The 142,946-nt window shown below is 41.3% G+C and overlaps 10 protein-coding genes across 15 annotated transcripts in view; 7 read left to right on the top strand and 3 right to left on the bottom strand.

Annotated features, from left to right (window-relative positions):
* Positions 1-1,115: 1,115 nt before the first annotated feature.
* Positions 1,116-6,143, top strand: foxn4 (forkhead box N4; the record flags this gene model as incomplete). Its single annotated transcript, XM_080766183.1, has 9 exons — positions 1,116-1,270; positions 3,731-3,897; positions 4,103-4,215; positions 4,309-4,419; positions 4,537-4,664; positions 4,761-4,857; positions 4,956-5,163; positions 5,362-5,736; positions 5,887-6,143. The coding sequence occupies exons 1-9, from the start codon at positions 1,191-1,193 to the stop codon at positions 6,141-6,143; spliced, it is 1,536 nt and encodes a 511-aa protein (XP_080622309.1). The 5' UTR covers positions 1,116-1,190.
* A 787-nt stretch (positions 6,144-6,930) lies between these two features.
* Positions 6,931-37,944, bottom strand: acacb (acetyl-CoA carboxylase beta). Of its 4 annotated transcripts, XM_080765010.1 has the most exons (54): positions 37,666-37,944; positions 35,521-36,058; positions 30,646-30,778; positions 30,377-30,515; positions 30,078-30,187; positions 28,411-28,492; positions 28,227-28,325; positions 27,781-27,890; positions 27,348-27,458; positions 25,472-25,681; positions 25,192-25,362; positions 24,889-25,050; positions 24,601-24,764; positions 24,204-24,354; positions 23,982-24,085; positions 23,807-23,888; positions 23,561-23,706; positions 23,300-23,450; positions 23,077-23,211; positions 22,449-22,595; positions 21,986-22,174; positions 21,591-21,691; positions 21,384-21,472; positions 21,116-21,240; positions 20,913-21,026; positions 20,310-20,423; positions 20,131-20,220; positions 19,850-19,968; positions 19,191-19,214; positions 18,429-18,572; positions 17,844-17,940; positions 17,516-17,623; positions 17,243-17,299; positions 16,151-16,192; positions 15,764-15,979; positions 14,778-14,933; positions 14,306-14,509; positions 13,550-13,705; positions 13,346-13,468; positions 12,957-13,226; positions 12,619-12,716; positions 12,396-12,516; positions 12,179-12,289; positions 11,889-12,032; positions 11,683-11,803; positions 11,482-11,578; positions 11,137-11,233; positions 10,879-11,014; positions 10,499-10,676; positions 10,234-10,346; positions 9,964-10,118; positions 9,705-9,875; positions 8,951-9,087; positions 6,931-8,314 (listed from the first exon to the last, which is right to left on the bottom strand). In XM_080765010.1, the coding sequence occupies exons 2-54, from the start codon at positions 36,036-36,038 to the stop codon at positions 8,194-8,196; spliced, it is 7,263 nt and encodes a 2,420-aa protein (XP_080621136.1). In that variant the 5' UTR covers positions 36,039-36,058; positions 37,666-37,944; the 3' UTR covers positions 6,931-8,193. The 4 variants fall into 4 exon arrangements, with proteins under 4 accessions (XP_080621136.1, XP_080621137.1, XP_080621139.1 ...); XM_080765011.1 differs by lacking the exon at positions 19,191-19,214; XM_080765013.1 differs by lacking the exons at positions 35,521-36,058; positions 37,666-37,944 and adding an exon at positions 34,931-35,110.
* Positions 37,945-38,117: 173 nt separating this feature from the next.
* On the top strand, positions 38,118-56,760 carry pole (polymerase (DNA directed), epsilon). The gene is made up of 48 exons (XM_080765577.1): positions 38,118-38,357; positions 38,542-38,671; positions 39,018-39,098; positions 39,256-39,300; positions 39,411-39,503; positions 39,800-39,954; positions 40,288-40,432; positions 40,524-40,604; positions 40,750-40,857; positions 40,953-41,063; positions 41,170-41,255; positions 41,370-41,489; positions 41,606-41,738; positions 41,833-41,946; positions 42,064-42,276; positions 42,561-42,668; positions 44,205-44,333; positions 44,419-44,521; positions 44,743-44,889; positions 45,034-45,179; positions 45,315-45,463; positions 45,625-45,717; positions 45,838-46,140; positions 46,228-46,423; positions 46,729-46,943; positions 47,181-47,283; positions 47,416-47,496; positions 47,605-47,727; positions 47,853-48,053; positions 48,503-48,715; positions 49,146-49,289; positions 49,422-49,562; positions 49,757-49,910; positions 50,276-50,382; positions 50,559-50,735; positions 50,814-51,037; positions 51,261-51,481; positions 51,842-52,046; positions 52,239-52,412; positions 52,700-52,825; positions 52,997-53,129; positions 53,209-53,416; positions 54,033-54,164; positions 55,260-55,453; positions 55,638-55,838; positions 55,994-56,119; positions 56,217-56,306; positions 56,398-56,760. Exons 1-48 carry the CDS (start codon positions 38,278-38,280, stop codon positions 56,518-56,520), a joined length of 6,885 nt encoding a protein of 2,294 aa, XP_080621703.1. The 5' UTR covers positions 38,118-38,277; the 3' UTR covers positions 56,521-56,760.
* A 1,273-nt stretch (positions 56,761-58,033) lies between these two features.
* p2rx2 (purinergic receptor P2X, ligand-gated ion channel, 2) lies at positions 58,034-63,831 on the bottom strand (the record flags this gene model as incomplete). The annotated part of the gene is made up of 12 exons (XM_080765382.1): positions 58,034-58,264; positions 58,624-58,701; positions 58,792-58,857; positions 58,952-59,042; positions 59,147-59,277; positions 59,574-59,727; positions 59,863-59,943; positions 60,038-60,134; positions 60,278-60,353; positions 60,831-60,902; positions 61,354-61,489; positions 63,692-63,831. 12 exons carry the CDS (start codon positions 63,829-63,831, stop codon positions 58,163-58,165), a joined length of 1,224 nt encoding a protein of 407 aa, XP_080621508.1. The 3' UTR covers positions 58,034-58,162.
* Positions 63,832-64,670: 839 nt separating this feature from the next.
* On the top strand, positions 64,671-76,726 carry pes (pescadillo). Its single transcript, XM_080765352.1, has 15 exons — positions 64,671-64,878; positions 65,081-65,160; positions 68,612-68,765; positions 69,544-69,653; positions 71,346-71,517; positions 71,654-71,743; positions 72,305-72,421; positions 72,525-72,593; positions 72,857-72,946; positions 74,308-74,438; positions 74,542-74,667; positions 75,277-75,461; positions 75,663-75,796; positions 75,884-76,054; positions 76,382-76,726. The coding sequence occupies exons 1-15, from the start codon at positions 64,855-64,857 to the stop codon at positions 76,460-76,462; spliced, it is 1,734 nt and encodes a 577-aa protein (XP_080621478.1). The 5' UTR covers positions 64,671-64,854; the 3' UTR covers positions 76,463-76,726.
* Positions 76,727-78,256: 1,530 nt separating this feature from the next.
* gal3st1a (galactose-3-O-sulfotransferase 1a) lies at positions 78,257-83,151 on the top strand. Of its 2 annotated transcripts, none has more exons than XM_080765491.1 (3): positions 78,257-78,366; positions 80,561-80,711; positions 81,043-83,151. In XM_080765491.1, the coding sequence occupies exons 2-3, from the start codon at positions 80,584-80,586 to the stop codon at positions 82,187-82,189; spliced, it is 1,275 nt and encodes a 424-aa protein (XP_080621617.1). In that variant the 5' UTR covers positions 78,257-78,366; positions 80,561-80,583; the 3' UTR covers positions 82,190-83,151. The 2 variants fall into 2 exon arrangements, with proteins under 2 accessions (XP_080621617.1, XP_080621616.1); XM_080765490.1 differs by having other exon boundaries at positions 78,258-78,556.
* Positions 83,152-83,503: 352 nt separating this feature from the next.
* Positions 83,504-93,548, top strand: lztr1 (leucine zipper like post translational regulator 1). Of its 2 annotated transcripts, XM_080765345.1 has the most exons (20): positions 83,504-84,072; positions 84,170-84,232; positions 84,563-84,619; positions 84,722-84,801; positions 84,894-85,002; positions 85,122-85,205; positions 85,294-85,351; positions 85,442-85,581; positions 85,743-85,944; positions 87,467-87,577; positions 87,687-87,779; positions 87,902-87,997; positions 88,602-88,706; positions 88,773-88,857; positions 89,324-89,493; positions 90,941-91,224; positions 91,301-91,450; positions 91,619-91,724; positions 91,848-91,928; positions 92,393-93,548. In XM_080765345.1, the coding sequence occupies exons 1-20, from the start codon at positions 83,921-83,923 to the stop codon at positions 92,507-92,509; spliced, it is 2,343 nt and encodes a 780-aa protein (XP_080621471.1). In that variant the 5' UTR covers positions 83,504-83,920; the 3' UTR covers positions 92,510-93,548. The 2 variants fall into 2 exon arrangements, with proteins under 2 accessions (XP_080621471.1, XP_080621470.1); XM_080765344.1 differs by having other exon boundaries at positions 88,602-88,857.
* Positions 93,549-95,036: 1,488 nt separating this feature from the next.
* cldn26 (claudin 26) lies at positions 95,037-95,693 on the top strand (the record flags this gene model as incomplete). Its single annotated transcript, XM_080765205.1, has 1 exon — positions 95,037-95,693. One exon carries the CDS (start codon positions 95,037-95,039, stop codon positions 95,691-95,693), a length of 657 nt encoding a protein of 218 aa, XP_080621331.1.
* Positions 95,694-108,253: 12,560 nt separating this feature from the next.
* On the top strand, positions 108,254-120,348 carry aifm3 (AIF family member 3; the record flags this gene model as incomplete). The annotated part of the gene is made up of 19 exons (XM_080767012.1): positions 108,254-108,284; positions 111,383-111,596; positions 111,769-111,878; positions 112,056-112,165; positions 112,255-112,299; positions 112,393-112,489; positions 112,856-112,968; positions 113,769-113,855; positions 114,035-114,126; positions 114,227-114,357; positions 115,682-115,797; positions 116,055-116,126; positions 116,413-116,476; positions 117,253-117,329; positions 117,416-117,533; positions 118,756-118,854; positions 119,290-119,365; positions 119,573-119,677; positions 120,234-120,348. 19 exons carry the CDS (start codon positions 108,254-108,256, stop codon positions 120,274-120,276), a joined length of 1,800 nt encoding a protein of 599 aa, XP_080623138.1. The 3' UTR covers positions 120,277-120,348.
* Positions 120,349-128,677: 8,329 nt separating this feature from the next.
* The window catches only part of LOC308317150 (uncharacterized protein), a 15,621-nt gene continuing 1,352 nt past the window's right edge, over positions 128,678-142,946 (bottom strand). Inside the window, exons 3-12 of the mRNA XM_080765987.1 lie at positions 141,872-141,965; positions 141,043-141,097; positions 137,127-137,267; positions 136,851-137,011; positions 136,644-136,742; positions 135,697-135,842; positions 134,770-134,941; positions 133,362-133,474; positions 132,968-133,055; positions 128,678-132,695 (exon numbers count right to left, since the gene is read on the bottom strand). Coding sequence (XP_080622113.1) covers positions 132,642-132,695; positions 132,968-133,055; positions 133,362-133,474; positions 134,770-134,941; positions 135,697-135,842; positions 136,644-136,742; positions 136,851-137,011; positions 137,127-137,267; positions 141,043-141,097; positions 141,872-141,965 — 1,123 coding nt within the window. The 3' untranslated portion in view covers positions 128,678-132,641. The remainder of the gene's footprint in view (positions 132,696-132,967; positions 133,056-133,361; positions 133,475-134,769; positions 134,942-135,696; positions 135,843-136,643; positions 136,743-136,850; positions 137,012-137,126; positions 137,268-141,042; positions 141,098-141,871; positions 141,966-142,946) is intronic.

The raw sequence follows: 142,946 nt of genomic DNA on the forward strand, positions 1-142,946 counted from the left end.
GAGGAAAAAGTGTCAATTTCCTCGAGTAGCCTAGTGCACCTGCAGCATTGCATTTACAGCAGCTGTCAAACTGTTGGGACCCTCCCTGCCCTGCCCCTTGAGCGACTGGAACCTCGGTTGAAGTGGGCAGGCTACTGCGCATGACAGAGTGCTGGACAGCTCCAGAGAGGGAAATTTAAAAACGGTTTTGGTGAATCAAGTGCGGCACAGTCAAAATACAGTACAGGGGCACGCGAACGGCTCACTCTTTCTTCAATATCATCTACGGCAGGTGATATGTTGTTTTTGTCTCTTTCCTTCAGAATAATATTTTTGTTATGGCATTGTTATGTTAATTAACACAGGGCAATTGTAATTTTATAATGATTTAGGCTGGGAAGAATTTATGATCATATTGTCATTCTAACCTGGGTGAACTGAATGCAATCATATTATTTTGAATGCATCTGTTGATATGCACATTTGATTAAGCCAAGTTACATTTCATCCTATAAATAGGCTTAAATTACAGAAGTTTAAGGGAGCAATAAGCATTCATACTACATCCTATAACAAAGCAATGCTGAAACAACCATAACCTATAGGGCCTATTATTTGAAATATAGCCTACTAAAATGTGCTTGTTAATGTGTGTATATATATATATATATATATATATATATCAAGCACATTTTTGCTTCATTGCTTTATTTGCACTACGCGTTTCGCCGTGTAGGCTTCGTCAGGTGCTTTGCATATATATACATATATATATACAGTACACACACGCACGCACGCACACATACTACACTAATCCTGGTATATACTTGTATGTTCAGTGTGTTTATTTGCCATTTTATTATGGCCACAATGTTTATTTATTTATTTTCATAAATTAAAATTAGAAAAAGGGAAGGAGAGCTAGTCACGATGCAAATGTTTTTATTATGACCAACGTTTCGGTTTCGGAAGGTTTTTTTGCATCGTGACTACGAGTTTTGCGACCTCTCCTTCCTTTTTTCAAGTCTGTCTCCCCTGGTCAGCACCTCCCCACTATTGGTGTGCGCTCCGCTACCTCTTTGTTTGTTCATATATTAATATTAGCAATATGAAAACACTGTCGTTTTGTCGTTGTAACTCTCATTGAAGGCATGACCTAAACTGTTACATTTTCTTTATTTGATTTCAGAGATATCGTAAATAAATAGGAAATGATAGAAGCTGGGATTTCAACCAGGATGTCAGGAATAATTGAGAATGCTGGGCATCACCCATCTCCTCAAGACTACAGGTAAGTCTCTTGTTATTGTACTTTGGAACATTAAAATATTTGTTGGCCAAACTGGACTGAATTACCCTGCCTGCATATCTTCAAACACACTCAGGATTAAAACTGACCAGAATACAAAAGAAAAGGCATATTTATGGTAATCAAATTCCCAAAAGGTGTTTCCAAAAGTGTCATGGAACAAATTGTGTAACCTCACAATGTTAAATCTAAAGGTAGATAGACAGCTCTTTTTGTGTGCAGGGGGTTGCATGAAAAAGGAGAAAGAAAAAGACTGCAGAATAAATGATTTTCAGTCTGAATGGATCTGTCAGAAACCATCAGCTCTGTTTACACTCCCGCTGTCGGCACACGGAGAGCCTGAGCCTCTTGGGCTGCCGGCTCGGGAGAGAGGGGGCTCTCCGGGTCACCAGTATGAAGAAGTGGTTCCCAATTAGAAAAGGAGGGACAGAGAGAGGGAGAAAGAGTGTGTGTGGGGGAGAAGAAGGAGGAGGTGCAATATTTAGTGTTGTTGAAACTCTGGGAAAACTTCTGACTGGATATGGCGAGAGACATGTGTTGCATCATTGAGCAATTTCTTTACCGTATTTTTTGTCATTGGAGAAGTGTACCCATAAGCCGTAACAACAAGCAAAAACATCTTGTTGTTGTAATATTGTCTTTTGCCATGCGGGACATTCATACAATTATGAATGGTCCTATCAAACAATTTACAATTTACAATTTACAATTTACAATTTAGGCATTTAGCAGACGCTCTTAATCCAGAGCGACTGATAAAATAATAGTCTCCTTCTTAAGTGATCAATATAAAACAAGAAGCTGCTTTTAATAGTAAAACATATTTGGTTTAATTCATAGAATATCCTCAACCTTCTAAAACTGTATGTCTTTTATATTCCATCATAAAAAAAACTATATTTTCTTCTCCAACTGCATTTTTACTTACATTTTACTTACGTACATTATTCAACTCTTATCGATATGTTTTATAAAAATAATCTTGAACAATGCGTGTCAGAGATGATATAAAACTCACCTGACATTCAAGTGAGACAGAGAGAGAGAGAGAGAGAGAGAGAGAGAGAGAGAGAGAGACCATGTTAGTTCTTTCACAACGATTTGAACAGCCAATAATTAAAAATCTCTCACTATAGCCCATTTGTTTATGGACATGTGCTGATTCCTGGCTGCAGTGATGTCATTTATTTTGGATGGTAACGTTAATTCACTGAGGCCTGACCCCCAACAACACAGACACCCCCTCCGGTCTAGAGGCTCTGTTGGTTCCCCCATTAGGGGGATGGGGACTGAAGGGGGATGGGTTGGGGCCAGTGTAGATGGAGACTGGAAAGGGACAGGGAAGCAGATGGCATCCTATTTGTCCCTCTTGTGTGAGGCCTGTCATTCCAACAGATTAATGCAAGGGCTGGTTAAGGAGAAAAACGGTAGAGACAATCAAGGAAGGGTCTGGGGAAGACAATGGAGACACGTGCCACTGGGCAGATTTGTCGTTTGGGACACAATAGGTGATCATTTTTCAATAGACAAGGCCAACTGTTGCAGGCAACATGTGCTGCTGTCCCATGTTTCAAACGATCCCCCTAGGCTGTTTACTTATGATTCAGCCAATGGTTACAACGGGACCATGGTCACCTGACACAGGGTAGATTTCTTTATTTGGGATTTTGTGTGCGTGTGTGTGTGTGTGTGTGTGTGTGTGTGTGTGTGTGTGTGTGTGTGTGTGTGTGTGTGTGTGTGTGTGTGTGTGTGTGTGTGTGTGTGTGTGTGTGTGTGTGTGTGGGGGGGGGGGGGGGGGTGCTACTGCACTGTCCAGAGACCCATAAAGTAACTGAATAGTGTGTGTGTTGTCATAGCGACCCCAATTACTAAACCCCTCTACAGTAAAGTGTGTGCAGAGGACTGGAGAGCATTCAAGAGGATTCCTGTCTTTTCTTTATTTTTCTTTGAGCCCTGCTGCTTAAGTAATGAGTGAGAGATGATCAGACCTGATCCCACATTTATTCATCTTCTTAGCACTTTTTTTTATTTCTATTTTTGTAATATATAACTATATATTGCTTGGGAAATTATCCCTACGACACAAAATGAATTACTTGACAAAATGTTTCATTTAAAATATATATTTTGAACACATATATATATATATATATTTTTTACTGTAACGTTAATCTAATACCCTGCATTGTTGATGTATACTGTTGCTGTGTAACAACACGTAATCTTCTTATGGCAAATCTTGGCATGGCACGGCTAATACATGGCTCAATTGAGACGCTTTCACCTCTACTTCGCTAGCTTTGGGCTCATTACAGTGGCTTTGACTGTGAATAACAAAATGCTCTGTGAAGTGTTTAGATTTAAATTCCACTTGTAGTCTGTGTGTCTAAGCTGTTGGCTGCCAACCCCTCCCACCCTTCCTACACACCCCACCCCATCCAGGCTTCTGACCACAGACCCCTCCCAGCTGAGAGACGAGGACCTCCCAGGGGACCTGCAGTCTCTGTCATGGCTCACCTCCGTGGATGTCCCCCGGCTGCAGCAGATGGTTGATAGTCGAGGCCACAGCAACGGGCCCTCTCAGGGAAGCCTGTTGGACCAACAGACAGGTGAGGATGACACGATATGGTGATACAATATAATATAACAAACGGAACATAGCAAATAACAAAAACAGATATAGCCTACTGTAAGCAGAGACAGAGCTGCCCATAGATGCTAATAGAAAACAAAAACTGTCCTTGCAATTGGCAAAAGCTGATATAAACCAATATAAACTAAAAACATTATAATCTAATAAAAAATATCTTACAGCTCAACTGAACAATATGACCATGACTGGAGGACAAAGCTCAATGATCCATCTCCAGAGTAACATGCAGCACAGCCCCCTAGGAATCAACGTCATCAATGCCCATAGTGGAAGTGTGAGTTGTAACAGCCCTGCATGGCTCATTTTTTTTAAAGTGGATTTTGTACAATAATGTTTGACATTAACATTTTTGGGCCAATTTCCACAGATGTCTCCATATTCCATGAACGGGCAGCCCTCCACAGGATACCAATGTTCTACCTCAGCCTACCAGCCTACACCCCAGCAAGTGTTCTCTTTAACTCAAGCTGGACAACAGGTACCTCACATAGCTTGCCTTTAAGTTGAAGCACTTGTTGCTGCCTTATTGCTTCTGTAATCTCAAATCAGCATAGAGAATGCTAATCATCAATTGTCTTAATTTCCTTTCTCCAAGTGTTCACCTGCTGGACTTTATAGCAATGTATCTTTCAACAACCAAAGTCTATTCACGCAACCTCGCCTGGCTCCACAAAACCAGGATCTGCAGCCCAAGTCTTTCCCCAAACCAATCTACTCCTATAGGTGAGCCTTAACAATCCTCAAAATATATCATGAATACATTCCACATAGGAGAAATGGCATAACAATTATTCATCTTTCCTGATGAATTTTCTTCAGCTGTTTGATTGCGATGGCTCTGAAGAACAGCAAAACAGGCAGCCTCCCAGTCAGTGAGATCTATAGCTTTATGAAGGAACATTTTCCTTATTTTAAGGTAAAACAAAATGACATCTCTGTTGCTATAAGCACAAACCCCAAAACAAGTGAGGTGATTTCATTTAATTAAAATATCTGTCTTTCTTTTCATTGTAGACTGCACCAGATGGATGGAAAAATTCAGTCAGGCATAACCTGTCGCTTAACAAATGCTTTGAGAAAGTGGAGAACAAGATGAGTGGCTCATCCCGAAAGGGATGTCTGTGGGCACTCAACCCTGCCAAAATTGACAAGATGGAAGAAGAGATGCAGAAGTGGAAACGCAAGGACCTCCCAGCAATCCGCCGCAGCATGGCTAACCCTGGTCAGAATTTGATTTTGAATGTTATACCCAAACAATGTGTGAGAAAGTTCAGAGATCCATCCACAAGCCAATTACCAACTTACATAATGAGAATACGGTAACTAGAGTCTAGTTACTATGTATTCTTATTATGTAAGTTGTCTAGTTACTAGACAATGGTTGTATGTCAGTTTGATAGATCTACATTTTTCCTTGCAGATGAGTTGGACAAACTGATTACAGACCGTCCAGAGAACTGCAGACGTAAGGCTATGGAGCCAGGTATGACACGGGTGCCCAACTGCCCAACTGGCCTTCCCCTGTCAGTCCCAACCCAGATGCAGCCCCAGCCTATGGTGACCCTGTCCCTGCAGTGCTTACCCATGCACCAACATCATCACCTTCAAGCCCAACTCCAGGCTCAGGCCCGCCTGGCTCCCTTGTCTCCAGCCCCTGCTCAGACTCCTCCGCTCCACACAGTAGCTGACCATTCCCATAGCCCACTTTCCCAGCAAGTGGGCTATGGTCTCCATGGTGATACAAACACAGAGGTGGATGCATTGGACCCCAGTATCATGGACTTTGCTCTACAAGGTGTGGTCTTTTCTCAGTTTAAAAATAGTTTGCAGTTTGTTGGTTAAATGTTTGCTAAGTCCCAAATCATCTCATAAATCTGACACATCCATACTGTTTTCCTGAGCTAGAGTCCAGGCACTTACAGTACCTGTGCTATTGTCTCCTCAGGTAATCTATGGGAGGAGATGAAGGATGATAGCTTTAACCTGGATGCACTGGGCACCTTCAGTAACTCACCCCTTCGCCTATCAGACTGTGACCTGGGAACAATGAATCTTCCTCCTGCTTCTAGTGGAGGAAGCCTGCCTCTTTCGGATGTACAAGTGACAGGCCTCTACACTACCTACACTGCCCTGGGCCTGGACACCCTCTCGTCTCAGTACATGGGCACACCAACCAACAGCAAGCCCATTGCCCTGCTTTAAAACCAGATGAAAAATATGCCGGGAGCTTAACTATCATGCATTACGAACCTTTTCTGTTTTTGAAGAATCAAAATGATTCCGATATCTATGGATATGCATGGATGTCCACAAAGGAATTCCAATCCCGGCATTTGTTGTACCAGCATAATAATATAAATGACTGGAGTGGATACTGTTACCTGGATAACAGCGAATCCAGGAAATATCAAGGGAAAGGTAAAATAACTAAATCAAGATGACAATTTAAATTGGGGATAAAAAAAAAGCTATTGGGTACTGAAAAAATGCACATGTATAACTTTGCCAAGCGAAGCCTGTGTAAACTTAAAAACGACCTGTGTGGAGGATTACGATCAAGTTTCTATCCACCAACCTTTGTACCATTCATTCTGTGTATACATCCTGTCATTCCTGTAGATCCTTGACCATTGTCTTGTTTTGTGCTAGACAGAATTACTGTGATGTTTTATTTATATTTATAAAAGAAAATTCAGCTAGAGGAGTGATGATTCTATCAAATGTTTTACTGTATATATTTGAATGTTAATCTCTATTTCCACAGAAAAGCTTTCTTTCAACTGCATTTACCCACTTCTTCCAAATTGCAAATGTGTGCCAATACTTTACTTTGTGTGAGTGGTTAACTAGCATCTCCTGATTCTACACATTTCACTCTGTGATTAACATTTATGAATATCAGGATGTACATTATGTTCAATGACTTGCCCATAATAAAAACTAAATGGGTAAAAAAAAAAGAAAATATGTTTCTTTTGCCAAAAACAGATCAGAATCACATTTATTAACAAGCAGCTGGTTAAGGCGAAATACAGTAGAGCTGAGATTTTGCATACATTACTAGTATTTTGTTTTTACATTCTTGGCGTCACCAAATAATCATAGTCAGTGTCTATACTTTATAAATTACAAATCAAAAATAGAAGAAACGTTCTAAGACATGGTGTGGAAAACCTCTCCCATATTTTATATAATTTGGTTAACGGATTCTAAGAGACTTAAGACATCGCGCGGCGCCGCCTGGAAAATGGAACTGTGTTCTATCGGCGCGCCGGGCGGCGCGACGTGGCGGACGGAGCCGGTGTGCGATAGGTTCATTGAAAATAATGGAGGCGGCTGTGTCCACTGCGCGGCGGAGGCAGCCGGTGTGTGGTGGGCTTCAGACATAAACAAACTGAAATTAAATGGCATTGGAAAAAAAACTAAGATGGACAATGCAGTCCATTGTCAAAAATGTAATGACATGAAAATTCTAACAGCACAAACACTGGACAAGTACATAGAAAATTATTTTACCTGTCACAATGATATTTAACATAATACTGTTACGAACATTTAATGCATAAATTAAATGTCACAACTAAGTTTCTAGTTATAGCTCTAGGACCAGCGGTTTCACAATGACATATCATCACCCTCGTCCTAAAACCAACAGAGTAAAGATAATACAAAATTAAATATTTAATTTCTCTGTAGTACAAAAGATCCAGTCATCACTTGGTCTTTTATTTGTTGGCTACATCAAATATGCTGTTATACCAACACACAATAAAAAAAATGATCAGAATCCACCTATGAAAACTTTGTTACACTAGTGAAAGACAGCAGCATTTAACTAGCAATAAGAAGTTGTACACAATACTTATAAGGCACAATTACCCCTCCACACATCTTTATTATATGACATGGAGTATGTACACATGCAGCGTTGCAACCAATGAAATGCTGTAGGATAGACTGTAGCCCAGACGAGTACTGCTTATTCAGGGACTAGTCTGTAGGTGACTGACCGTATGACTCTTTGCTGTTGCAGACAGCAGAGATTTAATGTCATGTACAGTGGTAATTGCGAAAACATTTGTTCGCAATTTGTAGCCCTTGTTATTATCCTGAGTTTTTTTTTTCCATCTTCTTTTTTGGCATACTTTTGGCATAATTTATTCCATCGGTTAAACATCTGAGAAAGAAAAGCAGGTAACACTTCAACTGTTACCTGCAGGCTAAACTCTAAATGATCATTTTGTCTGCCGGTTTAACTTGTGCTGTCCATAGTTGCAAGCAGATGGGAGATCTTTGCCCGCTGGGATGGAGAGATGTTTTGGCTCATGTGAATGATGCAGTCCATGGCTACCTCAGGGTTGTCCTCCACCAGGCTGTGACGAAAAAAAAATAACATTATTAACAACATCATCATTTCTCAAAACAGATTATGCTAACAGCACCACTGCCCTAAACCTGTTGTTGTTAGTAGGAATAAACACAGAAGCACCCGGGAAGAAGTGGATTAAGAAAGGGAAGGGCCAAACCAAGTTCCTGTTTCTACACAAAAAATACCCTTTCCTTTTGCTTTTACAAATGGAAACAACATAATAGGGGTGTAACGATACGGTGCGGTGTAACGATATGGTAACTATGGTACGATATGGTAATTACAACAATAAAAGTATGTGAGAACAGCAACATATGGTATCTTTTGACTTTGTATCGTAACTTATTATTTTGCAATACAAATAATTTGTATTGAATCGTTTTAAAATGCAAAAGTACTAGTGTGTTGAATGTAGCAAACTTAAGAAAAATAATGAGGGGTTTAATTACTTTTCCATTCCATATTGCTACACTTGGTCCATTGTGTGTATTGACCATGTATTTGCCAGAGAAACACAGTGTTTACTTATCTATAGCCATAATAATAAATGTCTCCCTGCACTATCCACATGTGTGTGTGTGTGTGTGTGTGTGTGTGTGTGTGTGTGTGTGTGTGTGCGTGTGTGTGTGTGTGTATCTACCTGCGGATGTGTTTCAAAGTGTAGTCCCTTTTCAGGTACTTGATGTTCTCACGGATGGCTGATCGTGTGCCATCCTCTTTTGATAAATGCTTTTCAAGCCACTCTACAACAGCTTGGTTACTGTCCCAAAGGTAGGCCTAGGTGACACAAGAACAATAACAAAATGGAGGGATAGGCGCTAAAAATAGAACATGAGTAATAGGGCAAAAAATCAACAAATCAGCATTGATTGTTAGATACACAGCAAGTATTGCAGTGTAAAATACCAATTATTTTATCATTCATTTGATCAACTTTGTATTCTGGCCCCATTTTGGGTAGATCTGTCTTATCTACACACAATGTCTATATTACACATAAGACATAATTAACTAAAACTGTGTTTTTAATAAAAAAACAAACAAAGTTCTGGCCAGTGGCCACCACTTCGGCATGGAATACATTGCTGAATTAATTAGTTATGAATTTAACTTTCTTTTGAAGTATGAATTATTCCATTTAAATTTGTCTCCTTTGTTTTGGTGTAGAGCAGGAACAAAGTACAGAGCTCTGGTGAACTCCGGTCAATGAAGTATAGGGTTTAATTAGTTCATTGTGCTACTGCCTGTCTTGGCCACGACTCCTCCAAAAAAAGAGATTTTTAATCTCAATGGTGATAATTCTGGTTAAATAAAGGTGGAAAAATATAAATACATTATCTCATCATTAGCACAGGTTAGGTTGCTGTCTCAATACTATTCTATTTTTGACATACCTTAACAGTTCCCTCTGTTTCCACAAACCAACGTCGCAGCATGGACTGCATGTGTCCATCACTGAGGTCTTTGTTGGCCTGGAGAATCTCACACTTCAACACCTGCTCCAACAGGAGGCGCCGCAGTCGCCAGTAGAAGAAGCTCCGCACATTCTTCCAATCCAAAATGTCCTATGAAATAGACAAAAAGGATGTGAGATACATGCGATTACAATCATAAACATGTATTGTATTGACTGTGCCCTACAGTAACACTCACAGTGATGACACCCTTTTCTTGCATCCTGCCTGGGGTGTCATGGAGATCCACGAATTGCACTGCCACCTGATGGTAGATGGGCAGCAGGAACTCCTCTCTAGCCTTCAGCTTGGATTCTAGCTCTTTTCGCTGTTTGTCTGATAGTTCAGGGTTACCTGACCAGAACAGAAGAGATTATTATTATAACATAATCTCCAGTAATAAGATTATGAACATGATATTCATGGTAATCAAGTGTGCGATAAATAAGACAAACATATAAAGCTTTACCTAGTTGTTCAGACAGACTGGCATATTCTGAATCCAGCCTTCTCATGGACTTCAGCTGGTCCTTCCTCCTGAACTTGATCTCCACAGTGCCCTCAGCCTCCAACACTCCACCTCTGGATAGAGCACAGCAGGAGCAGGTACAGAGACACAAAGACAGGGGTAGGTTATTCACCATTTCAGATTTATCAATGGTGGAACTGGTTCCGTGAACCAACCCTAGATAAGATTCGGTTTTAATCATTGGCAAAGAAGCCGTTTGATGCACCTGCTCTCCCTGTCAGCATAGAGCTCCATGCACAGAGGATTGATGGTTGGGTCGATCACCACCCAGGAGCCTCCTCTCAACTCTGCGTAGGGTGGAATGTAAACAAGCACAGGCTGGCGGAACTCACGAAGGCCATCTACAATATAGGCCCCAAACTTCAGCACTTGGTCATACATGTCTGAAAAAGACACAGGACAAAAGTGTTTAAAAAGGCTCTTTTCTGAATGTATTTCTCCACTATCTTGTAAGCCTGACTTACCGGTATGCTTAATGCGCAAATATTGCTTACAAAAATGACATGAAGGGTATTTAACTGAAACCAATTGCTGGTGCAAAATATGTCAATTTTGTTGAACGACTAAATTTGACTTATTCTGTACCCTTCATCCCTCCTGAGAAACCCCTCCAGTTGGCAAACACCATGAGAGGCAGATGCTCGCGGTTGAAGTCACAAATAGCCTGGGCTGTTTTGAAAGCAGAGTCTGGGAACCACACCTGGCCAGCCTGCTGCAGGAGCTGAGACAAGGCACACAAAACATGTGTGCTGTTATAACCTCATGGAATTACACAGACTGCTGTGTTACATTGACATGATCAGCCTTTATGAAATGTGACATATAGGAGTGGAATTTACTCACTTTAGCCTCTGAGTCTAAGTTGGCTGGATCAGCTGGGACAGTGAGCTCCACAGTGCGCGTTTCCACAGCAATAACACCGAGGGGAATTCCTCCTAATCTGTATTCATAAATAAATTAGCTGGCAAGCTATTACAGCCAATAGTGAAATTGGTGAGATTTATTCATTAACCACTTAAGCCCCATTTTATACTTAGTCGTACGGTGGTGTTGTACTGTGAAAATAGCACTTCCACAAGCATTGCATCGAGACAAAATCTTTGATATATTGCCCAAAATAGAGAAACCAGGGTGAAAGTGATAAATAAAAGGGGATATGTAACGCTTGGCATATATAAATGAACTTACCGAGCTCTGCCCACAACTACAGTCTGAGCCCAAGAGTCCATGATCTCCATGAAGGAGCCATGGTCAAAGAATCCACTCTGCCAGGCTCCTTTCACAGCTAAAGACACACATTGAGATTTATAACAGGACAATAAACGAGGGATCAAATGTAGCCTAATAGATTATTAGGAGCATTTAGTCAAGTTAAGGCAAAGCACTCACTGGGGTGTGGCCTCCCAGCCAGCATCCAGCGAGGGTCATAAGGAGCTTTCGTGGGGGTGAATTCTATATCCCTGTCTACTGGATCCTTAGATGTTATAATAGGAACCGGTGAATGCTTGTTCTGTAAGGATAAGAGCAACATTGACTGTATGAGATCTCCATGCTTGGTACAGTAGCTCATAGAACCAGACATACCAGACATTCACCTTTGGCATATAGGAGAGCCACTTGAGAATGTTGAAGACACCTTCAAAGTCATCTGGCACAGTGATGTGACTGACTCCATTATTGTGCATGATCTGTACTCCTCCCAGCTGGTTGTTGGATGTATAGACCTCCCGTCCAAGAACCTGTACAGAAACAAGGAAAATGTATCATCAAGGTCAATCAACCACAGTTTTGTACTGAGCAACAACATGGAATCTGCATTTGACTATTTTGTTCTAAAAAGGTGATGTTTTTCATGCGACAGTGAGGAGCATTCAGCTTCACAAACCTTGTTGAGTGCTCCTGCTCCAGTCAGGATTATATGAGAGTTCTCCACCTGGATGACCCTCTGCCCCAGACGGACTAGATAGGCTCCAATCCCAATGGCACGGCACGTCACCTGAAAGGGAATTAAATGACTCAGTACCACAGACCGGATGGAAACTACATAGCGGTAGCTGATTAGGGGTGGATGAATAGGAACTGGGGGGGGGATGACTTCTCACCATGCTGATGGTGATAATCTCGTCATAGGCCAGAGAGGTCTCCCCGGCGATCATGCCAGAACCTCGCAAATTCTCCACACCAAGCCCATCGTCCTTCCCAATGATGTCGGTAATGATGTACCTGAAACGTGTAAAATGCCAGATACAAAACCAATTATTTATGATTTGACAGGAACAAGAGCGCAACGCCTTGCAACAATCGACAGTGGAGGGTTTATTTTACCTGGACTCTCCACCCTCCTCCACGTGGTGACAGTGAACCGCGTTAGTAGAGCTGATCCGGGTGTAGTCCTGTGGTGTCAGGTACAGGTACTTGAAACCCTACAGATGAAAGGAGAGAACATTAAGAACACGCGTTAGTGTCCATCATCTCAGACAAACAGAGATTACCAACAACAACAACAATGAATTATTTAAAATAGGGCCTCAGGTGTGCAGACCCAGTCTGCATTATTATTACTACAACTACCGTCAAATGACTAGCACACATATTAAAGCGGACATGAGCAGAAAACCTGCTTTCCCTTTATTTTCAAAAGTGATGAGTCATCATGACATCACCTTGTAGGGGTCATCGGGGTCGATCCAGGCCACCTGGAACATGTGTCTGATTTCTTCAGCGAGGCCGATGCGTGCTCCGCTGTTGGCAGAAATGTAGATGCGGGGGATCCCCTCAGACCGAGCCAGCTCAGACGCCTTGAGGTAAAGCTCGTCTTCCTGTGGCCCAAACGAGCCGATCATGTGAGTGATGTCGTTGCAGATGACGACGATGTCCCGCCCCGTTGGGTACTCTGGGGTTTTCATCTTCATCCTGAAGGCGACCATTCCCACCTGGTGAATGCAGGATAATAGACATGTATAAAAGCTGTGGCTCCGACACATGGGGTTGCATCAGATTAAATATTTAACATTTAATCCAAAGTGAGACGATATTATGATTAACATCTCACATCATTGTCCCCAGGGAGGCGGTTCATCTGCACCAACCGACCATGGGAGTCCAAAACCAGCTCAGTGCACATCAGCACATCTTTAGGGTATTTGTCCCCTGGACCCCACAGCTTGAATAGCGCCTACAGAACAGCAATTAAAACATGACTCAAAAACAGTAAAGATCAAAATAAATCATGTCTAATTCAGCGAGCCTGCAGTACCTGTCTGAACATCTCAGGGAAATCGTAGATGTAAGTAGTGCCTAGACTCTGGGCCTGGAAGCGCTTGGACTGCAGCAGGTCTTTGGTCACATATGGGGTGTTGATAATCATGCCATGTAGGAGACCCTGCTTGTCTCCATACGACTGGAACATGATCTGAACGGAGAGGGAGATGAGTTTCCCTTCAGTAATTGTCATGTTTATATGAAAACTAGATTGCACTCTTTCTCAAATATATCAACACATTATATCCACAAATCTAATCACGTGGGAATGGCATGGTTTCAATGCGTCCAGGACATTATCTATGATGTATAACTCCATATTTTGATAGGGGTTCAATCCAATCATAGCCCACTATAAAGAAATAAGAAATAAGTAAAAAATTGTGGAGGTACGTTTGTGGCCTACTGGCAGTGTACACAGACAATTTGGTGCCTAGCGGTTTGTGAGATTAGTTGCAAGCACACAAACCGGTACATATTATAAATAGACTCCTGCAAACATGTTAGAGAAATAATATCCTGCAAATTTAGAACTGATGCCAGAAAAAACGCTTTCTGAAAATGTTTACAAAAACATATGTTGATATATACCATACTGTACATGGCAACAACAACCCAAGAACGGGTTCCCCTCTTGAAAGGTAAAAACCCCAAAAGGGGTTCCCATCCTTGTATGGGTTAACTGAACTATACCACTGCTGCTACTGTATGTCACTGTATGTAGTGGGCGAACGTGGTCAATGGCTTGTACCTGTCCACAACTGTGGTCAGTGACTTCCTTATACAGGCTGATGTCCAGATAATAGCCAGATTCATTGGTGAGGAACAGACGGACGGGAATGGCATGCCCCGTTGGTGTCAGTCGAATGTTGATCTTCAGCTCAGCCTGCAGGACCCGAAGCTTCCACAGCCGGCTGCCATAACGCATCACCATGGAACGCACAGACTCCTCTATCTGAAGGCCAGAAGGGGAGAGGATGTGGATGGAAAAGGAGAATGTCGGCCTGGAGCAGTTGTTGAAGCAGAAATCGATGTGATACACTTTAAACCTGATTTATACTTAGTTGCGTGCCAGTGTTTTACACAGTAAATAGCTGTGTATTGCACACAGATCTATGTGCAATGCGTTATGAGCATGTGTGGTGTGCGACACCCACGCGCCCAAGTATAACTCAGGCATTAAGTAGGCTTGGTCCAACTGTTATTGTGTGTAGCACATTGACCTTGGAAGGGTCCATAATGACTGTAGGGACAAAGTTGAGGAAGATATGGTTGCAGTCTGTGCGGAAAGTAGTGTTACTGCGGGCAACTTCCAGTTCATCCATGGCCTCCAGCAGAAGACGTTCTCCCTCATTTTGCAGGTACTCAAAGGAGGCTTCCTGGTTGGGAAATACAGGGTTTTTTAAAACAAAAGATACAGTAAATCAACCTTCCATTGATTTTCCAATGAAAAAAATAGAAAACTAGACTAGCAAACTAGCAAACTAGACTAGGAAACTAGACTAGCAAACTAGAATAGCAAACTAGACTAGCAAACTAGAATAGCAAACTAGACTAGCAAACTAGACTAGCAAACTAGAATAGAAAACTAGAATAGCAAACTAGAATAGCAAACTAGAATAGCAAACTAGACTAGCAAACTAGAATAGCAAACTAGACTAGCAAACTAGACTAGCAAACTAGAATAGCAAAATAGACTAGCAAACTAGACTAGCAAACTAGAATAGAAAACTAGACTAGCAAACTAGAATAGCAAACTAGAATAGAAAACTAGAACAGCAAACTAGACTAGCAAACTAGAATAGAAAACTAGAATAGCAAACTAGACTAGCAAACTAGACTAGCAAACTAGAATAGCAAACTAGACATAGGCAGACTTTGAACTTGACGCCAGGGGGTGCGACTGCTTGGCGAGCGACTCCCGCGCGCACGCCTTGAATGCTATTCTAGTTTGCTATTCTAGTTTGCTAGTCTAGTTTGCTATTCTAGTTTGCTAGTCTAGTTTGCTATTCTAGTTTGCTATTCTAGTTTGCTATTCTAGTTTTCTATTCTAGTTTGCTAGTCTAGTTTGCTATTCTAGTTTGCTAGTCTAGTTTGCTAGTCTAGTTTGCTATTCTAGTTTGCTATTCTAGTTTGCTGTGACCTCTAGAGGCCGTGCTGCTTCTTGCACCCAAATGGACCAATACATGTCCAAACAACTCTCTCATACCTTTGTGATGAGGTCTGAGTGACGAATGATTGCTCGGATGAAGAAGCGGTAGTCTGTAACTTCAGCACCCACCGCTACACGAGCAGCACCGAAATAGAGGTGCATCTTGTGGTTGGCACAGGGAACAGCAGTCAGGTCAAAGTTCCTCATACGGTTAAGCTCCAGCTGGAAGGCCAAGGCTGGTTCCAGGTTTCTATAGATACAGTCCTCCTGGAACTGAGGAAATGTACAGGCAGAGTCATGGGTTATAATCACGAACCACTTCTGAACAAATACTTTATGTATGTAGTGTACCCATGTTCACCTTATATACAGTATATAGTATTTCTGCAGTTCTGACAAAATTATAATTCTACCATCATCGCTATACTCTTGTTGTTATCTCACCCCATCTCTGGCTCTGAAGGTGAAGAACTTGGGAAATTCTCTCTGTTGCAATCACAGTAAATACAGGGTTAGTACAAATCAAATATGCAATAGCAAAGGTATATTTAACATGCGTCGTGAAAAAACAAATCAAATCATGTGGATCTTTCGACTACATGAGGCCAGCCTCTGATGTAAGTCCCATCTATGACCCATCTATGATGTAGGACTCCAAATTTGATTACGGTTCAGCCCGGTCAGCGGTCAGTTATCCTTTGACTTCCATCCATTATAAATTAATATTTTAAATTTTCAAACATTATAACACACACACACAAAAACATCTAATATCAGTTTGTACCTGCCCATACGTAAGGCATTATAGTTATATAGGCCTATCAATAGACAAGCAATGGCATGGTTTTACTGCTAAAGTGAGGTGTATTATTATTTTTGTTATGACCATTATAATTACTTTAGCCCTGCTCAAACAGCCAGTATATAAGCAACAAGAACACTGTTGGATTAGTGTGGCAGCAGAGTGTTTTGTCTCCAGATATCCAGTGCACCAGTAAACACTTGCGATAAGCCCTCTTTCTGTTCTTTATCTTGCTGTTAAACCCAGGGCCGTGCCACACAGACGGAGACTTAAGGCTTCTACAGACCAAGCTGTCTTGTACTGACATCTCCTGACTACATCAGGAGATCAGATTGAGTGACGCCAGGTGACGTCTTATGTGTAAAAGTTGCTCCAGACACAATGTACAGTACACAGACTACATCCTAAAAGTTGCTCCAGACACAATGTACACAGACTACATCCAACAATCAGTGGATGGCACAGTTCTGTACCATTATGTGCAAATAATTCAATGAATAACCTTTCACAAAACATTGACCGACTCTGTAATGAATGTAGCTGGCAGACGTTTTCCTTTCATGTTCTAATGTACTTGAAGTGTAATTAAAGTCTACCAACCCTACTCAAATACGACCGTTGTGTGGACCTCCGGTGTGGGCATCCACTCAGGGTGTAATGTGTAATCCACAATGTGTATTACAGAACAGAATTTTATAAGTCGATATTAAAACATTTGATCAATAAAGCCTTACCTTCTGTGCAAAAAGAAATGTGATCCTCCTGATGCCATACTCAAAGAGGATTGATTTCTGGGAGGAGAAAATACATTTTATTATCAATCATCAAAATAAAATTGACTTGAAAAAGTAGAAACACATCATCATAATTTATGAAGCATGTAATAATAATGCTAAATTTATACTACGCCTAAAATAGCTGATCTACGAGCCAACAACACATCACGATCTGAAATGTGAGCCTTTCATACGACAAAGTATAAAATAGACTCAAGATCATATGCTGACCTTGGACTGAGCATAGGCTGTCAGCGCTGTGACCAGCGCATCATCATCCTCTGTGTCTGTTGACTTTATGGACACATTAATGATGTGGATCGGGTTTTCCCTCTTGTTCTGAAGAAGATATACGATTACGTGACAAAGTAGTTTACCATAGTTTAATTATTAGCACATATAAAATAGAAACAATACATATCAAAAGAAAACAAGTTATTGTGCAAGGAAAGGAAGAAGCTAACAGGCTTATTTGGAATCCATAGCTTACATTAAAAGTTCAATAAGAACAATTGAAGTTTGAACAGATCCAACCAAGCAGTGTATTGCTAGTCCTCACCTTGACGTTCTCCTCCTCATACAGGCCAGAGCTGGCATCTGAAAACAGTGGACTCTCCAGGTCATCTGCAAAGCTTGAAAGTATCTCATCAAAGTTTCTGTAAAACATCAAGAAATATTGTACATTGTGTGTAGAACTAGATATACAGTATACATTGTATTTATTCAAGATTCAAAGATTTTATTTGTAACATGCTTTGTCAAATGTACAGTATGTGCAGTGAAATAGATTTATAAATATACTGTATCTAACCCATTAAGACGAGGAAAGCATTTGTGTTATTTTGGATTTTAGCCAAAAAGCATTATTTTATACTAATGTATTTTTGAAAAATCATGACAATTTGTGCAAAAATCTTTGAATACATACATTCTTTTAAAGCAAACATTTTTTACTAAAATCTTTGCTTCCGGGGGTCCCTGGAACAAAATATTTTGAGATGGGGTCAGTGGCCAAATACATTTAATTGTGGGTGTCTTTGACGTGAAAACGTTTGAGAACCACTCAACAACATACGTTTTTCAGAAAACTGTTCCGCCTCAGGTCTTAATGGGAAAAGTAGTAATGTAATTATAGCTGTTTTACTTTTTGAAGTCTTCAAAGCAGTTGAAGGCCACCATGGCGCCCATGCGTTGGCACGGCGGAGACAGGTGAGCCCCCTCCAGGAACAGGTCACTGCCCTGACGCCTCATTTCAAACTGACCCGAGTTACTCAGTGGGACAGCAACCCTGGCATGGAGGAACAGTCCACATGAGTGAGTGATAGGTGGTTCCCAACAGCAAATGATAACTGCAGGCAGGACAGGTGTGCTTCAGCACGGAACACTCAGCTACAGCCATCAGAGAGCAGTGAAAGCATTCTACACTATGTCTGCTTGACCTATTTGCAAAGCAACTTAATATTACCAATGAGCTCGTATCCAGTAACATAATAGGAATAAGCATATTTAATCTCTTTTTCTAATTGAATCATCTCATATGACAAAGAACTGTTAGAGAATGCAATTGTTGTATTCTGTTTGATTGAGATTGATGGACAAATTATGAATCCAAATTTGACCATGGAAAGTACAAGCTCCCCAAATTGAAATAAATTGCAGGTTTTAAGAGGAACATGCCATGAATAAGACATACCCCTCTCAAATGCTACCCGTCACCGTGAAAATTGAAAATATATTCATATATAAAAAGACAAATTAGTAAGAACTTGTTAAGAGTCCTTTAGTAAATGTTTATGGTTTCATAAGAAGGAAGGAATAGGTAACACTGTGCATTCAACATGCATTGCTGCGAGGCATACACAGACAGGTCAGGAGGCTTGGCTGGCTGGGAGAAGCTGTACTCTACCTGCTCAGAGTAGGGCTGCTCCCTCTGAAATAAGATGATTGACAGGTGAATATTAACAACCTTGGCCTCAACCTCTACGCATTAGAATGCTTTGCACATTCAGGTTAATATCTAATTGGGTAAAAAAATTATATATATATAAAAAAAACATTCTGCATTCCAAGTTAGCTCTAAGCAGTTATAGCCCCGGTTAGAAGACTGCTTGCTCTATGCCTGTGCTACGTTTAATGATTATATGTGTTATGAATGATCAGGTTACATTCATTAAAAATAAGGTGAGGGTTGAGGGGAAACTCTTAGTTAAAGTCAAAACCATTCTTTAGACATGGCATACAGTGATATATTTAAAATCGGTATTATGATTTGGTTTAGTGGATCATTGGAAGCACATGGTTTTGCGCTAAAAATAAGTAATTAAATAATGTCTCTGATGCAACTGAAGAGAGTATTTTATCAGTATTTATCAATTTGAATCCATTTGTAGAAATTGCCCATGTAGTCAATGGCCTTTCTTTGACTGAAATAGGAATCACAAAGCAATAGTGAATAACAGTGAATATTATAATCCTAAAATAATGTCATGAAACAAAAACAAACAAAGAAAAAGCTTTCAAATAGAAATGGTGTATTGTTACGTTGTGTTGTTTTCTTGTTGGTACCTGTTGGGGTGGGATGATGGCAACATAAACTGGAAGTCTACAGCACATGTCCCATCCCGCAACTGGTGATGCTGGAGGCTGTTTAACTCATAAGCAATGTACCCTCTGCGCACATATACCTGCAGAGAGGACAGATAGATTCATCAATAGATATGCTGAACAGCATCACCTGAATGTATAATCATGTAAACAAGCAAGGAGGTTGCAGTAGCAGTGCTAGGATTTACATTTCAGGCGCCGCCACTGGGCTAAGTCTCTATCATTGACAATGCTTACTATACCTCCAAGGCAGCCATGCACACAACCCGATTAGTGTGGTAGAAGAAATTGGGAAGAACATCAAAAATGGAAGTCTCAGAGAGGATGAGTTTCTGTAAGAAATGAAAATCATTTTATTGACCCTCAACAATCTAAAACTTATAAAGAATAAACGTATACTGTAAACCCTCCACAAACTAACCTTCAGGTTCTCTGGGCAAAACTGGTGGCCGTACATGTCAATCGCAGACAAGAAGATGGACTCCACTTGGTTATGTCTCAACTCATAGGATGGCAAATGAGAGGCAATCAACACCTATGGAACACAAACATTAGAGTGATTTTAAAACTCGCTCAGTAGTATGTTACTACTAGCAATACACTTAATGTACCATACCAGTGTCAATACATGCCATTTCTAATCACAGCTTTGGCAATATATTGTACAATTTTCCTTTTAATGCTTATTTTTAGATAATTATTTTTCTTTGGTTTTTAGTCATGGATATTTCTACATTTTGCTGACTATTTTCAGCAAGACTTTTCAAATGAATCCACACCTTTGGGCACCAAAGGACCATAAAGCTCACTATATCTCTGCACGTTGATTGTAATAACATACTGAAATTAATGGAATCCAATGACTTGAATCAAACATAATGACATCATTTGTCAACTATACCGCAAGTAAATAGGCTAAACATGCCAACCCCCTGGAATGGTTCTTTAATATTTGAATGTCCCTAAACATAGGGACATTCAAATATCTGACTGAGACCAAACCATACCATGCTCATGGCCTTACCTGTCTTGCCCGCAAGGCTACCTTGGAGTTCTCCACCTTGCTGAGCTGCGTGAGTTCATTTAGTATGGCCATCAACTCGTCTGCTAGGGTAGGATCTCTTCCACAAAGTCGGTCCTAAATATGTCAAGACATGTCAAGTCACTATACAAATAAAAATGTTATTCAACTATGTATGCGAGTATCGATGTTGACTGAAGACTTACGATAAGCATTGTGACCAGGATGTTCTTCTTGGAGACCTGAGCGTGAGAGAAAATACAGTCGAGCACATGCGTCATGTTGGGCTTGCACTGCTCTCTCAGGTTGATGACACATTTGTCGTAGTGAGCTGTTTGAGCGGAAGGAAAAAAACAATACAAGCTTAGGAGCAAGTATTATCAATCTTTAACCCATTTTGGGCGGGAACCCCTTTTGGTGTTTTAAGCATTTCCTGTAATTCAATTGTGAGTTCAAACAGTAATAAATATTAACCTTGCTGAAATTGAGTTTCCACTTGTAAGTAGCGCTTCAGCAAGTCCATCACCACAGACTTCATATAGCCTCGGATTCCACTGCGGTACCTGTGACAAAGTCATTAGCCACAGCCTTTTAATTGACACAATCAGCGTGAATTACTGCTGGGCAATTCAGTTGTCTTCTCTAAAAAGAAAGAAAACAATTACTTAACGAAAAACTAACCTCTGCACCAGCTGCACAATGCTCTGAGTATTCATAAAGAACACCTCTCGGTCAGCCTTCCTCTGCAGGGTGGCTGCATGGCTGTCCAAAATATTGGCAATCTGAAGCAAAGCATGAGATAAAAACGAAGGAGACAATGATTGGTGATTCAGAAAGACGTTGACATTCATGTAGATAAACTTCATTCAGATGTACTATAATGGACTTATAAGCATAAGAATGCACCCCATGCAATGGTTTTTATATTAGCAAAAGTGGTTTACATTTGGACTGTTTGCATTGTGAGATAGAGAGGGAAATCAACATTGTGATGCCATCTTTGGGCATCGGGTCTCCTTAGAAATCTACCAGTATATATAAAATCAGACAGTATTTCTTCAATATGAAACCCTCACCCTTTGGCTAGGGAACTGGCAGAGGACAGAGGTGATGTTGCTAGCATACTGTGCCATGACTTTACGGATGGCCTTCTCCACAGCTGGGGGGATGCGACCTGCCACACTGGTCATGATCTCCTGGAGTTCCAACAGTGGGAGGGAAGGGTCCCTTAGCGTCGTCATCAGGGTATTTACCCACTGCTTCAGCTGCACAGAAAATCATAACTTCCTCATGTAACTGACAAAGAAAGCAGACCTCATTCAAAAATCTACAGCAGAAAGATTCCTACTTACCTTGTTGCTAAAGTATCTCAGCGAGGCAGTAACCATCCATGACTTTAACCAAGTTACTTACCTTGTTGCTAAAGTAGGGCTCAGCAAGGCAGTAACCATCCATGACTTTAACCAAGTTACTTACCTTGTTGCTAAAGTAGGGCTCAGCAAGGCAGTAACCATCCATGACTTTAACCAAGTTACTTACCTTGTTGCTAAAGTAGGGCTCAGCAAGGCAGTAACCATCCATGACTTTAACCAGGTTCTCTAGCACACCATGGAACACCTGGTGAAGCTTCTGCCCCATGATGGGCATTGGCGGCTGGGGTGGTAGTAACGCACTATTAAGCTCCACCTATGACAGCAGAACACACAGGAAAAAATATTAAAAAAAGAGAATTCAGTATAGGGCGGCCATGGATAACATGTGGCATTAAACTAGCTTTTTCAAACAAGACCAGCCAGTGGATTTATATATTATATTAGGAAAAAACAAACACAGGCTTTTAAGTTTAAATGCCAGGGACGACAAGACGAGATGAATCCAATTATGCACTGATTGCCAAGGACGATAAGACGGATTTCTTGAAAAAACAAAATAAATTATATTATATTATTTTTTTATTTTATATTTTTATCCATATTTTGACATGCACATGACATGCACAATAAAATTACATTTTCTTTCTTTTATTTATAATGGGCCTCGGTGGCAAACCACCAGGTGGCGCTAAAAGAGTTCAAAATGGCTTGTGTAGTTGACAAACACCACTATGAATTCCTGAGTAATATCATTCATGTGCACACTACAGCTGGTGATGTGGGGGTAAACTTGCCAGATGGATACTGCTAGGATCATCCAGTTCCATACTGGCCACCACACAGCCAGGCTCCAGCACCGCCCCAGGTCTCTTTACAAAGTGGACACAACCATGCTCGTGCACAGTCAGGGTCATCACCATCTTCATCACCTAAATCCACAAAACAGAGCAAGTCTATTAAAGCACATGGAAAAGAAACATGGCTGAAGATTGTTTTACCAAATAATTTCTCATTTACCTCAATCTCGGCATAGGCGTATCCCGCTGAGACATGGCCTCCGTCCTCAACCATATACTGTAGCAGTTTACCAGCAGAGGGTGACCTCAGCTTTGTGAGATCCTTCTCCTTCTCAAACACACATGTCTTGTTGCCAACAGTGATGCGGTAGCTGCAGGATCAGAATGGATCAGTTTGTGTGTACACTTTACATAAACACAAACTTTACTGCTTCTTCCACCGTGTTTTCAGTCCCATCCTGATTCTAGTAGACAGCCTCACCTGTCCACTTCTTCCTTCATGTAGGTGGTGTGGCTGCTGCCGTCATAGGAGAGCAGAAGGCCACCGTCACTCAGCCTGTGGACATCGATCTCTATGTCTGAACCATTCGTGATGAGGACATAGGTTGTTGGGGACTGACGAGCAACCTAACGGGACCACGGACACAGTCGAGAGGTTATTGCTTAGAAAATAAAGCAACAGGGGAGTTGAACAGAACAGACTGGACGAGTTGGAAGTCTCAGATACCTTGAGGCAGAATTTCACCCCCTCATATATCAGGTCCACATTTACAGAGTTGAGCAGACTGTCCGCAGGTAGCACCTGGCCCCTGCAGAGGTATAAAAATCTGATTTTAGGGAAAAGATCTACTGTAACATTCGAAGCACATAAAAGCGTGAAGGGGAAATGGCATGTTCCTGACCTTTCCAGTGAATGCAGGAAGTCAGACATGCTCTTTCTAAAATTGGCATCAGCGACGTGCAATGCCCCGCAGACGATGCCCAGCATGGTATCTGGCCTCTCAGCCTACCGAAAGAGAAGTTGGCTCATGACATCACATAAAACCAAGAGACTAATAAAACATAAAATTAAGTTATACTGTATCCCCTTTAAATAAAAAACATTTGCCTTATGAGTAACTTACCTGCACTTTCTCTGCAATGAGTTGATCCAGCCAACCAGTGTCGATGTCGTTGTTTCTAAAGCTCTCCGTCTCCAGCAACTTTATGAGGTATTCAACTGTGGTCCTGAAGTCTCCTCTGATGCACAGCTCTTTCATGGCAACCACCATGTTTCTGAAAAACAAGGTAAAATAATTGGGACACGTTGGCTGCATAACAGCATAATCTATGTTGTCAAAAACATCAAATAATGGCTGAGATATCGGTTTGGCTCTATAATATCGTAGCCAGTTGTTTCATCATGGTCAGATATTGCCTACAGTAATTGCCTTATTAGCTCAAAATAGACATTACATGAAGCACTCACAATAGCAACTAATCTAGATATTGTTGCAGCAACAGAACAATAAAGAGACTCACGAAATAGCTTCCTCACGGTTCTCCCCCCAAGAGAAGCAATGTCCAAACTGGGAGTCTGCAAACTCATGTAGGCCACCTGTGGCCCCAACACTGAAGTAACCCCAGACATTTTTACTGCTCCGAAAGTTCAGCTCCTGGACAGTACCTGAACTGGGCTTGAACCCCTGTAAGTGACGACCACAAGAACAGATCATTGAGATCAGTGGTCTGAGCCATTACAAAATATATTATAATAATTAATAACCTACTAATAACCTAGGTATTGCATGCTAAAACTGTGGGTCCCACCTCATCGGGGTTCTCGCTGGTGATGCGAGCAGCTATGACATGCCCTCTTGGACATGGGATGCATTCTGGAGCTTCAAAGTTTATGGTGCCGTCACCCCATGGGGCCTCTCCATAAAGCAAGCGGATGTCCTTAATCCTGTAGAGGGGAATGCCCATCGCAATCTAGCAGAAATTAAACAGTGAATTAAAATGATGCAGGTGTGAAACTCTATGTGCACTGTCAGTTGCAGGAGAGTGATTCATAGCATCATGACATATTTTCATTCCTATGGAGTCATTATCCTACCCAGTAGGGTAAGTTACCTGTAACTGTGCAGCAGGCAAGTTCACATCTGCTATCATCTCTGTACAGGGATGTTCAACCTGCAAGCGTGGGTTCAACTCCAGGAAGTGGAAGCTTCCATCTTCCGAGAAGAGGTACTCTACAGTTCCTGCACTCACATAGCCTACCATCTTTGCCAGTCGAACTGCATACTAGAACATAGAGGAGGCATCAGACTTGTAAGAATATGAAGATGATCTCGGAATATCTAAACGATTACAGTTTATTGAGGTTGCACATAACATCCATAAAGCAGCTCACCCGTTCCATCTGCTCAAATGTTGAGGAAGCTGCTATAGTGGCAGGAGCCTCTTCAATGATCTTCTGGTGCCGTCTCTGGATAGAGCAATCTCGTCCAAACAGGGAGATAGCGCTGCCATACTGGTCAGCCAAGATCTGGACCTCCAGGTGGCGGGCATGCTGGGCCAGCTGCATGATGAAGATGGGCGAGCCGGGCACCTCAGCCTGAACCTGCAGCCAAAGTGTAAGCCAGAGAGAGAGAAACGCTACAGATCTTCTGGGGCCTGTTTCACGAAACTTAGATTTAACACATATCCTGGCTTAATATATCCTGGATCAGCGATTAACCGGTTTCATGAAAGCTGGTTAATCTTGCCAGATTAATTTAACCAGTTCACCTGGATATGTTGAGGCTTGATTCGGTTTCATGAAAGTGATGCTACATTAGTTACCATGGAAACTAATGCTTTGGATTTAGCCTGCTCCGGACCAGGCTAACAGCCAGGTTTAACCTAATCCTGATGTCTTTACTGTTCATTAAACGCCCAATGCATTCTCAATGGCAATAGCACAAACTTTGGCATGCTACTAGTCCTACATACTTACACCTAGAAACCCCATTCAAACCTATTTTGGTTCATCTTACGGTGGACATTTGCCTGAAAAGGAATCTTTGAAATGTTTCATAGTTTTAGAAATATAGTGCTTTCAAATTTGAGACATTTATAGGCAGATAGTGGCATGTCAAAAAAATCACTTTCACCTAGAAACTCCATTCGCACTCAGACAGATGCTGGAACCTTTTACTTTGAAATGTTTTGTAGTTTCTGAGTTATTTAACTTAAGCAGTCAAACTGATCACAAACAATGATGTTTTCCAGACTTATTCAATTATTATGGGTTTATGTTGCCTTATTTGTATCGGTCTGCATTAAAGGACTAATTTAAGCACTATATAAAATCAAATAAACAAAATATATATATAGGCTGCACAACATCATGACAGCTTGTGAGCTTGTAGATCAGCTGCTTTTGGTGAATGTTCCCCAGAATAGGTTTGATGTTGTGCAAGTGCACGGTTAAGAATAATTATTATATTATATTATATTATTATATTATATATATTTTTTGTAAAAGTGAAAACCACTAAATATTACCATTACTCATTGTTTTACAACATATTACCATTGTAACGTTTCACCCACTATTGAACCCATGACCCACAGTTCACCAGTCTGGCCCCTGTCTGGACAACAACCCCCTTCCCCAAAGGTAGCTCCCTCAGAGGAGGGAGTTATGGCGAAATATCACAATGCGACAATATCATTATGCTTACAATATTAAGAATTCTGTTTTAAGTTAATAGTAGTGGTAAAATGTAAACTATATTTTTGGGGTAGTTAATCATTCAGTCTATCCACTATTGAGAGTATGTTCTCTCTTTAATTACAGCAGCAGTATTTATTTTAGAAGCTTAAGTCCTTGTATCAGTAAGTCTTGAATAGATTAGTAAAGATACTGAGATATACAAAAGGGGGCAGTAATGCAACTATTAAGGATGCAAACTGCCATAATACCGCATGAAGAAGAAGGATCAGTAAATCTGTGTTCTACAGAATGGGTCTAGAGACAAAAAGTCAGGCTATCTATTCAGCCAGGCTTGCTGATCCCGGCTCGCCAAATCCGCCAATTCTGAGCCTCGCTTGGCTTTAGTGGAACGGAATAAACCAGGCTGTAAAGACCAGGATTGAAAAAGCCTGGTTTTGGCCTAAATCCTGGATTAGTTAATCCAAGTTTCGTGAAACAGGCCTCAGGTCCATTATCACCAAAATACAAACAAATCCAAAATACTTAACTGAGAAGCAGCATTAAGATGACCTGTCTAAAGAAGACAAACCTGTCTAAAGAAGTTGGGAAAATCATCAGCACTCTCCACCTTCCGAATGCCCTTCCCACCTCCACCCGCAGAGGCCTTGATCACAACCGGATAACCAATTCTTTCAGCATCCTGCATGGAAAAAGCACATATATGCAAATTTATCTACAAAAAGACAGAATGTATCCCATAAGAAGTAATATAGGATATACAGGGCTGTATTTTGCGTGTCTTAAGTACCAGGTCTTATTACCTAACTTGAGTCAAATAAAGACCTGGAGGCGTGATCAATGCTCTTTGGCCACTCAGAATAGCCAAATGGCATTGACCACGCCTCCAGGTCTTTAGTTTACTCAAGTTAGGTAATAAGACCTGGTACTTAAGACACGCAAAATACAGCCCATAGGTTATAAGGAATGGCTCAAGCCTGGATATCTTTGCTTATAATCCTTACCACCAAACCCTCATCTACGTCACACACACAGCCTTGAGCGTAGACCTCTGGAGGAACACTGATTACATTGCCTTGCGTTTGGTCTTCTTCTGGCCAGTCCAACCTCAGACCTGGAGCACAAACAAATGCAAGGTGAGAAAATGGAAATGCTGACATATACAGTATATCACTGCAAAACCTTATTTTGGACACCTACAGACGCACTGATATGATTCATGTAATTTCAGAACATAACACACAGCAAGTTTACATACATCATTGGTGTGATCTGTGTAATGCCGTACTGTGAAAATAGCAGATCTAAATGCTCACAATGCGTTGCATCCACAGCGTGTTGTGAGCTTGTAGATCGGCTATTTTCGGCACGCGACTCCATTGTATAACCATAAAAGTATGGCTCTAGGCAGTATGACACAACTGAGATAATACGCTGAATAGTGCGTCACCTGATCCAGTCCACGGCAATGTGGGAATGTCAGCACTCTGGGCCACGATGGAGGAAGCCACCTTATCACCCAGAGCCCACATGGCCTTACTGGACGGCCCTGAAAATGATTAGACAACAGGTTTAAACAAAGCAAATTAACAAATAAAAAATATTATATAGTGCCTTTTGAGAGTGGAACATACCAATGAATGATATTTCCGCCTTGTTCAACAGTTCAGGCAGTTTGGGATTTTCCGAGGCATGACCCCATCCAGCCCAGACGGCCTGTTAGAAGCGATAAACGACAGTTTCCACTAGGCACCAATCGGACAAAGACTAACATGTCATACGTTAGTTGAAAATAAGTAATTTATTAAAGAAACACCCATTTTCAACCTCATCTTCAATTATTGGTTCTTCTTACTAATGCTCATAATATATAGACTATGGACAGATCACCTGCCTACCAGTACCAATGACCTCATTGATATCAATGATTTCCATATATATATTTACGCTAGATTAGTTTGCTCCTTACAGCTATGGAGCTAAGTGTGTATTAGGACTGTCAGCAGCCCTGGTAGCTGCTGTGTGTACTGATTCTGTTCTCTCAAGTCCAGATAAAGAATGTCCCTTCTCGCTCGCTATACCTCGCGAGAACCAGTGGAAACCTTGTGAGATGTTGATCCCACCTCATTGGCCAGACCGGTCATGTGACGACTCGTGGCCAGAGTCGTCGCCTAAGACGTCATTCAGCATGTTGTACTTTGAGATGACTTTTGTAATGATGACACCGCTAACCTATAGGCACTAGCTGTTGTACTTTTCTGTGTGTTGGTTAAGTTACCGGTACTTTTCCTTTCGTTTTATGTTAGTTCCCTTCGGGAAGGAACGTTAGGTTTTAGTTGTAGCTTTCCATCTTGTCTGCTTTGTTAGGTTTAGTTAGGTTAAGTTTATTGTTTTTGTCTCTCCATTTCATTTTGAGGGAAACCACATCACTGCAAGTTATATTGTGCCACTCAGCTATTTATAATATTGTCTACTATTGATCCTCTATTATAAATGATTGCTTATCTATTTGAAAGTCGATTAACTTCCATCAATGTGAATGAGCCAGTCTGTGAACAAACCCTTGTAACTCTGTAAGACTTTTTTTGAAGAGAGCAAGTACAATCTTTTCAACTTTGAGTGAGGTTTCCTGTCACTTTATGTTATGTACCCCATTTTCCCTAGACATGGGTCGTAACAGGTGCGGACCAGTTATACCACACGAGGGGAACTATACACAAAAAACGAATTCCACCCATTTAACCAAAATAAATGATCCTACGATTTTTGTAACCCATTTTTTCACCCGGTGTCAATGCCTAAGCTGTAATCCTTGGCGCTACTCTCCCTCTGCCAACCTGGGGACATCCTCGAACTGAACTCATGCATCCTTCAATGCATGAGGAGTGAGCAGACCGCTTCTTATCACTTGACAGGGGGTGAGTTTCCCCCGTAGGATGTAGCGTGTGGAAGGAACACGTTATTCTAACCAGTTCCTTTCCTCGACATCAGACTGACCAGGGGGAGGCAGTATAGAGACAAGGATTACTGCGTGTTCTTTGAGAGGGTATCTACCCTCAGGAACACGGGGAGAACATGCAAACTCCACACAGAAAGGCCCTTTTGGGCGCTGTGAACTTGAAGACGTGGATGAGAGAACATGCCCCCAGCGGCCACAGTGTCCCCGGCGGGAATTGAACCCAGGACCTTCTAGCTGTGAGGCGACAGCGCTAACGCGACTGCGCCCCCACTGTGATGTGACAACAAAGCTGATTCTGAAAGTATAACAGGAGTAGAAACATGATGGAGACAGACTACATACCTGTACTGGGATTCTCTTGGCAATGTCCACTATTAGTTCTACATTGGCATAGTTGTTATTGTTGGGCCCACCTGGAACAGGTACATAATGATCTGCCATTTTGATGTATTCTATGGGGCAAAAAAGAGACAGACACAGAATTTGTTATGGTAGGTACTGCAGGTCTACAATAAGTCAATGGTTATCATAAATAAATACAGCTGAGTTGACTCAAACACGTTCCCTCTCTCCCTCTCCTCCTGACCCACATACATACAATATTTACATACAAACAAATTACATAAAAATGACTAAGTGACCTGCATTGGCTTTCAAGTCTTCAGGGGTAACCATGACGACAAAACGGATGGTCCTCTCATTGCGAAACATTTCATAGGACCAGCGACGAATGGAACGCATACATTTGACTGCTGCTATACCATTGTTGGCTATTAGTACCTATAACAGAGAAAAAGGAAAGCATTGGATTTGGCTGAGAAAGACAGGGTTTTTGAGGTAGGGTATCATTTACTGTTGTAATGCTCTTGCTACCCAACAGCATCTACAGTATGACATCCAAGTCTCTTACTTTGTCAATGACACGGTTGCCTCCAAAGCGGGTAACAAACTCGGCAGGTGAAGCCACAGTGAAGTCTCTCTGGAGATCCATTTTTCTATGTTCTCGTCCTTTCTTCACCAGATGCAGGCCAGACATGCTAGACCTAGAGTTGTTCACCAGGTCATCATCATCATTAACTTTTATTTCTCTTCGAAAAAAGTCAGGAATAGTATCGAATTACAGAAGTTTAAAAGGGACCAAAGATTCAATAATAAATCAAATGCACAGGATATCATTATATAAAAACAAAGATACAAATAGAAAAACTTCACAACATTAAGGCAAGATTGAAAATTAAGAAAGATATGTTATAAGACTGTTCTGGCATGCAAAAAAGAAGAAAAAAAGAAAAGAAAATATTATTAAAGTCAGAGGTTAAAACAACCTCCAATTAAAATTAACAAGCTGTGAGATCAGGCTTTTGAACTGCTGTAACAGCAACAGAGTTCAAATGTACAGTATGGTGCTCTTTAGTTTGTTCCAACTGAAGGCAGTTTGTGAGAAAGCACAAACTTTTAACAGGGTTAAAAGCAGTGTTATGGATTGAGCACCTGAAAAAAAAGATACTAATATACACAGTGAAGACATATTCTAGTCAGCATACAGTACATGCTGAAGCCTACATTAGTCTAAAACTAACCTTCACATCATCATACGTTGAATATCTGCATCCATAATGTCAGATCCAAGAATGAGTAAATGGCAGCAGAATCTGAGTGCACGATACCTCTAGCCTACATCTAGGCTTATGAGCACCGGCCGTAGATCTGTAGCAATACTTTGACACAGATGAACTGCTAAACTACCACAAGGAAACAACAGTAATGGAAATCAGTAGGGAAAGTCAAAGTTCAGTCTATACAGAGGACGATCCTAATTGGGGCTGCCAGTTCAGTCTTGATTTATCTGCACAAACCTAGCTACTACTGTAATCTGATTGGCAATACACTGTTACCCACAGAGATTAGGCAAAACCAAGCCTGAGACTCTTGGGTGTGGCATCAAAATGAAAAAATCAACCAATCAAACATTAATGTATTGTCTGCAAAAACAGGCATTGCACGATTGTGGCTAAAAGTATAATCCAGATTATTTTGGTTAATATTGTAATGACCATTGATCAAACATTTTGGTGATGATGATGATTTTGGTTGAAAGAAGTGTTCAAATTGTCTTAATGTCTTTGTTGCTCCTTGTATTTATCCGTGTCATACAATGACCAGTCTCTCTACTCATCCAATTAGATTGAACAAAAAAGCTTCAAATTGCTTTGAAACCAAAAGTGATGGTATTGCAGAATAATTATTAATTATACTAAATAGTTATTATGGTTGATTATAACAAACCTTTATATTTTACCATAACTTATTGTACTTGTATAATATTTGGTATCTTGTAAGAGACTAGATGTCTCCACTAGTCCTGATAGCTATTGTTCTGGTACAGCCTATCTTGTTATGGTTCAGCTTGTCCTTGTAGCACCATGTATAAGTATAATTATGATTTGAGACCTGTTCTCCTGGCAGAACTAGCGTAACACCGACCTGAGTGTTATTATACTTCTACCCATGATATCATGTACATTAAAGCATAACCATCGGCCCATCACCACCTAGAATATTGTCTCGTCCCCTAATTGATTAATTGATCCAGATTTTGTCAGTCTATAGAGGGTATGTGCATGCATAAAGTGAGTGGCAAAGTGAGTATAACGTTGTTTAATGTAATCAGATAGGACTTTTCTGTTTGGATGTATGGGCTGTCAAGGACATAAAGTAGTTGTAGGCGTTCCCGCATAACTTCAGGGTATGATGATGATGTGACTTGATGTCATCTTGACATCATCTTTCTAGACTTGGGGTTTTCAACTGGTGGTCCGTGGACCACTGGTGGTCCGTGACGGTAGTACATGTGGTCCCTGACCATGCATTTAGCAATGTAGGAAAGTGAATCTTTTTTTCTTATTGACCACTAGTTGAGAAACAGTTCACTAAATGACCTGTATAAAATGAGTCATGTTGTCAGTTACTGGGAAGTCGGACACGGTAAAGGGAGTTAGAATTTGAGTCACCATTACTAGGAAATGTGCCCATATAATCAATCGCATGTATCTGCTTTGCAATGAATCTGAGTTTAATATGGAAAGTTAGGAGAACAGGGCAACCATCTGAGAGGAATAGATCAGTGGTGCTCAATCTTTCTAGAGCTCTGGAGTCTGGACCACTAGCATATCTCAGTTCAATAATTTAATTAAATTTGAACTAATTAATTACCCCCCTCCACCAGGTTAGTTGAAAACCCCTTCTCTAGGGGTTCTCAACCTGGGGGTCGCGACACATAAGTCATGGATCATCTGGTAAATTGGTAAAAGATTCTTGCAGGATTAAAAGTGTCATCTGATTGGTATTGTCAATATGAACTGGTAAGCCAGAGTTATACTTTTTCTTATACACAAGAATAGACAGTAGTGCAACTGTGTGGGGAACGTGAGAAAATCTTTTGTTATCACCCAAACTATGAAAGAGAAAAAGAACTGTCCTAACTTTACTTCGCAGCTCTACCAAGGTGCTTGAATCCATGCACAAAACACAAGCAATACCACAGTAGATATCGCTCCATATACCTAGTTCCTTTCAAAGCTGCGCCAGAACAGACGACCACTGTGTAGAAATTGGAACTTATCACTAAAACACCTCTTGTGTTGCGACAGTATATTGTGGGTAAGCAACATTATGATTTGAACTTTAGACGTTATTTTATTTTTTCCCCAAATATGTTTTATTGATGGGAGATTAATCGGCAAACCGAAACGGTTCGATTAATCAATCAGACCGATTAATTAATCGGTCCGATTAATCAGTTTGTCTTTACAGATAAACAAGCCCAAAGTAACAGCTTGAACAGATCTACAAGCTCACAATATAAAAATATAAATAGGTATTTAAGTTAAATCTGACTTGCCTAAACCTGCAGTGCAGATACCCTGTTACGTATTTTTCAGAATGGACAAAATTATTATAATTTTTCAATACAGAATGAGATCATATCGACATTGGTAATATCGGTTATCGGCCATAACAGCAATTAATTATATCGGATATCCATATCGGCCAAAATGGCTCATCGGCACATCCCTTTTTAAACCTTTATAATGTATTGGAAGTCAATAGCGGTCAAATCAAGTTGAAATATTGTCCAAATATGGAGATGCCTGACATTATACTGTACTACTCTGTTTTTTAATCCTGTGTGACTTTTACTTGGTTCCCTTCTGGAATCTCTGGATGTTATATTCTAAAAATACAAATAAATCACAAGCATCTTTTATCAGAAAATAAGTCTTTAAGATACTCGCTTAATGATCAAACATCTAAATAAACTGTTCAGATTCCTTTATGATAACAGAACTAAGTCATTGCTGGAAAGAAACTGCTTTGAGCAGGGCGGGGAGAGGGGGGTATTTCCAGACGAGTCCTGCACAGTTACGTAACTATAGTATAGCCAAATTAACACCATGCATAAAATGTTACTACATAAGTCCTCCTTAGCAACAAACAAAAACAGATAAGAACAAACTGCTCATATGCTCAGGTTTCAAACTTCCCTTTTTTGTTTTTGTATTATTTAAATTTCAAATCGGAAACGTGCAAAAAGTGGAGCAAGAGTTTCAAATAACAAAGAAAGATCTAATCACAGCACTAACCTCTTGAGATACTGAAACCAGTTGAGAACTGCATTGCCATCTCCCTCCATGACAGATTTTCATGCACACTTAAAAATGCAGTTTGCTAAAACAAAATCTAGAATCAACAAAGAGACTTCCATGAGTTCCTTCTTCTCAAGCAGTCCCTCCCCTCTCCCCTCCCATGTGTAAAGCAAAATATCCTGTTCCAACAGATCCACATGGAAATGGCATGGAACACTGTGACTGTATCAGGCTATGAACACAAACTTGCCAACAACCACATCAGGAATTCTAACCTGACAAAAGTCAGCTGTTCTTCACCAGTTGAGAAAATAATCAGACTAAAGTTTATTAAGACTAAAGCCAAACCCTTAATTTGCAAGTTAAGTTTATTATGAGTAACAAACAGGTTTCATTTTACACATTGGAGCAAGCTGTATGCATGCATGACCACAAGCAGCCTGAGGTTCTTAATACAAAAGGTGGACTCATCAAAAGATTATTACCCTAAAAACAAACATGCAGATAAGGATAGGCCACTTCGCCCCAAAAATAAATAAAAACTCTTACCTTTCCGTACTGTTAATACAGACATGTCAAGTCAGATAAAACAATGTGAAGTCCGTTACTTAGCGACCCACTACCTGAACATCCATCCTGTAAACCTGTCATTACTCTGGCTACAGAAATTAGGTGCAATTATGACAATCTGAGGAGAGGTTTGATAATTATTGCATATCATGGAACAGTGTTGTGTCCTGGACAGAGACCACAGTTTTCAAAGTCAAAGGCAGTCACTTGTTCCAATAATAGTGCAGGGCTGTGAGGCATGCAACAATAACACAGGTCAGCTGATCACAGGCAGCTTATATGGAGACAGGGCATTTGGGAGCACTATGACAACGTGGCTGCATGGACATCCAACAATGGACTGCTGAGCAACAACGCACTCTACTGTCCCAGTAAAGTAAGCACATCTCACTCAGGCACACCAAGTGACCACATGTCTCTAATTCAGCTATTTACTCACTTGCCACAGTTGCATCTTCTAGACTGGCCACTACAATATGTTCTCTATTCATGGATAGTGCAAAATTCCACCCTGATCTAAGTCATGAAGTTCACTTTAAAATGAGAAGCTTCTGTATGTGAATCCTTACCTTATTCCTGATGAGGTGGTCTTTGATGCTGCAGGGAAGGACTGCAGAGGGACAGTGGAGCTGGTGGTCGGTTGCTGAGATGCACCAGTTGGAGGTTTGGTGACCACAGTCTCTTCATCTGAAGAATTGTCCTCTGACGCTCCGAGAATGAATTTGAGGGGTGGCCTTTTCCTGGGGCCTGTACTCAGTGCACTGGCCTTGGCCATGGTGACTTCAGGTGGGGTCTGGCAGGTATCAGGTGATGCTAACAGCTGTTCTGGCATCGCCTCAGAAGCGGCATGTGAAGGTTGAGTGTCCGGTGTTGAGGTACTTCTGGCTTGAGGACAGTTCTCCTCACTGTCATTTGAGGTAGATCTGGAAGGTTCTTTTGGAGAAGGGGTGGGCGCCTCCACATGGGTAGCTGCGGTACCACAGCCAGAAGATTCCTCTCCTTTTCCTGGCATTATGGCAGTCTTACTAGTCTTTCTCAGAAGCCACAATATCAGCAGGCTTAATCCCAAAACTACAACCAGGAGCATTCGCAGACATCCTTTTAAGACTGCAATGAGAACAAAGTCAAGATTTTATGAGTCAGTGAGATAAGCGATAACATTAACCTCCCCCCACCTCAACCTCCCCCACACTTGAAGATAAACAAGTGAAGAAATTCTTAGATTAGAGCAATTCGTTTTTGCTTGTTCGGCTTGTTCTACACTGGGTACAAAGGAGTTGGGAGACATTTCCCTGGATCAGTGACAAGAGGTCAGAAATCTCAGGTACAGGAATGCTGAGTAGACTAATCATACCCAAGACTGGTGCATTATTAAGCACATGTCTTAACCACAATCCTATTAATTGGACATGCAACAAATAGTGGAAATAGTTTATCTACAAGCTCACAACATGTACATTTTCACTATTTTGAACATTTTTAAAACAGTTTGCCTATAATGGCATGCCCAAAATAGGAACACCAGGTTGAAAGTGGTTAATATGCAGGGTACATCCCCTTTGTAAACCCACACCACACCCAAATATACAGTTTATATTATGTACAAGCAAGGAAAGTAGCATGACTTTCATGAAAGATTACCTATATTAAATTAATTCAATTCTGACATTAAACAAACATAGGCAAATGGGAAACCTATGCAGTCTATAATTTGCATTGTAACTATGCATTAAGCGTGTCAGTAGATGAAGACAGTTACGCAGTCTGTCAAAGTGCTGCCAGGACAGGCTACTCCAGTAAACAGTCTCTGGACAGCTGACAAGAGGACTGCCATGTGGGGTAAAGGTCGACAGTGAGGGGGAGGAGAGTGGGGTGGGAAAGAGGGGGCACAAGCATCCACATTAAAACATCTACAGCATTTGAAAGCAGCATATAAGACAGAAATATTAAATTGGGGAAAATTGTGTTCTACCAGGCAAAACACATAATACTCAATTACTCACACTACAACTACCAGAAACAGGATATCTGTCTTACTCTTGCAAATGCATTGATAAGCTGCAAAACGCATTGATAAGCTGCAAGGGCATAAGCATGCCCTTGGTACTTCTCTACACTACACTACAGCACTTATTTGAAAGGGCATGACTTCAAAATGTGAGGCAAACGTACGCCTATTATACTGCATGCAATCACGTAGAAAAACAAATAGGCCTAGCTACTTAAAGGTTACTTCCCATAAAGTATAGTGTTAAGGTATATATTATTATTATTAATGTGCCATTTGTTAAATAGCTGATCATGCCTCTCATGTCTTAAACTAACCACTTAGTGCAACACCAACAGTTTTAGTGAATCTACAAAAAAGCAAACAATTATTAAGTTAAACTAAATTTAAACAGCTGCAACTGGACTTCACAAAGATCACATCACAGTTAACAACCCAAGAGGAAGAATTGGAAGGCGTGTGTCATGTAAAACAAATATAACTAAACAAGTCCACGGAACGAAATAATCATACTATTTAGGACATAATCGTCTGTTTGTATTCCTCTTTTTTTTTTACTATTAATTTGGCTCACATACATAATTTCCAATCTAAGGCATAATAACGGTAATACAGGCATGCATTCTGTGTTGTCTCCGAGTCCTTGCAGTGATGCTGTTTGGCAATACATTTTACAACATGAATAACGCCACTGCAGTCCACTCACCAGCAACTTATTGATATTAAACGTCACTACGCGTTGTTGATGTTGAGTCAATGTAGCCAGACGAGCTACCAACGAACGCTACGGAATTCTAACCGCCCCTGTTATTTATCCAAACTCTTTGTCCAAATTCCAATACGTTATCTGTAATTAATGTTTAAAACACGCCTCCCCGAACTGCATTGTTGTAGGAACTAGGAAGATATTACTGTTTACATAATGATAATAAATGCAGCTGCAAATGTCACAGCGTCCTACTACCAAAAACAACCTATGTGAGCGAGTGAGTGTGACTGTGAATAATATCGCCACCATCGGTGATAGTAAACATGCCCCACCATGACAAAAATATGACGTGCACTTTGTGACAAGGAGAGAGGGAGGGGCTACGCTCAGGAAGCTAGTAAGCTACCCCATGATCTCGCGGCAACAGCAAGAGCGCGCCAAACTGCCAAAGTAAGAACACACAACAACAGTGTGGGTCTGGAGTCTGTGTCCTCGTAGCTGTCAAATCGTACTGTGTTGACATATTTCTCGAAAACGGACAAATTATAGATAGGCTGTAAACAACGGAGTATATTTTCTCGTGGAATAACTTCAAGGCCACAGTACAAGATGGTTTTTCAAAACAGTTACACTAGTGGAAGGTGGAGAGCTGACCGCGGACAACAAGGAGGAGATTCAGAAAATCAACAGTAAGTTGTGTCGCAGGCAGGCTATTAGTAGGACGCTTTGCTTATAGTTGAATTATTGTTTCATAATATCATACTAAACCCTTGTCACATAGTGACGTTATTCTTGACCATGATACAATGTGATCATAAACTAGACGTCCATGTAGGAGATGATATGATTTCTGTTCTGATCTCTTTCAACCAGGGATGATGGGTCGGCCGCCCTCAAGCGGTTGGAGAGCAGTCAGTTTACTGACGAGATGGACGCGCGTTTCGGTTTCGACAGGATGAAGGAACCAGGAGAGAAGACAGGCTGGCTCATCAACATGCACCCTGTAGGTCCACAGTTCTCCAAACACGTCACAGACACAGACACAAATCCTCCTGGCTGGAACTGTATATGAACATTTCAAATATACTTGTAACTTGCCAACCAGTCAAACCAGGGTCTAAGTTTCTCCATGGAAGTAAAAGGACTTAAAATAGTGTTTGCATAATGTATTTCATTTAGCATTTTCATTGTTCAGTATTGCATGCTTTAACTCAGTGAGTGTACACATATATTATTTATTACAAATAAATAAATGAAGACGATTTTAGGGTGCATAATGTTCTACTAAAGTAAATTGATTTCTGTTTTGAGAGCAGAGCACCAAATATCATTATTCATTCTACTTTCAGACAGAGATTCTGGATGATGATAAAAGAATGGTCAGTGCTGTGGATTATTATTTCATTGAGGAAGATGGAAGCAGGTTCAAGGTGAGGGACAATAATATTGGCAAAAAGATTAATTTGTTATCAATAAGTGGTTACATTAGGTCGTGAGAGACACACAGGCACAGCTGCTATGTAACAATACATGAACAGGATTTTTTTTTTTTTCAACATTTGTATTTGATTTGTATTTTTCCTTTAGGTTGGCCTCCACTTTAAACCATATTTTTACATAGCCACTAGAAAGGTAAGTAGATTTCTTAAGGCTGTCTTTTTTCCCTTTTTTTCTCTTCTTTTTTTGTACTTGTTTTTAAGAGGAAAAATACACCAAACAAATGCTCTGTACTTTCAATTCAGAACTGTGAAAGAGAAGTCACCTCATTCTTGTCCAAGAAGTTCCATGGCAAAGTGGCAAAGTTGGAAGCGGTCACCAAGGAGGACCTAGATCTGGTGGGATATTTACTATTCATTTTAACTGATTTCTAGTTATTGTTTATAACATTAAAGCAATCTTGTGTCACTGTTTTAAAATCAAAACCTTGTAATTTCTTTGTCAATTTTCTCAGAAATTATGTGAACTTACTTCATACCTTATCACAATATACATGTACCTTAGTGTCATAATGACATACTCTTGCTTTGTTTGGTCTTACTCTTGTAAGACACTTTGTGTGTGTGTGTGTGTGTGTGTGTGTGTGTGTGTGTGTGTGATCTATCAAAACATTACCTAAAACTGTTCTCTATAGCCTAACCATCTGGTTGGACTGAAGAGAAATTACATCAAGCTGTATTTCAACACACTGGATGACCTCATGAAGGTCAAACGTGAGATCTCTCCTGCTGTACGCAAGAACAAAGAGAGAGACCAGTCCAATGACACGTACACTTCAATGTTATCCAGGTACTGCCTGTTTGACGATGAGGATTCCAAACTTCCACATGTGGAGTATAGTCATGATTCCACATGTGTAATATAGTCATTTTCTAAAGGTTCTATTGATTTATTTAATTTTAGAAAATAGCAGACCTACAAGCTCACAGCGCATCGCAACATACTACGAGCTTGTAGATTGGCTATCTTAAATTATATGCATGAAAATAGTACAAATGAAAGGGAAATATACAATACAACAATATTCCCATCCCATGCTATATTATTCCCTGTTTCTGTTCTCTTTTTTGGCCTTATACCTGATACTATAAACTTAAAATATATGTAACATCTGCTCTTCAGCGCCTTGTCAGGTGGAAACGTGATGTCAGCAGATGAGGACGGGAGATCCAAGAAGATTTCAGATCAGTTAGACAACATAGTGGACATGAGAGAATACGACGTGCCTTACCATATGCGCCTGTCCATCGACCTCAAGATCCATGTGGTAAAAACGGATGGAAATTCGTTAACTCTGTGATCTAGAAATGTCTCTTCAGTGTTAGTGGTGTTCTCGCTAATCGTCATTTGTTTCTCAGGCCCACTGGTACAACGTCCGATACAGGGGCAGCGCTTATCCACCAGAGATTGTACGCAGAGATGACCTTGTTGAGCGACCAGTATGCATCTTTTTTTCTACATACAGTTCTAAGTTCTAATGGCTACTATATAATTTCCTCAGAGTTCACATATTAGATTTTCTGTAAACCGTCCTTAATTATTGCTGATTTTATTTATGTGATTTGTTTTGTTTTACTTTTTTAGGACCCTGTTGTTTTGGCTTATGACATAGAAACCACCAAACTTCCTCTAAAATTCCCAGATGCAGAGACTGATCAGATTATGATGATATCCTACATGATTGATGGGCAGGTTTGTTTAACTTTAATTATCATAATCCCCTCTGTACTTGTGTCATATGTCTGTCATCGCATATTTACCCCGTAACATATTTTGTTTGTATAAAGGGCTTTCTGATAACAAACAGAGAGATCGTCTCTGAGGACATTGAAGATTTTGAATTCACCCCAAAGCCAGAATATGATGGACCTTTCACTGTGTTCAATGAAGTTGATGAGGTAAGCAGTGGAATTTGATATGGTAGAGCTGTAGTAGGAATGCTATTATACCCTGAAATATATATATATATATATATATTTTAAACTGTTTTTCTTTTGGCTGCAGGCGGCACTCATTCAGAGATTTTTTGATCATGTTATGGAAACCAAGCCAAACATTTTTGTAACTTACAATGGAGACTTCTTTGATTGGTAAGTTATTTCATACTTGACAGTTAATGAATTGAATGTTAACTGACTTAAGTGGTGTTTAAAGATGACACCATTGTAATCTTCTCCAAAACACTTGTTTCTCTATTTTTCAAGGCCTTTTGTTGAGACCAGGGCTGCCCACCATGGACTGAATATGTACAGGGAAATTGGTTTCCAGAAGGACAGTCAGGGAGAGTACAAGGCGAGTCAGGCCATCCACATGGACTGCCTAAGGTTTGTATGCCCATGATAATGAACATGCTACATTTGTCTAAAATCAATCCTTAACTATCATTATTTGTGTTTAGAAGTTTTATTGAATTTTATATCGCTTCTTACCTGTGTCCCAGGTGGGTCAAGCGAGACAGCTACCTGCCTGTGGGCAGCCATAACCTGAAAGCAGCTGCTAAGGCCAAGCTGAGTTATGATCCTGTTGAGCTGGACCCTGAGGAGATGTGCCGCATGGCGACAGAGGAACCACAGGTACAGACAAAGCTCATTGACTGGATTGATGGGGCTGATGTGAATGGGTTGCAGTCATTGCAGCTTTAACTGACATTTATCTTCTTCCTATCAGACATTAGCCACCTACTCAGTGTCAGATGCTGTGGCCACATATTACCTCTATATGAAATATGTTCACCCCTTCATATTCGCTCTCTGCACCATCATTCCAATGGAGCCGGATGAGGTTGGTCTAATGTGCAATTCATAACAAAAATAAATACATTCTAGAAATTAAAGGCACTTATATTCCACCACTTTCTGTGTTTTGATTTGTGCTTTTGTTTTTGCTTCGGTGACTTAGGTGCTGCGTAAAGGTTCTGGAACGCTCTGCGAGGCGTTGCTCATGGTGCAGGCTTTCCATGCCAACATTGTCTTCCCCAACAAACAGGAGCAGGTTTTCAACAAGCTGACAGATGACGGTCATGTCTTGGACTCTGAGACCTACGTTGGGGGTCACGTGGAGGCGCTAGAGTCCGGAGTGTTCCGCAGTGACATCCCATGTCGTTTTAAAATGGTACAGGCAATCCGTTTCTTTTTCATTTTTATCCTTTTTTAATTCTTTTCATTATTTTGAGACCAGGCAGGTCACGTTTAGCATCACAGGCCATTCAATTCAGAGAGAAATGGATCCCATATTGAGGTGGTTTCAGTCCTTCATAGTCCGTTCACTCATGGCTCCATGGTTTTTATACATCGATATTACAAGCAATCCTTTTCCTCTCCCTGCTCATTCTTGGTTGTACTCGGTGATGATCATCAGACACTCAGTGATGATGTTTTTCTGCTGCATGTTGACAGAACCCAGCAGCATTTGACTTCCTGCTGAATAGGGTTGAGATGACGATGCGTCATGCGATTGAGGAAGAGGAGAAAGTGCCCTTGGAGCAGGTCACCAACTTCAATGAGGTCAGTAAAAGTTCCATGATATGATTAATCTGTTCCGTAATGTTACTGTACAAGATTTGGCCTCGGAGTCAATGGCTGGGTTTCCAGCAAAGAGAGCCTACTGTCAGCTGTCCAGCAGTCCAAATATTATTAAATTAAATTTCAGAATAGCTTCTGTGTGCGGCCTAGAGGAGCATCTGAGCATGAGCAGCACTACAAGTCTTACACCATATGCGTTTGGGAAACCCAGCCATGTTGTTTTTGGAGGCACATTTAGATTTTAGTTTTAGTCATGGTCTCTTGAATAGCTTTCATTAAATTTTAGGCACATTTTAGTCACCTGGAATGTTTTAGTGTTAGTCTAGTTTTAGTCGACTAAATCTACAGTTGATTTAGTCGACTAAAATGTATTTTGGCGGGCGTTGATGCTGTCGTAATGGCTGATTTTACACTTGCTGAAAATAGCCGATCTACAAGCTCAAAACGCATTGCGCTGCGACTGGATCTCTTGTCCATTTGTCCCTTTCTAACATGCTTCTTCTGACTCCTTTCTAATTTCTGACAATTCAGTCAGTATATGCAGTCTTAGTCTTAGTTTTCGGCAGTGGAAAATGGTAGTCGACGAACATGTTTTGTCTTAGTTTTAGTCAGCGAAATCAACACTGCTCATAGTCAGGTCATACAGCACTATTACCTGTTTTATTAAATGTGTGATATAATGTGTCAGTGGCTGCGGTTACATGAGGGCCTTTTCATTCAGAATGAAAACTTCAGAATGAATTAATTCAGAAGTAATGTTTTTTGCTGCGTGTTTACATGGGAAAGGTCATTCCGAATGAGTGTTTACATGGACAATACTTTTAAATCCCATTATTTCATTCCACATCAGGTTTGGGGCTGGGAAGACTTCTGATTGGATAGGGGGCGGGCGGATATGTTTACGTCCAGTGGTGGAAAGTACATTTACTTTAGTACTAAAGTACAATTTTGAGGTATTTCTACTTTACTTTCCAATTGTTTTACTTTTACTACACTACATTTCAGTAAAACAAAATAATAATAGAAAAACACTTTTATGCCGTATTACTTTATATTTGATTTATCCTGTAGCCTATGAGAGGTTTAGAATATAATTTCTTAATATAATTAATCGCAAAACAAGAGCATAATATAGCCATACCAATTACATGGAAACAAGCATGCACAGAAAGACCAGAATGAACTTCAATCCGAATGAGTGTTTACATGAGTCCACAATTGTTTCAATAGGATTTAAAAATGGAATAAACCGTTACATCAGATCTAAGTTTAAATCAGATTGACCATTTTCATTCCGATTTAAGTTTTTGTAGGTGTTTACATGAGAACTTTTAATAGGATTTAACTTTTATTCTGAATGAAAAGGGGATTTAACTGTCCATGTAAACGTAGCCAATGTTAGGCCTGAGTCAGTGAAGTGGATGCTCCTGCCATGCATAGTCTGTTGTGGGAACTGGTGGTGGGGGCCTAGTGAAGAACACCAACTGCAGGTTGAAGGGGTAACTGGTGTTTTCTCAGGTGTGTGAAGACATCAAGAAGAAGCTTATTTCCCTGAAGGAAGTCCCAAACAGGATAGAATGCCCCCTCATCTACCATCTGGATGTTGGAGCAATGTACCCCAACATCATTCTAACCAACCGGCTGCAGGTAAACGAAGTACACATCGTAGGAGAGCACGTAGAAATATGGAAATGCAACAAATGTAGCAAAATGTAACTCTCTGCCTCTGCAGCCATCCGCCATTGTTGATGAGGTGACTTGTGCTGCCTGTGACTTCAACAAGCCTGGTGCCACCTGTCAGAGGAAAATGGCATGGCAGTGGAGAGGGGAAATCAGTAAGTTCAATATGTGATAAATAACATAACAAAGGAATACATTAAAAGGTAGTTTGCAATATAATTGCAGAACTATTTACAGGTTGAACTACCATTCACATGCAGGCTGTTTGTTTTTCTGTCCTGAATTGTTTATTTTAATTTTTAAATTGTATTATCAGGCTCCTTCATATGCAACTAGAAAAGGTCATGCTCATAACTTTTTCTCCCTGTGTCTGCAGTGCCAGCCAGCCGCAGTGAGTTTCACCGTATTCAGCAGCAACTGGAGTCAGAGAAGTTCCCTCCTTTCTTTCCTAACGGTCCGCCTCGGGCCTTCCACTCACTGAACCGTGAGGATCAGGCAAAGCATGAGAAAAAACGCTTAGCAGGTAATCTTCCAACTACCTCTGTTTTGAAATCCTGTGAATGTATCAAAGTATACTTTTGGCCAGGCCAATGTCTGTCTGTGCCTGTAGCTGTTAATATGAGTTGGCACCTACGACTTGTCCTCTATATTGGTTGTCTTGTTTCAGACTACTGCAAGAGGGCTTATAAGAAGGTACATGTCACCAAGCTAGAGCAGAGAGTCACCACCATCTGCCAGAGGGAGAACTCCTTCTATGTGGACACTGTCAGAGCTTTCAGGGACAGACGCTATGAATTCAAGGGACTTCACAAGGTAACTGTGAGAAGTAACTCTTAGTGAGAGTACATTGTACAATTATAGTAACTGCTGGTAGACTCAATAACATATTTCACTGACTCCCTTCCATTTCACTACACACTACTCATGCTACAAGTGTTCTTCTTGCAGGTATGGAAGAAGAAGCTGTCTGTAGCTCAGGACAACGGAGACGCTGCTGAGATAAAGCGCTGTAAGAACATGGAGATCCTCTATGATTCTCTTCAAACGGCCCACAAGTGTATCCTCAACTCCTTCTATGGCTATGTTATGAGGAAAGGGTACGAGACCTTAACTTTTTTTCTGGAAATCTTTTACTGAATTCACTGATTCGACATTTACCTGTAATGGGGATTGGGGATTCAGGTTGTGTTAAGTGATGTACAGTATGCAGTGCTATGCTTCTGACTCCATAGCGAATGTTTGTTTTCCTCCCCATCAGAGCACGCTGGTACTCCATGGAAATGGCCGGCATTGTGTGCTTCACTGGGGCAAATATCATCACCCAGGCCAGAGAGCTCATTGAGCAGATAGGGTGAGTCAAATGTACAAGCTCGTCAAGCAAATCCATTGTTTAGGCTTGCTTCCACTTACAGCAGTGCAGATATGTAAAGTGAAACACGAATCACATTTTCCTACTTTCTCCGTGGCTCAGGCGGCCCCTTGAGTTGGACACAGACGGTATCTGGTGTGTCCTGCCCAACACATTTCCTGAGAACGTTGTGGTGAAGACCAGCAACGAGAAGAAGCCCAAGGTGACCATCTCCTACCCAGGAGCCATGCTGAACATCTTGGTGAAGGAGGGCTTCACCAACGACCAGTACCAGGAGCTGGTAGATCCCGTCAACCTCATCTACGAGAGCAGGTCTGAGAACAGCATCTTTTTTGAAGTGGACGGGCCCTACCTGGCAATGATCCTGCCTGCCTCCAAGGAGGAAGGGAAGAAGCTGAAGAAAAGGTATGATTAATGAACACTGCTTATGCTAATGAGGAGCAGCAATGGACAATAGAGCTGATTTGTGTGTTGTCTCTCTTCTCTGTCCAGGTATGCTGTGTTTAATGAGGATGGCTCCTTGGCTGAGCTGAAGGGCTTTGAAGTGAAGAGGAGAGGAGAGCTTCAGCTCATTAAGATTTTCCAGTCCTCTGTGTTTGAGGCTTTCCTCAAAGGCACCAATCTGGAGGAAGTCTATGCATCTGTGGCCAAAGTGGCAGACTACTGGCTGGATGTGCTCTATAGCAAGGTACAATACAGCCAATTAATAATAACACGTCGTTTTGCTGACTTTCTGTACTTGGTCCCATCCTTTATTCCCGCCCACACCAAATGTCTTCATGAAAATAGCCGATTTACAAGCTCACAACGGGCTGTGTTGTAACGCATTGTGAACTTGTAGATTGGCTATTTTCACTAAATGTTCTCCCGTTTATGCAGAATGTTCACCTATTACAACATTCCCAGAATAGGGATACTGGGGTTCATGTAGTTCATATACAATTAGGGATAAAGTCAAGTCACATCTCTCACTCTTAATACGTGTGCGTGCAGGCTGCCAATATGCCGGATGCAGAGCTCTTTGAGCTGATCTCAGAGAACCGCTCAATGTCTAGGAAGCTGGAGGACTATGGAGAGCAGAAATCCACCTCCATCAGCACAGCCAAAAGGCTGGCTGAGTTCCTGGGGGACCAGATGGTGAAGGATGCCGGCCTAAGCTGTCGCTTTGTCATCTCACGCAAGCCAGAGGGATCCCCTGTCACTGAGAGGTATGTACTGTAGATAAGAGATATCATGCATGCACATAAAATGTGTCCAGGTGTGGGACAAACAATAGACTAACATAAAGAAAATGAAGTCTGCACCGATATGTATACGCTCCCAATCTTTATTGCAAGTTCAACGATTCAATCACATGATTATGGATGTTCATCGTCCTGATGAATGATGACGATTGAACCAGTCCCAGAGAAGAGACTTCTGTTTCTTGATGGTCTTTCTGTCAGGGCAATTCCCATGGCTATTTTCCAAGCTGAGCCAAGTGTAAAGAAGCATTTTCTGCGTAAGTGGCTAAAGATGCCCGGCCTCCATGAATTGGACATCCGCACTGTAAGTCTACAATTAAACTTCATTCTGATTTAAATTATACAAAAGAAGTAGCTTAATTTGTCCCTTTGATTATCTGTTTAAAATTAACTCCCTGTTCTTGCTACTGTAAATGTTATTCTATTATCCTCTAAGATCCTTGACTGGAATTACTACATTGAGAGGTTGGGTAGCTGCATCCAGAAAATCATTACTATACCAGCAGCTCTGCAACAGGTAACCAGTACCACAACAATGGTTTTCATTGATCTCGACTGAGCAGCCTGTCTTTATCTGCAGATGAGCCTAATATAAATATTGTGATTGTGTCCTTTTCATCATAAGGTGAAGAACCCTGTGCCCAGAGTGAGGCACCCAGACTGGCTCCACAAGAAACTCCTGGAGAAGAATGACGTCTTCAAACAGAAGAAGATAAGCGAGCTGTTCACCAGTGAGGGCAAGAGACAGGTAGGTTCACCTCTCACACACAACAGCATATGGTAAATACTGCATGCTTTGTACACATTGCACACAGACTACACTAACTTTATCTATAACACTTTAATCTAAAATTTCTTTTTTTTTGGTCTCAGGTTCACCAGCACCAGGAGCCAGCAGACATGGAGGACTTTGGGATGCCAGTAGCCAAGCCCCTCAAGCCAGCTATCCTGATAACCACCAAGCGTAAGCGTGTCTCGCAGGGCGAGGACAGCCAGGTGGAATCTCAGGATATGGAGCTTACCCAGTCCTGGAGAGAGATCCTGGGAGCGCCACCGCCTATGGGAAAGACACAGGTAGGCACGCATCGCAAACTGTAACCTAACCTCTTTTCTGAATGTAGTGTTTCTTCATAGTACATGCACTGCCCTCAAGTTGACTCTGTGGGGAAACTTCAAGCCTGTTCAATATGTCAAGCTCAGAAGCAAATAAATATTTAATGTTAAATAATATATTTATAAAACCAATAGATTATCCACAGTAAATTAATTTAAAACATGTATCCTTGCTAGACTGCTAGTGAACAAAGGTGCCAATAGGTCATGTCAATAAATATTCAAAAGACAAACACTTCGGTAGTCTGGTTGGCGTAGAGGTAAAGCACTAGCCCACCACCGCTGAGACCAGGGTTCAATTCCGTGTTACATGCTGCTCGACCTGGCGCTCCAACAACTGTTTCCTACACCCTCAACAGCCCAAAAACATGGGCAGTAACATGGGAAAAACATCACATGTCTCTCTGCAGGAGGAGCGTCTGGTGTGGCTGCGCTACCATAAGAAGAAGTGGGAGCTGCAGCTCAAACAGAGGAAGGAGAAGAAGAAGAGACGGAGGTTACTGGATGGAGAGGCGCAACCTGTAGGAGGAGGTCTCATCAGAGATGGACCGACCACAGGCCTCGGTAGCTTCCTCCGCCGAACGGCACGCAGCATCCTGGACATGCCCTGGCAGATAGTACAGGTAAACTGACAAAATGGGACATATGGGACTTGTAGTGGTATTGTAAATTAGACTTGTAGTAGGGCTGGGTATTGCTTACAACCTCACGATCGATACGTATCACGATAGAGAGGCCACGATGTGATATTTATCGCAATACCCATTGATTTTAACCATCGTCACTGTTGGGCAGAAACTGATGCTTTTTTTTGTTTTTGTTTTTAAAGCTGTGTCATGCACAGCATTGCCTGCCATATCGATACTGTATCCTCTGTAACGATATGATTACAACAACATCGCACTCCCGTGCGGGTGACGTTGCGGTGCTCTCCGAGTCAAGCATTTCTTATCTTATTCTCTACTGGTGTGTTTAAAAAGGGACTTGTATTGTAAATTGGACATGTAGTATTCTAAAGTCTCTAACTGGCTGTCCTTTTCCCTCCATTTTCAGATTGCAGAGACGAGTCATCCGGGTCTGTACAAGTTATGGGCTGTGATTGGAAATGACCTCCACTGCATGAAGCTCAACATCCCGCGGGTCTTCTATGTCAATCAGAAAGTCCCCAAGCAGGAGGAGGGAGTCGCATACAAAAAAGTACACACATAAAGGCTTGTCATGAATTAGCAGTAGGCTAGTATTATCAGTAGGGCAAGTAATCATGCTACAGTACAATGGACTCTTTGTCAGCAGCTTTGATTATGTTACAGTGACGTATTATGCTTCCAGGTGAACCGCTTGCTGCCTCGCTCCAACATGGTCTACTATCTGTACCAGTATTCTGTACCAGAGGACATGTACCAAGAGCACATCAATGAAATTAACGCTGACCTCTCCGCCCCTGATATTGAGGGTGTCTATGAAACACAGGTAACATATTGTATTGGGATCTAAGAAACATTTTTCACTCCAGCTGTGAGGGTTACGTTATAGGATTAATTGATTGTAGATTTATATTATAAATAATATTTGTTTTAGCTCCTGTATCAAAGATAATTGATTGACACATGCACCACAGTGGAGTGGTTAATGCAATCCTCTGGTCACCATGGCTTCTTTTGTAGGTTCCTCTGTTGTTCCGTGCCCTGGTGCAGCTGGGCTGCATGTGTATGGTCAATAAGCATGTGATGAGGGACCTGGCAGGCAGAGAGGCAGACACCTTTGACCTGGAGCATCTGGACATGAAGTCCCTGGCCCAGTTCAGCTACCTGGAACCTGGTACGACCTTATCCCAATTAGGTCTGAGGCCGATAGAGGATAGTTACAGTTAGCATGTACATAGCAACAAGAACCCCAAAAAGAGTTCCCGTCCTAAATGGGTTATTTTAGACATTTCGACTTATTACATGCTACAGTGGTAAGTGTCAGGAATGACGGGGAACAGAGAGAGAGATATATGCCACATACTGTGAGTCTGATTCAATCACATGTCATACTGTAATTACTTAAGAACATGGTGGCTGAACTCATGTTAACTTAATTTTAATCAGTGATAACAATATAATGTTAACATTATATATTGTCCAAGAAAATTCATAAAAATTAGCTCTTGTCAATGTGTGTTTTGTTTCCTTCTCTCTCAGGGAGTGTTCGTCACATCTATCTGTACCACCACAGCCAGGGTCACAAGGCTCTGTTTGGTCTGTTCATCCCTTCACAACGCAAGGCCAGTGTCTTTGTTCTGGACACAGTAAGAAAAATACAACCTTTACCTTATCTCGTCCATCACGATCAGCTTCTTAGCGTGTTTTTATTTTGACTTGAGCGGTGACTTTCAGGACTGCTACTGACCGCTACTGCTTACTCAGATGATTTTAAATACAGTAAATGACACGTAAATACGGTCTGTCTTTAAATTCACCTAAGGTCCGAAGCAACCAAATGCCCAACCTGAGTTCCCTTTATGGAGCAGAACGCACAGCTCTACTGGAGAAGACTACCGAGGACCTCCTGCCTCCAGAGAAGCACAACTTTGAGGTGCGGGCTGAAAATGATGCCAAGGCAATCAACCGGGCTCTGCAGCGCATACTGCTCAACTACAAGGTAAAATTAAGTCCTCCTTAACCTTCTGAATCGCTCATTAATGTTATGTTTAATAACATGGAGTCTCTCCTCTTGTAGGAAGAGCGCCGCGGACCCACCCTGATAGCAGTGCAGTCTAACTGGGAGTTGCGGCGACTGGCGGCACAGATGCCAGTGCTGGAGGAGTTCCCAGTGGTTCCCGTACACGTAGTGGACGAGATCAGCTACAATGTGCTGGACTGGCAACGCCACGGCGCCCGACGCATGATCCGCCACTACCTCAACCTGGACAGCTGCCTGTCACAGGCTTTCGACATGGCCAGGTACCTTGGGACGAACACATACACAGTTACACACACGCACTCAATACGGGCTATCTGGGGCCGGTGTAGAGTCTGTAGACCCTAACACACGTGCACACAAGTGCACTCTTGTATCTGTAGGTCTCAAATATTTCTATTTGATTTCAATGTCTAGATGTTCTTGCTTTGTTAAAGTGGCAACTAATCTCATCCCTCTATGACTATTCCCTCTTCCTGTTCTCAGGTACTACCACTTACCAGTGGGGAACCTCCCTAAGGATGTGTCCATCTTCGGCTCAGATCTGTTCTTGGCCAGACACCTGAAGAAACACAACCACCTGCTGTGGCTCTCCCCCACAGCCAGGCCTGACCTGGGGGGTAAGGAGGCAGATGACAGTCGCCTGGTCATGGAAAGTGACGATAGAGGCTCTGTGGAGATCAACATGCAAGGGTGCTACTCCACAGGTATATAATCACAGTTGTTCTTATTAAAGATTGAGCATTGATGTATTGTGAACTTTTTGTTTGGATTGGAATAGCCTTTGGGAAGCCCTGGTCCTTTTCTAGGGATTTATGTTTTAAAACGGATTCCCGTTTCCCTTCTTGGCCAGGTCTCTTGTAAAGGAGATTTTATATCTGGAACAAATAACAAGGTCTAATAACGGTACTTGGAGGCCAGTCTGGAGACAAGTCTGGACAACTGATCCTTTCGGTGCCATGCATACAAATGCTGTTCTAGATGGCGTCTGTGTTTGGTGCGGTGTTATTGAAATGTTAAAATAAAGGAACATCTGAACAGTGTGTGGATTGCCTGGTTTCTCTCAGCGTGTGTGGAGCTGGACCTGCAGAGCCTGGCGGTGAACACCATCCTTCAGTCACAGCATGTGAATGACATGGAGGGAGGAGCCAGTCTGGGTGTCAGCTTTGATGTCATCCAGCAGGCATCACTAGAGGACATGATGTCAGGAAACCAGGGAGCCAGCGCCCTCGCTAGCTATGACGAGACGGCCCTCTGCTCCAACACCTTCAGGTCTGTTACCGTTGGGGCGGGTCAACTACTGTAGAAAATTATCCATGAGAAATATTGAGGCAACGTGAGCTTGTAGATCAGCACTTTTTTAATAGACTTTTCACCTACGTATACCTTACATGCCTGAAATATGCCAGGTTGAAAGTGGTGGTTAAACATATTCTACTGGTTCTTACTGGGTGCTGTTTGTAGGATTCTGAAGAGCATGGTTGTGGGCTGGGTCAGGGAGATCACGCAGTTCCACAATGTCTACGCAGACAACCAGGTGATGCACTTCTACCGGTGGCTGCACTCCCCCAGCTCTCTGCTGTACGACCCCGCGCTGCACCGCACCCTGCACAACATGATGAAAAAGGTCTTCCTGCAGTAAGTGACACCCGTCCATGTCATCCAATCCTGTGTGAGATTAATGGCATATACAGTACACGCAGATCACATATCTCCATTTAACCACATTAACCCTAGCATCCCTATTCTGGGCATGCCATAAAAGGCAAACAATCTCCACAGATTTACGGTATTTTAAAATCTAATAAAATTAGACTTCTATTTATGACTTCTATTATGACTGTTTGTTTTCCATGTGTCACCTACACTTGTTGAAATCATAATGGTGTCACAACTTAAAATAACGTCTGGTCTTCTAATTTTAGGCTGGTTGCAGAGTTTAAGCGTCTAGGTTCTACTGTGGTCTACGGGAACTTCAACCGCATCATTCTGTGTACGAAGAAACGCAGGATTGATGATGCCATTGGCTACGTGGAATACATCACCAACAGGTTAGAAATATTAATTCCACCTTATTACTATCGTCAGACAAAATATCACTACTTCAAAATCATCCTCAGGAAATCAAGTTTCCTGTGGCTTCTCCTACTTTGCTGCCCATTTAGCATTAATTTGAAGTCAAGAAAATCACATTCCTGAATGTTTTCTCCTTCTCTTGACAGCATACATTCCCGGGAAATCTTCCACTCCCTTTCCATCTCCTTCTCTCGATGCTGGGAGTTCCTGCTGTGGATGGACCCAACCAACTATGGAGGAGTGAAAGGCAAACTGCCCAACAGCATCCTTTATGGAGAGGTACCTCGGACCGCTTCTCCTCTCAGCTAGTTGCCTTTTTTCCTTCACAGAACTAAGTTCCCTTCATGTTGCCTTTTAGGATGGAGCCAAGCAAAAGAAAAAGACTCGAGGGGATGGAGAGGAAGATGGCAGTGAGGATGAGGAGGAAGTGGAGGGCAAAGACGAGGAAGGCGACAGGGATGGAGAGGGCGACGAGGTAGAGGAGCTGATTGAGAGCAACTGGAACATCATGCAGTATCTACCGCAAACAGCCTCCTGTCAAAAATACTTCCTCATGATTGTATCAGGTAAATCTCAAATATATCATTACCTGAATAATGTGTTGTACCCCTATGATGCTTCAACTTTGAGTGTTGTCGTGTAGTGTGTCGAAGACAAACCTTTTTCTTTTTCCTTTTTATTATCATTTTTTCAAGTAGAAAATTCAATAAACTATTACATGAAAAGCACATACGCGGATAAATGAAATGTAAAATAAAGAAACAAACACAATAAAAAAACAATTTTGTCGAGTAGGGCGTTATATCACATGGATCAACATACTAATGAATTACTCGTAAAATAATCCCCAAACCCTTCAAGTTAAGGGCTGCAATTCCCAAATGTGAATCTATCCTATGCTGCCACTGATTGACTTGCATGCAAACCCTGGGTGGCCTTGGTCCAATATGTCCACTTCTTCCAGTTCCTTGCATATTGCTCTGCCCTTAGCCTGAGAGAGAAGGTCAAGTTATTAGTCTATCTCGTTTACTACGTCCAAGACAAACCTAACAGCCCTCGTTTGATTGCAGCTTGTCCTGACGAATGCCATTGAAAAATCTTTCAAATATACAGTACCCTACTTGTGTCACCCTCACCCACCTCACTGTCTGTTGTTTTTTTAACACGCCATCCCCTTTTCAGCTTACATCGCAGCTGTTTACCACAGCATGAAGGAGGAACTGAGACGCAATGCCCCCGGAGCAACACCAGTCAAGAAGAGGGGAGGGAGCCAGGCTTCCCAGCAAACAGCGGGAGACCTGAGTGCACTTCCTGGTAAGTTACTGTAGTGGGGGACTGGTTCATTTTCTAAATACTGCAAATCTGCGATTGAGTTTATATATTGGCCCACAGTCTACACTGTTATTTTAAAGAAGGGGCGTAACAGGTAATCAAACTAATTCATTAATTATAAAAACAAGTTTGAGGGGCTTATTGCTGGTATCGGCCAGAGCATGTCTATCCCCTGTGCTAGACCGCTGAGAGATTGCTGAGGTGGAATGCAACACCTACTATCAGCTCCCAGTACTTACTTGCCGGATCAAACCCGTGACCTTGTGGTCGAAAGGCTCTACTGACTGAGCTACCTGGTTTTAATAAAATAATCGAATTAATTATACTAGAGCGGTGCCTGTTGGGCACTGGCCTACTTGGAACGATGCAAGTTGGAAATTAATGCCCCACCCAGATATTATGTCTGTCTTTTATGCCCATATATGGAGTTCTTTGTCAGGCATGCCCAAATATGGAGTCTATGCAGACGTCAGAATGATGTCAGAACAGGCCACCTCCATATATAGACACTGGGCAGGGGCCCTGTCCAGAGCCAGGGCAAAGACCTTTTTGGGACGGCTTTGGACAACCGTGGGCCCGACTTGACACCGGGCACTAAACCCCTGTGGTGGCCTGGAACGCGAATGTCGAATTTGAAGTCGGTGGGGCGAACGGTTCTAATGTGGATTAGAAACGTACGTACAGAGACCTTGTGCATTTATAGTTGGATAATAGATTTGGGACGGTGGCATTTCTACAAGCTCTCACGTGTCTTAATGCATTATCTTGTGAGCTTGTAGACCGGCTATTGTTTTTACTATATTGTACGACAAAGTCCAAAATAAGCTCTCAACATGTCTTAATGCATTGTCTTGTGAGCTTGTAGACCGGCTATTGTTTTTACTATTGTACGACAAAATACTTGATGCCCTATAATTTAGTTGATTATAAACATTCTATTGAAATGTATTCTCTTTGATTTGTTGATATATTTAAATAATACAAAATATTAGCTTCTCAGTTATTCTATGAATAGAAAAATGAATGTTCTAAAGCTAAATTGTTATTGTAATGTTCTACTGTAAATCTGTTGCACAGGTATGATCTCCTTCTCTCAGGATTACGTGTCCAATGAGTTGACACAGAACTTTTTCACAATCACTCAAAAAATCCAGAAGAAGGTGACGGGCACCAGGAGTGTCACCCAACCTTCAGAAATGTTCCCTGACCTGCCTGGTTCCCACCTGTCACTCAACAACCCATCCTTGGAGTTTATCAAATATGTTTGCCAGGTACACCATCACACCTATCACACACCTATCAAGATGATTTCATATGGATGTCGGATCTGCCGCCCAATCGACGGTCAACACCATCAGTCTTTGTATAATATGCATCAAATGTAAATCATGTAGATAAGCAGGCATCACTGGAGAAATTATACTAGAATAATAAAAATGTCTCTGTTCTGTGTAGGTTCTTTCTCTTGATGCTAACATAACGAACCAGGTGAACAAGCTGAAGAGAGACCTGCTTCGACTGGTGGACGTAGGGGAATTCTCAGAGGATGCACAGTTCCGTGACCCCTGTAACTCCTACATCCTGCCAGAGGTCATCTGCCACCTCTGCAATTTCTGCCGTGACCTTGACCTCTGCAAGGACCCTTCGATGTCCCAGGTCAGAGAGCCAAGTAGAGTGAAGAGATACTATGAACATAATCAAACGCCCAGCAATGACAATGACACCTTTACTCAAAGTTTCACTCTATATTCCTTCTGGTGAGATGAACTTGCTTCTTCCTTAGTTCAATTGCATGTTTTCTTGTCTTGCAGGATGGGTCTGTGTTGCCTCAGTGGTTCTGCTCTAACTGCCAAGCCCAGTATGAAACTGAGTGGATTGAGATGGCCCTGGTTGAAGCACTGCAGAAGAAATTAATGAGCTACACTCTACAGGACTTGGTGAATGAAGACATCTTGAATATATTGTGCATCTTTTTACTTGCTAACTACTAAAAAGCTTTCTAACTAATAAAAATAACCACTGTCTCCTTCACAGACGTGCAGCAAGTGTAAAGGGGTGAAAGAAGCAAACATGCCTCTCTACTGCAAATGTGCTGGGGACTTTGCCCTCACCTTTCCAACAAAGGTTTGTATTCCAGAAGCATTGCATAACTGATTGAATAATAATAATCCCATCTGACTGCTTACTCAAAACTATGCTTCTGTTTCTTTCAAAGAATCTTTCTGAGCAAATCAAAGTGTTCCGGAACATCGCCTCCCACTACAACATGACTTTCCTCAACGAGACCATTGACTGGCTGCTGGCGATGAGCCCTCAGATCAGCCCGATCACTCGCTAACTGTAACATTAGTCACAGAGAGGCTCATTGGGATGGTCATCTGATCATCCTTTTAACAGGAAGCTATTATCGTGCCTCTAATTCTCTCATATTTCATTCTGTATGTGTGTGAATAAGAAAGTCTGGAAGACAGTTCAATTTTATTTTATTGTGGTTTGGAGTAGAAAAGTGTGGCTTTTGACTGCATCCTTGACCATGCGATATTGTAATTATGAATAAAAGTATATACATTGTCCGATATTCTTTTGTTTTGTTCTTTTTTTACAATATTCTTTTTTTCTAAATACATTTTTGTTGTTGCATGTATGAACGCCCTCACCCAGTTGGGGACATTCACACTTTGCTGTTATTTCTCCACAATTTCTGCTAATGTCTCAAAGGAATTGTCATGATGAGAGGGTCCTCATGCACACCACTTCTCCACGCCGCTCACTGTTATATCTATATATGGTCCTCCATCTTAACCTCATTGTTTCATAGATAACTCTCTTGGTCTGATGGGCATCTCCCAGACCAGTAATTACATTTCACTCTGAACTGAGACACAATTAGATTGGCTGCTCAGAGCTCCTGACAGATAAGTTCTCGAATAAGTACTCAAGTCTCGAATGAAGGAATAGAAGCACTTACTGTATACCTCTAAGCTATGCCTACCATTTCCTTGTTTTTCCATTGTTTATTTTAAACTTTTCAGAAATGTTCTAATGAAAAGCAATATGATGTCATCCTGCTGCATATCTTATCTGTTTTTGAAAGACTGATCCATGGGATGTCAGATTAAGGTCTTGCACATCATTGACGTTTGTATTACTCTTTCCAGGATGGATTCACACTTCCCCCACAATCTTATTAGACAAAACCATTTTGTGGGAAATGTCAGCATTATTTGATTACTGTTCAGAGAGTTGCTGACCTCAGACCATGCATGCCCTTTTCTTCCTCTAGTCTATATAGTCATTAGTTGGATCTCATTACCTTGAAATACAAAGCAAATGATTCAGATTTTAACACATCCAATTTATGTTATCCTACAGTATTTGGAATAACAGTTGCAAGTTAAATTACATTTTGCATTATGGTTGTATAACAGATTTCAAGTTGATAAAGAACATTTTATTTGTTGGGTTTGAATGTCAAAAATACATTTGTTTAAAACTTTAAATCAACAGTCTGTGACAGGGTAAAAAAAACTCCCTGCAATCCGTGAATGAATCCGTTGTCATCTCAATTCCTACCAAATGAGATCAAAATAATACATCCATTGCAGTGTCTTATACATAGACGTTTAAACAACAGTTAATCAACGTCTAAAAAACTTTCATTTTTAGACGTTTTGTATCCCATTTTTAGACGCACGTCTAATAGCCGGCTATTGCTCAGTGGGTACATAATAGTCATCCATCAACATGCCACTATGTATGGCTCCATTTCAGTTAACACAATGATCTAGCCAGGCCTGGTAAACGGAAATCCCATTTCATTTAAATGGGATTTCCGCAATCAGGGTGTTTTACCAGGCTAACAATGATCGGCAAAGTGGCTAATCAAACTGCCTTGACAGGCACCTGAGACACCACTCAAAGTCTGAAGTGACAGGAACATCAATGCACACGATATGGGCTATAGTGGAATCAGCTCAACGTCACAGTGGCACACCGTCTGACAGGTCTGAAAGATTTGAGCCATAGCTGACGAAAATGAACTCTGAGGAACTTTGAGGTTGTGCAGGCTCTTTGCTAAGTACCTGTGGAAGTAGGGCAAAAGACAAGATCTGCTTACACAGGAATCAGTTACCCTGTTCTTTTAGCCTTAATCTAAAATACAAAACAAAAGGAATCATTATAATGTAACCAAATACATTATGCAGCACAGAAGGAGTCATTGTTGGGGTAGAATTGCATATTGCAATCTTGGTTTCTATGGAATCTTTTGAGCTGCAAAATAAACTGAACTATGAATAAACTTGGAACTTTGGTGAGTGTCCAGCTCCCTTTGACATTGGTGAAAAACTACAGTAGCCTACAGCTGTTCAAACTAATCTTTTACAGCTGAATGTAGTGTGTACTGTAAATCATGAAACATTAAAAAAGGTTTGTTACTCACATCGTCAAATTTTCTATCACTGTACACCTCATTCTTGTCAATGAACGTCAGCATGATCCAGTCACAGATTATGGAACACTTGGACAAAACAATAAGCAAATAATTGAGTTATTGTGTTAATTTTACAGTCACAAAACAACCAAGGAAAGATTAAACTAAAGACCTTACAATTCCAACCGATGTCATGGCCGTCACTGCATTTATGATGGTTGGGATGAGACTGAATTTACCAGCCTGCAAAGACATCACATTCAAGTACGTAAGACAGAACTCCAACACAGATCTGAAAAGAAACCAATATCTTAAATATTCAGTGAGGTATTCTTACATGTCCATGAACTATGACATCCAGGCGGATACCATAGGCTTTGATAAGTGTCCGAGACTCTACTCCATTTTTGCTGTAAAACTTGGCAAATCTATGTAGAGAAGTTGAAGAAAAAGACAGAAGGGAGTTGCAGGCAGATCCAAATCACAAAGGCAAACCAAGGTTAATATATATACCGTACAGACACAGTGTTACCTATAGTAGTAACCAGAGCTGGGCAGATCCTTTCGAACATCAAGGCGACGGAATGAATATGTGGGTTTACAATTAGAGGAATCCAGATCTAGGTCACACTTCCAGTTGATACAAACACCAATCACGCCTCCCTGGCAGACAGAATAATTGCTTAATGTACGGTATACTCTGTTATACAAGAGCAGATCTAGCAGATCTACAAACTCACAACGCTAGTACCCTCTATTTATGCATACAGTACTTGTAGATCTGCTATTTTGGCGCACAGGCACAGCACCGTTATACAACAAAGCTACATTCAGGCTTTATGAAAAAAATGCTTACAGATACATTTTGCATTTTACTGTATGTAAAACGTTTTCTTATGAATGTTAAAGAATCCATCCACTTGAACTAGTGAGAATTACAGCGTATACCACACACTTACAGTCTTGCAAAGTTCATTGAAATTCTCTCTTGCTTGTTCTGCGATGTAGCCCAGTCTGAAGACGGGGCAGTAGGGTTCTTTCTCCACATCATAGTGACACTTGTGGAGAAATTTATGCAGGCTGCGTTTGTTTGGTTCTTCTCTGACATTACCTCTGCCACAAATGATAACAGGAATATACGTCTTTAATCAATTAATCCTGAGTGTGTGTGTGTGTGTGTGTGTGTGTGTGCGTTCGTGCGAGCGAGCGTGCGTGCGTGCGTGCGCAACTGTATACTGCATAGTATACCTCAGTACTTTAAGTTTGGGGAAGTGAACAGAATTCCTAATGAAGACAGTGAAATTTATGGCATTCACTAATGCCGGCTCCCTGTTGAATATAACATAGAAATAATAGAATTAATACTTCTAGACTGAAATCACAGCATAGTACATACTCTTGGTGCAATGTAGGAGAGCTTTACCTTACAGTGGCATATCCCTCAACAGGACACCAAGTCTGTATCTGGCAGGTTTTGAAGGTTTGATTGTAATATGGAACACAACGCCCAGTTCTCTTGCCTGCAGAGAGCATATAAAGTTGGCTGCTGTGTTTTCAATATCAATGTTATTTTATCATAAAAATCTTTGTTTTGGGGGCCACTTGCAATATCCACCCGGCCCATGTTGAGGACCACTGTTTCAGAGGGAAATAACAAACATACCATGACCCTCAAAGTCAACATGTCCTGGGACACAATCAGAATCTGTTGTACAGTTGGCGTTGGGAACAGAGAAATGCTGAAATGAAACCATGGGATGATTGGGAGGATTATTTCCTGCCAGTGGATAGTAGCCATGTAATTTATACACCTTTATTACACTTTATTTTCCTGTGTAATACGCAGAAGTGATGTTACACTACACTAAATGAACACAGTGTTCATTTTACTCCTTTACATTACATTTCTGGAGTTAAATTAACACCAAAGACTTTGTTCAAGGTTTGGTAAAAGAAAACTTCTGGTCACTGGTGTAAAGTAACTAAGTAGGCCTACAATTTTGAGTATTAGTTTTAATATTTACTACAATACGGCAAATACTTCTTTACTAGGTAAACTTTTGAATACTGTATATAACTGGTGCTACTGAGTATTGTACTTTTACAAAATCTGAGTAATCTTCCACCCCTGGGTATGGATATAGTCTCAATTTCAAATGCCCCTAATCTTCTGTTTATTAATCTGAACACTGAACAAACTCTGGCTGAACTCTCACCTCTGCACACTCTCCTTGCTTCTGATCATAGGTGACCTCACGTCTTAGTATCGCGCTAATCACATCTCCACCCTAGAAGGAAAATGGCAAAACACATTACAAAGTGTATGCAACGCTAGCATGAAAAGATAAACACACTGATGGGTAGTTAGGTTTCTTCTGTGCTGTTTAATACGCTAAATCAGTGGTTCTCAAACTTTTTCATGTCAGGGACCCCAAAATGAATGTTATGGCCATGGATCCCAAAGCTTTTGTGCCAGGGAGTTAGGGTCCCCATACAAAATTTGTGTTCAAAAATATGCAAATATTATTTTGAAAATAGCAGATCTACAAGCTCACAGCACGTCACGATGTGACACATTGTGAGTTTGTAATATGCTATTTTCAAATAGCCAACATTTATATAGGATTAACAAATAGCCTTATTTATTTTAGCTATGGACCCCTTGGAACCCCCTCTAGGGCCCCCGGGGGTCTCCGGACCCTATTTGAGAACCCCTGCGTTAAATGGTGGTGAACTCACCTCTGAGGGTCGGACATACTCCACTGTGTCCAGGATATGGTCTTCCTGAATTGCTATGCCCTTCATCCTAGTGTAAACTGAGCTCTCTGGACGAGTTTCACTTTCTTGATATGCTTTCTCACTTATAAATACATACCTGTTGGGATGATTTGACCAATATTAAAGATATTACTGATTTTATGTTGATTGTTTTGATTGATTGAATAGGTTATTAGACAGAATGTAAAAATAGCAAAAGAGAGAGTACAGTCAAACACTTAGTCCAAAAGGGATAGCACCAAAAAAAGGACTTACGGTCTTGTTTAGGCCATATAGACATGACAAGAATAGTAACAACAAAATTCAATATCATCACAGGAAAGATAACACTGTATGTACAGGGTGGGGAAAAGGAAGGGGGTGATCATTTCCTCTCCCTTGGGTCTGCTGAAAGGTGGATTTTTAGCAGGCAGTGGCAGTGTTGTAGAAGGAGAATTTACCCATATTTGTTTTGAAAGTGGGTGGCACCAGATCGTTGTTCTTGCTCCCTTTTGTTGACAAAAGAGGACATTCTGCCCAGGAATCTTGTTCTTTGATTTACTTTTTGATCATCTGTGTTGCCATGCCTTCACCTGTCAGCTTGTTGTCAAGAATACAGCACAAATATGTAATATCTTCTTTGCTAGAGATTACTGTCATCAACTTTTACCTTGAAATCATTTACATTGTCTTTACTGAGGGAATGTTTGGATCTGAATAGAATAGATTCTGTTTTACCAAGATGTAGTGAGAGTTTGTTATCGGTAAGCCATGTGCGGAGTTTGGTGAGTTCGGAACTGAGGGCCTCCTCAGTAACGGCCCAAGCTTTATGCTGCTCGGTTGTCAATTCTTCATAAATGGATAGATGACAGCCCTCCTAGTGTTCTACTATGGTTCGAAAAAGTGCTACGCTTAATGCCATTAATGCCAGGCTCTTATGTGTCCTACGTGGCAACTTGGCCGAATTCGTTGAAGCATGGCTGCCATTGGCGCCTCATATAGGGATGAGTGGTCAAATGTTATGTGTATTGGAGTGACAGAGGCCAGTTAGATGGGGAGGCAGGGGTCAGGAGATGGATCTGCATAATTTAAGAGATGATGGTGGCAGCTATATTGTGATGTTTATTATACACAATTTGATGTGAATAGGTATAGAAGGTATGGGTATAGGTATGTAAAGACCTGAATGCGGTGGGAGTTTACTGACTAACAGGGTGGCAATGGTGGTGAAAAAACTGTTAAAACATGCCACAACCAGTTTGTCAGTGGTGAGCGAGCCACCTGAAATAATGGTGAAAATTGTATATTTGGTCTGAATTTTATTGCTACAGCCTAATGTTTTTGTTTGCTTGATCTCATTTATGAAGTTATTTTTTGCCTTTGTGACCTTTGTGACCAGGTAAGTTGTTTATACATTTCGTTGTTTCGTGCATTTTTTCAGGTAGTTGCTCATTTTTGTTTTTGTTGTGCTCAGAGAAGATTTGCTGAGTTTTATTGCTTTTAAAATGTATCCCGTCCACCCTCCATCCAAGGTTCCGTACAGGCTGCACCTATGTCGTGCAATGCTATGAAGTATCTATGTATTCCGGGAAAAAATGCAGTTTTGAAATATGACCAGGGCAGGTTTGCTCGGCCAAGGTGCCATTTAGACGATCATCTGTCCAGTCCATTTTCTCAAGAGCAGCTGAAAGGGTGTGTGATGACATTATATTCCTCGTTAAGCAATTTATCTGGGTTCAACCACTCTCAAATGAAGCTGAAGTGCTTCCAATAGACCACAAAGTATGTAAATCATCTGCTATCATCTGCTCATTAATCGCCTGTGAGACTTCATGCTCTTGACATTGGTGCCTCAGTTATTTGTTCTGAGAGCTAATTGCAAATGTGAGGCTTTTTATCACCACAATGTTAATTTCAGCTTTTTGGTCTTTTTATCTTCATAGGCTCAATTCAGATGTTTGGATTTAAATTGATAAAGAAAATAGAGCATGCACCTCCACTCTAGCCCAGGTGCTGGACAAAAGGCAGTACAAGATGAAAAAATAGAGTCCGCAGATCCCTTGGATTTAAATTGATTACATTCTAATGTTGCTCCCGTACCGGATACTTTAGTGATTACTGCATACGAATCAGTTTGTATTATTTACTGGAAATGTATTTCCAAATTTAAAAACAAAAGCCTTAAGGAAGAATGAAAGACTCATTTTACTTCACATAATGTGAACCTAAAATAGATTAGAACACAACAAAGTGACAATTACTGTAGATACAAATGAGTAATTCATCATAAGACATGCAAAAACATGAAGGGAAAGCTCACCAGATGAAATACGTCATCACAAGAAACTGTACACCCCTATAGATGACTCCAAGAGTTCTGTTTTTAACCACCATTACCTTTGGAGTTTCATAGTCCCAGAAACCAAGAAAATAATCCTTAATGAACTCAAGCAAGCCCATTATGATGTCAAGTACTCTGTCTGTGTTGTACAGATTTCTCCGGATTTCTCCTGATGTCTTGTGTGACTGGTGATCTCTCTCTCTCTCTCTCTCTCTCTCTCTCTCTCTCTCTCTCTCTCTCTCTCTCTCTCTCCACCCCTCTCATCCAGTGCTGACCTTAAATAAGTGACATGTTAAAAATCCAATGAGGATATAGAACTCAGACAGGATACAGATTAAACAAGTGAATTTGGAAGTGATGGCACAAAGAAATGAGCAGACAAATTTATAACTGGAACACTATAAAAAATTAAGCTGATAAATGGGTATTCTCCCCTGATTGGCTGAAATTTTGTCACCTACCTGAACATTTATTTTCTGTTTATCAACCAAAGGAATTAGGTGTTATTTTTTATTAGGTGAACTTATTATATATATATTTTTTTATGTTCAATCCCACAATTTTGTAACTAAGTTTTTCACCCAGTGTCAATTATCTAATCCTGGGCGCTACACTTCCTCTGCCAACCTGGGGGGGGGGGCAGCGGACTGACCTCTTGTATGCATCTATGGTATGCATGAGGAGTCCAAGCTGCTTCTTTTCACCTGACAGGGTAGTTTCACCGGCCGGACGTAGCGCGTGGAAGGAACACGTTATTCCGACGAGTTAGTCTCATAGAGTTATTCTAAGGTTAGTCTAAGGTTACACTGTACACACGCACGCGCACCCACGCACACAACTCACACACGCGCGCACACACACTCACACACACACACACACACACACACACACACACACACACAGCACAACGCACACACACACACACACACACCGGAGGCGGAGCTCTACATTTTATTCAGGCGAAAAAGGGAACTGCTTTGGGTCCTCGCCGCGTTACGCATTTCTTTTGCGCATGTCAAACAACCAAACAACACGTGTATCGGCCACTGGTTACTTAGTGTACGGAATGCTATGTTTACATAGTTACTAGACTATTAAAACTACATCTATACTTGTGCGTTAGATCGCGTATCCCTTAAGAAATGGGTGGTGTTCAAAAGAAAAAGGTAAGTGCGCACATTAAAGTAATGTCACACAGATAGATTGTGTGGCCATCGCTGTTAGCCGCTTTAGCTAACATAATAGCGGCACACTGAAGTAGACTGTTAAATAGATTGACTGGTGTTTCTGGTTAACACGCTGAAGTTTAGAATATCTTAACTAAAGTAGTCGCGTAATGTCTGACAGGAGATGTCTTTGTTTTTGTAGTTCGAGAGGGGTTGTGCCACCAACTACATCACCAGAAACAAAGCTCGCAAGAAGTTACAGCTGAGTCTCGCAGATTTCAGGTACAGTACTAGTATTGGTCAAGAGTTTTTTCATTAGAAGATCACTTTTCTTTATTAGACAGAAATTAATGTAAACAGCACGAGGTACAGTCAGAGATTTGGGGTTACGGATAAAACAAAAGGTCCTGGGGACTTGTTTTCATTGTGGTCCTATGTGTTCAATTAATCAAAAGCATAAAAATAACAAAATACAATGTCGTCAACAAATATAAAAGTAGAAAAATGGCAGCAGTGAATGCCATCTCCTTTCTATGGGAAAAATGAGTTTACTTCGCCTTGTGGTCTCACCTGAAAGATGGATTTTCAAGCCTATTTTGAAGGTAGCCATGTGATCCACATTTTTTAAGGGATGGGGTCAGGGCGTTCCACACTTGGGGGCAGAGTAGTAGAAAGAGAATTTTCCCAAAATTGTTCTACTAGTTCTTACCCGTTCTGAATATATGAACATATATATATATAGAATATTAGTGGTCCATGACATGAAAATGATGTTTGACAGTCAGCAATAGTGTTGCTTATTGTAGATTAATTTTCGGATTTTCATAGACCTGGTTGCTTGTTTCCCTCTCAGTCAATGTGGCAACCCTGGTCAGTGCCGTTGACAATTAGTGGTGGGAACTTTCGTTCTTTTCAGTGAACGGATCGGTCGTTCGTTCGTTCACTAAAATGATCCGTTCATTTCGGTCATTTCGGTCATGTCCCTATAGGATCTCCCGCACGGACCATACTCTATGGCACGGACCCACCAGTCACTCGAACGAGTCGTTCAACTTCAATCATTGGCCGAGCCAGGCCGATCGTCCTTCCAGGCTATGGGATTTTCTCTGGGAGGGATGGGGTCTAATCTAATCTCCTCTTGTGCAGAGTAGCCATTTTTTTCCCCTGCGGTCTATGGTAGTAGCAGAGTAGCACTGCCAATTAGCATCGAACATTTGCACTCGTTATAGCTAAATACGGTATTAAAAAAATATGAATTATGATCGAAAATCTCAGTTACAATGAAACTGAATGGAGGTGTTTTTTTGGAGGGTAACTGTTCCGTTTTGGCAGAGTCAGACGATCCGCGATGTCAACACCAGTCACTCCTCCCAGTCTCCCCCAGTCATGAAGCCTTCTACCCGGGCATAATTTCTTCTTTACGTCCCCTGTCTGTCTGGGACCACCAGAGCTCCAATAGCTATAGCAATTATCACAATTTAAATAAATAAGCATATAGAAACTATTTCACATTAACAATGTTGGTAAAACTAAGATATTTGAGGGGAAATATATAATTTATATTTTATATCCACAAATAAAATATTATCATTGATTAACTCCATTCCTCTACGCCCCTCCTATATTTAATCTATACTAACCAATTATGGTAATATGAATTGTATGCTATTAGTATAAAGAAGGAGCCTAATCTATTTTCATTTTTTTATAGCATTAAATACTATATATTTATTGGTATGCATTAGCCTGTTTATTTTCCATTGATATAATTTCACCATAATATTATAATATCACCATAATAGTAGTACATTTAAACAGAAGAGAGCAAATTTAATAACCAGTCACTTTAATAACCAGGTGGACCACCTTGTTCAATTCATCAAAGAGTGACAAACAATCAATAAAGCAAGCATTAAAAGTCCACAGACTTGGCTGCCATGACATCACAGGGGAGCATGAATAAAGCAAGCATTAAAAGTCCACAGACTTGGCTGCCATGACATCACAGGGGAGCATGAATAAAGCAAGCATTAAAAGTCCACAGACTTGGGTTTCCAATGCTAGACAATGTCAGACCCAAGTCAATCATTATATATATATTATATAAATAAAAACGTATGGGTTTCCAATGCTAGACAATGTCAGACCCAAGTCAGTCATTCGTACACACTTCACAGTTGGTTTACAGCACTTCGTTCAGTCACCACCCCCTTCTCCCGGTCGGTTATACTGTTACAGCTCTTTGAACGAAGAACGAAACTTTCGGTCTCCTCGGTCAATGTACCTTTGTACCAGTATGACCGATCCGACCCACTTTGAACGAAGAACGAAACTTTGAACGAATGATTTCGGTCTTTCGGTCAATGTACCAGTATGACCGATCCGACCCACTTTGAACGAAGAACGAAATATGCATTTCGGTCTTTCGGTCGTATCGTATGACCAGTCACCACCCACTTCTCCTCTGCAACTGTGTTGTGCGGCGTGCGCTGTGGGAGCCCTGGAGACGGAGAGCATGGCCCCGCCCTGGCAGGCTCCGTCTCGCAGCCTCGCACTGAATGAGAAGAGCAGCCGGGCGACTCCCCGTCATTTGCATTTTGAACGGATCGTTCACGGAAGTGACCGGATCGGTTTCGTTCACCAAAAAGAACTAGTTCTTTTGATTCGTTCGTTCATGACCGACTCATCTCTATTGACAATGTAGCTTAGCAGTTAACACAACAGCTAGGAGGAGCAGCCTTCTGGCGTGGCCGCGTCATGTTTAAAAGTATTTTGCGCAATTTATGTCCCCGAATGTATGGATATGGCTCCATCGCTGCCTCTTTCTTTAGTAGAAAAGAAGTAGAAATTTAACGTTTTGCAGAGTGTTTCCCGTCCGCGCGCGCGCACACACACACACACACACACACACACCGCCTCCTGGCCTGAGGGGGTTGGAGTGATGTAAAAACAATATTTGAACAGTGAAATACATCGGTAAAATCGGTAAAAAGTAGGCTAGGTTCATTCTGGGAGCGTGCAGATTTTGTTTTGCGTGGAAATATGTGTGCCAATAGTGTGGCTCGGTCGGAGATAGACGACAACGGCTGTGCTGTGTATTAGGAGACACACACAGACGCGGTGCCAAATTGTATAGGGCACATTTTGTTGTGTTGCAGCAGTAGCTAGAGGAAGCATGCCAGTGGGGTAACGGTGATAACGGTGGCCTGTGATGCAGGTGTCGCTAGGGGACGGAGGTGCGAGGTTATTCACTAATAAATAAATTATTAATCATTAATGTGTCAAATGGGAAAAAGGGCTCCGATAAGACCTCCATATAATTATGGTCCATGCCTGTGTGAAAAGTGAGAGTGATTCGTGCAGTTAATGAGGAGATGATGCTCTGTCAGTGACATTCAGACATTCAGATATTCGATGAATTATAGTATGATGATGATGATGATGATAGGTGGGTGTCACCACATCGTTGTCTGTCGCTTCCTCTATATTGTTCGGTCGGTGTCCCTCACTTTTTTGAAGTAGTTAGTCAGTAGTATTTGGACATTGAGGGCAAAGCCCATTTGACTACCTTTAAAAACCAATCCCATTTTTATTGCTTAAACCTGAGCCATCCCAGACTAGCAAAATGTGTTGGAATTACATGGGCTGCAGGCCGAGAAGTAGTTGAATCAATTTGTTTTGGGACTGAAGATTTGTCTGCTGCTCACAAACTAATCTGACGTCCTGATTTCAGACGCCTATGCATTCTTAAAGGCATCTATCCTCATGAACCCAAGAACAAGAAAAAGGTGAACAAGGGATCCACAGCCCCAAGAACTTTCTACCTGCTGAAAGACATTCGCTTTTTGCTCCATGAGCCCATTGTAGGGAACTTCAGAGAGTACAAGGTATGTTCACTTTCATTCTGCACAATATCTCGACAATATCATTAGCCAAAAATTGCAGATCTACATGCTCACAACGCATTTGGCGAAGAGTTTTTTTTTGGGGAGTGTGTGTGTATGGGGGGGGTAAAGGATCCCTGGCTAATGACCTAAAATGAACTATTTTATTTATTTTAGAAATAGATAGTTCATCTTTTGACAATGCCCGTCGCAAGTTGATGTCAGTTGGGCAAATACAAACCAGAGTAATGTAGTTAGAGAGTGGTGACACGCTTTGATCTCGCTGCAAAGCGGGTGCCTATGGGCGATGGTTCCAAACATTGCTCCTATGGCTGGAACTATTCCATTGAGATAGAATGAGCACTTCCGCATTCCATTGTTACAATGAGAGTCAACGGGAGTGTCATTACTCTCTTACTAGATTACTCTGATACAAACTTAACAAACGTATATTTAGGGTATATTAGGTCATATACATCATGAAGATATTATGAATAGATCAAAACATTGATGATGCAAACAAAGTGTGTGTGTGTGTGTGTGTGTGTGTGTGTGTGTGTGTATGTGTGTGTGTGTGTGTGTGTGTGTGTGTGTACACACGCATATATTGATACACACACAGTACAGTTTTTTTCAGCATCACCACCAGTGTCTAGACTTTTCTAGACACTGGTGTCTCTTCATGTGTTGAATTTAAATGTTTTTATATATTGTGATTTCCTTATGTGCCCAATCCAGCTTGTTACATTACTAATACTGTGCTTTGTCCTTATCTTAACAGATATTTGTACGAAAACTGAGGAAGGCATATGGAAAAGCAGAATGGACAAGAGTGGCGAGACTGAGAGACAACAAGCCAGCCTATAAATTGGACCACGTTATCAAAGAGAGGTGAGATCACTAAGGACTAGATGTCTAATGCACTAATGTGCACATTACACAGCCACTTATTAAAAAATAGAAGCAAAACGCATGCATTTCAGGAGGAACCATACAAACTCAAACTTTGAGAGGAGAGAACACGTGTTATCTGAACAACGCTTGTATATTGTACTAGAATTTCGCGGCCGCTCATCCCAGAGTTACTTTGCCGTTACTTTACTTTGCTATGGGAAGAAGGAAATTGCGGGAGTTGACTCCACATGTAGTAACGGATGGGTTATTAGTTATTATTTTGTGTCCTTATTAGTGTAGTGTAGTCAACACGTTATGGCTCATACACACAGCCCGGTATTTTCTCCGATTATGCTGTCGGGGAGCATTTTTGGCGCTGGCCGACAAAACCGCTGATCTGACGTTAAGTGGTGCCCAAAAGGTAGATCACACTGTACTGTACTGTACTGTACTGTACTGTACTGTACTGTACTGTACTGTACTGTACTGTACTGTACTGTACTGTACTGTACTGTACTGTACTGTACTGTACTGTTGTTGTTGTTCTTCTTCTTATTGTTAGTATTACATGGGTTATTGTTCTGATGCTGTTTGTCCAAAACACACAATAACTCCTCTCCCACCGACGTCATGTGTTATCTTTAGCCACATAGGGCTGTATTTTGCGTGTCTTAAGTACCAGGTCTTATTCCCTAACTTGAGTAAACTAAAGACCTGGAGGCGTGATCAATGCCATTTGGCTATTCTGAGTGGCCAAAGAGCATTGACCACGCCTCCAGGTCTTTAGTTTACTCAAGTTAGGGAATAAGACCTGGTACTTAAGACACGCAAAATACAGCCCATAGACTCTATCTGACCCAAATCAACCTAATGTTAGTAACAAATCTATTGTTGTAGATTGTGAGAAAGGGATGTCAGAAAGCCAATCGTTGTCAGTTTACTCACAGCACAGCACCGTCACTCCTGTCAGCTAGGGTTGAGCTGCACTGCAGGGTCGAGCTGCTTAACGACGACACTGTCTGTCAGGCGTACTGTAGTAAATATAGGACTAATATGTGCATGGAATGGATAGTGCGTGATAACTTTAGACTTGTTATAATAGATATATTCATTCCGTCGGTAAATCCCTGTAGGCTCTACCCACATATTGGTAGCCTATATTAGCCCAATATTGGCGTTACACATTTCACTTGAATAATGTGTGCGCGCGTGCGGCGTGCGCATGCGGAGAAAGACAGTTATTTAATGAAACCACAATGTGTCTGTTGTTTTAGGGCATGTTACAACCTTGTACTCTGCTGTTAAAAATTACTATATTTGGTCCTGTATAACGTCTGACTGCAATCACAGTATCACACCTGTAACAAACCGCACTGTGGTTAGTTTGGAAACTAACTGAGTTTGGCATTGTCAGGGAGACCATGGTCCGTTTGTTTGATCCGCACCAGAGTTTGAATGCGCGTTCAGACCAAAGGAGTAAGTGGACCATGGTCCCTTTTTAAATGAACATAGTGTGAAAGCACCCTAAATGTAGTGCCAAGAATCAACAGAAGAGGGTGTTGTGATCACTTTTTCTAAAAACCAAATAAACTCAAGCTGTCAGCGATATCCTGTCATATGAATAAGAATCATCTATTTGTAAACATGATGTAGAATCTATAAATAATTTCTGGTGTTTTCTTGTCGCAGGTATCCCACCTTCACTGATGCCCTTCGTGACGTTGATGATGCAGTCTCCATGTGCTTCCTGTTCTCCACCTTTGCTCGCACAGGAAAATGCCATGTCCAGTCAATCCAGCTATGCAGACGTCTTACTGTGGAGTGGATGAATTTTGTAATCATGTCCCGTGCTCTCAGAAAGGTATGAGCCAACAGTTTTTGAGTTTGCCGCAAACAAAAATATTTTTTGCAGATAATTAAAGTACCGTATACAGTGTCATCTGTGTATTATATCTCTCTCCCTCCCTCCATTGAATAGTATATTTTTTGTCTGATAGGTATTCCTCTCCATCAAAGGAATTTACTATCAAGCTGAGGTCCTTGGACAACCCATTACATGGCTCGTACCCTACCAGTTTGCTCATGATGTAAGTGCAGAATGATGAAATGCGAGTCTGACAACTTAAACAAATAACAATCTATGTTGCCATTCATATTCAGGAAATAAATCTTATTGTTGCCATAGTATATCGTGGTACTGGCTGCCATGATCTCTCAACTGAGTGTATCAGTCCTCCTAGGATTAGTACAATGACTGTATTTGAGAAATGTGGTGTTTGTTGACTAAACATCGATCGTCATACCTTCAGTCTGTTAGTTATACTGTATTTTGAGTTTCAATCATTAATAGGATCTCGGGTTTCGTGTTTGCAGAACTGATTGTGTCAACTAAGGCCGGGCAGTGGAAAATTACTAATAACTGTAGATTCATCGAATAAGCAAGAAGCTTATTTTTTCTAGAGAATCGAGATTGCTTTGAAATCGTATCACCCAGACCTCTTATGAACTGTCAAGTCGATCTGAAAGCAGACTGCAGTTTTATAGGAAGATGGGTTTAACTGTGACACATGAGTGTGAGTGCTTTAGTAATTCTCAAGTATAACTTCTTAAAGCCATAATGTGCTTAAATCTAACCTTTGCTCTTCCAGCACCCTACTGATGTGGACTACAGGGTAATGTCCACCTTCACAGAGTTCTATACTACCCTTCTGGGGTTCATCAACTTCCGTCTCTACCAGTCTCTCAATCTAGTGTACCCACCAAAGGTACACCATAAAGTTGTTATTGCTGTATTAGAAACGTAATTTTTTTGTTTGAATACTGTATATATGCACAGAAGTCATGACTTCTGGCCACTTTAATTTCCAGCTGGACAGCAAAGAGCTGAAGACGGAGGATGAGGAAGACTATGCCATGGACTCGGAAAGTGCCCTAGAGGTAAGAGACTATTGAAATGTTCTCCATTAAAGAGAGATGTTAATGTTTGGTGCAACCTTGGGTTGTGTTGCTACTATCTGTCACCTCTGTGCTCTGTGAGTGAGAAACCAGAACATTTCCATAGACTCATTGTATGGCAATAAATAAATAAAAATCATGCAGACAATTGGGTACAAACAATGTCGAATTTGTCAATAAACCAGGTACTGGTATGTAATTCCACTTTTAATTGATGGATAAAATGCCTTTCTGTTGTAATTTAGAAACTTTCAGCCCTGAGCTCCAGCCTGGCGAGGGTGGTTTCCACAGTAGAGGAGGAGGAGGCTGAGCTTGACCACTTCCCTGCTGAAGAGGTAAGGATATTATTCTGTGTGTGCATTTATCTTTAGTGTTTGAAGAAACGCAAAGAAGACATTATTATTATTATTATTATTGTCAACATGTCATGCAGGAGACCGGCAGAATTAAGAGATCAGATATTTGTCGGTGAACTTATGTAATTAGAGATGTTGGACTAGAGATCACACCTCTATGGCTAGTTGCTATGGATGATATCTTTGTCACCCTGGCAGGGTTGTTTTGCCTGACTGGAAAGAAACGTAAGTTGTATAGCTAGTATCTGGGCATGATATCTAAGACTATATATATTTAATTGTTGCTTCTGTGATTCAGGAACCGGAAGTATTGTCTTTTCTTGCTTCCTATTTCACTTTTTCCCCATTGTCATTGTTGTCATGCTCACGTTACAACAATTTTTCATATTTAGCAGGGACCAGATTATTTAGCAGGGACCAGATCATTTAATATTAGTCTTATTTACTAATCTAGAGAGTATGCACATGCATGATTTTCATCTAGACTGAGTGGCAAAACATTGAGCAGCATGGAGTGTTGGAGTTTGGAAGCGGTCTTGACGGTCTTGACGGTCTTGACAGAAAGTAGCTCATAACGTTTCTATGGTGGAAAAAATAATTCAAGCTTTTCATACAGCTGCAATGTTGGTGAGTTTAACATAGTTTAATGCATGATGGATGAATGGGCTGTCAAGGCCAGAAAGTAGTTTTTTGCCACTCAGTGGGCGTTCCCGCATAACTTCCAGGTACGATGATGTCACACGCATACCCTCTATAGAGGTAAAATAGTTGTGCTTGGCACAATCATTCAAAATGACAATGATATACCCTTTTAGAAATTATGGGTAATTTCTAACAGCCATTTTGGATTTCCCTTTAAAAAGCCATTAATATGTCCAAATGTTTGGAACCCCTTCTAAGATGGTGAGATACAGCCTAAAGAGTGTGTACCAAATTTGGTGCTTTTATCTGCTGCGTAACGATTTTGCAATTGTTTCGCCTAATCCCCCTGACTATAAAGAGAGGTGTGAAGTTTGGGGGAACCTTAGGTGTAATGTTTATTTAGCAGGGACCAGAGTTTGACCAGAGCATGGTTTTGTCTGCAATATATTTTGGTAATGTTATTGGTTTTAGATGCACTAGAGCAATGCTTCACAAATGGGGGTACGGGGTCCCGTATGGAGGGTACTCATCTATACGATGAGAGTGACTACTATGTATAGTTGTTTGTTCATAACGCACAGAAACAACGGATAATAAACTATATTTTGATGATCATAGCCAGACAGCTGTACAACCCACAGTTCTACTAAAGTTCAAAATGTATTTTGAAATCTGATAGTCTTTAACACATTCTCTAGGAGGATATGGAGAAGATGCAGGAAAGAGAAAAGGAACAAAAAGAACAGGAGGCCCAGAAAAAGCTCTTTGATGGACTCAAGGTCTTCCTCAATAGGGAAGTGCCCAGAGAGTCCCTGGCTTTTATCCTCAGGTAAGTGTGAGCTGCTGTGACCCAAACCACATTCAAAGAGGAACCAAAGAAACGGCTAAGCCTTCATTTATGCGTGTTCATTTATCACTTATTGCTTCATCAGGTGTTTTGGGGCTGAGGTGTCCTGGGACAAGTCTGTTTGCATTGGTGCCACATTTGATGTGACAGATGAGACCATTACTCATCAGATTGTTGACAGACCTGACATGGACAAGCAGTACATGAACAGGTGGGTTTTATTGTTGTGCATTTCCAATAGTTCTTCCTTTACAAAACAAATCACACCGTGTGAAGTGAGGGGCGCTCTTATCATCATACATCAACTCATTCCGGCCAATCATAAGTTACGTCCTCACTTTTGTCTTCAATGTTTTTGTTTAGATGAACACTCAACATTTTCCATTCATTGTCAATGGCATTTAATGTTTGTGTAGGACAAAGTTTGTGCACACACAACAAAAGCTGGACATAGGAGGGGCTAGCGGCCCTTTCATAGCTATTTATATTTTTGAGCAGGCATTCCATTAGTGAATCTTAGATTCTGGAACATTTAGCTGATTGAGCATGTGTCTCTCTTCCTTCAATGCCCCCTCTTACATGTCGTGGTACCAACAATACTGCCTTTGAAAGGGGGACTTCCTGCCCCTTTGCTTCAAAGGGGCCCTGTTCTTCATGGTGTTTGACAGACTACCCCCCCCCACCACCATTTCAGCCAATTGTGCCTTTATTATGAACTATCTACCCCCTCAGTCATGCTTGCTGATTTCCTGAACAACGTTTCAGTAATTCCATATTGTAGTTTTATATCGGTAACATGTAATGAATGTTGTCTTGGTAGGTACTACATCCAGCCACAGTGGGTTTACGACTGTGTCAATGCCAAAGTCGTCCTGCCAGTGGCAGACTATTTCCTTGGCGTGACCCTTCCACCCCACCTTTCTCCGTTTGTGGTGGAGAAGGAAGGAGACTACGTGCCACCAGAGAAGCTGAAGATCATGGCGTTACAGCGAGGAGAAAAACCTGGTGCGAAGCACACCACTTTAACCCTGCTGTTCCAATTTTGTGCATGTCATTACTCATTATAGATGTTTTAAACTTGTAGATTGGCTATTTTAGAATTTTGTTGTGGTTCAGTCAGTGGTTAACATTACACTATGCATATATCCCTTATCCAGTGATGTATAAGAATGTATACAAAAATAACATGTATTTGGTCTCTCGTAGTGCAAGAGGAGGAAGAAGAAGATGACGAGGATGAAGACGAGGAAGATGATGATGATGTCGATGAAGAGGACGATGAGGAAGAGGCAGATGAGATGAATTTGAAGGAAATGGAACAGCAGCGTTCTCAGGGCAAGGTGAGAGGTCATTGAGATTAAGAAGACATTTGTCCTGTTTTGTTTTTATTAATGTTAAAATACTTAATTTTCCTTTCCACTTTACAGTCTTTGCCAGTGAAGGTCACTCCTGGGAAACTTAACGTGCACGAAAACCGTGCACGCTTGGAGCAAGAGGAGAAGGCAGAAGAGAAACGTCTGGCCATCATGATGATGAAGAAAAGAGAGAAGCATCTTTACGACAAGATTATGTTTGGCAAGAAGAGAACAATCCGAGAGGTTCGTGCGACTTTCTTTTGAGTGAATATACATGTACGGTAGTTGTTGATACAAGAGTCATTATGTAGGTACAGCTACATGATGGGAAAACTAAAGTGGCTGCATACTTAACCTTGGTCCCATCATCTGTTTGCTGTCTGGCATGCTGCCATAGAGAACATGGGGATAATGGTTAACAGTGTTGTATAGCCCAGGCCTACAAAGCTTGCATGTTAAATGATGACCCTTACAGAGGACAGGTGACCTACCTTCAAAAAGTGTTAAATGCCAATAGGTTCATTGCTCCCTCAACTGTTCATTAACTCAATCTGCTCTCCTCCCCCACAGGCAAACAAGCTAGCCGTCAAGAGGAAAGCTCATGATGATGCCACCAAGGCAGAGAAGAAGAAAAAGGGCAAGAAACAATAGTCATTAGATAAGATGACTGGACAGACTTATGTAGCTTCATAAAGTTGCATATTGATTGATGTCTCATGAAACTCATGAGTTAAGTGTATGATAGTATGCATCGGCTGCGTCCCATATGGCGTGGAAATGGTGGTCAAGTCACAGAAGGCTGAAATGTCGGATCAGAAACATAATTTTGTATTGTCTGAGTTCTCAGATTGTCTTTGCTTTATAAGAATTCTTAATGTTTATGTTTTATGCATTAATAAATTGCCTCCACTTTAATGGTCTAATGTCTACAGTAAAATACCCACATTAGTATATTTTGCTGTATATATTTGTGATTGTGCAAGTTACCACACGTTATCACAAGTTCCATAAGCTGTTGAATAATTAGTACCTTTTCCTCCTTTACCACTGAATGTTCTATTCACACGGCATTAGCAATGCTGAATAATTTAGGGTTGTAGGTGTGTTTGACAGATCAGACGGGCTACGTTGTGTCACATGCTACGGCTGTAAAAAGGGAAGCCTCAGCCATCAAAAGGTGGAATCTCGAGTCCACAACCTTAAGTGTCTACTTCCATATAGAGACAGAGATCACTATGGTGTCACTGCGTGGGGGGTCAGGGATTGGTCTGTGCCTGAACAGTGGGTGGTGATGACGGAGGAGGAGCCCGCTGTGATCTCAGCGGGCTGAGGGCCAGGCCAGTCATGCCCTCCACTACTCAATCTCTTCATTCTCTGACTGACCTCGCTGGTCTTCTTCCCCTCCCCACTCACCCGCCGCAGGCCTGATGCGCATTCCACGCATGCCCGCCCAGTCCAGGTCTCAGCCTGGCACTCTGTGTGCGTGCACGCCAAGGCACACCCATTCAACAAAAGCGTTAGTGTTGAGGCTGGATGCATAGCGAGTGGGATGAGCAGCACGAGCCCTATGCTGTCTCCCTGTTTGTTGAAGGGCCACAGTGTGCTGAGAGAGACAGGGAGAGGGCCCCTACTGTAACGGGTGAGGCGTTAACCACATACAGTATTGCTACACCCCGTCTCCCACAGCCAGATGGACTTGTTAATCCCTGGTGGATGTCCATTTAATTCTCCATTGACACAAGCGCTCTGTCTTAATTTAAATTACATTACAGTTTCATCTAAGATTTTAAATTCAACATACCGGTATTCTAGTATTCTACAATAACTAAACATTTTCATAAACTTGTATTAAACTATGTCTTTATTTTGTCTAGTTTTTGTATTATATGCTGGACATTGTCACATTGCATTGCATGCCATACCAACATTTCACTGCACATCATTGTATGGGAGTGATGAGTAAATTGGCTTGGATCTTGAAGTGGAAAAACAAACCCTGTTACATAATGTGATACCTTATCTTTTTCACAATTTAGATCATTGCTACTGTAGTGTATATATATATATATATCCATGGTACCAAATGTTACCTTTATGCGGCATGGATACACTTTAATCCAAAATAATGCATGCATTGGATAGGTTTGCTAAATCAGCATTTTGAACAATACAGAGAGAGTGGTTTTGATCAAGTGGCACAATTAAGCCTTTGTGCCTCATCTTTCTGCATTTGTTCTTTTTATACCATTTGCCAGCCCTCCTATCAGCTTGCAGCTCCAGAGTCCAATGGCTTCACTCAATAGCCCTCTGTATGCAGCCACAGAATAGGGCCTATACTCCCTCCCCTTTCCCTCTCTCTGCTTTCCTCCCTCTTCAAACTGACAAGTGCTAGTCCCCTGACAGTGAGCCTGACGTCACAGGTGGCTAGATGAGTCTCCCTGTGGTGCTTGATTCAGCTGAATCTGTTTTAGAATTTAAATTGGAAGAGGCAGAGGCTAGAAGCATCGGGTGTATGCCTACATGTAGAGCGAGAGAGGGAAGACAGCACCTGGCAGGTGAATGATATTCAGAGCGCTGGACTGTGCGGTGTTAATGACAGCGTGTGTATGTCAGGATCAGACACAAGTCAACAGCAGGGAGGGCAACTTGTCTAGGACATTTGGACGAGAAGGGGGAAAGGCTGTACATAATGCACTTGGTAGTGAAACACCTACCATAGGTTTCTGCTTGGATTTATGTATGAGGGTAAGGAATCATTCTCATTCTCATTGAATTCTCAAACATTTTCTGATCACAATTACTTGAGCATACTTACTTCTATGTAACTATGTTGGGAAAAAAATGCTGTTAAAACTACAGATCGCAGACATTGTATAATATATTACACATTTTCATGCTATGCTGAGTATCAACACTGACTGTTCATAAGGCAATGTCATTACTTTACCTGACTGGATGTTCATTCTAGGAGCGTAATAGGAAAACATTTGTTTCATGGAATATTAGCAAGCTTGTGCTAAATATATAACTTGCATATGCACTCATTTAAATTGTATTTACAGTATATCATGCCAAAGAGATATAACAAGACACAGTAGACTTTCTTAAATAAATTGCCTGTGAAGATATTTCTAGTATAGCTAAGCGTACAAAGTAATGCTATCAAATAAACGGGTATCTATGGCCCATAGGGTTTGGAGTGTACAAACAAGATTGTTCTACTTGCTAAGCAGAACTACTCCTAACCAGCCTAACCTGCTTCATATACTGTATTATCTCCCATCACGGCAGCCGGCAGAGAGGAGCTCCCTCACAACATGAATCCATAATAGGCTCTTCATGGAGCCCAGACAAAGGAAGAAAAAGTCCTAGCTATGTTTGGTGAACAATATTTGAGTAGGCTGCTCTGCTGATACGAAGTCTGGATTATATATAAACTATATTTGCCTTCATGAATAAACTTCAAGGTTTCTTCAGCACTTTTCATAAAAGACAATTCAAAAAAAGAAATTCATAAAAGACAAATAAACAACGTCCTATAGCTATGAACAGTAAGATTGGGTCAAATCAGTTTCTGTTTACTCATTATGGTTGCTATGGTCGCTGTTCATTAAAGGATATCAGACTCAAGATTCAGAACTGTTTTTAAATACATACAACGGTTCGTTTCAAAATGTGAAATGCAACTTTTTTTGTGATGAATGAATGTTTTATTTCAGTCTTTAATCGGCTGCCCTAGCTATTTGTCTTACTGATGCAGGACAAGAATGCCATTCTCATATATTCTTGCTGATTCATATTTGTCATTTTATCTAGCTAATGTAGCATAGTTTATGTTGCACCATTGAGCTATAAATTATCCAAATCCACACAACCGCTGCTGTTATATTCATTAAATGGTCACTTGAGATGCTGTCATATTTTCACATTCATAAAATGGCACTTGAGATGAACAATTCAATGGTCTCACCTCTGATACTTAAGATCTGATACGTCATTTTGGAAAGAAGACACTTATTAAGGTTACGTGTGTGTGTGTGTGTGTGTGTGTGTGTGTGTGTGTGTGTGTGTGTGTGTGTGTGTGTGTGTGTGTGTGGGGCCGTTACTTTATATTGTAGAGTCAGACTCTTGGTCATCTTATTACCGGCTGCAGGGCGAATGCTGGCGTAGTGCTGGCTCACTTTCCACAGGAGTGCATTATTTATTATACAGACAGGTGCCAGAGAAACACAGGGCAGGGCATAGGTATGCTCAATAAACAATTATCCTCACATTACTAAATGTTGATGAAGTGCCAATGTAGGCTATTCTTCATCTCATGACGTGTTTCCAGTGGTGGAAATAACAACGAATATTTCCTTAACTACAGGTTTACAGTACTTAATTCGAAGAGTATCTGTATTTTATTACTTTACGTTTTGATGTTTTTGGAAACTTAGGACTTTTACGAAGCCTGATTTAAAATAGAGTAATATTGTACGTTTGACTCCATTACATTTCTATGAATATTATTATTACTCCTTACTTTTCAGCATAGCTTTTAAATCAATTTAATTTTAATTTAAGGACTTCTTCATGTTTGAATGGTTTGATGGCACCAGTGTGACATGTCCAAATGTTCTTTTCAAAGGCTTTTGTCAACTAAGAACAAGATGCACCTATGACGTGCATTGGAATGGATTTGTATCTTTTAGGGATGTTTAGCTTCTGGCAGAGCGCTAATGATGATAATGATGATTGTTTTCCAAGGTAATCTGTAATTCACCCGGACCATGGTTGGAAAGCAAGGGAGGCAGTGGAGGTCCATGTGCAAAGGCCTGGTCCTTGGTACCCTTCTAACCAGCTGTATGATCCTGCTATACTGCCTGTCTAGTCCACAGGTCCACTTCAATCTACCTGAGTAAGACTCATTACAATGGGGAAACCTGAAATGATTGCATTGTATTAAACATCTATTACATAATGATACAATCTTGTGTTGCGCAAACCTATGTCAGATGTGGACCATAAAGTTAAAATGCTGTCATCTGATATGTGAGTTAATTTACTCCACAGTTAAATGTATTATTTCACCTTCAATGTGTGCAGATATAGAAATGGGAAAACACAGAAAGAAATGGCGGATTTAGCTGTGTATGGCATGTTGGGATTTATTGTAAACATTGTAAATGAGAGCTTAAGTAGTTTAATTATGGTAGTATTTATGATTTGATCATATTTGCTTTCTCTAGGGTTCCAGTGCCTTACTCCTGTGCCCACCGTCCGGCCCAGTCTCACATCCACCAAACCACAAATGTCTCCAAGCGGGCCAAAGGAGTCTGCACTCCTAAAGTAGATGTCATGTTCATGAAGACTCACAAGACGGCCAGCAGCACATTCCTCAATATCCTGTTCCGCTTTGGAGAGAAGCACAGGCTCAAATTTGCCTTCCCTGACAGTAGAAATGACTTCTTCTACCCCACACTTTTCCAACGTTCCCAGGTTAAAGACTACCGGCCTGGAATGTGCTTCAATATAATCTGTAATCACATGCGCTTCAATGCAGCCGAGGTGGTCAAACTGCTTCCTATGGATACTTCTTACATCACTATTCTGCGAGACCCTGCAGAGCTCTTTGAGTCCTCCTTCCACTACTTTGGTCGTCTGGTGCCCTTGACCTGGAAGATACCAGGGGAGGACAAGCTGACAGAGTTCCTACATGATCCCCATTACTACTTTGACCCAGAGGGCTTTAATTCATTCTACCTCAAGAATCTGCTGTTCTTTGACTTTGGACATGATAACACCCTGGAGCTGAATGATCCACAGGTGCAGGAGGGCATCAGATCCATCACTGACCGCTTTCAGCTGGTTATGCTTGTGGAGCACTTTGAGGAATCACTCATCCTCCTCAAGGACACCCTCTGCTGGGAGATGGATGACCTGCTCTTCTTTAAGCTCAATGCTCGCAAAGAATCCACAGTGTCTAAACTGACCCCTGAACTTCGGGCAAAGGCCCTTGAGTGGAACGCAATAGACTGGAAGTTGTATCAACATTTCAACATCACCTTCTGGAAGAAAGTGGATGCTTATGGACGAAAGCGTATGGCAAACGATGTGGCAGAGCTCAGACGGAGGAATGCAGAGATGGCATCCCTCTGTATTGAGGGTGGTCACGCCGTAGATGCTGGCAGCATTCAGGACACAGCCATGCAGCCCTGGCAGCCTATCGGTGAGAAGTCGATCATGGGTTACAACCTGAACAAGAATGTGGACAAGGCCCACCGCAAGTTGTGCCGTAGGATGTTGACACCCGAGCTTCAGTATTTGACAGAACTGGGGGTTAACCTGTGGATCACAAAGCTATGGGGTCATGTTAGAGATGTCATTAACTGGTGATAAAAATATAACTGGTGATTAGACACAATAGCAAGAGGGGCCAATTCATTTTGAATGAATAATTTATGGGTGAAGTTGACTGAGAGCAAAATGTTACTGTTCGTTTAGTGTGTTGGATTGTGTCACATTATTACCAGTCATCAGTATTGACTTGTTATCATGTTTGCAGGCTGTAATTTATCTGAAGGATAGGCTATTTTAGAGTTTCTCAACCTTTTTAGGCCACAATCCCCCAAATATTCATATTTGAACTGGGGACCCACCACCCTGATAAACACTCGGGATGTAATTAAGGGTTGAGGAATTCCATTTTCGGTTCCACAGCTAAATATTGTGAAGATAGCCGATGTACAAGCTGATGTTTGACCAGTTTTTATAGTAGCCTATTGTTTGTTGATTACTTTTGATGCAGTAATGATCATTTTATTTTTTGAGGTATTAAAAAGGACTTAAGAGTCCTTAAATGTGTCGGTCCTTAAATTTGTAATCTGGGGACCCTCCAAAAATCATGTGAGGACCCCAACCCATAGGTTGAGAACCAGTGGACTATTTGACAATACCATACTCACAATCTACAAAAACTGAAACGTTTATTACATATAGGCCAAGCCTACTATTGTATAGTGTCTGTGAGTCCCATTTCACACATTAAAATATTTTTGTCCTTGTAGATGTTAATTTTAACTAGAGTATTGGGGTGGATGCTATGTGATTTTATGTGTTTGTTCTTTTGAAGGAATTACAGTCAAAGGTTGCCATGTATTAAGGTTAAATGTGAGAGAAAGAAATGATGATGTTGGATTTTCAATACTTTTCTTATTTTGTGCTGGTTACTTAATTCGGTCTGAGTCTGAATAGTTCTAAATTGTCAAAATCCTGTAATGTTCATCCACCAAAGCAAGGGAAATAAGGTAGGCCCATTCCAGACCCCTGGCAATAAACGATAATCTTTTTTTTCATCTCTGTCCTCAAAATAAAATGAAAGTGAAAAATCAATCAATATTCCTTTTTCTGGTCAGATTATTTACTGCATAATAATAATTATAGTATAATCTATGTTCCACGTTATTCTAGCATATTAGTTATAAAGCTATAGTACTAACATTGTATATATTATTATTATAATAATATAATCATTCTAGGTTACTACTGGTCTGTGAATGATGCACACTGCGACACCAAAGAGGGCCTAACGTTATAAAGAAGAAGAATTGATCAACTGCCTGCCTGGAAGGATCGTGTTGCAGTCTGTCATTCATTCTGCATTACAGGATTCAGGAAGTCAAGTCAACAATCTTGTTCCAGCATGGGGCGTGGGTGCTAGTCTTTGATAACAGCTCTTGTTTTGCTAGCTTTGCTACAGTAGTGGAGGTTCGGTTGTCAATATTTTGCTATTATTTCTTTACTTTTATTGCGTAGCTGCTGAATACACTCGGAAGGGGAATCGGATATACTACTTTTAACGATTACTGTATTGATTTCGGTAGAGTAGCTATAATTCACTGCCAAAAGTATCTACATAGCGTTAGCCAGCTAAGTTCTTAGCCTGTCGTGTAGCTATAGCTCGCTGACTCTCCCTTCTAAAATAATAACTAACATTATGTGAGCCGTCTAGTGAGGCCAAAACAAAAGCGAAGTAATCGTCAGGATCGTTGGCATTGAACATGGCGTTCAGTCAGGACGTATTTGCGGATACGTGGCTTTGGTTTTGAGTTTAGTGGGATAGCAACAATGTCTTGCAAATCCACTAAAGTTGCCCCAAGTGTTGATTTCGACCACAGTTGCTCCGACAGTGTGGAATATTTGACGCTCAATTTTGGCCCTTTTGAGACTGTCCATCGTTGGCGAAGGCTCCCTCCTTGTGACGAGTTCGTTGGTGCAAGGTAACAGTGAGATCAGCAGTGCATACGTACATGTTCACGGTACCTGGTACAGATTGGCATGCATTCATTCCTCTCAAACATCTTTGGCTTCATTCAGACGCAGCAAGCATACTGTTGTGGCCTACAGAGATGCCATATATGTGTTTGGAGGAGACAATGGGTGAGTAGCTTTGATTGATTGATTGAAATATTTATTAACAGTTTGCAGAATTACAGTACATTTCAAGCACAAACTCAATACAAAGACTGTTAACTGTGAGTGGACGACCCAATTAAGTATTACACTTGTTTACAACAGGGTCCACATTGTTCAATTTATCAAAACATTTAGAGACATACAAATAGACACTTCTATATACAAATAGACACTTCTATAGCTTTGTTGGACCACCCTACTACTGTATATTTATTTTTTGCATGTACTACTAAAACAAGTAAACAACACAACTGACCATGTACTGTATGCCCATTGTCACCCAACCATCTGTAGGAAAAACATGTTGAATGATTTGCTACGCTTTGATGTGAAGGACTGCTCCTGGTGCCGGTAATAAGACAAGATCAACACACCATGTCATTAATAATGAAGCCATATTACAAACATATCCTGAGTAATGTGATTTCATCATGTCTGATATATATTTCACAGAGCATTCACCACTGGAACCCCACCTGCACCTAGATATCACCATTCAGCTGTGGTGTATGGCAGCAGCATGTTTGTTTTTGGTTAGTTTTATTTCCTGATTATTGGTATTTCTTTTAGTCATGTCATTGTGTCACTACTTTTCTGGTTTAATGGTACACTTATTATATTTCAGGGGGCTATACTGGAGATATCTACTCCAACTCCAACTTGAAAAACAAAAATGACCTTTTTGAATACAAGTTTGCAACAGGACAATGGACAGAGTGGAAAGTAGAGGGCAGGTATTGCATGGAAGATACATATGTTGATGTATCTTTTATTTGAAATATATAATTATTTATTTTCAAATTCCAGTTACTTCTCATAAAGTAACACTATTAATGCATTGTCTCCATTTTAGTTTGCCAGTGGCCAGGTCAGCACATGGGGCCACAGTCTACAATGATAAGCTGTGGATATTTGCTGGCTATGATGGGAATGCTAGGTGGGCTGTATGTCAGATTCTGTTGCATTCAATGTATATGTATGGTTTAGTGACATAATTATGGTTTTAACATGTTGCTTATGTGCAGGTTGAATGACATGTGGACCATCAGCCTACAGGACAGAGAGCATGCCTGTTGGGAGGAGGCTAGTACTCTGAGAAGACCTTTCCAAACAAAATACTAATTAATTGTATTCGTTGTGTTTCTGTTAATGTCTCTCTGTTCTGTCTCTCAGATTGATCAGAGTGGTGAGATTCCCCCATCTTGCTGCAACTTCCCTGTGGCTGTTTGCAGGGACAAGATGTTTGTGTTTTCTGGGCAGAGTGGAGCCAAGATAACGAACAACCTCTTTCAATTTGAGTTCAAAGGCCATATGTGAGTAAGCCTTATTTGATCACAGACAGACTCTTAGTTCTAAATGTAACTATGTAATTTATAAAGACAGCATACAGGAAACTATTACCCCCCTGGTGGCTGATCCAGCCATTCCTGATGTGACTCTTTAGTAATGCTTTCTGTTAAATCTGTCCTCTCAGGTGGACACGCATCCCAACTGAACATCTACTGAGGGGCTCCCCACCACCTCCCCAAAGACGCTACGGTCACACCATGGTAGCCTTTGACCGCCATCTGTATGTGTTTGGAGGTGCTGCTGACAACACTTTACCCAATGAGCTGCACTGCTATGACGTTGACTCACAGACATGGGAGGTGATCCAGCAAAGTATGGACAGTGAGGTACAGTACTGTACACTTTGAGTGATGTGTACTGATTTTATTTTTATTTTTAGAACTACAGATAATGATAGCAGCTGAATGAAACTAACTTAGATAGAGTAAATTTACTCTATCTTCCAATAGAGATTGGCCATGCTCCAACACTGGACTCTTTTAAGGCTGCCTTGAAAAGACTCTCAGGCTTATGGCATATCGTTTTTGATTGTTGTTGGTACATTTTGTAAAGCATCCTTGGGTTCATGAAAGGCGCTATATAAATTCAAGCTATTATTATTATTTATCACATGCAGACTTGAATGTTGCTTCATGTGCTTTGCTTATGTGGCCAAAGTCTACCTGCCCATTGGTAGTAATACTATTACTAGTAAATCATAATGCGAAGGCATGCTATGATAATTAAAAAAAAATTGTACACTTTTTTTAATTGAACAAATGAGCAAAAGAGCATAATAACTTATGCACAATCACATAATTGTAAAATATGTTATTGTACAGACACCCACCACATCTGCACGAACATAATAACGTATTAATCGGCTGCGTTCCCGAACGCAACTGTGGAGTGTACAAATGGAACTAAATGAAGACACACCTGGCAAACGAAGCCTAATGAAATCTCATACATTCACCTTTATTTATTCTCGAGAGACATTGAGGTTTCCCTCATTTGCAGTGTCGTCGAGATACAGTACAACATAATTTACCTAAAAATAATAACATTTTCAAAGCATTAAACCAATGACAAAACAGAACAGCAACATTTCCTCATTGTGTGATCTAATACATGTTTAAAAACAGTTGCAGACACTTGGGGGTAAGTCTGCAATCAAAGATTTAAATTGACTGTATGTAATGAGAGAGCAGATCTTTAATTTTACGCTGTAAGTCATTCCATGTGGTTGGGGCACTAAAACAAAAGGCTGTTTTCCCCACTTCTTTGTTTACATTTGGAACCTTTAGTGTAAGCCAGTGACTGGAGCGTATACAGCGTATATTTAATATACAACGGTAAAGTCCCATCAATTGCTTTAAAAATAAACTGATATCAATGTTTATTTCGCCTGTCGGCCAAGGAAGGCCAGCTCACTCTCATGGGAAGACATTCATGTCTAAGGGATGAAAGGGGGAAATGATCATGATAAAGCAGACGTGTGTGTGTGTGTGTGTGTGTGTGTGTGTGTGTGTGTGTGTGTGTGTGTCTTGTAGAAGAACATGAATTAAGAATGTTATGTTGTGCCTCTATTGCGCTTTATGCACTGTGGGCTTTCCTGTTGCAGATGGACATGACATGCTGCCATACTTCTAAACTCTGAACTATTTTGCATTGCTGTCCTCTCAAAGAATGTCCTGCAAATCGTCACGTTTATATTTTATTTAAATAAGACAATTACAGTAATTGTAAACAAACTAAACATTGTTTGTATAGCACATCATACATAAAATATAGCAGCCGGTGCATTATAAATGGCACTAGGATATGGAGTAATCTTCCCTAAATCTCTCAAATGATCTCCCTCCTCAGATGCCCAGTGGGAGACTGTTCCATGCAGCTGCAGTGATCCAGGATGCCATGTACATCTTTGGCGGAACGGTGGACAACAATGTGCGCAGTGGGGAGATGTACCGATTTCAGGTTGCTGCCTTTCATTTGTATGAATAAAATGTACACGTCACTGCACTAAATATGTTGATTTAACATGCTTAATTACATATAACTGTTGTTTACTCTATGTTTTTTGTAGTTCTCATGCTATCCAAAATGCACTCTCCATGAGGACTATGGCAAACTGTGGGAGAACCGCCAGTTCTGTGATGTGGAGTTTATCCTGGGGGAGGTAGGTGCTCATTGGCTGGGACATTAATCCCCTTCATTGCTGAGAGAAAAGGTTCTCGGTGGGCTGTAGATTACATTCAGTTCAAACAATGTTGTGCTTTTCCTTCCTGTTTGTGAGTACAGAGGGAGGAGAGGGTCTTGGGTCATATTTCCATAGTTACTGCAAGATGTCAGTGGCTTCGCAAGAAGATCCTACAGGCACGGGACAGGCAGCGACAGGTCAGAAACCTGCAATATTCACTGTTCATTTCCTTTAATATTATATAAGAGTTAGAGTTATAGCTGAAACACGATTAAGTTAATTTGAGCAATTGAAATATTACAGATAACATTCAAGGAGACAAAAACACTGTTTTGGAGCTGGTTCTAGTAGTGACACAGTTGGCAGGCCAGGCATCATAGAAATTCATTACAATCTTCAAATCAAATCAAGAAATGAAGGTCTGGGAAAAATAAGGGAATGTGAAAACCTCATCAAACTGGTCGAAAATGAATCGGTCCTTTTACAGAGATAACCTATTGTCTTGCAAAATGGTACCACAAAATGCATTGCAGAAAAGCCACAGCAAAATAAAGCGTCAAGTACCAAAGAGAAACTAAGTTTTTGCATACTTTGTATGAAATGCATGAATATTGTTACTAGATAGGGTGCAAAATCAACAGTGTTTGAAGTGAGGAAATGTTCATTGTTATCAAAACAATAAAGATATTAGTACAAACAAACATAACAGCTGGAAGGCTTTGCTATAGAGGAACCTTTAACTCTATGTTCTGCTGGAAATGTTGGGTAATCAGTTCCTTTTGGTCCTTCCACTGTGTGTAGAAGAGTAAACAAGAGTGCAGCGAGGAGAGCGATGAGGGGGCAAATGGAGCCCCAAGGGATATCCCAGGAGGCAGCTGGCCATCGGGTACACAGCCTCTGCTAGAGGTGGCCATCAGACCAAGGGATATCCCAGGAGGCAGCAGGCCATCGGGTACACAGCCTCTGCTAGAGGTGGCCATCAGGGAAGCAGAGGCTCAACCATTCGAAGTGCTGATGCAGTTCCTCTACACAGACAAGATCCAGTATCCACGCAGAGGTCACTGCCCTCATACAGCTACATCATTCCACAGGGAAAGAAAATGAATAATATTGCAATCTTTATTTATATAGCAACTTTATTAACATGGTTAGAACGTGGTTTTATAGAGAAATAAGTAAAACAAACATTACAACAACAAAAACAACAATAAGGGACTTATAAAAAACAATATCACTAAGCCATTGCTGAAAATAACATAATGTGTTTATTTCTGACTCCATTTGGATAGTGACAGTGAACAGAGAGACGGGACGGGTGTGAGACAAGGGATGACCTGCAATAAAAAGCTGTAGCCTGACCTATTATGTGCTCCAACATAACAACTCTTCAAATAATGACAACAAATTAGTCTCACTGATGCACAATAATAAATGAGGCATAACCTGGGCCTAGGTACAACCAGTAAAACTGTATTTAGAGGATCTACAGATTAGTAATTTGCTGTGTGTCTGACTCTGCGTAGGTCATGTGCAGGATGTTCTCCTCATCATGGATGTTTACAAACTGGCCCTGAGTTTCAAGCTATCACGCCTGGAGCAGCTGTGTGTTCAGTACATCGAGGCATCTGTGGACCTGCAGAACGTTTTGAGTGTGTGTGAAAATGCCAACAAGCTTCAGCTAGACCAGCTTAAGGTATGTTGAGAACTGGTCGTTCATGTGTATATTATTTCCCTAAGCATTCTGATTTGGCTGTACACATGTTTATGCAACCCAAGCCAATCCATCTGATATTGCTAACTTAGCCAGCAGCTTGTTATATTGTTTCTACTCTGGCATTTGGTTGCAATTTTTTGCGTCCCTTGTAAAAATTGCTATCTTGTAGCCCAGCCGAAATCCCTAAAACACCTCCGCTACCCGTTACATTATGCATAGGTGTGGTTTGGGCATAGAGTAATAAAAGTATAAAAACCGAACCAGAGTGACAGCCCTGCCCACCCTGCTATTCATTTCAGTGGAAGTTGCTCAGTGGCGTTTTGAAGCACCCGGAAGAATGGTCTACTTCCACATTTGACCACCACATTTTTGTGGAAATGAAGTGCGGATGTGCAAACGAGCGCTCAATGTTAAACCCCAGCTGCACGGAATTTCTTTGTCACAAATCCACGGGTCCGCCTGCAGTTCATGCTCTAACCAGTAGGGCCGAGTGCTTCAACATTGGAGAGCCTCCCTGGGGGCTTCGGTTTGGGCCTTACAATAATGAAACCAATCACCATGCCATTGCCTTTAAGAGAAGACCATTATCTATTATCCCCTGTGCAATGTTGTCTTAGACTATGGCCCATGAAAGAGCCGCGGGTTGCTGCCGTGGACTAAATGTATATTTGATACAGGGTTTTTTGTGTGTCTAGTAGCTCCTCTATCATCCACTCCACGACCAACACAGTCTCACTCGCAATAAAGCAGGGACTTTGTGTTCATCATCTATGTGTTTATGGGGAATTTAATATTACTGTAATCCATTCAATACTGCTGCACAATAGAGTAATGAAACTGAACAAGGGAATTGCGCACAATGCACTGCACAAATCAAATAACTTCTTTGAATGACAGTTATATAAACACAATGGACAGTGGACACTGAACGAATTGACACTGCTAATTATAGTCAAATTACAATCACAGATTTGTGGAGAATTAAGACAGAACGAGACCTCCTAGCTGTAAATGTTCTGCAACATTTTCCGTCGAGGCAGCTCCAACTCGGAAACTGGAAATGTGTGGGCAAGATATAAATTTCAAGGAAAGCGCATCAACATGCCTACGACCACACCTCCACCCACAAATATAGTAGTCTGCAAACTGTATAGTGTGTTGCATGGCCAAAGATGCCATTTACGGATAGTGGGAGGTTCTAAATCCACTATATGCGGGTAAGGCATGGCATACGTTAGGGCCCTGAGAGTTTTCCCAGAAAGTATCCCATTGCTGAGTTCCTGTGTTGCACAGTGTCCTGTGTATGTAGAAACATACATACGTACATAGTACGTACACATTCATGCACACTGTATGGATACATACAGTAGATAGACAGACTCATTAAATCCACCATTAATGCCAGCAATTATTTTCTTCCCTCCAGGAGCATTGCCTTAATTTTGTGGTGAAGGAGACTCATTTCAACCAGGTGATTATGACCAAGGAGTTTGAGCATTTGTCCACACCACTGATTGTGGAGATAGTACGGCGCAAGCAGCATCCTCCCCACAGGTTGTGGTCGGACCAGCCTGTGGACATAGGTACGTCCTTAGTGCAGGACATGAAGGCCTGCCTGGAGGGAGGCGGTTTGGAGTTCTGTGACATTATCCTGCTTTTAGACGGACAACCACGGCCCGCCCACAAAGCCATCCTGGCTGCCCGCTCCAGGTAGGGGGTCTCGCACAGCGATCTATGATTCATATATCATGTTTTGTGTATGTACACAAACCTTTTCATTTCTCAGTTATTTTGAGGCGATGTTCCGCTCCTTCATGCCTGAGGATGGTCAGGTGAACATCTCCATAGGTGAAATGGTTCCTAGTAAGCAGGCCTTTGAGTCCATGCTGCGCTATATTTACTATGGTGATGTCAACATGCCTCCAGAGGATTCCCTGTATCCTTTACAAAAGAACTGTGTCTTATTCAACCTTTATTTACTTAAACAAAACAAAGTTTGGTCAGAATTGGTAAGAACTAGATCTTATTTTTTCACTAGGTCTTTTAGCAGTGAGTACTGGTCCCTATACTAAATCAATTTGTCTTCGTTGACTCTTGCTGAAAGATATCTGTTTGCAGCGCCATATTACTATGGTTTCTCAAACAACAGGATGCAGGCCTACTGCAAGCAAAATTTGGAGATGAACGTCACTGTGGAGAATGTCTTACAGGTATGTGTTTAAAGCTAGAGGGAGCTATATAATATGTATTTGCATTTACATTTAAAATCAACTCGTAGTTCCTGCGTTCTCTCAGTTTTACTTGATTGATTGTAATTTCCTCCCCCATCTTAGATCCTGGAGGCAGCAGACAAGACCCAAGCCTGGGACATGAAGAAGCACTGCTTGCACATTATAGTCCACCAGTTCATCAAGGTGGGTGGGCTTGTGTCTGGAGCCCTGGGGGTGTGCTGCCCACTCACTGCAGCTGAGCTAACCCCCTAGCCTGCCTCTTCATTGTGGGAGACTGAACCCTTGGCCTAGTGGATTACCCTCCACTTCCTACATAGAGAAGAAGCTGTTTACAGCCGAGGCCGGCTGTACAAGCACCTTATCTATCCCTCAGTGTTATGGGTCATAGTGCCAATCTGAGTATTGTTTGTTTTAAAAGAACAAGTAAAGGAACTAAAACTCAATACAGCACCCACCCACGCAACCCCCCATGGAAACATTACTTGGTGTTTCCATTTAGCTTTTGTTCTCTATCTGTGATCTGTAATTCTTTTCTTTCTCTGCATGTGTGATTTAAGCACTCCCAGTCCCTAGATTCTTTCTGCATGAACCTATGTTTCAAAGTCTTTTGTTATAGTTTTTGTTTTTGCTCTCCTCCCGTTTTAAAGGTATCCAAGCTTCCCAACCTGCGGTCGCTCAGCCAGCTGTTGCTGCTGGACATCATCGAGTCCCTGGCCACGCACATATCAGACAAACAGTGTGCTGAGATGGGCTCTGACATTTAGGAGGACCTAGGATAAACTGGCCTCCTTTCCCTCCTCAAAGAAGCCCTGCATATCTGCTCCGCCATTACAGTACTTGTAGCCATTCCCTCCTCCCCACGTGCAGCATACCATACCTTTCTTTATTTTGGACCTTGCATGTAAGACTCCCAGTGGTTACTTTTATCCATGCTGGATGAAATTATATGAGATTATTATTTTCAGTTGATGACATGAACTGACAACAGACCTTTAGTTAAATTTCTCATCTACAACTACGTGTAAGTGGTTTAAAGCAAAAATATAAACGGCAATGAATGAACCTTTTGCTGAAAATCCAAATAGTGACACGATCAGAAGTAGCAGTCCTATCTATTTTTTACCTCAGTCATATACTATCAATTGTACAACTTGAGTCAATGTGTTATGCAGCACAGTACTGTTGCTGTATTTGTTATCTGAGTTATGCATTGTGTGAATTTATACTAGTTTCACAACAGAGACCCCCCAACAAGTAAGCCCTGATAAAATAAGGTTCTTCTGTCATCTAAATGCAACTAAATCACTTCCTGTTAAGTAGCTCATTGATGCCCATTCGTTATCACATCTGATCTCATGAACACTGAAATTTTGCAACGTTTGCAAACATTTGATGTCATGACAACATTTAATTAACAAAGTCATTAGGACTGTTTGTATGACCATGCTGTGTGCAGTATGTCTCCCAAGTTAAGTTTGTTAGATCATTTTGACAGTGATGTCATAATACTGGTAACCAACTGCCATTGCAGCTAGCGAAGATCTGAACTATTTTTACCTGTATAATATCCAATAGTATGTGTATTTACTATTAAGTGTTAACTCAACTATTTAATGCCTTAATAAATATCTTTATGAAATGAATGAATTGAGCAGGATCAGTGATTCCCTCTTCAGTGGTACATGTACCAGTTGCTGAAAAGCAGTAGTAGTCGAGATTGAACTGGCAGTGATTCTAGCACAATGGGACTCATTCTCTCAGCTGCGGACAGCTTCCAATGCTTGCTGCCAGAGTATGCAGCATCTGACACTGTTTTTTAGTCTTGGGGCTGAGGCAAATCAGGTTTTTTGCAGTTTGAATCAAAGCAGGGGAGTAAGGGGGGGGGTTCCTTCTGTGAATAGGACTGAATTCCTTATTGTTACAAAAAGACCATATATTTGTTGAATATCTGCAAAATCAATATTTTAGTTTAGTTATTTAGTATCTAATATTTCTCATTCTACTCCGTATGTTATTCAAATCCTAAAGAAATATTAAAAACTCATTGTCTTTACCCATATTACTCCTTCCAGAAAACGACTACAGATTAAACCTTGACCTTTATCTCAACAAACCAGCAGTGTCCTTCAGGAGTTTCAGCTTTCACCAATAGGTAGTAGATAAGCTTGGACAATGGCTCTTACTATGAGTTGGAAAATTCCTTCTGCAAAGTTATGAAGCCTAAGATCAGACGGATAATTTATTTTAGATTAGGACTAAGGTTGGGTTTGTATAGATTAAAATGGTAAACTTGTTTTATAAAGAGATCAGACTTGCATTATTTGTGTCCTAAATAATAATTAACAATGATAAGACTGTCCAGCTCCAGTAAGTGATGGAAATATAATGAATGATGCAATAATTTCCTCATTCATATATACTTATGAGCATTGAGCATGCCTTTTGGAGTTATAATTTGTTTTACTGCATGGTAATGCATGGTAATTGAATGAAAGTGGCTGAGCTAATTGAAAAGCAATATTTGATTTCTTGCTACTTGCCCAGTTGCACACCAGGATCTATAAAGGCTCACAGAGGAATTCACATGTGTTGAACTCCTTTAGGCTCTTTGTAAGCTATGAGTACAAGGTGCTATTCATAGTCTTGGTACTTGAGACACTTGGCAAATCAACAGATTTTCTCCAGATTTCCTTCGAGTGGGAAAAGCCTTGACTTCAATAATGCCCTAGGGTCTCATATCAGTGACATCAGTAAATTGTTTCATCAGTAATAATTACACCTTTGGAAGAAAGCCATGGGCACTCAGCGACCCATAGAAATGAGCCATTATGGTCACCCTTGGGACAGCGCTTCTCCTCTGCCTTTTCTATTCTTTTTGCTTGTTCCCCCAAAGCCCAGCTTCCTCACGTTTCATTCTTTTGAGGCTACTTGTGCACGCATTCAGACCACATTCCCATCGGACATATTTGGTTTCATCTTAAAACAGTGTGCATTGTTCAGTGTAACAGTATTTATCATGAAGACAAGAAGACAGAATGTCGGTTGCAACGCCACACTGACTATCTCTCACCTGTCAGGTGTGTTTTATTAAGGAGTTTCTGCCTAGGTGGGCTGACTGGGTCGGTCCGGCTGGTGGGATGGGCTACAAAGCCTCTCAGAATCTGTTCCTAGACCTGACCAGACGGGCAGAAACGGCAATAGAGAGAGAGAGAGAGAGAGAGAGAGAGAGAGTGTGTGTGTGTGTGTGTGTGTGTGTGTGTAAGAGAGGCAACGACAAGAGAGACGAAGAAGATGGTTTTTCTGACAACTAAAATGATGCAAAGAACTGCGCTCTTTGTGACATTTGGGGGTCTGGTCACTTCTCTCATCACTGCGTTCCTTCCACTGTGGAAGACAATGAACTCTGACCTGAATGAAGTGGAAAACTACTACTCTGGTCTGTTTCACATGTGCGTCTTTACAGAGGAGGTGGGAGTGCAGTGTAAGGCCTATGAATCCATCTTAGCACTCCCTATGGACTTACAGATCTCCAGGGTGCTTATGATGGTGTCCATAGGTACTGGCGCTCTAGCAGTGGTGGTGGTCTTTCCAGGACTGGAAGGGGTGGAGGTCTGCTCTGGGCAGCGGGGCCTGAAGAGGGGGCTCATCATCTTTAGTGGGGTGCTTTCCTGGGTGTCGGCACTCACCACTTTGGCCCCCGTCTCCATAGTGGCCTATACTACTGTCGTGGAGTTCTGGGATGAGAACTTACCTGATGTTGTTCCACGTTGGGAGTTCGGTGAGGCTATGTTCTCTGGATGGTTTGCAGGTCTGGCTTTGGCAATTGGCGGTACCCTCTTTTTCATAGCTGTGTGTATGGGGGACTATGATCAGCGACCACCCAGCCTTCCAAACACACCTCGGATGAACCAAAGGACAAAACACTATCTAAAGACAGAGGTTTTATAGCTTTCTTGTTGTTAAATGTGTGTGTTCTAGACTGTTCATGCTTGATTTCAGTGGCATGGACTTTGCAAAAGATTAGGATTAGCAGTGATATGGCAAAAGTCACTTTTGCAATATTTCAAAAGCCATACTGTTTTGATACATTTGTTTTTCATGTGCTAATCTTGTTGAATTTCCCTCTTCTGATATAGGGTTAGGGTTCTTACTGTAAACATTCAAGTAGCATACCTTGTGAGAGATAATTAGCTACCAGTGAGGAATTGTTGATTATCCAGATTCGGTTAAGGTATAGATCAATAGGTTATGTCATGATAATAAACCTATTAGTAAAGTATCAAATGTTGGATGTAGAAATAATTCTCTCCAACAGTGTGTAAATCTTCAGATAAAAGGGTAGGTGGCCCAGATTGTTTTCTTGTAAGTTACGTAATCTTTTAAAAGTTTCATGAACTGATCATTAAATAAGCCTTTTCCATCAGAATATCTATAGTATGAACTGCTTGTGTATGTTGCTTCCTAAAAGTTCAATATTAAACAGTGTCTAAATCAGTGCTTCGATAAAACAGGCTACTTAGCTCATCTTCAACCCTGGTCATACATGATGGAGTTTACAATGTGGAACACTGATCTGAACAAGCATCTTAATGTCCAAGATTAATTGCCCTGAGAAGATACATTCTATCCAATACTGCCATGAGTCTCTATGTCCACAGCCAGAGTAAGAATGAATAGCTTAGTTTATTAAAAGTTGCATTCCAGTACCGCAGCTCTTCTGTGTTGTATTTCATTTTGGGGAGGAACTTGGCACCATGAGTTGCCTGAATCCTTAACCACTTAAACCCCAGGATCGTGTTATGAACTTGTCGATCTGCTATTTTCAGCTAAAGCTTTCCCCGCAATAACAGAAAATAGAAAATATACTAGTACAGAGCCCTGATGGACTCCACTTAACCACATGGGGTTTCAGTGGTTAATGCACAATCCACTGTACATTTTGACGATAAGACTCAATTTGGAAGAAATTGGTAAGCATATTTCGTTTACAGAAATCATGAAAATTGATTATGTTCTCATCAATCTTCATACAGATCCCATATACAGTAGACTAAATGTGTTTTTGTTTACTGCACTATTAAACAACCCCCAATCTAATTCATGCAGTATTTTCCTTATTCCCTTATTATATTCAATGCTACACTCCTATAATCTGAGTTTTCAAGCAGTCCCAGGGTAATTACTTGGATTAGAGTACTCCTGTTAATTAAATTAAACAGATGTACCAGTGATGTAATATGTGCCTCCCCTTCCTTGGAGATAAATTATCTTGGGACAACCCCTGCCCTCTGTTGCAATCAAAACATGCCCATTTAGGTGGAAAATGGGTACATACTACATGCACCTTTAGATATTGGAACACAAACAGCTGTCAATCTGCATGATATGAGGGTGCACAAAGTTCTGTATGCAGTTATTTGTGCACCCTCATATCATGCAGATAGTTTGAGTGGACTATATGTAGAGAGAAGGGGGGGTTATTCCTCTTTTTAACAGCAGAGGGTACAGTGAGTAGAATGACAACACACTTTAGATTTCAACAAGCAAAATAGTCCCAACTTCATCAAAACTCATCTTCATCATTCCATCTCTGCTACTGAATCATACACTGTGTGCTGATGAAACACAAATGTAAAGTCGGCATTTCAATGAAAGCAATGAGTCTAAAAGGAATGTGAGATTGTAAGCCATGCATGTATGACCTTGTTACAGTTATAGAAACATTCTTACTTGTATTCCTTTCAGAACATTGGCCACTGATGAATTGTTTCCACCCTCATCTGTCTTGGGTCATCCTCTCAAGCTGTTTCCACGTTAGTCCTTTCTTTGTGAGTTCTTGCTCCGTGCTCCTTTTCTAGGTGTTTTGGGGTCTTCCTTTGCTCCAAAGGGGGTAAAGGGGGAAAGCTATTCATATCCAGAATTGTTTTCATGTACATTTACATTACTAAATGCTGTGTATCCTTTTAAGAGCTTGTACTCTTATCACCCACACCCATCCCACTCTGAAAATGGGATAGACTGCAACACTACAGTACATTTGTTACTATTCCCCTATCCTATATGCTTATAAACTGCTTTAAGAGGTAGGTATCACATCCATAATGTGAAGTTTATTTTTCACAGTATGCATACTAACTCACATTTGGCAAGAAAGGCTGTATGAGGCTCAGGCACCTAAAGAGTAGTTGAGTCAATATATCTATTCTACAGCACATTATATGCACACTTTTACATTAATCCTACACAAGAACATGCACCCAAACAGGTTTATAGTGCAATCTATGCATAATACGCAGGCTGGCTGATAAGCAGGCAATCGGACCATGCAGGCAGTGCAGTGGGGGGAAGCCAGCCTTTGATCAGGCTTAACTCGCAAGTCAGGCCTTTGGCATCTGAAGTAGAGAGGCTGAAAGGAGCTGAGCAGAAGGCAGCCTCTAGAAGTGAATGTTTTTATGTATGTGTGAGCAGGAGAGAGAGAGAGAGAGAGAGAGAGAGAGAGAGAGAGAGAGAGAGAGAGAGACTACATCGAAGAGGGGTGGGAGGAAGAGAGCAGAGAACGGTGAGGATTTGTGCTGCGTTAGCATCCCCACAGCAACTCCATCAATACTGCATACAGCTGAGACACTGGCAAGGGTCCCTGGTGCTGCATTTGCAGGCTTGACCACTGAAAGAGGGAGAGAGAGAGAGAGAGAGAGAGAGAGAGAGAGAGAGAGAGAGAGAGAGAGAGAGAGGGGGGAGAGAGCAACTTCCCACGGCCAGTCCTTCTGTCTGCCGAAGGGGTGTTCTCCGAGGGACAGCGCACTCATCAGAGCCCTTCTGCTGCATCAAGCCGGGGAGGAGGAGGCTGGAGGAGGCTGGAAGAGGGTGCAGTGGGAGACACAGAGTGGGAATACTCCTATCAGAGAGAACCAATCCCGGAGAGGGACGGGATTCTTGGGGGACTGAAGTGCTAGAATGCTGCCATACTCTGCAGGATAAGCTGAACACGGGGGAGTCTGTCAGGATTGGAACTCAGTGCACCTGCTCCTTACACACAGGCTTTGGTAAGATGTTTTTACTGCTTTATGGTCTGTGCAGTAATAATTTGATAATCAGTTTCTGATATGATGATATGATGATGAGGGGTATGTCATTACTTTTAATGACGCAATGTGGAATTTGTTTTCCTGTCTTGAAGCATTAAGGAGTAAGGTAAGTAACACACATTAGTTATATGGAAGTTACTCACTTGAAGCTTACATACAGTATAGAGTACAGTACTGTATGTAATTAGACCTACTGTAAAAATGCGTGCATGCATGCACACATGCTGAGAGACTGGTCATTACAAGAGTTGTTTTTGCCTATGGAGGCACCTTGCCCTGTAGGAGTGGACACCCCTCTGTAACATGCAATCTTGGTTTTCCATGACATCATGGAGGCTGCTGAAAACAATACCAACATGAACATACAATACCGCGCTTCTACGATGCCATTGTTCACCAGCTTTAACTGCACAGCACATGTGTATCTGTGTTCACTGAAGCATTTTACAAGATATTCTGTATTGGAGCAACTCATCCCAGGCACACACACACTGATGCCAAACCTTTCTTTGTGCAAGCAAGTGTGCTTGAAGGCAGGGGTGGGCAACTTTGACGATAGAGAGGGCCACTATATTTCCACGCTCACTCCAGATGGCACAAAAAAATATTTTTACACACCTGTATCATTTCCTGAATTACAAAAAAGTCTCTTGGTGCCATGACCTAAACCAAACAGGAAGTCAGCCATTTTGAATTTATTTTGGCGTTTTGTCACAATTTATGCCATTTCCACGAGTCGCACTTTAACAAACTCCTCCTAGCAGGATGGTCCGTTACAAATAAAACTCGCTCAGCGCACACAAAACACCTTATCGATGAAAAGTTATCAGAATCGTGAGTTTTCGTAAAATGGCGTGGCCGTGGTGAAGCGTCAAATGTCAACGCCAAACAGGAAGTGAAAATAGCAGATCTATAAAAAATCTTTTTTATGTAAGTACTGAACTGATTGTTGTACAGAATTGTGGGTGTTGTCTATCGACTTTATTCAGTGCCCCCTCTTCGATATTTGATAGTTCCTATTTTGTCCTTTAACTTTTCAACGGTTTGTCATACAGCCTTGTGCGTGGTGTCATTGGATTTGGTTCAGAGTCCTTGCCCTTCATTTGTCAAACTTAGCATCTCCCCCTCTTCTGATTGGTCGATATGCCATAGTTTCTATCATTTGCCATAACTATTGAACAATTTGTTTGTCGTAGAGTCATGAGTCACCTCACTGGACTCAGTTGAAAATTGTCCTTCAGAAGTGCTACCCAGTTCTGATTGGATATTTGCCCGTAATGTGCACAGACACGCGAGGGCCTGGTTATCGCTGCTTGCAGCTTTAATTGAATTGGAATCCTGAAAAGTAAAATTTGTATTTAATTTCAAATGCAGAAGTTTAGTTATGTTAACTTTATGAACTAAATACAAACACATTGGACATAAAACAGACAATAACATTTGCATACTAGTATTCTGATATTAACTGGAGGCCGCATTAAGTGAAGGTGGGGGACGCATTTGGCACCCGGGCCGTCAGTTGCCCATGCTTGGAGGTATAGGCAGCCACTTTCTTCAGCCACATGGCATGATTTGTCCACCCACTCATGGCTAGACTTTTAATTCCATAGTAAGCTAAACTACATGAACTCTGAAACCTGATCGTGGTGAAAACATAAGAAATTACATTCCAGTCTTTTCCGTTTGCAACACAGATTCTTTGGAAGTCTAAATTATACTTCATGAGCTGAATTGCATACTACGTTTCTTAATGGGGCATCAGATTATAGCCTCAATCCAGTGTTTCTTCATTTATGTTCTAAGAATCATAATGAGAAGTCACTCATTAGGTTCTTTATAGTGATCATCTCTATTTCATGCAACTTTAAATTTAAGTTTTTTGGACAGGTAGCCTATATCAATTCTAACTTCTAACTACGTTTTGTGTTTAAGTTTGGAAATATCTGGTGCTCTTTATGATGGCTTTTGCTTGTGAACTGGGTGACGCAACCCAGGGTATGATTCCCAGGGCTTATCTTGTATTTCACTAACTTGGAGTGCTTGCTTGCTGTCAGTGAGGTACGGACGTGTGGTCAAATATTAACCACAGATTTACAAGCTCACAGCTTGGTGCAGAGGGAAAAAGTGGTCCAAGTACAGTGCCAACTCAGGTCCAATTCTTGTCCTTATCAGCTGAAGATCACAGCGACAGCCATAAATGTTGACCATAATATAGCTAACTTGACCTGCTCTGTGTTAGGACATTAGGTCATTAGGAGACAAATGATGAACCAGTCCCTAAACTGTAGCACTTATTTTCTTCAGACGTTAGTTTTCTCTCTGCAAGTGCAAGTGTTTATAAAGCAACATATACAGTAATTTGCAGAAAGATATTGAACTGTTCGTATCCATGTTACAGTCGATTTAATTTAGGAAGCGAAGGTGTATTTTAAGGGCAGGGGATCTTTGTGGCATTAAATAATGTTGTCCCTCTTTGATGAGTACAAGCGTGCCCTCATGTGGTGTGCTCAACTATGGAGATTAATACCAGTTATTTTGCTTAATCTTGAATAAGCTTCTGTAAAGGTACGTATACTGTACGCAGGATCTAATGTGTTTTGATCTCACACAGGGTTTGAATGACAGACATGGTCATCAGATTAGGCCTATAGTAAATGTTCTGTGTTCAACATTACAGCTTTCCCTCTTATAGATCAGCCGCCCTCTGCCAACTAACTACCAGCGGCAGTTGTTAATTCCCCCTACATTCCAGTAACAGGTATTACAGTACATTTGTGGAGAAGTGAGTGAAACTGACAGCTTGTTTGTAGGAAGGATTATTAGCACTGCTTGGGGACAGGCCCAACAGTGAGCGACTAGGATCTGCGTCATATGTTGTGAGGACCAAATCTGCTTAACCTACTTTAGTTTTGCACAAAATATCTGAAATAAATAAACACATCTAAACTAAACAATTTGCTGTTCATTACATAGAAAAAGTGTCATTTCTTTCTCAGTCTAACGTGGGAATGTGCATGAACAGTTTCACGGCAAATGGACTTTGCGTTCATGATTTGCAGAATTTTGTACTACAATTTACAATGTAGGCATTTAGCAGACGCTAAGAACAAAATATGGTAATACATCAAATACATAAAAATAGTCATCAAGAATCATATGTAAGCTAAGAACCTAAGAGTGGAATATCAATACAGTATATAAAACGTGCGTACACACCATAGAGTGCAATGTCTACATGCTATCTAATGCTATCTATCTAATGCTATCTAAGTTACATCAGTTGAGCCTCTGCATACGCCTGTAAGGTGGGGGTCGAGGCTGGGGCAAGTGCTATGGGCTAAGATGGAGTCTGAAGAGGTGGGTTTTCTAGGCTGTTTCCTGCACCAGGGGTTGGTTGAACAGGACAGTGATAACAGTTCAGTACGCCTCAGTGGACAGTCTGATTACTTTGGCTGGTTAACTTGTAACAGAACAGTTTAGGACTCATTGTGGGGGAATCAGTGCGCTTTTAAGTGGCGTTCAGATGTGTTTAATTAATTTAGGACACCCTAGTCCTACCATGCATAAGAGACTGCTAAAAACTGGAGAGCACCGGAGAAGGTTTAGACGGCAGACAACTTGGAGTTTCCTCAGGTGGTGATCATTTATTAGCAGAGCGATAGAGTACAAGATACTCCAGGTGGTGATAATTTATTAGCAGAGCGATAGAGTACAAGATACTCCAGGTGGTGATCATTTATTAGCAGAGCTGCAGAGCGATAGAGTACAAGATACTCCCGCGGCCAACAAGTGGCCCACGAGCAGACACAGGGCTGACCGCAGCCCACGAGCAGACACAGGGCTGACCGCAGCCCACAGCAAACTTTAGATAGTCAATCGTAGCCAATCAGGATGGAATATGAAAAATCAAACCGTGTTGATCACGTGACTATAGAGATCATGTGTACCGATTTGCGTGACATTTTGATACAATCTGAAGGAGTATTATCAAAAATGTGTTTTACATAGGTCAGCCTCCTGATGCGGTATAAAAGACAGATGTGAAAATGGAGGGCAAAGGTTTTTCCTTGGCCTCTAGGAGCTAGTGCGCAAGTTGTACACAGATCGGAGCATTTATAGGTAAAACACAAATCGCCATTTATAGCACCACCATGAGTCTGATTTGAACATTTTAAGTGCCATTTCTTCCTCTGCCTAGTGGGAATGTGCGTGCAAATTTTCCCTGAAATCGCACTCTGTGTTCACGATTTGAGGCATTTTGTTCAAAATGGACCAATCCTGCAATCTTTGGAAGGCAGGATGGAATATGGACAATCGGACAGATCTGTGTTGATTACATGACTGTGATTTATGGATAAAATCTGTAGGAGATTAGCTGTACACAGACGGACGGACGGATGGGAGTGCAACATACTCTCTCCCCATGCCTTTGGCCTGGTGGAGACAATTATTTAAGTGGCAATTGTGCGACAGAGTCTTTGTAACATGTATAAAGGCCAAGCATTGGATTACATTACGTTTTACAATATCTTTATTGGAACCGGGCTTTGCTTATTACATCAGAGTTTGTGGAGCAAGGACTCATGGTTACCATGGAGATTAAGTTGAATGTATCACAACAACTTATGTTTGTGTAAGAAAAACAAGTGCCCAGATGGGCATTGCCCGCATTTTACCAAATATTGTTTTCCAGTTGATAACATATGCTATTGACAGTTTATTTGAGTCATACATAATGATGTTTTTGTACAAAGGCCTATCTTTATTTGTACAATGATGTTTGCCTATAAACATGTTACATTAATTCAAAACAAGAATAGCAACATATTATTTTCAGGTTCTTCCCAAACAAGATATTTAGAGACATACTTTAGATCTTTCCACTTCTCATTTGGTCTCCGGAACTTTACTAACTAATGTCCCATTCAACAGTGCAGTTGTGGACAACTGTGGGGGCATGAGATGTGCTTTGAATATCAAGTAGTCTCTTTAGTTGTAATTCCAAAGAATAGTTTGCTAATCAATTACAACCTGAGGAGTATTGCACTGCATCTCTTCAAATTCATAACAACCACTGCATTGTGAGTAACTACTGTATATGTGGGAGAAAATACCAGGAGTGTTGGCAGAAAAGCATAGGCAACAAAACAAGGGTTATTTTGAAACTGAAGGGGCCCCTGCTTCCCTCCAAAACACAGTGTGACAAGAAAGTTAATAGGTGTCTGAGTGCTGTTAATATTTAACAGTTAGCCATGAAAGACACATTAAGAAAGGCAACTATATGTGTGTGGAAATGTTGCTAATTAACACAATTACTTCCTTTTTAACATGCACAATGCACAATGCACACACGCACGCACGCACGCACGCACGCACGCACGCACGCACGCACGCACGCACGCACACACACACACACACACACACACACACACACACACACACACACACGCACACCCCTAACTAAATTAACAACTGTACTGTACAGTATGTGCTTAATTTATTTCATGCAGAGAGATGTATAGAAATTATTTATAAAGTTTTATTTTTGCAACAATCAGTCACCTGATGGTTGTATAAAATAATGTTTAGTAATGCACATACAAAGTTGTACACGGATAGGTGCAGTTATAGCTGGTGAAAACATGAGTTGGCCTGTTATAGCGCCACCATGAGGCTGAGTTGAATTTTGTCAAATGGCATTTCTTCCTCTGCCTAGTGGGAATGTGTGTGCATAATTGCACAGAAATCGCACGCTGTGTTCATGATATGAGGCATTTGGTTTAAAATGGACCAATCCTCATGCAAACTTTGGAAGGCAATCTGAACCAATGGGGATGGACTATGGGGAAGCGTTAACGGACAGGTCCGTGTTGATCACATGACTATAGAGATAGTGTATACCGATTTGCATGAAGTATGGATAAAATGTGTACGAGTAATATAAAGAAATATGTTTAGCAAAAGTCGGCCTCATGGTGGCGCTATAACAGGCCGTTGTGGACATTTTGGGGCAGAGGTTCGTCGTTGGCATCCAGGGACTGTGTGTGCACAGTTTGGCATCGACGGGGCCAAAGGTGCCTCGCACGCACGCACGCACGCACGGAAGGACACACGGACGGAGCGCAAAACATACACTCCCCATACCTTCGGCTAGGGGAGACTAGCTACTGTAGCTGGCTGCACCCAGAGTACATGCAGTAGATCGATAAGATCGGCTTGATAAGTAGGCTAACCTACTGGGAATTACCGGTTGATTTTCACTTGAATCCGCTGACTTAACTGTCAGACATTTAAGAACAATATAGACATAATCTTATAATTGAATGGTTGATTATGGCACTCAGGGAAATAAAACACTCTTGGCTGTTTGCTGCAAATAGTGAGGTGAATGCAAATGATCTCCTGTAAATAATATGATAAGGATAAGGCCATAATAAGAGATGTTTTTTCTTTTTGTGGCTTTTGCCTTCATTTTATATTTTTTATAGAGGGACAGACAGTAGGCTGACAGGAAATGGGGAAGAGAGATCTTAGAGTAAGGGTGACATGCAGTAAGGGCATAGAGTATTAAAAGGATAGAGACTAAACTGGCGCGAAGCTCCGCCCCCTCCGCTATTCATGTCAGTGGAAGTTGCTCAGTGGCGTTTTGAAGCACCCGGAAGGCTGCCGGAAGTACCGTCTATTCCACTACCGTCTATTCCACTTCCGCATTTGGACACCAAATTTTGGTGTCCAAATGCGGAAGTGCAGCTGGGCTTTAACATTGAGCGCTCGGTTGCACGGGGTTTCCTCGTCAAGAATCCACGGGTCCGCCTGCAGTCCTTCCTCTTACCACTAGGGCCCAGCGCTTCAACATTGGAGTGCCTAGCTGGCCCCTTGAGTAAGGGCCGTTAGATATAGCATTATGTTAACAACCCAGCTAACAGCCCATCTAAATGTAAATTAGACACGCGCGCGCTGTACGCACACGGCCGTGCGCACGCACAACAGAATAGATGTTTCTGATTGGTATATCAGGTGCATGGACTCGCCCAGGTCGACGTGGTTTTGAGTTTAAGTTAATGCATAGTTTTTGTGAGAATTGAGTACGAAGGACCCCAATGGAAACAATTAAGCCATAGGCTTTCATGGGTTTATAATCCTCTTAGCAGACCTTGTATTGAACTGGACTTTCCTGTTCTCTTTTTTTCAAACTGTTAATAACATATTCAATCAATCAGTCAATCAATCAATCAATCAATCAATCAACTGGATCTTCCCGTGCAAACAAAATGGTGGTCTGAGGGGCGCTCGCTGGCCTAGTGGTCCAGGCGCATGCCACATATAGGCTCTGGCCTGACAGTGTGTCTCGTGTTCAAGTCCTGTTCATGACGACGTTTGCTAGCTGTGTCTCTCTCCCCTTCTCTCTCTCCCTCTTTCGTGCCTGCCTTCAATGTAACTATTAATAAAGGCACAAAAGCCAAAAATAAATCTTTAAAATAAAAAATGGTAGTCTGACTTAGCCTGGATTCAGCACTCTATGAGTGGACTGCATCTCTTAACCCATTCTGACCTGAGATCAGATTCTAAAAATGTCTGTTTGAAATTGACAGTTTTCTGAAAAATCTATGTGTCTATGTCAACCGTTCTTCGATTTTTCAAAAATAGCAGACCTACAAGCTCGTAGCGCGCCACTCGGTGGCGCGCTATGAGCTTGTAGATCTGCTATTTTTAAATAGCTAAAGCATAACGTAATGTTAACACCAAAAGGGGTTCCCGTACAAAATGGGTTAAGTTACAGTCTGATAATCAGGCTGACTGGGATTTCCTGACCGTGTGGGGAGGGAGTAGGTTGAAAACATGGCTGACCTCATCATAACGTGCGTTAGCCATTCTGTGAGCTATTTCAGTTCAACACACAGTGGCACTTTAGCTTGCACTAGTCAGCTGACAACTCATCACATCTGGCCCTCATCCTGGAATATAATATGCATATCAATATCCGTTTTTGAGCGGTGACAAGAATTACAGATGAGTGTGTGTGTGTGTGTGTGTGTGTGTGTGTGTGTGTGTGTGTGTACTGTATGTCTGTCTGTATGTTTGAGCACAACCTATTGACCCTTAAATTGCGGCTGATGCTGATTGGGGTCGCATTTAGGTCACACACAGACACACGCATTTTCATTTTTACGTCTGGAGACTCCTGTCAGGACTCCAAGAGAGGCTTCAGACGAGCCACTTCAGGAGACTTGGCTCAGATCTGAACCCATTTGAGGGAAGTTGTATTTATACAACGCAGTTTCGGGAGAAGAGACCTCCTTCCGCTTGACCTTAACCACTCCTCCCTCATTATCAACAACTCGTCCCTCTTTATCAAACTCACCTGCCTTTCATTATCATCCGGCCAATCCCCGGTGCAATCACCACAGTATAAATACACCTGCGTTCTCTCAACCAAGTTGTTTGTTCTGCTCCACGACAGACCAAACATGGGTTGTGAGTACTGCACTTGTAGATCGGCTATTTTCACTATTGTTCAAAATCGCCATCCTCCTCCACCCCAACCTCCTCCTTCCGCCTCGATTCTCTAGGAATCCAGGGGGGGAAGTGACGGAGCAAAGACGACCAACCGCTCATTCCGAGTACAGCTCCAGAGACTACCCCCACCCTGAGTCTCGCCCTACCTTCTCACCCACCTCATTCCACTCCGCATTCATCTCATTCTGTTTCAATAAACTGTTAATCTTGAGCGAAGGTGTGGTCTCTTACTAAGTGAAATTGGCATTAGGAACCCGTTGCGACCGCATGCCCTTGCTGACATCGACCCCAGCCAGAGTTCGAACCAGGGTTCGAATATGTAAGGCAGCAGGCTAGCTACACACGTGTGTGTGTGTGTGTGTGTGTGTGTGTGTGTGTGTGTGTGTGTGTGTGTATATATATATATGCCTATATATACATATACTGTATACTATATACAATACAGGATTTGTCATCTTACAGACTTACAATAAATGCACAGAATCTCTGTATGTCTGTAGTTCACGTATCTTGAGAACCAACCGACTTCAAATTTGGTCGGTCGGTATAGTGTATGTGTGTGTATATATATATATATATATATATATATTTGTCGGTATAGTGTGTGTGTGTGTGTGTGTGTGTGTGTGTGTGTGTGTGTGTATATATATATATAGTTATAGTTATATTATATATTGTTATATATATATTGTTATATGTCTGTCACTTATGCATACAGGTTATGTGGACAAGGTGACGTGTGCGATGGCCAGCCTGGACCTGCAGGTACTCATACCCCCCCGGGCCCTCAAGCGTTATCGTTACCTCCCAACCAAGCAGCCCAGCAGAGGGATCTGACCACTTCTCCTCTCCCCCTCTCCCTGGGTTTCCCTCAGCCAGGTCTCCTGGCTCAACCCTGGGTCCACCATGGGAGGATGTTTCTCCAAACCCAAGCCAGGTGACAAACCCTTTTCTTGCCTTGTATTCTCACTCATCCTACCCACAATTATGTTTTTTTTTCAGTGCAGACCCTTATTTTGTAGGCCACAGGGTCCAGTGCAGACCCTTTTTCAGTGTAGACCCTTATTTTGAAGGCCACAGGGTCCCGGGCCGTAAACTGGAAGTATAAACAATGGCTGTGTACAGTGCCACACGATTGCTTGTTTTGACAAAACAGATAAATGCATTTAATAAATCTATTTACATTGATTTGGAATTGCAGATGGGAGTTTTCACTTTGCAATAATGTTCAGCAAGAGAATGTATTTCCATTGCAATGCAATTATGATCACGGGCAGCCTGTGCCCTATAGAGACTAACCTGAAGTTAACAATGATGCACACACACTGATATCTGTTTTGACAGTTGCTTCTATTTAATATAGTTGGCCAGTTTGGAAATAACTATTTGGGAGGGTTGTGGGTTTCATATTTGTATAATGGTAGTATCTGAATGAATTCCTGAACATGGACATGGACATGGACATGGACATGCAATGATTGTTGTGCACCTGTCTCTCCTCTCCAGTGCTGGCACGCCTGTACCCAAGTACTGTAGAGGAGAGGAGAGGGGTGTTTTCTGTTTTATATTGTAGCCTTTCTAATTGTAGGCCTATGGCCTAAATGTGTGAGTAAAGTGGTGCCTGAAATATGAAATGGAAATGGTTTAAGTAATGATGTAATTGTATATAACTTATGGGCCTTTATAGTTTGCCTGGTTTAAAATGGTGGCTGCATCTGCAGACAGTTTTGGTTTGGGCAAGCTACGAGAGCTGCTGTCGGCCCTTCGTGGTCGTGGAACAGGTGTAGCTCTTAAAAGTTACCTATAGGTTGCTGTTCGTTTAACCTGTGTTTTTTTGACAGATCTGTCACTGTGAATATTATTGCACTGCCTGGTTGGTGTTTGGATTGTTTTTGGTAAATAAAAAACAACAAACTTGTTTGGACAGTTGTCTGATTCATGGAGCCTTGCCCGTCCGGTGAAACTTTACAATCACCTGTGCAAAGGCTTGTGTTAAAATTGTCTATGCAGTTAGTCTCACATAGCCCGACAATTAGAAATCTCTGCGTACTGGTACATCTGGTGACAATGTGAATTCACTGAATGGGTTAAGACTAGGTGGAAACAATGATCAGAATTGGGTTTCAAAGCAGTAGCCTTAGTAGCCATGGTTTGTTACTGCTGGTTTTCTCCTGTGTTTAATTAATTTAGATTTATCATCATCAGTAGGCTGAGATTTATGTTCTTCTGGCAGTGTGCAGGCGCTTAGGGAATACCCCTTCAATGGGAACACCCATACTATGGGAATGCTTACAAGCTGGATGGGGGAGCACTCATTGAACATCCTGCATATGTTTTGGACAGGGAAGAACTTGTTTTGTTCCACATACTATAATGTAGTTTTGAAACAAGCACGGACACAAAAAGGCTGCCTGGTGCATGTACAATTACAATTTAGATGCTCATAATGAAACGTACCTTAGTTACGTCACCATCAACAGCCAATAAGGAAGTTTAAGGAACCACCATTCTTACCCCGACATACTGTACAAGTGTACATAAATACCCATCACCAAACGTACCTTAATAGTTACGTCACGAAGAACGATGGTCCCTTATTGGCCGGTGGATTACACCAACATACCTACATTACATACCAAGCCGATCGCAGTACTTGCTAAACTTATAGAGACTGTCTTTTAACTCTAGATAGCCCTCTCTTTCTTCTCCTGCAGTAGTCACTGCTATGATTTTCCATTGATTTTAATTAAGACTTGCTCAGCAGGTGAGAATTCCAGACAGATTACTGTGTAAGAACCGGATCGTCAGCACATTTTTCCAGGCGAAGAGATAAAGTCGGCTGTAGTGAGAAAGGTTTACACAACCCTTATTTTATGTACAATATTTAAACCCAAATGCAGAGCATCATATGTAATCTAAAATGTCTCTATGGCTCCCAATTGACAGGCTTATATACAGTATAACGTTGTCATGGTAAGAAAATTGAAATTGTAAACAGAATGCTGCTTTGGTGCTTCCATGTCTAAGCTCAATTTGGTTGTGGTGGTGGGGTGTTGAGTATGTGGTTTGTATATGTATTACCTGTGTCCTCTTAATGTTAATGTTTTGTGGCTTGGGTTCATTTATTCACCTGTAATGCTGATGTAATGGTGCTGCGCCTGCTTCTATACTAATAGTAAAAATCACACCCGTGTGAAATGAGGGGCGCTCTTGTCATCGTACATCAATTTATGTTAGCGTACATTTGACATTGCTACATAAGGTACATAAGGTGGTCCTTTATTGGTCAAGCGCTCCCACCAACATGTGATTGGTTAGCCGATTTGCTCGTTTACATATGACGTAAGTTTTCCCTTCAATGTCAATGGCATTTAATGTTTTGATGTAAAATTTACGTCATATTTAGCAGAATTCTGACGCCATTTCTCCGTTCATTGTCAATATGGCAAATATTGAGACGTGTGGGGACAAGATTTAGCGGACATTTGACCCGAATTCCCCTTTTATTGTTAATGGCAAATCTTGAGACATGTGGGGACAAAAGCTGTTTATAGGGGGGGGCTAGCTCCCCTTCAAAATCAGACCTGTGTGAAGTGAGGGGCGCTCTTATCATCATACATCATCTCATTCCGGCCAATCACAATTTGTGTCCTCACCTTTGTCATCAATGTTTGTGTTACGCAATGTTTTGTTTAACTATGACGTAAAATTGTCCATTCATTGTCAATGGGAATTTAATGTTTGTGTAGGACAGAATTGAGAATTTGAGGCCGGATTTTAGGCCAAATCTCAGTGGCGGGAATTTAAGGGAGAATTTGAGGCCAAACCCTCAGTGGTGAGAGGAATCGATCTGAATTTGAACACATGCGGACATTGACAATAAATTGTGTGGTTGCCTAAATAGGGAATATAATACATAATTGTGATGTTAAACAGTGTTGTTGCCAAAGTTTAGGAGCAGCAACAGAAAACCTGGAGTGGGGAGCAATTTGTGAGAGGATGTGCTTTGTGTAACAACATGTCTGTGTTGTACAGTTGAAGTTAAGGTGGAACTATCCCTCCTGGAGAAAGAAAAAGAGGTGGATGGAATGTCACCCAATGGCAAGGCAAGCCCCTTTGCTGACTGCAGACCAAATGGGGCCCTTGGACATGGTTCTGATGAAGACTCTGCACCCCCGCGTCTCTACCACAAACCACGAGACTATGTGGAGGCCTCTGTCTGCCATGTTAAAGATCTGGAAAATGGACAGTAAGAAATTAATGAAAAAATCATTTGTTGGGAACGCATCTTAATGCATAGGACACTGCACATTATCTCTCTCACATACACACACACACACACACACACACACACACACACACACACACACACACACACACACACACACACACACAAATATCTCTCTGTGCATTCTTGACAGGATGCGAGAAGTTGACTTGGGAAGTGGCAGAGCTTTGCTAATCAAAGAACATGGAGAGTTCTCAGCCATTGGTCACAAGTGTCCCCATTATGGCGCACCACTGGTCAAAGGTGAATACGTTTAATTTAAAATAATTTCTGTGTAGTACAGAGGAAGCACAGAACAGGAATTTACCACTTATATTCTACATTCAACCATTAAAGCCTAATTGATACATTGATCTGGTATTTAATCTGTTATTTGTTGTGGGTTAAAGTAATAAAGGTTTGTCATGTTTGTCATTCCAGGTGTTTTGTCAAAAGGTCACGTACGCTGTCCCTGGCATGGCGCTTGTTTCAGTATTGCAACAGGAGACATTGAGGACTTCCCTGGCCTGGACAGCCTGCCTACCTTTCAGGTGACCTTCCCCACTGATGATGTCTTTCACATTCTGTGCCTTAACATCATGGTAAAAGTGTACACATCGTTCATGTCTGTTTTCTTTAGGTCAGAGTTGAAAAGGACAAGGTGATCATTCGTGCAAACAAACAGGTAAAACAACAAAAGCGGTTTGGGACAATTTGAGGAATTTATTCCAGAAAATAAACAAATCCACTGATTTCAAGATCTTGCAAATATTTCTAGGCTCTTCAGTCACAGAAGAGGTCAAAGCCCATGGCACGGTGTTCAGCAGTCATTAACTCGAACACAGGCTTCAGCCACATTCTTATCATTGGCTCAGGTCAGTTACATTTGTGTGTGTGTGTGTGTGTGTGTGTGTGACTGTGTGTGTGTGTGTGTGTGTGTGTGTGTGTGTGTGTGTGTGTGTGTGTGTGTGTGTGTGTGTGTGTGTGTGTGTGTGTGTGTGTGTGTGACTGTGTGTGTGTGTGTGTGTGTGTGTGTGCGCGCGTGCGTGCGTGTATATACTGTGTGTGTATATATATATATATATAACTTTTCTTTTTGACCATTTCCTGCACTCCCATGACTACAAGAATGAGGATATGATTGGGTTTGATTAGATTCTCATTGTTGACTTTTTGCTTGAGAGGTTATGGTCTCTCTGTAATACAATCCTGCTTTTTGTGATGAACTGATTTGTCATCAGGTCCAGCAGGACTGGTGTGTGCAGAGACATTAAGGCAAGAGGGCTTCACTGATCGCATTGTCATATGCACCGTGGACAAACATCCACCTTATGACAGGCCTAAACTGAGTAAGGTTTGTACAGAGACCCAGAGCACACCACTCAGAGTATGTTTCTCAATATATATAATAATTATGTTGCTTTCGTCAATTATAAGTGCTCTTGGGAATCAAATACACTCGATAGTACCAAAGATTTGCTGAAAACCTGTGGATACAATATTAAATCAAAAGGAATCTAAAATCACACATCAATCACAAATCACAAATAAAAGTTATAAAGCTTTAATGTTGATTATTTGGAGCCCTGCATTTTTAGTTTTGGATGCAATTCACAAATCAAGCATCTTCTCTAAAGATTTATGAACAGTACTCCATGATCATATATTTGACAAGAAATGTAAGCTGATTGATTTACTGATTGAAGTAAATCAATACACACTCATATTGCTGCTAAAGGTTTTACCTTTACTTTTTTACTTTTTATGCCCAGTATTATCTTGCTGTTGCAGTATATTATTGTTATTATTGTGAGCATGTCACACTAACATTGTGCTGCTTGTACTTGTATGAGTGAGTGAGAGTGACAAATAAACCCCTTTATCTGTATATTCTTCTGACCTGTTATAGTTTAGTCCTACATTGGCTAAGCTAATTGTCTCGCTTGTAGATGGCATGGCCATACATTATGGTTTGTTATCCTTGAGATAGCATTCCTGGACAATGTTTTTGTTGTGTCAGAAATTTCAGTGGCAGATTAATATTGTTGTAATTTACCTTCTATGTTTTGAAAATGTCAACAAATTTATATTTGAAAGGCTATGAACTAACAAACGTGACCACTGTTACACTGTGACTAACTTTCTTTCCTTCAGTCCCTAGAAAGCACAGCAGAGCAATTGAGACTTCGCTCCACTGATTTCCTCCAGAGTCATGACATTGAATTGCTCACAGAGACAGAGGTAATAAGAGATCATGCCAAGCACAGTTGGTTTCTTTCATTTCAGTAAATAAAAATGATGTGTGTCAAATTAAAGTGTTTGTTATATAACCATTAATTTTCAATCATTTCAATTTCACTTCCTCAACTGGTTGAATTGAAAAGGAATATATTGACCCCAATATTATTATTAATGTTAAGGTTTTGGCAGTTGATGTCAAAACACGGACTGTGACTTTTCAAGATGGCTTGAAGATGGAATACAGGAAACTCTTCATTGCTACAGGAAACCAGTGAGGAAAATCTTTGCCAAAATACATTGTTCTTGTAGTCAGTATTACCATAATGAATGAATGTACTGATACTTGATTGCTTCTGTCTTTTGCTTGAAAGACCCAAACCAATGAACTACAAAGGCAAGGATATTGAGAATGTATTTCATCTCAGGACACCTGAAGATGCAAACAGCATAGCCAGGCTGGCCAACAACAAGAATGCCGTGATTGTGGGAACAGGATTTATCGGTGAGAATAAATTACACATTTTAGAAAGTAATAGTAATCTATCTATAAATGCACAGAATCTCTGTGTTTCCCACATATCTCGAGAACAGTCAAACCAATCCTCTGCACTTGGCATGTGTATTGCCGGGGACCCAAGGGAGTGATGTGCCCACCGGGAAGTCCATCGGATGAGCATTTGTCCAGAAATCCTATATTAAAATTGGTTTAAGGGAGGACCGGCCGGAAGGCAGGCGGACTACTACCACATCACGCTAACTCAGACATAACCCTAATCAAACCCCATACGCCCATATATAGGCAGGACCACAGCCATGCCACTCTAACTCAGACATAACCCTAATCAAACCCCATACGCCCATATATAGGCAGGACCACAGCCATGCCACTCTAACTCAGACATAACCCTAATCAAACCCCATACGCCCATATATAGGCAGGACCACAGCCATGCCACTCTAACTCAGACATAACCCTAATCAAACCCCATACGCCCATATATAGGCAGGACCACAGCCATGCCACTATGACTCAGACATAACCATAAACAAACAATATGCCTATAATTATAGGCATATGGAAATCTGGTTTTTGAAAGTATTTTGCGCACACACACACACACACACACACACACACACACACACACACACACACACACACACACACACACACACCTCCTGGCCTGAGGGGGTTGGAGTGATGTAAAAACAATATTTGAACAGTGAAATACATCGGTAAAATCGATAAAAAGTAGGCTAGGTTCATTCTGGGAGCGTGCAGATTTTGTTTTGCATGGAGAGATGTGTGGTAATAGTGTGGCTCTGTCAGAGATAGACGACAACGGCTGTGCTGTGTATTAGGACACACACACACACACACGCGTCGCCAAATTGTATAGGGCACATTTTGTTGTGTTGCAGCGGTAGCTAGAGGAGGGTGCATGCCAGTGGGGTAACGGTGATAACGGTGGCCTGTGATGCAGGTGTCGCTAAGGGACGGAGGTGCGAGGTTAATTCATTAATAAATTCATTATTAATCATTAATGTGTCAAATGGGAAAAGGCTCCGTTAAGACCTCCATATAATTATGGTCCATGCCTGTGTGAAAAGTGGGAGTGATTCGTGCAGTTAATGATGAGATAATGCGCTGTCAGTGACATTCAGAAATTCAGACATTCAGACATTCGCTGATTTATTATTTAGATATTATTACAAACTTAATCCACTCTTTTCGTGTTGGCTGAGGGCCTCATATTCTGAATTATATCGATATATATAGATGGTATAATAATATAGGACCTACTGTTTATTCTCTTTGTTGTTGCCAGGTATGGAGGTGGCTGCTGCACTCACTGACAAGGCTCACTCTGTTTCTATCATTGGGATAGAACCAGTGCCATTTAAGAAAGCTCTTGGGGAGAAAGTAGGGAAAGCAATAATGAAGGTATGGAAGCACCCCTGGGAAATCAAGTTGTCCAGGACAAGAACTACCTCAGCATTCTCTCTGCAGAACAAACTAAACTACCATTTAAAATGCAAATCATGTTCTACAGCTCAATATACCACAAAAGGAATGCAAATATACTCATTGACACAGATCATGCAGACAGGTGGACATTAAGGACACCGTACATTCTCCCCCTCTGAGATATGTGGAAGAAATCTAATTATCTGTGGTTTTGTAACTGTGGTGTGTTACAGCTGTTTGAGACCCAAAGAGTGAAGTTCTACATGTTGAACGAGGTGTCGGAGATGATAGGCCATCATGGACAGGTATTCAGAAAGTGAGAAAAACTGCATGACATGGTGCTCAATATCTTCTCTTGCTCAATCCATAGCATTTGAAATGGGCAAGTGCAGGTGAAGTATACAATAGTGTGCCAGGAAACAGTAGATGATTATCAGACAAGATTAATGGTACAAATACTCAATTTGGGGTGTAATTCAATTACACTCAATTGGAAATAATCTCAATTTTGTACTCAAGAACTGAAAGCTGTGTAATCTGTAATCTATACATTTTCACTACATGACCAAGCTCTTTGTCTTTCTGTTTTAGTTGAAAGAAGTGGTACTGAAAAGTGGAAAGGTCCTACGGGCAGACGTGTGCGTGATTGGTACAGGTGATGCACTTTCATTATGGGTATTACATTTAATTATAATACTTGAAAGGTGCGCTCAATATAGCGCAAATCTCCACCAGGAAGCATAAGTGCATAACCTAATAATAATAAACAATGATGTATGCAATTTCTACCTGCAGCTATGTGTGTGCACACGCACCGTTGCAATTGGCCAGTCAGTTGCATATTCATAGATAAATCGATAACCTGGCGGGAAAGGTGCCTAGTTTCGGTCCATAGGGGGGATGTATCCCATAGTCTGTAGGAATATCTGTGAATATTACGATTTTTACGATTATGACGTACAGAAGTTATCTTTTAACAGGGTTAACTGCCTACATTTAAAGTTACCTTTGACTACTGCACCGACCGCTGAGTTGCTTGTCATGAAAATCCACTTCAAAACGGTGTAATCGCTTGTTGTAGTGTTGAAAAATGCCGACCACAACAACAGAACGAAGCAGAAAGCGCTCTGCGCCGTTCAACCACCTCCATTGTAATAAATAGGGTCTCAATTTCCCATAAGAAATTTATTTTTTGGTGATTTTATGCTTTTATTGGATAGTACAGTTGCATTTGACAGGAAACAGGGAGAGAGATTGCGGGAGAAGTACCATTGGTACTTTTACTGATTAAAGTACAATTATTATCTTTGCCTGGCCTACTGTCAGCATGCACAATATGTATGCTGACAGAATATGATGCTGATCGCCTTAGTAGATCAGTTTGGTCACTATAATTTTTTGTAATGAGTGATGACTATGATGTTTCTGCAGGATGCATTCCTGCTACCAGCTTCCTGAAACAAAGCGGAATTCACATGGACTCCAAGGGCTTTATCACAGTCAACAAGGTACTATGGAAAGAACAGCTAAGTATACACAAATGTTTAGTTTCCAATGTTGTTGAATCCATTGGTTTGTTTGAACTGTCTCTCAGATGATGCAGACAAATGTTGACGGTGTGTTTGCTGGAGGAGATGTGGTGATGTTTCCCTTCCTGCCGCGCAGCAATAAGAAGGTGAACATCCCTCACTGGCAGATGGCCCATGTCCATGGTGAGTGTTTGGTTTATGTACATCCCTCACTGGCAGATAGCCCATGTCCATGGTGAGTGTTTGGTTTATACATCCCTCACTGGCAGATAGGTAGCCCATGTCCATGGTGAGTGTTTGGTTTATCATCCCTCACTGGCAGATGGCCCATGTCCATGGTGAGTGTTTGGTTTATCATCCCTCACTGGCAGATGGCCCATGTCCATGGTGAGTGTTTGGTTTATACATCCCTCACTGGCAGATGGCCCATGTCCATGGTGAGTGTTTGGTTTATACATCCCTCACTGGCAGATGGCCCATGTCCATGGTGAGTGTTTGGTTTATCATCCCTCACTGGCAGATGGCCCATGTCCAAGGTGAGTGTTTGGTTTATCATCCCTCACTGGCAGATAGCCCATGTCCATGGTGAGTGTTTGGTTTATCATCCCTCACTGGCAGATGGCCCATGTCCATGGTGAGTGTTTGGTTTATCATCCCTCACTGGCAGATGGCCCATGTCCATGGTGAGTGTTTGGTTTATCATCCCTCACTGGCAGATGGCCCATGTCCATGGTGAGTGTTTGGTTTATACTTTGTCATATGGTGGTGTTGCGCTGTAAAAAAGCTGATATGCAAATTTTGACACATGACACCACGTCACCACCATCATACAACAGAGTATAAGTTCAGCATTATATATCCTATCTACAGCATTAAATAAGGGTTACACCAAGCGAGGTGGACTGGAAATTAAACACTGCCTCTGGTGGTCAGGGAAAATGAAACAGAACAGTTTTGTAGCCCAGACTATTATGTGAACATCTTAATTTATCAGTTCATACTCATACTTTATTTTTCTTTTCTTGTTTGAGCGGTGCAGCCACTCCTATGCACAGCTTTGTGTGTAGGTGTGTTTGAGTGGTGCAGCCATGATTTGATTGGCTTTGATTTGTATGATGACGTTGAACTTGTCATCATCATACATTACGAATGTGATTTTTGAGGGGCGCTATAGCCCCTCCTACATTCAGCTATAGTGTCGATTTTTGTCCTAAAACAAACATTAAATGCAATTGACAATGAATGGAGAAATTACATATATGTAGACGAGAAAATTGGTATTTTTGTCCTATTGACCCATTAACAATGAAGCACTTCACACAGGCCGGCGTGATGTTTTACTTCACAGACACTGTTAAGGGATTTTGTAAAGCAGTTTCTATGCTGTGTTGTGTTTAATTTACAGGGAGAGTGGCAGCTCTCAGTATGATGGGCAGAGCCACAGAAATCAAAACTGTGCCTTATTTCTGGACAGCCATGTTTGGCAAAAGCATACGCTATGCAGGTAAATGGAATTTGGTTCCCAGGAAAAAAAGAGTATGCAGATTAGTGTAACTAAACTGAGATTTGATCAATTGAATGTATTACAAATCTGCTTTACAATAGCAGTTATGAATCTTATGATCTAAAGCAGGGGTCTCAAATTCAACTTGATGGAGTGCTGTAATTTTTGTATTTTTTCTAGTTTTCCATGTGTTTATGAGGTGACAGTACTTCATTAGACCCCTTGGTGTGGTTGTTATAGACTGACTGGGAATTTGAGACCCCTGAAAACTTGTGTTTGATGGATCTCTCCTGGGTTTCTGTTAAACTTTTAGTTTCCACACTGCCCTCTAGCTGTGAAATACATACCCAGCGCATTTTCATGTTTAGAATTTGTTTTCCTCTTTCTTTTTGCTGTTTATAATTATGTAAAGTGGAGTGGTTTCTGATTGCAAAGGTTATGGGGAAGGCTTTGATGATGTCATTATCCAAGGAGATCTGGATGAACTGAAGTTTGTGGCATTTTATACCAGGTAAGGATAAACTGTATTTAAACTATAGGCCTGTTAAGTCTTTATGTACTGGCAGTCCATACGTACTGGCATTCCTATTTTTAAATTCATCGTAGTGTCCTCACTATATTTAGCCTAATGTGTAACAGTATTGTTTTATGCTTAATTTATACTCTGTTTTTTAACTGGGCATAGGCTAAATCGGGTTTTAATCTGCCATATCTATAGGAGTGAGGAGGTAGTTGCTGTGGCCAGCATGAACTATGATCCTATTGTGTCCCGTGTGGCAGAGGTCTTAGGATCTGGAAAGACGATTAAGAAACGAGATGTAGAGTAAGTACATTTCCAAGTCTTAAATCTGGTCATGGTTACAATGGTGGTACTGTAAAGAAAAGCTGTAAGTCAAATATTATCTCACCCTGACAGGACACACCAAAGAGATGTACAGGCCTTGTGACTTTGATCACATGCAAAGTATTGTACAAGTCTAACTTACCATAGTTTGGCATACTCTAACTACAGTATAGTTATGTGTAAAATGTACCATTGAGCGTTCATTTTGGAGTAAAATTAACACATGTTTTTGAAAATATTTAAAGTAAACATTTAGTGAAGATTAAAATGTTATATTTATGTATGAAAATGTGTCAATTATATATAATTATTACTCCACTCCAATATATTTGTATTTAATATTTTCTACAGTATTTGTCACTGTGTTCAAACTTCAGATGCTTTCATATCCACTTCTCTCATGTTTATCATTTTTTATTGTGCACACAAAATGAAGGATGTTAACTAGGCAAGTATGATGTATCATGTCTGAATCTCTTTTATATGCATTCAATGCTGAGATCCATATGAAACTAAAGGCTGTTTTCCTCTGCAGGACGGGAGACATTTCTTGGTTGATTGACAAAGGCTCTCAATGAGCACTCACCTGAAGATCTCTATGTTGCAGAGGTCTTATCTACTGGACACTTAACTACAGACACTTAAAGGCCAATTTATGCTTCAGTGAAAAAGTGATATGACATGTTGCTCAACAAATATGTCATTTTTGTTATGTGACATCTCGCATAGCACTTTTATTTCCCGGCGAAGCTTAGCTTAGCCTTCATGGTGCTGAGATACTGAGGAGCTATCCTGTTCTGGGCAGGCATACAGTATGTACTCTGAGGAACCCTCTCTGCAGTGGGTCTGTTTGAGACACACTCAGCTGAAGACAAGACTGAGATGGAGCGTGAATTTGAGCGAGACATTTAAAGGTGATGGTAAGTCATCTTATACAGATTCGTTGCTGTCCGGCGGATATCTCATATGTCTAAAACTGTTACTTTTCAGAATTCAACTAGGTAAAAACAGGAATTGCCTGGTTATAGTGCCACCGTGCGGCTGATTTGAGTGGTATGTCGTCCTCGCTGGCCTAGTGGAAATGTGTGTGTATAATTTCATGGAAATTGCACACTGTGTTTGTGATTTGTGGCATTTTGTTCAAAATGGACCAATCATGTGAGCTCTGGAAGCCGATCTAGCCAATCAGGATGGAAGATGGTAAATGGTGCAGATCCGTGTTGATCACACTTGATGACTATGGAGATAGTGTATACCGAATTGTGTGATGTATGGATAAAATGTGTATGAGTAATCTACAGAAATGTGTTTTGCCAAATTCTGCCTCATGGTGGCGCTATAACAGGACGTTGTCGAATATTTGGGGCAGAGGTTTGTCGTTGGCATCCAGGGAGTGTGTGTGCACAGTTTGGCATGGATCGGCCAACGGTGCCGGAGATTAGCTGGTAACGGACGGACGGACGGACACACACACACACACACACACACACACACACACACACGGACGGACGGACGGACGGACGGACGGATGGAGTGCAAAACATACTCTCTCCCCATGCCTTCGGCCTGATGGAGACAAAAATAGCTAAAATAGCACATCTACAAGCTCTAAGCGTGATGCGTTTTGAGCTTGTGGATCAGCTATTCTTGCTACTTTTGTGTAACATTGTAGTATGATGTATGGCATTAACTTAATTAAAAATATGGAGATAAGAGGTTTCTGCCCCACAGCAACAAACGTGAGCCATACACAGATTTTAATACTCAAATACTGTGATGGCAGGTGTCTTATTATAATATTCTGTTGTTTCTCAACAAGCAATACTGGATTCAGCCTCTGTGCTCCTGCATGATCTACCTGTACACTTTGTAAAAAGACAGGGATGGGCATTGGCTTTTTTTGTATAAGCAACATTGTAAATAGATATAATCCTGAATGCACTGTAGCGAAATAAGACCATACAATTTGAACAGAACCTTTTTTCTTTAAGTTTTGAATAACATTTATTTGTATTCTCATGTGGGTTAAAACAGTCCTTATATCTGCATGGACAATAATTGAAAGACATTGGAAGTGGGGGAACCCTAGCTCTGGTCCATAGCCTTCTACTGCTTCTACGATTCTGCCCTGCGCAGTAAGGCTATGGGACTTTCCGTTTTAAATCTCAAATCGAAATCAGACCAGCCTCTCCTCTTTGGCGTAAATAAAAAGATCATTTTTGCTACTCACCAAAACAAAGGCGGGTTGTGTCATTAGAAAGCCTACTTTCCTTAGTGGACGCACTCTGAGCCCCCCACCACACGTATAAACGGTACTTTTTGGCCAGAAAGGGATTTCTGGAGTTTTCACGGTGGAAACAAAATCCCCTTTTGGCCAAAAAGTATAGTTTATACGTGTGGTGGGGGGCTCAGAGTGCGTCCACTAAGGAAAGTAGGCTTTCTAATGACACAACTCGCTTTTGTTTTGGTGAGTAGCAAAAACGTTCTTTTTATTTACGCCAAAGAGTAGAGGCTGATCTGCATTCATGCGAGCGGCGGAAGTTGAGAGTAACATAGCTCTAATGCGCGCATTAGAGCTATGGACCAGAGCTAGGGGAACCCCAATATACTGTAAACATTGGTAGGTGATATTTTAATAATGAAATGCATCACTGAACAAAGCTTCAACTTTTAACAACATGAACAGAATAATCATAAGGTGCACTGCAGATGCTGGAATGCCCCTTTCACTACTTGCCAAATAGCACCCAATTGCACGCACCCACACACGCACGTACTGTACATGGGCACAGATAGTGTATACACACAGCTTTAAACCTAAAAGATTCCATTTAACCACTTTAACCCTGGCATCACAATTTTGAGCAATGTACACATTTTGCCCCAAAAATATGTTTTTGGAAATAGATCTACCAGCTCACAACTCCGCTATTAAAAATTAAACATTTGTGAACATATTTGAAAATACTAAATAGTGGTTAAGGGTTGCAACATACCTGTTTTTATTGGTGACCCATGTTGCCTTGCTAGTAGATTGCACAAATTAAATTCTACTGTAATACTTTGATTATACTGTATGTTAGTGCTTGGATAATGGAAGTATGTATTTTCTAACAGATAGATGTTGCTTTTTGGATGAAATGCATTAGTTTAAGGTTCTTTTTGATAGCTGTCATCTCCATAGGGATGTTCATTGTTACTAACTCAGGGAACTGAGGTTTGTGGCCTAGGGATATCGGGGTTGGTCTTTTTGCAAAAATAAATTAATTTGTTGCTTTTTATATCTATGCCAATTATTGTATTTTCACTGTTTTTCACATTTTCATTCAAAATAGCTTGCAATGTGCTTAGATGTATAAAATAAGCTTGATTCCGTCTCATTGGTACATTGAAGATTCCAAAACACTTGAGACATGAGCCTGATTTAGCCTATTTTGTCATGCAACAGCATCGTTCTGGTGTTATTTTCCATGAGCGTTTCATACTGTACAACAGTGATACTCAACCTCAGGCCCGCGGGCCACATCAGGCCCGCGGGACCATTATGACTGGCCCACCAATGAAAATCTAAAAAAAAGAAGAAAAAAAAATCTGGAAAATGAAATAAAAATAAATAAATCTGAATGAAGTTATCTTTAATTACATTATTAGTAATACTATTAGAGTTGTAGGCCTACTATTACGAAAATAAAAGCTTGGGGGGGGGGGGGGGGGTGGGAGATGCAATGCAAATGAAAGACATATACTCTGTATCCCTATTCCCTGACATAATTTTATAGCTAAACGGACAGAATTCTATTTTATTTGAATGATGAAACCCAGCTGCCATTAATAGTTGGAAATGGAAATGGAAATTGCGGAAATGGAAATTGCGGAAATTGTAATTGCGGAAATGGTGGAAATGGAAATTGCGGAAATGCGGAAATGGAAATTGCGGAAATGGTAATTGTGGAAATGGAAATTGCGGAAATTGCAGAAATGGTAATTGCGGAAATTGCTCTTCACTTATAGCTATCTATTTTCATATCACTACTCTTTTTTTTTCATGAAAAAGGTCATAGCTGGGTAATCTATTTTCAGGCAAATTGTGTTTATTGTGTTTTATTTTACTCAGCCATAACAATTTATTTTCTGTTAACCAACTTGCTGGCTGGCAGGCAGGCAGGCAGACAGCTACTCATAGACAGGCAGACAGACAGACAGCTACTCATGGAGAATTGGACAGGCAGGCAGTCAGACAGCTACTCATAGACAGGCAGACAGACAGCTACTCATGGAGAATTGGACAGGCAGGCAGACAGCTACTCATGGACAATTGGACAGGCAGGAAGGCAGACAGCTACTCATAGACAGACAGACAGCTTACTCATGGACAATTGGACAGGCAGGAAGGCAGACAGCTACTCATAGACAGACAGACAGCTACTCATAGACAATTGGGCAGGCAGGCAGACAGCTACTCATAGACAGACAGACAGCTACTCATGGACAATTGGACAGGCAGGAAGGCAGACAGCTACTCATAGACAGGCAGACAGACAGCTACTCATGGACAATTAGGCAGGCAGGCAGACAGCTACTCATAGACAGGCAGACAGACAGCTACTCATGGACAATTAGGCAGGCAGACAGCTACTCAGACAGGCAGACAGACAGCTACTCATGGACAATTGGACAGGCAGGCAGGCAGACAGACAGCTACTCATAGACAGGCAGGCAGACAGCTACTCATAGACAGGCAGACAGTAAGACAGCTACTCATTGACAGACAGACAAATAACTACTCATGGACAGACAGACAGACAGGCAGGCAAAGAGCTACTCATGTTATGTTATTATGTTATTATAACAGCTACTCATGTTATGTGCAATAATTTGTGCAGTTATGGAAACAGCTCTTTGTGTTTATGCAAGAAAATGTAACACATTTATTTATTTACATATTGTGTGCATGCACATTGTACTTTGATACATTTTGCGAAAATAAAGCAATTGAAAGAGAGAAGTTATCAAGTATCATTAATGTCGTAATTTTATCTACTGGCCCCTTGCCATTTTTGTAATGTGGCCCACAGGTAAATCTATTTGAGTATCCCTGCTGTACAACGTACAAGTATAAATTATGCTTAAGATATAAGTCAAAGATTTTAAACATTGTTCTTCCTACAGAGGCTTGGAATGGTATTTTTATAACAAAAACTTTGAAATAAAAGTCTTCAACAATGACTTAAGGGTATATATTCACACACACACACACACACACACACACACACACACACACACACACACACACACACACACACACACACACACACACACACACACACACACACACACATTAGTGATAAATACAGGAGTCATGTCATTACAAAATATTTAATCTTGAAAGATGTGACAGGGTACAGGGGAAGACAGGCTGTCTTAGAGTCACTGGATTAAGATTTATACTATTGAGACATTGTTTGTACCACCCATAACGATCTAAAATCAATTTAAAAACAATTACACACAATAGACAAATTCACACGCAATTTCAATAAACGTATTGAAACAGTCAATTTAAAGGACAAAATAGAAAGAACCCATTCTACATTAAGACATACAGACAATATAATAGAAACTGAAAGCATTCACAGCAATATTGCAAAGAGCCCAAATAGGGCTCATTTGGGTAAAACAAAAAGACCAACGATACCTTTTGAGAGAAATAAATATATCTTATCTACAAACACTGGAGTGAAGGCATTATGTGGTATTGCAGCTAAGGTGATAGAACGGAGAGTTTGTATTGCAATAACGGTAGCAAGACCTCTCGCCCTTGGCGAGCAGTCCGGGCAATTGGTCTAGGCGACTCGCCAAAAGGGGAAGTCCACTCGCCAAAAGGGGAAGACCACTGGGCCCGGGGCGAAATGTCTTCACCTTTTGGCGAGTGGACTTCCCCTATGATTTGATCAATCCATGACATCCATGCGGGTGAAATCCGTTAGAAGAACAGCTCAAACATTGAATGTGAACTGCAGCCTTTGCTAGCTACTGTGCTAAATCCGTCTTTTATATGATTTGATCAATCCATGACATCCATGCGGGTGAAATCCGTCGTTTATATAATTTGATCAATCCATGCATGACATTGTTGTTAGAAGAACAGCTCAAACATTGAATGTGAAGAAAAAGTGTAGTACCCCTTCTTAAAAGTGGAAGGATCATAACACACGTCTAAGGTATTTTTTCCCCTGACTTTCTGTTGGTAAAGTTTTGACTCTTTCACATCAGTGCACGGCTGATTCAAGCCATGCATTTAGGGGTAAAAAGGTACCTACGGTAATGTAAACATACAGCATTTTTTTATTTAGCAATTAAAAATTAAAAGCATGGGTCTAAAACTACAAGTAACTTCATTTAATAAATTATAGCCTGTGTTAGCTGCAAGCAGTTTTACGCCACATGTATTTATTTGAAAACTCAATATCCTATAGTTACTTTTTAGATTGTATCATTACAAAACATACACTAAACAATAAATTATAGCCTACTTGCAGTGTTAGCTGCAAGCAGTTTTACGCCACATGTATTTATTTGAAAACTCAATTAGCCTATAGTTACTTTTTAGATTGTATCATTACAATCCTTATACTTCTTTTACTAAGTGTCCACTCAAGTCATTCTGTGCAGTTGACAGTGTGGAGTGGTTAGAGGATGGGGGGAGTGTTTATGCAAGTATCTAGGGGTGGAGACAAGTATCTATTGTCACACCCATTCCTGGGCTCAGAGATGCTAAATACTATGAAATCTTAAAATGGCAAATATTTCACCAGAATACTTTACTGAATATTTCACAAGAATATAACACAAGAGTCAAATGTACGGTCAAATGTAATGTATTTTATTTAAATATAGAAACAACAGTTTTTACAAAAAATATAGAAAAAAGTAATAATTAATAAGTGAAAAAGTTGAAAGTGAAAAAGTTCTCAAAAAGTTGTTGTCATATGTACAAAAACACTGTTTCAGTGAAAAAGTTGAAAAAAGTTCTCAAAAGTTGTCATATTTAGCGAGCTTACATTTTCTTTAAAAAGGTACATTACAGAGGCTTAAAATTACAAAAAGACTACAATTACAAAAGAATCTAAGATGGAAAACGACTTTATTTTTATTTTTCAAACTGCTGATGAAGTATTAAATCAGCCAAACTGTTTTTATATCAAATTGCCAATCCTTCGAGTGCAAAACCTTTTGAACCAATAATGGGATGTTTGTTATTGTATCTGTACTGTATCATTGTCACTCGGCTATTGGCACCCTAGACTTTGACAACCTATTTCTAAACGGTTCATCCTTGCGTCTAAAGTAGACAATTGTGCCAAACGTCATGAAATTCCTTCAAGGCGTTCCGTAGATATTTCTTTCACAATGTTGGAACAGACGGACGGACAGACAGACAACCGGAAACATAATGGCTCTGTCGGCAAAGGCATAAAACTATAACAAGTTTGCCTGTGATTAAGTAGCAAGTAAATTAATTACTCAGCGAGCACATTTTGCAGCCGATCTGGTACCCACAGCTGTCGACGTCGTATGGACGTCGTATGGACGTCTTGTTGCAACGGACTGAGTCTGCAGGTCGTATATCCTGAGTTTGACTGTCACGTCGTATCGAAGATGTCGTATGGACGTCGTATGGACGTCTGGCTGGGACGGCCGGCGACCTGGACGTTCTGGGTTGGTTGGTGGTTACAGAGAGGTCTGTTTGACGTCGTATGGACGTCCCGTTGGTTATGCGCTCAGTGAGGCAGAGAGATGGAGATCTGTTGAAAAGATGTCACTGGCACTATTTTGGGAATTATTTCGGGCCTTTAGAGGGCAGCAACGGACCATCTTGGGGCTTCACTTTCGGGTCGAGTGGTCTTCCCCTTTTGCCGAGAAGGCTTCACTTTCTGGGGCGATTGGTCTTGGCGACTCGCCTCGGAAAGTGAAGACTTCTCTGCAAAAGGGGAAGTCCACTCGCCAAACGTGAAGTCCACTCGCCGAGGCGAGAAGTCCGGTATTCGCAATAACAACACTGACCCTAACCCAAAGTAATACACTGTAGGGCAAAAAGGTTAAACTAAAGCAGACAGCCATGTATAAAAAGTTAATTTAACTGTACAAATGGACACTTACAGGTCCATTGTACACTCAAAATCAAATTAACCACATGAAACCCTACCATCCCTATTCCCTATTCTTGGCATGTCATAATAGATGAACATAAGCCAAAATAGGCAAACATTTGGCAAAAATAGCAGATCTACCAGATGTAGATTGGCTATTTTCACTACTTAATTTGACAACAAAGGATACAGGGTACACACATCAGTGGACTGGACGAGTTCACAGTTGACCAACCTATGCTCACTAGTTGAACATAACTATTAATATTGTGTTACATGAATCAACAAGTGATGGCGCCTGTGTTTGTGGCCGCTCGTCTCCCGCTGTCTGTTCTGGTTGTGTTTGTGCTTGTTTTATCAGTTGTCACGGAAAATGTCAACTCTCTACTGGCTTACGATCGCCAAGCCCTGCTGGATATTCGTCTTGCTAGCGAAAATTTGACTCCGTTTTCGAGACAGAAAACGTTTCCTCTGCCAACGCTGCTCGCGAGTATACCTGCTCACTTGTGCGCTCCTCTCCCCCGTCGGAGACGGCACAAGACCCGCTCCCGTGGTAAACGCAGCGGCCAACTAGTGAGGCTGAAAGCCGCCCTGGTGCGTTTCTCTGCATCTACCCTGGTTGGAAATGGATCGACCTGTCTCTACTCTGTCTCCCGTCGCTCTCTCGAGCCTATCGGCACCTGGCTGGTGCCTGTCACTGACACTGAAGTGGACAAGGATTTCCCTACCCGTCGCTGCTCTCCCCACCTCCGCAGACGAGGAGTGAACCGCTGCTGCCTTCGACCCCTCGCCTGGACTCCCGCGGCCGGGACTGAACGAAGCCCTGCCCCGCCTCCAGCAAGGATCGCCCTGGTGAATGCCAGGTCGCTAACAAACAAAACGTTTATCCTGAATGATTTCTTCGTCACACGTCAGCTTGACTTTCTGTCAATCACCGAGACTTGGGAGAGAGCCGGTGAGTCAACCACTTTTTCCGAACTTTTGCCGCCTGGCTGTGCGTATTTCAGCGCTCCACGAACGACTGGCAAGGGAGGTGGAATTGCGACAGTTTTCAAACAAAACTTTGACTGTAAACAGCTGTCACCGCTCTTATTCTCCAGTTTCGAGCTGAACATGTTTGAGCTGGGTCGCTCTCCTCCTGTACTGTACGCTGTAATATACAGACCGCCAAAGTACAACAAGCACTTCATCCCTGATTTCTCAGACTTTCTGGCTGAAATAATGCCGAAGTATAATCATGTTTTAATTCTTGGTGATGTAAATATACACGTATGCTGTCCCTCTAAGCCAATGGCTAGTGAATTCTTAAGTCTCATAAGTTCCTTTGATCTTGTGCAGTCTGTGTCTGGTCCCACACAAGAGCATGGGCACACTTTGGACTTGGTCCTCTCATATGGTTTACCAGTTTCCAATGTTGAAATATGTGGTGCTTTCTTCTCCGACCATATGCCTGTTTTGTTTGATATGTCACTCCCATGTCACACTGTTAAACAAGCTGCACCAGCTATTAGATGCCGTATACTAAACTCTTCCACTGCCGCCCGTTTCTCGTCTGCCTTCACCAGTGCAACAGTAGGCCAACAAAGCCCAGCCAGCCCTGTGTGTATGACCACAGATGAGCTAACCACTCGCTTTGATTGCATCTGTCTTAAAGCCCTTGATACTGTTGCTCCTTTTAAAACTAGGTGCCCTAAACCTAAAACTGAGCCCTGGTTGAATGACAGCACACGGAAGGTCCGAAAAGAATGCAGGCGAGCTGAACGTCAGTGGAAAAAGGATAGGCTAACGGTGTCATTTGACATTTTGCGTGATAGCTGGCGAAAATACCAGCAAAGTGTCAAAACTGAAAAGATGAAATATTTTTCAGATATCATTGTAACTAACTGTCACAAACCTCAGGTTTTATTTAAAACTATAAATGATATACTTGACGTCCCCCAGCCTATCTGTCTTGATGCTTCCCCTGAAAAATGTGAGCTCTTTTTACAGTTCTTTATTGACAAAGTGGCCAACATCAGGGCTAGCATCCCTACTCCGACACATGACCCTTCTATTGCTGTCACCTGCCCCACCACTTTCAGCCATTTTGAGCCTGTATCCCTTTTTCAGCTACAGGAAATAATTTCCCAAATAAAACCAACTGGCTCCCCTTTAGACGTCCTTCCCCCTCGTCTGGCTAAAGAAAGCAGTGAGGCTACCGGGCCAGATCTCCTTTTGATCATAAACCAGTGCCTGGCAGGTGATGTACCAGCAATTTTTAAACATGCTGTGGTACAGCCGCTGCTTAAAAAGCACAACCTTGATCCTTCTGTCCTATCCAACTTTCGGCCTATTTCCAAGCTCCCATTTAATTCCAAAGTTTTGGAAAAATGTGCCCTGGCCCAACTGATGCCCCATTTGAACACACATGGCATTCTGGAAGTGTTCCAGTCCGGGTACAAAGCTCTCCACAGCACCGAGACTGCACTGTTAAGAATATTTAATGACATATTTTTGGCTACAGACTCTGGTGACTCTCTCATTCTGGTGCTCTTGGATCTTACCGCGGCATTTGACACTGTAGATTACAGTATCTTGCTCTCTCGCTTGGAGCACTGGGTTGGCATTAAAGGGCCAGCACTAGAGTTTTTTAGTTCTTACTTGTCAGGGAGAAGTTTCCGTGTCACCCTAGGGGATGCCACATCCACCACAGCATCCCTCCATTGTGGAGTGCCACAGGGCTCTATTCTTGGACCAATTCTGTTTATGTTGTATCTGCTCCCCCTAGGATCTATTTTTCGAAAACACGGTGTTTCTTTCCATTGTTACGCTGATGACAGCCAAATTTATTTGCCTCTAAAGCGTAACAATCCTGACTCTTTAAAACCACTCCTTGCTTGCCTCGAGGATGTAAAAGCATGGCTGGCTTTAAACTTCCTAAACTTCAATGACAGCAAAACTGAAGTTATGGTGTTTGGGCCTACACAAGCACATGTGTCCCCTCCTGGTGTTTTAGGCCCCCTTGAGCCCTTCTTGAAGCCTACTGCCACCAATCTAGGTTTCAAAATCGACTCTGACCTAAAGATGGACAAACAGATAAATGAAGTAGTAAGAAAGAGCTTCTTCCAGCTTAGGAGGCTATCTAAGGTTAAGTCTTGTCTATCCCGCTCTGTGTTTGAAACTGTAATTCATGCTTTCATGACATCCCTCCTTGACTACTGTAATGCCCTGTATATTGGAGTAAACCAGGTTTCTATCTCTCGATTACAGCTAGTCCAGAACGCAGCTGCTAGGTTACTTACAGGCACACGTAAGCGAGACCACATCAGCCCTGTACTAGCCTCCCTCCACTGGCTTCCTGTGCGATACAGGATTGACTTTAAAGTATTGCTCTTTGTCTTTAAGTGTCTAAATGGTTTGGCACCCAGTTATTTATCTGAGCTGCTGAAACCCTATGCTCCGACACGGACGCTCAGGTCCTCTGACCAGCTTCTCCTGGTGGTGCCTAAAACCAGGCTGAAGCTCAGAGGTTACCGAGCCTTTGCAGTGGCAGCTCCCAAGCTCTGGAATGAGCTGCCTCTGCACACAAGACAAGCCCCCACCCTCCAGGTGTTTAAGTCACGCCTCAAGACTTACCTTTATTCCTTGGCTTTTCCAAGCACAGTATGAGATGTTTCGATGTTTAATGTGACACTGTGCATGTTGTTCGTGGTTGTTTTTGTGGTTTTTAAATGAAGTTGTGTTTTTTAATGTTTTACTGTAAAGCACTTTGGTACAACGTTGTTGTTTTAAAATGTGCTATATAAATAAAGATGGTATGGTATGGTATGGTATGAAATCTTTTCAATTATTGGGCAGCAATGGGCTTGGGCCCATTGCTTTGATTTTATTTGATTGACAGCAATCTGAATCTGGCAATGTTTCTCCATCTGTATTAAACTCTGACTATAATGTTTTGTAGGACAATGCACTAAAGACACAATTGGTAACATACATCACATTACAGGGATCAAATGAGATATATTGTTTTAACACGAGAACTTCTGGACATCATGGCATGGGTGATTACACCCAATTAGTTTTTCTGAAAACCTTTTCAAGGAAATGCATCTATTCTTGTACAAATACAATAACCAACAGTCTATGCTGCAGTATTGATTATTTTAGAATGACATAATTTAGAATATTCAGAATACAAATATAAAGTGAAGTACTACACATTCTGTTATTTTGTAAAGTGACGGCTTTGGCTGAACAAAGGTAAAACAAAAACTATTAAAAGAAAACTATAAAATATTCTGAGTTCAGTTTCTATGACACATTCTGCAAACATGAGCCAGTTACAAGTCAGTAAGAACAAGATTTAGATGTAAACAGTTAAGTTTCCAACAGAAACACTATGGCTTAATAAAAAACTGATAAACAAGATCATAAGGATATTTCTCACATTATTATCAGCATAGTATTATCCTGTACTTAACAGTAAAGGCACTTTTAATTGCATGTGCATAATTAAATTGCTTCCGACTCTGAGATGACAACGTTGGTATTACATTGTATTACATTTTTATAACAGATCATGAAGGACCACATAAATGAGAAGATTAAAGCTTATCTCTGTATACAATTTGTCAAAGATCATGAGGGAGCACATAATTGGGAAGATTAAAGCTTATCACGCAGGTGATAATTACCTGATCAGAACCTCCCGTGGCTCCCATTGAAAAATGCCCAGTGGCAAAAAGAGTGTCATTTTGACAAATGGTAACATCAACAATTCTGATGTATGTAAACTTTCAGCGCCTTACCCATGGTTAGAAGTCATATTCAGCTGCACACTGCTGCAGATACCATTCATACAATTTACCCTGTTGATTAAAATGTACAATGTTAGTTCTGTGGCTGAAATATAACTAACTAACATAATTATGCTTCATTTATTCTCGTCGTACTATGGTGTCAAAAGTAACCGATCTACAAGCTCACGACACATCACAGCGCCTTGTGAGCTTGTAAATATGATATTTTTGGCAAGCGACACCACCATACGACAGACATTAAACAAAAGAAAAACAACGATCTTCAGATACATTTGGTGAGTAAAAAACTACAAGATTAAAACAATAAAAAGGATGTTAACCTTCTTGTCTCTGACCACGTCCTGGATGTAATCATTGTACTCTGCCAGACTCCTCCTCTCCTTCTTTGTCAGAGTCTTATTCCCTTGGCTAAGAAAGATAAACATCACATCAACTATCATTAATAAAATAGATACATAATTACAAATTCTACTATATTTGCGTGCGTGTGTGTGTGTGTGTGTGTGCGTGCACGTGCGTGTGTGTGTGAGAGCATGTGCGAGCGAGCGAGAGAGAGAGAGAGAGAGAATGCTTGTGTTCTAACCAATACACTATATTGAAGTGGAAACTGTAAATGCTGTACTTTATTATGTGAAATGCTGTTTTCTAGTCTCTAGAAGTAAAACTGACATTGCTTGGAGGTAGGGTAAAATGTAGGGATGCAATTTTGCCTACCGTGCAAAATACTTTGCTAGGAATAGCAGGAGGTAACAAAAACTTCCAAAGATGATAAGAAATAATACTTGTCCATCTTCTGGGATCCAGTCCCACAGATACACCATTATTCCCTGGTGAGATACAAAAAATATACAGTCAGAACACAAAATAAACCAGTCGTTCGCTATAAATTTCCATGCCATATCACTTGCAAGACTCTCAAGAGATACATAGTAAATAGGGCTGCGAATCTTTAGGTGTCCCACGATTCGATTCGATTCCGATTCTTGGGGTGACGATTCGATTCAAAAACGATCTTTTCGATTTTTCCGATTCTCGATTCAAAAAAGATTTTTTTCGATTCTAAAGCAGTTTATTTTATTTTATTAAAAACAATTAAATAGAATTTTAGCATGATCTACTCCAGTCTTCTGGCATGAAAGCAGAGTACATTTAGTAAAAAGCTTGTATAATTGTAAAGGTTTTATCAACTGAATGATTTAAACACACAAAGGTTAAATCCAAGAGTAAGAACATGTCTCATGTATTTAGCTTGCACAAATTTGAACCAGTACAAAAGTTACAAAATCTCTTCTCACTCAATACCAGAACAATACATTAGTATTAAAACAGGTGTAAAATAAATACAATTGGCAGGCTTAGCTTAGCTGGTAGTAAATGCACTATGCAGAAACCCAGGCCATAATGCATTGCATGCACAGGTACATTTGTGAAAAAAGAAAAATTTAAAAAAAAAAAAAAAATGAGAAAATGAGAATCGATTCTGAATCGGACAGCATTAGAATCGCGATTCTAACTCGAATCGATTTTTTTTGACAGGCCTAATAGTAAATGCATTCAGCCAACTGTAAACTGTTTTTTTGTATCCCACGATTTTGCAACCAATTCTTTCACCTAGTGTCAATTATCTAATGTAATCCTGGGTGCTACGCTTCCTCTGCCAACCTGGGGAGGGCAGCGGACTGATCTCATGCTTCCTTCTATCTATGAGGAGTCCAAGCTGCTTCTTTTCACCTTATAGGGGGGAGTTTCCCTGGCCAGATGTAGGGTGTGGAGGGAACACGTTATTCCGACCAGATCCTTTCCCCTCCCCATCAGGCGTCCCGGCTGGCCAGGGGGAGGTAGTTTACTTTAGAGACCAGGATTACTGCATGTGTTTTGTGAGGGTCCCCACCTAGGGTAGGTCCCTAGGGGACACGGGGAGAACATGCAAACTCCACACAGAAAGGCCCATTCGCCAACCATGCCTCAGCTATGCCAATTGTAAACTGTTAACAATGTTGAAAACAGGACAGTGGGAATAGGACAAGAGGCTACAAAAGTCTGAGTGTTCATTTAAATCTGGGAGTGTCAAACTAGGCCTGCCGAGGGTCCAGTGTGAGCATTATTGGGGTCACATGCATACCGTGGAGGCTGAAAGGATCCTGGACAGCCCTTCTCCAAAAAGTTCATCTAGTGTCTCTTTGGCAAAGGTGTTCACGATGAAGCTGAGGATGAAGAGGAAGGGAAGAAATATGCCCAGAGCCCCACACAGGAAGGAGTGAAGACGGACACTTTTGTTGTAGCTGACATCTGCCCTGTGTGGATTAAGAGAGGGAATGAATATACTGTAAGGTGCAATCGACAAAGAAACATGGATAATGCTTGCATCCTGTGTATAATAAAACATACATCTGGTATATACAGTACGCAGAAAGATGACTACATATATGTTTTTATACTGTTTTTCAATTTAGAGTAGCCAATTCTTTTTACCCCATTTTCTCCCCAATTTAGTCGTTATGCCAATTAATACCTCCCCACAGATATTTCTGTGTCGTCACTGCTCCCCCACTGGCAGGACTACTCCCTGCTGACAGGTGCAGCCCATGCCTGTAGGAGTATGTGTAAATATCACCCTACCCACCCGGCTCGGCGGCTCCCCTCCCCCGAACCAATCGTGTTTGCATAGACGCCTGACAAAGCCGGATTCACTGCGGTGGACTTGAACCCACATCCTCCATGGTTCAGGGCAGGGTACCTCCGCGCCAAATATTGAAAGATGACTACATTAACCACTTGAAACCTCTATAGCCTACTTGGTAAACTTGACCCGAGTTGGCTCTGTACTTGGATCGTCCGTTTTCCCCCTCTACACCAAATCTTGTCACAGAAAAAAGCAGATCTACAAGCTCACACATTGCGGTGCGTTGTTGGCTTGCATTTTCCCTCCAGAATAGGGATCCTAGGGTTTAAGTGGGTAATTGAGTAGGACCATTACTGTCACTTACGGATTTCTACGAGAATAGTAATAAGGATAACACAACTGATACATGATTGTTCAGTGGTCTACCTGTCTTGGGCAAGTCTGTTGCTAATTGTTGAACAGATGATATCACAGTCCTTCTCCAGCTGATCCAGCGTCTTCTGAACTGCCTGGTTGATGGTCTTCTCAATGGTCTGACACACCCCATCAATCTGGTTCACACAGCGACTTGGCTAAACAGAACAAATGTTTGCTTATACAGACTGGAATGGCTGAATGGAATGGTTTGTTTGATGGAATGACTCAGCAAATTTGATGTGCGCCCTAAGCTTGAAAAAACGGTGTTCTTCCACAAATGGGAATATGGGAATATTGACTGACAGCCATGTGCACTTAGCAGAACGTGAAGCTGCACTCTCTCCGCAAAAATACATCTGTGCAGGAGCCGTACACCATGCAGAGCACAGCCTTGCGGCTATTGATCAGAGTAATTACTCCGGACCAGGGCAGACATTGTCAAAGATGGCTGATCAAAGGCCATGGTTTACAACCCTTGCTCTCCTTGAGACAGTGTGTAACTCACCCAGCAATCATATTACAAAATGATTCATACTGTTCTTGGCTATCCACAGTACAGTGACAAGCTGAAGTGGATAAATTATGTTCCTAGATAATCAATGGCCATTCAACACCAAGGATAGCAAAGAACCTTAAATTCAGACCCAATTTAAATATGTGCACACTTGAGGTTGACTATTGAAAGATACTCAACTCAACGTTTAATCCTACAAAAGAACATATAAAGGAAATAGAATATGAATAGCAAGTTGACTATGATTGTCATCATCACATGTGTATACTGTAGCTAATAGAATTAAAGGCATGTGATCTAGGCGAAAAAACGTTGGAAGTACACCCATGGGTTGTCGGCATCATTTGTTGCAGTTATAATTAATATTCTCCTTGTGACTCCTTAATTACTCCATAATTATAAATAATAAGGATGTACAGTGTCAGTGATCCTGCATTTTTACCTTCTGTGGATTAGGGATGTATATTGTGGGCATCTCAAAACCGCATTTGTTGAGGCCCGGACGACGACACAGTTCCTGAACTATCTGCATCATCACCCTCTGTAATTACAAGAGCACAGCCTGGTTTATTCATTACATGCAGCTCAAATATATAAAGCGGTGTCTAGAAAAGGTTCGGCGCTATAGGCACGTATTGGGCAAACCCACTTGTCTGTCTGTTTCTTTCCCAGCCACATCCGCCTTGCTGAGGTAGAACAACACCTTGTCTGCACACGTCTCACTCAATTTCTCCACAATATTGAGTGTTCGTTTGCACAGCGCCTGGCCCATGGGGTCAAAGAACACGAAGATCAGGTCTGCCTGCTCCCCTGCAAAGAGACAAGAAGAGAATATACATTAGATGAGACAGAAATCAATCACCGGTTTATGCCTCTTGAGCAGATACACTGAAATTAGGAAAGAAGTTGAACGATAAAGCCTTACCAAACCAGGTGATGGCGCTGTTCACATCAAAGGGGTAGACCATGTCCCCGTCCACCAAACCTGGCGTGTCCACAAATGTCACCAGGCTGAACTTCTTCTGTTTGGAGGTCGAGATCTCGGACATCAAGTAGTCCAAAACACCTAGGGTATACAGATTCTGTGTATGCAGTTCTCTCTCTGCACATTAAAATGCTCAACATTACAGTATATTAACACTGAGGAATGTACTATGTAGGGTGAGAGAGATATACTGTAGCGTACCCCACTTCAGTAAAGGTTCAGGGTGATAAATAACATGTTGAAGCCCTTCTGAAGGTTGTCACCGCCAATGACTGGTTTATTTGTTACTGGAAGCCGCAGTGCAGTCAATACTATGAGAGCTGAAAGAAGCCAGTAGCAGGGATGGCCAGGAATACTGTCAACGCTTTGACTTCTTAAATGAAAATGTGTCAATTATTACAAATAAATATTAGTCCAGTTCATACAACTATGTTTGCATTTTGATTATGAGCACTAATGCACATTTGGAAAAAAATGCAAGAATGCATTACAGCTTGCTCTGTAAACTGCAATGAAAATCCCCAAAAGGCCAACACCCCTGGTGTCCACGCCCTCACAGATCAAACTACCCGACATGAAACAATTCATAGGGTCCAACTTCTCCCACCATCCTCTCTGCGGAGAGAGGCCTGTTGTCATGGTTACACACAACAGCTCTTCAACTGGCAGCTTTAGTGTGGGGCGTGGGACATAAAGCTAGCCAGTGAAGAACGACTGTGAAGCAACGCACTGTGAGGTCGCACTATCCCACAAACACCGGCACATGAGTCCCCTGAAGTCGGCTCCACACTGACACACATCCACACAGCCCGCATCTCTTTGAGCAGCTGAACAGGATGACCGTTGAGAAACCACCACCACTCTCCCCAAGCCTAACTCCCCCCACACTCACTCAATACACACAAACACATACACGCGCATGCAGATAGAGGCCCGAGATTACACTGGGGGTATTTCATGGCAAGGGGCAGGTGTTAGTACAAATCACACCCTTGTGCTGCTGCGACCACAGCCTCAGCGACTGTGACACATTAGCATTCCCCTATGGTTCTATTATCAGCATGGCCTCACTACCAATATATCTGTCTCCAAATCCACACCTTTGTTCAAAAGGTTGTTCCCATACATTTCCTATTAATTGGCCATTCCGCTTACATAAAACTGAAATCCCAACTGTGGAACAGAATGCTTAATGCTTATATAGTAACAGTACAATATTATAGCTATTGATCAGGAATGCTGAAAACACTCATCTACAAGTGCTAAAAACATTAGGAGCGAGATAGATTATGGCCATAGTTATAGATTATGGCCATAGTTATGGCCATAGTTATCGGCCATAGTTATCGATGTAATGCATAGAAGAAAGCCTTATGCCTGCCAAAATCATTTATACTCTATCTATATAATTAACTTTATTGTACGACAGTGAAAATATCTACAAGCTCACAGGGCAGCACATTGGGATCTTTTAGATCAGCATTTTTTTAAAGTGAAGTGAGGGGCGCTCTTATCATTGTACTTACGGTAGTCTTCAATGCCATTATCCTTAATGTCAATGGCATTTAATGCCCCCCCCGCCCCGCTCCCCCCCCCCCCCCCCCCCCCCACACACACACACACACGGGGATATCGCCCCTCAGAAATATATTATTATTTCTTAACATTTTCACCTATAATGACATGCCCCAAAAAAGTGGCTAAAGGTGAATAGGTGCCAACAAGCGTGCCTACAGCATACAGAGAGTCCCTCTAGACAGAGTAACTGAGAAGGCTGAACAGGAGATCCTGTGCACGAGTAAAAGGGCAAAGGCTGAAATAATGCTGCATTGACAAAGGCTAAAAAAGAACTTGTTGACTGAAAACTAAGCATATCAAATGCAAACACAACATAGACAAATCACATCTATGCATGTCACTTTAAACCAGAATTAATCATTTTACTAAGGATGACAGCAGGCATTCATTCCAACAGTATGATATTCTAAACTCTTTCTTGACAACAAAGTTGATTAATAAGATATTGTAATAACACACACACACACACACACACACACACACACACACACACACACACACACACACACACACACACACACACACACACACACACACACACACACACACACACACACACACACACACACACACACACACACACACACACTTAAGTTTACACCAAACATGCACAAACAACATCATACATGCCTGGGACCGCAACACGCAACAAACAAACTGTACAATCAGCAGTAACTTCCACTGGATGAAGATATTAGATGTGTTCTTTTCTGCCAAGTCATCCTCAGCCAGCAAACAGGTACAGTGTATCTAATGTAGTATTTCCGGAGGCAGTGGGCCAGTGATGCAGCTGGATTCCAGGTCAGATCCATTCCATGGGTGAGGTAAAGGCCTGTGGCGTGGAGCTGCTGTCGGGCTGTGCTCTAGTCTGTGCAGGCTCTAATGGCTGTGACATTTCTCAGTAGCTCCTCCTGACTCCACTGCACTGCTGTCGATGGGGCGTGTGACTCACGCGCCATACCGTGTGCACTCCGCACCCAGTGAACCCTCACTATCTACATACTGTCAATGTATAGACGTACAGTACAGTGCAGCCCCCTCCACGCGGATACTTCATCCAGGCAGGCACACCCAGAGTTCCTACTCAAGCATTTTTCATTCACCAATCACCACCGACCCACTGTACCGCTGGACCACACCAACCACTGCCACCACAAGCAGGACAACATAGACACTACTAAAGACGGAATTACGAATGAATAGTTCACCAATTATGTCCCTTTCCGTTATATGCTAGCATATAAATATACAGATTTGCATGACATTGGTGTGAGACAGACAGTAAGTAAATGTGAATGTGGAGTCTGTGCCTGACGTGTAATGAAGTGATAAACCTGGTGCACTCTGAAGCTATGACTCAGTATTGAGCATTAGTCATCAAGGTGTAGCACATAAACTCTAGCTCAAATCACCAAGACAGGAATGAGCTCTATAGACAACAGCAGCTGGATATCACAAGTAGCTCACAAGAACATTTCTTTAGTGGGATAGACTATCAGATAGTAGTATACTAGACTTTAATACCTCTAGAGTTATGGAATAAACAAATGGAGCAGCTACCAAGTCTACCGGTATATCTGCGTCTATCTGCAGCTTTAGTTAATTATATAAGTGTAATTTGATTTAGTGATTAAAACCTACATGTATGTCTGTAACATAGCTTTGGTGCAGCTCCAACAGTTTCTCCAATGAGATATTCATGGATGATACAGCAGAACGTTATTTCTGTTGTTCGCTAAGGATTGTTGTCTGCATCTCTCAATTCCAATATTGATTATTTTTCTCATACTGCCTTTCCTTGTATCCAATTTGTTGGCAGAGTGCTGAATCTGTTCATAACAGTGACGAACACCCATTTGGATTGTTTTGGGAGCATAAGCAAAGGCTGAAACCATCGTTGGGCAGAAACCATACCAAAGCCAGGGAGTCACACCAGTAACTAGCTACATAAGACATGAGATGAAACAACAGCTCTGTTGTGTTGTGTGATGGTACTGTAAGAGTCAGGCTATCACAGAGCCTACGTGTTGAGACAAAATGTACATACCCTAAAACATGAATTGTAGAATACCAATATGGCTTTAGTTTGAGTAACAGGTGGATAGGCTGGAAAGGCCTGCGTGTCACCTCGAATACCAATATCAATGCTACTATTACAAAGATGCACACTAGCGAATCATTTTTAATGGTGTTCATGGCAGCATTTAAGTGGTGAAAATGAAAAATTTCTGATTTCTAGAGTCAGATACAGAATTTAAAAATAAGGGGAGCGCCTTACCTTTGAACTCAAGGAGTGGTCTGAAGTGAGGGTAGAGATGCAGCGTTGCATTCCCCTGTGGAGAAAACAGGGAGAGAAATAACAAGTGACAGATTATATCTATGGTTTTCTGGAGCGAGCAGCCAGTTAGCGCTGAATCTTCTCTCATCTTTGCACATCATAAAACCCGTAGTCAGGTGCTCTGTTGTGGCTTCCTGTATATAGCCAATATTCCTTCCAGTACAGTCCTTCCCTGTAATTATCTTATTCAGCTTCATCTCTTTCACACACAAAGGTGGGTAGAGAGAAAGAAATGCAAAGGAAAATGAGAAAGAAGAAGACAGAGAGAGAGATTGTTCCCCAGCCTGCTTAGTATATGTAGTACTGCAGAGATGCTGTGTGCGATGTGAGAGTCTATGTGCGTGTGCGTGCATGTGTGTGTGTGTAACCCAGCCCCTCGTAGGAGCGGCATGCAGTGAGGCATCGCTACACTGAGAGGGAGTGCCTTCCATACACACAGGCTTCCAATGTATCTGTTTACCAACCATTTTGATTGGGCTAAGATATGGTTCTTTCCTGCAGAAAAGTGTTTTCTGAATATATAATATATAAAATAGATAATAAATAATAGTTCAAACTAATTAACAGCTGAAAACCAAATAATAATTACAAAATTGCCTTCCTACAAGACAATTGCCATGTAGTTACTTTTACTGCATTATGGTTCTCTCTAAAATAAATATTATTTTCATGCTGTGATTATAAGGCTTGGGCTTAGAAACCTCACAGGGTGAACACTATATGTTTGTGACAGTTTGAGAAGCTTCAGGAGGCTATATGCTCCTCTTACCGTCAATGATTCTCTTTTACGCCCACTTGTGATGAAGGTAAACCCCTGTGTTTCAATGGCAACACCCGTTTTCTGTATATGTTCTTCAGCATACCTGAAATAACACAAGTGAAGATTTAAATTAAGGAGACAATTTTTAGCCAGTTTAATTGCATGCTCTTGAGGAGATTTACCTAACATTTTACAGTACCTCGGCAATATCCATTCATCTTAGCGATTTATAATTTGTTGTACAACAGTGAGGCACGCCCAAATTAGCAGATCTGCAATGTGAGCTTGTATTGTGACATACTTTTATTGTGCTTACCCATATGAGCCACAAGAGGCATCAGATTTATACTTTGTTGTAATGTACCGGTATCTGGTATTCCAATGTCGCTTGCTGAAAATAACACGTTTCAACTGAAAAACATAACTCACCATCACGTTGTTTTAATCAAAAATCGGTTATTTTCAGTAAGCAAAGCAGTTGTTTGAAAAAGTATTAAAAATGTGGCTTTATATAATATATAAAGTGCAGTGGCTGGCATGTATGAATAACATATTATGTTATTCATACATGCCAGCCACTGCATGAGCCAGTACTCATTTTGGGGTAAGGTCTCACCCCAGTCTGAAACTGCTGCCTATCAACAGGAAAGACAGCCAAAGTCTTCTAGATGTGTGTCATAGCAGCCAGATGGTAGGTAATAACAAGAACAAATGTATTGCTATGCTTTCTTGGGTTTTAAATCAACTTTGCCAATTGCAGTACTCGTATAAGAATGACCATTCATTTTGTGAGAAACATTCAAAGCAATTTATGTGTCCAGATGAAATTCTTTCTCATTCAGTTACTTCTTTATTTTTGAGGGGCGCTAGCCCAGCTTTGTCTGTGTGTGTGTGTGTACCCCGGCCCATAGCGATGATTTGATTGGCTGAGCACTCCATAATTTGATTGGCTGAGCAAAGTATATATTGAGGATAAAAAGTGAGGACAGAAAAGTGAACACGTGAAAGTGAGGATGCAAATTGGGATTGGCCAGAATGAGATGGTGCATCATTCATAATGATTATGATAAGAATCATAAGAGTG

Source organism: Protomyctophum bolini (assembly GCF_963924005.1).
Source record: "Protomyctophum bolini genome assembly, chromosome: 6".
Lineage (NCBI taxonomy): Eukaryota > Metazoa > Chordata > Actinopteri > Myctophiformes > Myctophidae > Protomyctophum > Protomyctophum bolini.

What these genes read in the sequence shown, in the direction of transcription:
- lztr1 (XM_080765344.1), top strand. Translation starts at nt 83,921, where the DNA reads ATGTCTTGCAAATCCACTAAAGTTGCCCCAAGTGTTGATTTCGACCAC. An exon ending in GAGTGGAAAGTAGAGGGCAG is followed by an intron (nt 85,003 to 85,121) that starts GTATTGCATGGA and finishes TCTCCATTTTAG; the next exon opens with TTTGCCAGTGGCCAGGTCAG. An exon ending in TAGTCCACCAGTTCATCAAG is followed by an intron (nt 91,929 to 92,392) that starts GTGGGTGGGCTT and finishes CCCGTTTTAAAG; the next exon opens with GTATCCAAGCTTCCCAACCT.
- pole (XM_080765577.1), top strand. Translation starts at nt 38,278, where the DNA reads ATGGTTTTTCAAAACAGTTACACTAGTGGAAGGTGGAGAGCTGACCGC. An exon ending in CCTACATGATTGATGGGCAG is followed by an intron (nt 40,858 to 40,952) that starts GTTTGTTTAACT and finishes GTTTGTATAAAG; the next exon opens with GGCTTTCTGATAACAAACAG. An exon ending in ACAGCATCCTTTATGGAGAG is followed by an intron (nt 53,130 to 53,208) that starts GTACCTCGGACC and finishes GTTGCCTTTTAG; the next exon opens with GATGGAGCCAAGCAAAAGAA.
- acacb (XM_080765010.1), bottom strand. Translation starts at nt 36,038, where the DNA reads ATGCTCCTGGTTGTAGTTTTGGGATTAAGCCTGCTGATATTGTGGCTT. An exon ending in AGACTTGAAAGCCAATGCAG is followed by an intron (nt 30,188 to 30,376) that starts GTCACTTAGTCA and finishes TTTGCCCCATAG; the next exon opens with AATACATCAAAATGGCAGAT. An exon ending in GAGGAGGGTGGAGAGTCCAG is followed by an intron (nt 12,517 to 12,618) that starts GTAAAATAAACC and finishes TACACGTTTCAG; the next exon opens with GTACATCATTACCGACATCA.
- pes (XM_080765352.1), top strand. Translation starts at nt 64,855, where the DNA reads ATGGGTGGTGTTCAAAAGAAAAAG. An exon ending in TGTCCCGTGCTCTCAGAAAG is followed by an intron (nt 71,518 to 71,653) that starts GTATGAGCCAAC and finishes TTTGTCTGATAG; the next exon opens with GTATTCCTCTCCATCAAAGG. An exon ending in GACAAGCAGTACATGAACAG is followed by an intron (nt 74,668 to 75,276) that starts GTGGGTTTTATT and finishes TTGTCTTGGTAG; the next exon opens with GTACTACATCCAGCCACAGT.
- gal3st1a (XM_080765491.1), top strand. Translation starts at nt 80,584, where the DNA reads ATGGTTGGAAAGCAAGGGAGGCAGTGGAGGTCCATGTGCAAAGGCCTG. An exon ending in GTCCACTTCAATCTACCTGA is followed by an intron (nt 80,712 to 81,042) that starts GTAAGACTCATT and finishes TGCTTTCTCTAG; the next exon opens with GGTTCCAGTGCCTTACTCCT.